General features: G+C 41.5%; 9 protein-coding genes across 12 annotated transcripts in view; 8 read left to right on the top strand and 1 right to left on the bottom strand.

Annotated features, from left to right (window-relative positions):
• entpd2b (ectonucleoside triphosphate diphosphohydrolase 2b) overlaps positions 1-3,844 on the top strand; it is a 10,763-nt gene extending 6,919 nt beyond the window's left edge. The window contains exons 5-9 of the mRNA XM_068334978.1: positions 367-594; positions 684-953; positions 1,723-1,842; positions 2,350-2,484; positions 2,575-3,844. Coding sequence (XP_068191079.1) covers positions 367-594; positions 684-953; positions 1,723-1,842; positions 2,350-2,484; positions 2,575-2,790 — 969 coding nt within the window. The 3' untranslated portion in view covers positions 2,791-3,844. The remainder of the gene's footprint in view (positions 1-366; positions 595-683; positions 954-1,722; positions 1,843-2,349; positions 2,485-2,574) is intronic.
• A 691-nt stretch (positions 3,845-4,535) lies between these two features.
• Positions 4,536-7,322, top strand: phpt1 (phosphohistidine phosphatase 1). Its single transcript, XM_068334971.1, has 3 exons — positions 4,536-4,874; positions 6,588-6,715; positions 6,866-7,322. The coding sequence occupies exons 1-3, from the start codon at positions 4,709-4,711 to the stop codon at positions 6,956-6,958; spliced, it is 387 nt and encodes a 128-aa protein (XP_068191072.1). The 5' UTR covers positions 4,536-4,708; the 3' UTR covers positions 6,959-7,322.
• Positions 7,323-16,050: 8,728 nt separating this feature from the next.
• On the top strand, positions 16,051-18,385 carry LOC137608493 (glutamine synthetase-like; the record flags this gene model as incomplete). The annotated part of the gene is made up of 5 exons (XM_068334923.1): positions 16,051-16,213; positions 16,332-16,478; positions 16,800-16,927; positions 17,018-17,217; positions 18,076-18,385. Coding segments are annotated over 5 exons (948 nt in total), but the record flags the coding sequence as incomplete, so codon positions are not given.
• Positions 18,386-21,445: 3,060 nt separating this feature from the next.
• mamdc4 (MAM domain containing 4) lies at positions 21,446-41,299 on the top strand. Its single transcript, XM_068335419.1, has 29 exons — positions 21,446-21,491; positions 22,484-22,573; positions 22,650-22,814; positions 23,673-23,798; positions 23,964-24,197; positions 24,300-24,425; positions 25,025-25,180; positions 25,294-25,397; positions 25,613-25,768; positions 27,008-27,098; positions 27,188-27,301; positions 27,886-27,978; positions 28,062-28,199; positions 28,273-28,412; positions 28,943-29,051; positions 29,323-29,427; positions 29,640-29,774; positions 30,518-30,645; positions 31,221-31,437; positions 31,514-31,651; positions 31,729-31,856; positions 32,092-32,182; positions 32,723-32,872; positions 33,442-33,567; positions 33,704-33,825; positions 33,982-34,084; positions 37,671-37,867; positions 38,191-38,256; positions 41,042-41,299. Exons 1-29 carry the CDS (start codon positions 21,446-21,448, stop codon positions 41,297-41,299), a joined length of 3,852 nt encoding a protein of 1,283 aa, XP_068191520.1.
• A 2,160-nt stretch (positions 41,300-43,459) lies between these two features.
• LOC137608911 (glutamine synthetase-like) lies at positions 43,460-47,391 on the top strand. Of its 2 annotated transcripts, XM_068335543.1 has the most exons (8): positions 43,481-43,555; positions 44,123-44,175; positions 44,714-44,891; positions 45,033-45,194; positions 45,356-45,502; positions 45,807-45,934; positions 46,040-46,239; positions 46,833-47,391. In XM_068335543.1, the coding sequence occupies exons 3-8, from the start codon at positions 44,720-44,722 to the stop codon at positions 47,140-47,142; spliced, it is 1,119 nt and encodes a 372-aa protein (XP_068191644.1). In that variant the 5' UTR covers positions 43,481-43,555; positions 44,123-44,175; positions 44,714-44,719; the 3' UTR covers positions 47,143-47,391. The 2 variants fall into 2 exon arrangements, with proteins under 2 accessions (XP_068191643.1, XP_068191644.1); XM_068335542.1 differs by lacking the exon at positions 44,123-44,175 and having other exon boundaries at positions 43,460-43,555.
• Positions 47,392-50,999: 3,608 nt separating this feature from the next.
• Positions 51,000-89,020, top strand: arrdc1b (arrestin domain containing 1b). Its single transcript, XM_068335319.1, has 8 exons — positions 51,000-51,266; positions 74,678-74,788; positions 79,291-79,341; positions 85,303-85,457; positions 85,532-85,714; positions 85,886-86,062; positions 88,335-88,788; positions 88,865-89,020. Exons 1-8 carry the CDS (start codon positions 51,149-51,151, stop codon positions 88,927-88,929), a joined length of 1,314 nt encoding a protein of 437 aa, XP_068191420.1. The 5' UTR covers positions 51,000-51,148; the 3' UTR covers positions 88,930-89,020.
• A 4,466-nt stretch (positions 89,021-93,486) lies between these two features.
• Positions 93,487-98,526, top strand: slc31a2 (solute carrier family 31 member 2). The gene is made up of 4 exons (XM_068334025.1): positions 93,487-93,653; positions 96,121-96,187; positions 96,653-96,875; positions 97,053-98,526. The coding sequence occupies exons 1-4, from the start codon at positions 93,645-93,647 to the stop codon at positions 97,216-97,218; spliced, it is 465 nt and encodes a 154-aa protein (XP_068190126.1). The 5' UTR covers positions 93,487-93,644; the 3' UTR covers positions 97,219-98,526.
• A 120-nt stretch (positions 98,527-98,646) lies between these two features.
• Positions 98,647-118,428, bottom strand: LOC137608034 (protein Niban 2-like). 2 transcript variants are annotated; one of them, XM_068334020.1, is made up of 14 exons: positions 118,177-118,428; positions 115,240-115,370; positions 113,747-113,875; positions 113,563-113,668; positions 113,274-113,441; positions 107,560-107,675; positions 105,439-105,543; positions 105,206-105,368; positions 102,413-102,600; positions 101,964-102,119; positions 101,653-101,766; positions 101,236-101,343; positions 100,863-100,974; positions 98,647-100,772 (listed from the first exon to the last, which is right to left on the bottom strand). In XM_068334020.1, the coding sequence occupies exons 1-14, from the start codon at positions 118,229-118,231 to the stop codon at positions 99,871-99,873; spliced, it is 2,553 nt and encodes an 850-aa protein (XP_068190121.1). In that variant the 5' UTR covers positions 118,232-118,428; the 3' UTR covers positions 98,647-99,870. The 2 variants fall into 2 exon arrangements, with proteins under 2 accessions (XP_068190121.1, XP_068190122.1); XM_068334021.1 differs by lacking the exon at positions 118,177-118,428 and adding an exon at positions 115,516-116,482.
• A 1,106-nt stretch (positions 118,429-119,534) lies between these two features.
• stxbp1a (syntaxin binding protein 1a) lies at positions 119,535-139,307 on the top strand. Of its 2 annotated transcripts, XM_068334023.1 has the most exons (20): positions 119,535-119,706; positions 126,174-126,223; positions 126,735-126,816; positions 126,904-126,980; positions 127,506-127,584; positions 127,664-127,767; positions 128,520-128,668; positions 128,995-129,079; positions 129,296-129,426; positions 129,523-129,630; positions 129,734-129,794; positions 130,763-130,828; positions 130,899-130,979; positions 131,144-131,282; positions 131,584-131,693; positions 131,785-131,886; positions 132,325-132,410; positions 132,574-132,728; positions 134,415-134,572; positions 137,553-137,687. In XM_068334023.1, the coding sequence occupies exons 1-19, from the start codon at positions 119,670-119,672 to the stop codon at positions 134,522-134,524; spliced, it is 1,812 nt and encodes a 603-aa protein (XP_068190124.1). In that variant the 5' UTR covers positions 119,535-119,669; the 3' UTR covers positions 134,525-134,572; positions 137,553-137,687. The 2 variants fall into 2 exon arrangements, with proteins under 2 accessions (XP_068190124.1, XP_068190125.1); XM_068334024.1 differs by lacking the exon at positions 134,415-134,572 and having other exon boundaries at positions 119,539-119,706; positions 137,553-139,307.
• Positions 139,308-142,259: the final 2,952 nt, after the last annotated feature.

The following is a 142,259-nucleotide window of genomic DNA, read 5'->3' as shown; positions in this document are numbered from 1 at the left end:
GTAGTTGTCAGCAGGCTGTTAGTTACTTTACCTCAGGCCACTACAGATTCATTTGGAATGTTTTCTTCAATACACAGGAGAGAAATGAGGACAGTTGTACATAAATGAAGGGAGATGGTCCTCCAAGTCGCCACTAATCATGTTTTTTTTTTAAATATTGGTCTACTGTGAGTAATCGATCCAATAAATGATCCGATTTAAGACATTCTCCTCTTTAAAGATTATCTACAGCACCGGTGAGGACACCCAGTGGCGTCTTGAGCTTTAGCAGTACGTAGTTCAAGTAACAAACAGCTTGAATTAACCCGAAAATTTACCCATTTCCTACATTTTCTCCTCCAATGTTTCCTCTATCGATCTCTGCAGTACAGTTTCGTGGGGCGCTGGTTCAGCCCTGGCAGGCCCACGGTGGGGGCTCTCGATTTTGGCGGGGCATCCACTCAGATCACATTTGCGACTCAGGACAACATAGAGGACAAACGTGACATGATCAAACTGCGTCTCTATGGTCATGAGTACTCCCTGTACACACACAGCTTCCTGTGCTACGGGCAGGACCAGGTGCTGAAGAGGCTGCTGGCTCACATGGTGAAGGTAGGGGGTGGGGGTGGGGGGCACAGCACGTCTGTGATAAACAGTAAGAAACCGTTTCACTTCAATCTCTCTGTTTGCTTCTCTCTCAGTCTCAGGGTTACTCGGGGTCAGTCGCTCACCCCTGCTATCCAGTGGGCCACAGTAGAACTTTAAAGCTGAACTCCATTTTCAACTCTCCGTGCACGTCAAAGTACACCCCCAGTTCTTACAACCCCCAGGATTCCCTGACGGTGCAAGGCAGCGGCCATTACCAACACTGTCTGGGCAACGTGTCAGAGATCTTCTCCTTCGGCGTCTGCCCCTTTTCCCGGTGCTCCTTCGATAAAGTTTTCCAGCCAAACGTGACAGGCAGCTTCATGGTAGGAGGGCTGGAGGGGCAGGATGACTGAGGGGGGCTGTTGTACACAAATGGTACAATAGTTTTAATGATGCTTTCAGTTCATTATTATTGCATCAGCTGAAAAGTCATGCGTATTCCATCATAAGTACAAGTACTGCATTTCCAAATATACCCTGGTGAAGGTATTCGCAGCAGAATGGTAAAAACTATGAAAGTAAAACCAAGGAGTGGTTGTTTTTAGTAAATATTGAACTATACATATTCATTACAGTAGTGACGCACAGTTATAATCTTGTAATATGTTTTAGAGATGTTCTAATTCCTAAATCTCATTCATTTTTAACTAACAAACCAGAAAGAAAGTAGAAAATCTTCACAGAAAAAGAAAAACATTTAAATTGTTGTAGATTGTAATAAATTAGTAAATAAATTAATAATTATTAATAAATTAATAACTAGATAAATATACATGTAGTAACTGGATAAATGTGCTTATACTAATTCGATAAATATACTTAAATATACTATACTATATAAATATATACTATATTTTATATATATATATATATATATATATATATATATATATATATATATATATATATATATATATATATATATATATATATATATATATATATAATATAATGCGGCGTCAAAGTCCTGAGTCCTGACAAACCTAATCACCACAAAATGTCACTCCAATGGTCTCAAATTTAACTGTTTTCATGGACTTGTAATTGTCTCTCAGTCTGAGTTTTGGTTTTGGCCTCTTTCTGTGTCGTTAGGCGTTCTCTGCATTCTTCTACATTCACTCCTTCCTGCAGAGAATCACCGGCATCACTGTGAGCACTCCTTCACAGCTGGAGGAAGCAGCCAAACGTGTCTGTAGAATGTCTTTCAATGAAGTAAAGTTGTTTTCTTTTACAATCCTTTATAATTTATTATAATAGTCATTTGTGCGTATGTGTGTTTATGTGTGTGTTATGTGGCTCTTTATCGATTCCAAGTTTCAATGGTTACTCACCAGTTTATTCAGCAGTGATGCAAACTGTAAATTGGTTTTAGAAAAGCCTTTTTGAAAGCCTTTTTATTAATTCTATTTTCAAAAGTGCATGTATTATTTATGTATTATTATAGTAACAAATGAGGTTTTACACGTAAATGAACATTTTTCATTCAAGACATTAGACTTGATAACTTATAGCACACAGATCACAGCACCGCTGTGTTGCAGCCTCACATTGTCCCAACTGAGCCACCATAGGTTTTGGACTAAACTGACAACTACTAACCATCGAAAGATAGATGTTATCGGCTTTCTCTAGTGCATTTGGGTGGATGATCATATTTTTTAAATTTCACCTAATCATTTTAACAAAGAAGTGTTTTTCTGTTGTTTTTTGTTGTTGTAGATGCTGATTCTTGCTCCCGAGCAAAAGTCTCGTTTGCAGGACTACTGCGCCTCTTCTGTGTTTGTCAAGGTTCTCATGTTGAAAGGATACAACTTTGATGAGACATCATTCCCACGCATTTCCTTCCAGAAGAAGGTGAGAACTTTTCCATTTCTTGACAAATACAGTAAATCTAAGACAAAGCTATTTTACACTAACTTGTGTAAAATTCTGCTGATGCTCTAGGCTGGGGAGGCGTCCGTGGGGTGGGCTCTGGGCTACATGCTCAGTTTGAGCAACATGCTACCAGCAGAGACGGCCGGGCTAAAGAAGGCCCTGAACCCCGGGGTGTGGGGGGCGCTTGTCTTTCTCTTTGTCCTCCTGCTGGCAGCGGTCCTGGTCTTCGTCTTACTGCAAGGCTGTAAAGAGAAGAGGAAAGGAGGCAGCGAAGGCACCATCTAGACACTACAAACACACACAGAAGCTGTCAAAACCACTGTATGTGTGTGTGTGTGTGTGTTTGTGTGTGTGTGTGTTTGTGTGTGTGTGTGTGTGTGTGTGTGTGTGTGTGTGTGTGTGTGTGTGTGTGTGTGCGTCTGGTCCTGGTGCTCCTGCAGATTGTTTTTTTATTTATGGTGTTAACATTTTGTGTAATGTTTTATACGTCCCCTAATTTGAGGTTTATTTATTAGAATTTTTGATAGAAACTGCACTGACTGAAAATGCTATTTTATTTTTATTATTTTATTGACTGTTTGTGGAGTTGCTGTAATTTATCTAATAGCTCGCCTCCTAAATTTGTAGGACTGACTGAGAAATGAATACAACTCCTCCACTGTTTGTCTGATGTGGATAAACACCAAATTGAAACAGAAAGAGAGCACTTAAATTTCACATTTCCTTTCATTTTCATTTTACTGGATTTAACAGAGACATTACAGCAGAAAATTGTGAATTTCATTATTTTTCTATAAAAGTCAAATACATTTTTGGTTGTCAGAAATGTCCTTTTGTCTTACGTTTTTGCAGAGCATGAAAGAGGAAAACTACCAGTTTAATCAAGAATCACTATTTCATTATTAATACATAATTTAATCTAAGGAGTTTTTCTGGTCTGAGTTTTTATTCACTTTATAATATTGTTAAATTTACTTGAAGTTAGGAATAATCAGAGATGTAATAAACAATTTCCATTTTCATATTCTTAATTCCAGTCATTTTAGTTGTTTGAAAATTTTTCCCCCCTGAAACTGTTGTTATGACGCATTTATGGCTTTTTTGCTTCGAGACTTCTAAACTGATTTTGAAGTATTTAATAACTACCTAACAGGGACTAACTTCTCAAATGAGGTGTTATTGTGCGCCACTATGCTGTATAATAACAGAGTTTGTACTGTAAAAATAAAAAAGATTCTTTGATTTGTGCTGACTTCTGTGTTGAATCACATGACATGTTAGTTGTGTTGACAATATTGTGAACACACATTCTTCATTACAGGCTGAGAGGAACATTTCAAATATAATGTGTGAAAATATTGTGAACAATCTAAATGTTTGATCAGTGGCTGTAACGGATATATTCACTATACTTCAAGAAGTCTCTGCTCCTGTGTAAAGACATGTTTACCACATCATAAAACAGACAAAGGTAATGCCTCACACGTAATTCTAAATAAAACATTTGGACAGCAACGGCTACCTTTTCCAACTTTGACGTTATTTCAAACACATGTATTCCTTCAGTTTGAATTTTTATGCATATTACAGCATTTTTAAAATTAAGTTTATGGCACAATGAGGCTGAATTTTTTATTGTTTGTTTTTTGTTATTCTTTTTTTATTTTTTAACTTTGTTTAAGGATCTTAATGTGTAAGGAACCTGTCCATTCAGGTCAGGCTTATTGCACACTGTACTGTAATTTCTTTCTTGGGCTCCTCTGGACTACAACTCCCACACTTTGCTTTGATTGCCTTTGATTCGCTTTAGAAACGCGTGCATCATCGTCCTTCAAAACAAAAGCACTGTTAAATTTTCTCTATTTTTTTCCTCTACTTTTAACAAAACACGGAATCGAGCTGAATAAATATTAAAATTTCAAATAATATAAATACTGTTGGGTGACTCTTTAGCGCGTTTCTTGTCTTCATTCTTACTGTATTATTTTAATTTGAAATCCATACCGGAAGAACTCGCTGTTTCCGTTTTCTTCTGCAACAGGCGGCAGCGGAAACAAGTTCGTGTTGTATGTTTGGTGAATTGAAGTAAAAGCGGTCCGTGTAACTAAATCGTTTCCTCTGCGGGCAGAAACGCAGCCTGTTGACAAAGTCGGAGCCTTCTGTCTGTTAGCTTGTTCGTTCCTGTTCTCTGCGGCGGTCGGACATGTGCACACAGACCAGGGCTGCGGCTCTGATGGCTAACATCTCGCAGGCAGACATCGACCCGTCCGGCGTGTTCAAGTACGTCCTGATCCGCGTCCACAGCAAAGATCCCGAGGACGACTCGGAGGTGGATATAGTCCGAGGATACAGCACGGCGGAGTTCCACGGTGAGTTAAAAGTGCTAGGTCACAACCAACGATGGCCGTGTCAAAGGTTAACGTGGGCTGGAAGAGGCCACGTGACCCGCTAGGGACGGTGAGGTGCGTCCAGCTGAATGTACACCATGCCAACAGACTCAGAATCTATAGAACAGCGTGACCTTTGACCCTCTCATGCAGCACTGAATTAAAAACCAACATGAATCTATGATGCACATTACAACATACAGCACAGTAATATGCATATATCTACATGTGCAACTCAAGAGTCAACCATATGAAGCATTTTTATCCTGATGTCTCCTGGACCAAAGAGGAAACAGACTGACTAGATTGCTACCAGGATTAAATTCAAAAGCCAGGACCTGTAATGGTATGGGAAGGGGATGCCTTAGTACGCAATGGCGTAGGTAGATAGATACTTTATTAATCCCAGAGGAAATTGTGTATATCCACTGCTCAGCCATTACATAACAAATAATACTGGATAAACACCAGGAGAAAAAGAAACACTGACACCACAGGACATACCACAAGACATACACTACACTAACAGACACATGCAGCACTAGCAGGACTTATATACTCAACTATAACTAAAATATAAGCACTATAAAATTTAAATATAAACAAACCTAACCTTTGAAGGCCTTTTCAATACAGTAAGATGCATAAAAAAATTTTAAAAATTAATTGAACTGCCCTGTGGTGCTGCAGTGGTGCAATCACTAAAAAAACCATGCAGCTCAGGAGAACTGATCGCTCTTAATTGTCCATAGGGGTGACTTTCATGTGACCCTGTGATGAGCAGGCGACGCGTCCAGGGTGCATCCGGCCTCTTGCTCATAGCTGGGATAGGTGTCAGCAACCCCCCTGACCCACAAGATGGAAAAAGCGGCTGAAGATGAAACAATTACAGTCATCTCCTCTTCAAGAAGATGGATTGATAGATTTATGGATGAATGGATCACCTGCCCCTCTGGCTGCAGCTGCACCAGAAGCTGATGGTTCTTTCCTCATCCATGCCGACTAAAGTCCATGGGACTAAACGTGTCCTCTTTTGGGAGACAGTGGAGCATCATGCTGCGAAAGGGATGTCCTGTCCACCAAATGTAGGCGAAGATGCTTGATGGAAACAAATCACAGGGAAAATCACATCATCATTTGGGTTTTTAACAGTTAAAATCAAACCATACATGTGTGTGAATAGTCTACACTACCCTCTGCTGGACTGGGCTGGATCTGAAAGCACCTTTTATGGCGTGTGATTACAGTATTTTCCACCGTAAAGCCTCTAATGTCTTCAAAAAACAGACAGTGCGCCCTATAATCCAGTGCACTTTATACATAAAAAAGTTTTGTTGATGTCTTACTTTTGAATTGAGTGATATCATCCATTAATACAAAAATCACTTCTAATTCCAGATAATTGTGTATTACCAACTGTTTTTATTGATGAATTATTTGATTTGTTTATAGCTCATGAACGCACCAGGTGGAGGTAGCACATGTGCACAAGCAGCTGTTTATACTAATGCATGAACATGTTGTATCGTTGGTTGTCAACACAAGTTTACTGACAGTCAACGTTGTGTTTTATGTTTTATAACTCTTCTTCTTCATAAAATCTTGCTCATTTGAGTTATTATTATGGTGTAACTTGTCCAGATTGTCGTGATTGTTAGTGTGATGTTTTGGGGTTTTGTTTTTGTTTTTTTGCAGCCGATATCTACGAAAAGGTCTCTGAGGAGCTGGAGAGGGGAGGCATCCTGGACTGCGAGTGTGTGGGAGGAGGGAGGATAAAACACGACCCCCAGGTCAAGAAGATTCATGTTTATGGATACTCCATGGTGAGATAACCAAAGAGTGTGATGATAAAACACGAGGATGAGCTGATGGAGCCTTTTCAATACTAAATTTGGTGATAATATTGATTATATGGTATTAATAATTAGTTATGTTCTCCCACTGATGACACAGTAATGTGCTTTTATTTGCAGGGATATGGAAGAGCAAACCACGCTGTGGCTACTGAGAAACTAAAGAGTCAGTATCCAGAATATGAGGTGACCTGGGACAATGAGGGATACTGAACTGGATTTAGATTGGCCTCTGTTGGACCCACTTTCTCCTGAACTAGTGTCACGCTTATCCTTTATGAGAACATGAGCGCACGCAAAACCTGACATAGAACGACAAGACCTGATGAGGCCTTCACTGAGGTTAAGGTCATCATGTTACACTTTCACTAAAGAAACAGTTAAAAACTTGTTTTTCATGCTAAAAAAATTTAAAATTATCTTGGAATTGTAAGTAACCAACAGGTGACATATCATCACTCAGTGACTTGTTTTAGAGTCATGTAGTCTCGTGCATTTGACCCAATAAATAATGTTTATCTGGCAAAGCATAAAAAAGTTTAGTTAAATGTTTAATAAACGTGTCCTGATTCCTGTCTTCCTTTTTGTCGACTGTTTTTTTTTACACCTGCCGTTGCCAGTTTTGTCTGCATTTTGGTCTGAACATAGCCACTCCCTAACACTCTGAGTGCGTCTAATGACATAGACAATTCATTTAATTCTCTTAAACCAGAAGTCATTTCCGTGTTAATAGTGACAGTGAGTACATAACAGTAACTGAACAGAGTGAACTCCTACTGATGATCCTCCATTTTAACCCTGAATTTATTGAAGTCTTGTGTCTTAAAATCCAGCTGGTTGTTTGCTTTTAAATGTTATGAGTTCTATTGAGTTCTGTTGGGCGACATGGTGGGTAGTGCTGTCGCTGGACAGCAAGGTGGTTCCGGGTTCGAGTCCCGCTCTATGCGGAGTTTGCACGTTCTCCCCATGTCTGCGTGGGTTCTCCGGCTTCCTCCCACCTCCAAAAACATACACTTCAGGTTAATTGGCCGGCTTCACATTGCCTGTAGGCCGTAGGAGTGACTGTGTGCGTGTTTCACAGATGTCTCTCAGCCCTCATATGATAATGGTGGTCATTAGCATGAGCCACTAAAAATGAATCTGCTCAGCAGTTCTGAAAGGACAACAAAGTTAAACAAAACCTTACCTTTTGGGAAGATTACACAATCTACAAAGGAAGGAAGGAAAGTCGGTAAGGAGACTTGGTGGTGGAATGAGGAGGTACAGGAGTGTTTATAGAGAAAGAGGTTAGCTAAGAAGTGGGACACAGGTTTGAGGAGAGTAGACAGGAGTACAGGGAGATGCAGCGGAAGGCGAAAGTAGAGATGGCCAAACAAAGGAGCTTATGATGACTTGTATGCTAGATTAGACAGTAAGGAGGGAGAGACAGATCTATACCGGTTGGCAAGACAGACAGATGGGAAGGATGTGCAGCAGGTTAGGGTGATTACGGATAAGGATGGAAGTCTATTGACAGGTGCCAGTAGTGTGATGGGAAGATGGAAAGAGTACTTTGAAGAGTTGATGAACGTGGAAAATGAGAGAGAACAAAGACTAGAAGAGGTGACTGTTGTGGACCATGATGTAGCAAAGATTAGTCAGGATGAAGTGAGGAGGGCACTGAAGAGGATGAAGAGTGGAAAGGCAGTCGGTCCTGATGATATACCTGTAGAGGTATGGAAGTGTCTAGGAGAGGTGGCGGTAGAGTTTCTGACTGGGTTGTTCAACAGGATCTTAGATAGTGAGAAGATGCCTGAGGAATGGAGGAGAAGTGTGCTGGTGCCCATTTTTAAGAACAAGGGAGATGTGCAGAGTTGTTGCAACTACAGAGGAATAAAGCTGATGAGCCATACAATGAAGTTATGGGAGAGAGTAGTGGAAGCTAGACTAAGGGCAGAAGTGAGCATTTATGAGCAGCAGTATGGTTTCATGCCAAAAAAGAGTACTACAGATGAAGTATTTGCTTTGAGGATGTTGATAGAGAAGTACAGAGAAGGTCAGAGGGAGCTGCATTGTGTTTTTGTAGATCTGGAGAAAGCTTATGACAGGGTGCCCAGAGAGGAACTGTGGTATTGTATGAAGAAGTCTGGAGTGGCAGAGAAGTATGTTAGAGCGGTGCAGGACATGTATGAGGACTGTAAGACAGTGGTGAGGTGTGCTGTAGGTGTGACAGAGGAGGTCAAGGTGGAGGTGGGACTGCATCAGGGATCAGCTCTGAGCCCCTTCTTGTTGCTATGGTGATAGACAGGCTGACAGACGAGGTTAGACAGGAATCTCCATGGACTATGATGTTTGCAGATGACATTGCGATTTGTAGTGAGAGCAGGGAACAGGTGGAGGAGAAGCTAGAGAGGTGGAGGTTTGTCCTGGAAAGGAGAGGAATGAAGGTTAGCCGCAGTAAGAAAGAGTACATTTGTGTGAATGAGAGGAACCCAAGTGGAAGAGTGAGGTTACAGGGAGAAGAGATCAAGAAGGTGGAGGATTTTAAGTACTTAGGGTCAACAGTCCAGAGCAATGGAGAGTGTGGAAAAGAGGTGAAGAAGCGTGTCCAGGCAGGATGGATCGGGTGGAGGAAAGTGTCAGGTGTGATGTGTGATAGATTTGCAATAAGATTTATCAACTTGTCAGTTGAAGTCCAAGAAGAAAGAAGAATTCATTCACCGGTAGCGCAAGAGAAGAGTTGAGGTTGGCTGAAGTAGTCAGCGATGACTTGCGACTCACAGTTGTGTTTGTTGACCTCTGCTGACAAGAAGGGGAAGAGAGATAGGAGCAGGGAAAGCACCATGATACATGCTCATGATCACCATAAAGACACTACAAGAGACAGTATCGTGACGTTCTAAAAACTAACTTTTACTTCAGTTTGTCTCTCCGTTCATGTCCAGGCCGTTCATGTCCAGGCCGTTCATGTCCAGCCTTGCTGTGGACATGTGAAGCCCTTCTCTCCGTGATGTTTGGCGTTTTACAGTTTTTATGTTTCTCAGTGTGAAAGATATTGGCCCATTCCCAACTTCTTCACTTTTTGGTTATCTCAAAGTAAACAGTGTAGATCAAAATTAAACAAAGAACAAGCCAACTTGAGTAAACACATCATGCCTGATTAAAATGATCATTTTGATGATCATGTAAGGTGCTCAGGTCCTTGAAGTTCTCTGCACTTTGTAAGGAACTGTTCACAGTACTTCCACTCATACACACACAAACTTCCTGCAGCTCCAGACTGGACACACCGACAGCAGAGCACACACACCCCCACACCGACAGACATTGGGTCTTTAGGGTATAAATAATGACACTGTGCTCCTAAAGAACCGACTAGTTCCTGAGATCTCTTCATATTATCTAGAAATTTATCTTTTTGTGTCATTGATGATATTGTGGGCTACAGCTCAACAAATGTATGATTTAATTTGGTAAATAAAACAGTAAATAAATAAAGCAGTACATCAGAGAAGTGGACCAAATCCAAAGCTTTAATACCAAACAGAGCCCAAAACCAGGTACTCAGAAGATCAGCCAGATAAATCAAACAAGGAACAGGCAGAATCTAGGAAACAAGCAAAATCAGAACACAGTAATCAAGAACAGGAACGCTGGAGAAAAGGACAAGTCAAGAAAAATCTGACACAGAATGAGCATCAGTAGGCGTTGAAATGCAAGACCTCTTCAGGTTCCAGGACACTTGAAGAATAATTTTGGTTTGTCTCCAAACGACTTGTGAAGGCCCGGCCCCTTCTTTCAATTCTACATTTGGAAGTTTGGACTGGTTGTAATCAAGGTTGTTTCTGTCACATATGAAACATTTTGCTTCTTCAACGCAAAGACTGACACCAGTCAAGATGCAAATGAGCTGTTTAGAAGATTGGATTAGATACTAAAATGCAGCATTAATGTTTTAACACATCAGGCAAAATTAAATCACGGTGACCTAAGGGAGTGGCCTTACTGTGTGTTCTGTAACTCCTGTTAAGCCACTGCCCCTGATCCTAAAACAATGTCAAGCATTCCAATTCAAGACCAAATCTATTGATTGAATCTGTGCTTGCCCATGTCTTTCTAAGTTGTATGCATACTCAAACACATCATCACAATGTTCCACGTGTCATGTCCAGGAAGTTACGTTATGTTTAGTTTTTGTCATGTCTATATTTTATATTCCACCTCCTGTTTTATTTTAGCACTCATCCCTTCCCTCTCGTTTCTGACCTTGACTTCCTCCCTTTTTGTGACTTTCTTGATGTTGTGAGTGTCAACCCCACCCGATTGATTCCTCCTGCGGAACCTCATGTATAAATTGCTGGCACAGGTTGGTTTACTGTATTACAACCTCATAGTTAAGTCGGTTTAAGTGAAACCCTTTCAAGGATTTGACTGACATGTTTTTTCCTGTTTTAACAAACTTAAAATGTGGGATAAATTTGAAGAGCCTGCTTTAGTATTAAGAATGTGTTGGCAATATTCATAATAAAAATATTGTGATTACTGCTTGCTTGAAATGATAACATTCCAAGCATCACAAATAACAAAATCCAACAAAGTTAATAATTTTTGGGTACATCCATATCCTTGAAAAGCCGTTACTTCCGGAACACGTGAGAATGTGTCACCAGAATGATTTGCATTATTTTAAATACAGTAAACTGGATTAGGCAAAACACATAAGTAAAAGTTTATCTTGCAAGGCACTTGACTGTATTTGGAATCACCTGCAACACAGTAAGTAGCAGACCACACATCAGAAATATGATTCACTATATTTTGAATTCCGTTCAACATGACTTATAAACTGGAATAATTCAATTCATGCCTGACATGATCAAAGATGTTGCAAGTTAGCCTGATGGAATAATTTGAGTCACTTAAAAACTATGGTTTCCTGGACTGTTAGTGCAAACTCAAGGATGAAAAGTTATAAAGTTTTGTTTAAAAAGTGAAAGATTACATTATAAATTTGTTTTTTCCAGTGAATATTTTTCAAGTATTAAAAACATTAGTTTCTTAATGAGGGCGGCACGGTGGCGCAGTGGTTAGCGCTGCTGCCTCACAACACGGCGGACCCGGGTTCGAGTCCCGCTCTGTGCGGAGTTCGCATGCTCTCCCCGTGTCTGCGTGGGCTCTCTCCGGGTTCTCCGGCTTCCTCCCACCTCCAAAAGCATGCGCTTCAGGTTAATTGGCCGGTCCCAAATTGACCATAGGAGTGAGTGTGTGTGTGAATGTATGTTTGTTTGTATGTGGCTCCGCGGTACACTGGCGTCGTGCCCGGAGTGTCCCCTGCCCCACGCCCTGAGACTGCCAGGATAGGCACTGGCTACCCCGCGACCTGCGTTAGCGGATTAAGCGGGTTGAAAGCAAAGTTTCTTAATGACTAAATTAAGTACAGAAGGTATCACTTTTTTGTATCTCTGTCTTTTATCTCTCTGTCTTGCCAACCTGTATAGATCAGTCTCTCCCTCCTTACTGTCCAACCTAGCATACAAGTCATCATAAGCTCCTTGTTTGGCCTTTGCTACCTCTACCTTCACCTTACGCTGCATCTCCCTGTACTCCTGTCTACTCTCCTTAGTCCTCTCAGTGTCCCACTTCTTCTTAGCTAACCTCTTTCTCTGTATACACTCCTGTACCTCCTCATTCCACCACCAAGTCTCCTTATCTACTTTCCTTCCAGATGACACACCAAGTACTCTCCTACCTGTCTCCCTGATCACATTAGCCGTAGTTGTCCAGTCATCTGGAAGGCCTTCCTCACCACCCAGAGCCTGTCTTAACTCCTTCCTAAAAGTCATGCAACACTCTTCCTTTTTCAGCTTCCACTATTTCGTCTTCTGCTCTGCCTTTGTCCTCTTCATCTTCCTCACCACCAGAGTCATCCTACACACCACCATCCTATGTTGTTTGGCTACACTCTCACCTACCACTACTTTGCAGTCACTGATCTCCTTCAGATTACACCGTCTACACAAGATGCAGTCTACCTGTGTGCTCCTACCTCCACTCTTATAGGTCACCCTATTTTCCTGCCTCTTCTGGAAGAAAGTATTCCCTGTAGCCATTTCCATCCTTTTTGCAAAGTCAACCACCATCTGTCCTGCATTCCTCTCCTGGATACCAAACCTGCCCATCACCTCCTCATCACCTGTTTCCTGCACCAACATGTCCATTGAAGTCTGCTCCAATGACAACTCTCTCACTTCTAGGCATGCTCTGCATCACTTCATCAAAGTCCAACCAGAATTTCTCCTCCTCCAGCTCACATCCTACCTGTGGAGCATACCCGCTAACAACATTGAACATCACACCTTCTATTTCTAGCTTCAGACTCATCACTCTATCTGACACTCTTTTTACCTCCAGGACCTTCCTAACAAACTCCTCCTTCAAGATAACTCCTACTCCATTTCTCTTCCCATCTAAACCATAATAGAACAACTTGAACCCTGCTCCTAAACTTCTAGCCTTGCTACCTTTCCACCTGGTCTCCTGGACACACAGTATGTCTACCTTCCTCTTCTGCATCATGTCAACCAGCTTTTCTTGTCATAGTTCCAACATTCAACGTCCCTACTCTCAGTCCTATACTCTTGGTGCTCCTCTTCTCTTTCTTCATGCAAACACACTTTCCTCCTCTCCTTCTTCGACCAACAGTAATCCAATTTCCACCGGCACCCGGTAGGTCAACAGCACCGATGGCAGTCGTTAGCCCGGGCCTCGGCCAATCCGGTATGGAAGTCATAGGTTTGATTCGCACCTTTGATTTGGCAAAAGTTTTACGCCGGATGCCCTTCTTGACGCAACCCTCTGTATTTATCCGGGCTTGGAATCGGCACAATAAGACACTGGCTTGTGTCGTCATGTGGCTACATTTTCCATTTTTAGAATAGTAATGACATTTAAATGTCCTCATTATGTATTGGAATTCAATAAATAACAACTTAAAAACAATTCAAATTATGAACAACCTCTTGGAACCAATTGTGTCCGTATGTTGAGGAGTACCTGTACTCACAAGTGAGCAACTGAAAATCTAGGAGGAACAAGAAAACACTGGTAGATTTTAACCAAAAGCATGAAAACAGATTTATCTACTCAAAACTTTAAAATCTAGAAGCAGGAGAATAATTCTAACACTAGTAACATCCTGGGAGTGAAAGGAATCTTCTGGCAAACAGGAGAAGAGTAAGGGCTAGCTAGAGTTGCCAGCTGTTTTCAAACAACTCACAGGTGTGTCTCATATCACTGCTGACAAGAATAGGGAGAGAGACAGGATCCAGGTAAACCACCTGGCATCTTACCTGGTTTGATAGTTATATGTGACCAGGCTATGTGTGGCCAGCCGGACAACACCGAGACACACACACAGTCTGAGGGCTCCCCAAATGTGGGTTCTATTTCCCGACTGTTCTCCCCCCCAACTCAGGTAGAGGACAGCATTAAATTTGGTCGAATTGGCAGTTTATTAAAACATAAACAATAAAATTTCCATTTACCTCCCCGAAACGATTTGGAGGATAATAAAGGAAAAATAAAAGATAACAAATAAAACTTTGATTAAAACTAAAACTTAACCTTCACAAGACAACACCAGACAAGACAAGACAACAGTAGTGGCAATTTCTATAAAATAAAATACACACTACTGAGCATCATTCTAAAAATACATGTGCAATACAACATCACAGAAACATCTTGGATACACAGTACATTGTAGTTATTACACATACCTTAATATCCTAAACAGGGTTTCACTTCTAGAAATGACGACGAACACTTGATAAGCACGTCAAGCGGTGTGCTCTCCCCTCTGCATAAACGGAATCAGTCAGCAACATCACCAAAATAATTCTTTCATATAATGCCCAAACTGAAATAACAACCTTAAGATTACTTACGCCAAGAAATTAATCTTATCCTCCACAACGTGGTCAATTCGGCGTCTTTTTCAAACTCGGCGATAACCACCTGTCTCCGCTCCGCATCTGTCTCATCCACAACGTGAGTGTGCGACTGCAGCGCGCCAATCACGTCCCACGTGACCCGACGTCAGATGCGTAACTTTCGCGCCACTAACATCCCACGTGAACAGACGTCAGCCCAGGTAAACGTCCCGTGGACGCAACTAAAAGTGCGACTCCTACTGGCCAACCAACAGCGTAACACCAGGCAGCATGAAGAATTGTGTAACCGCTTTATTATAAATGCATTGTCTATTTGACCTGGCTACATATAAAAATACCAGAGTAGCTGTGCGTCAAGAATGAGGGAGCGCCCTATCCAACAGCACTCCTCAGAACTTCTCCATCGACCAGTCAATCAGGTACTGGTAGTCTCAGCCCCATCTATGGACATTGACAATATGTGTTACGAGGGGAAGGAGAAGGGGACATGCTGGTTGGAGGGGGGTCTCGAACCAGTTTGAGGAGGGAGACATGACATGTCTCTCCTCAACAAAGAAACGTATAATACACGACTCCCTCCTCCAACAAGGAAACATAAAATACACAACAAAATGGACATGGACATGGATGGACATGGACAACCAGGAAAAGGTGGCCTGCCTGGTCTCCCTGCCGATGGGGTGTCCTTGCCTTATAAGTGGAGGAGTTTAAGTATCTTGGAGTCTTGTTCACAAGTAAGGGAAGGCCAGAACATGATATTTACATATCGGTGCAGCTTCTGCAGTGATGCAGTCGTTGTATAAGTCTGTTATGGTAAAGAAGGAGCTGAGTCGTAAGACAGACCTTTCAATTTGCTCATCAATCAATGTTCCTGCTCTCTCCTATGATCATGAGCTTTGGTTCATGACCAAAAAGGGAGAGGGAAGTATGACCATCCCTGCTCAGATTGTTGCCTCTGCGACCTGGCTCCGGATAAGCGGTTGAAGATGGATGGAGGTGCAGGATGCTGTCATATGGAACGGGAGAGGGCTCATCGCATCCTGCACCTGGGGATACATGAGCTCCAGGACTAGTCACTCTAGAGTCTTCAACATGTGGGAAATATGAGCGACTGGAATCCCTGCTCCTCCTCTGATCTTCATGGACAGTATGTGGAGTACACCTGTCCAGTAGTGCTGGCTTGCAGTGGCAGACTCAGGTGGAAGCCGTCCATAATACAGAATTATACAATAAAAAAAACATAGCGACACTCAGGCAGCGCAGAGGAAATCCGTGGCCTGCTCGCACACGCGCAGTACAAGGTCTTGCTCACAGCAGAATAAGTGATAATGAAGATGATTTTTGGTCATTAACTTATCTCTCTCTCGTCTTACCTTGTTAGACATCCCTGAATGGAAATTTTTCAGCTCGAGCACATCCCAGTCAAAAAGCAATGACATGTACCTCATCCCAGTCTGCATGTTCAGGGACCCAATCACCCTCGACCCCAACAAACTGGTTCTCTGTGAGGTCCTCACATGTGACCGTGTACCTGCAGGTAAAATGTTCCATTTCCTGGGCATGTATTATTATATAAATGTTTACATTCAGTTCAGGATTAACACACTCTGCTTTTTTGTTTTGTTTGTTTGTTTATTTATTTCTGTGCTATTCAGATACTAATCATCGAGCGAGCTGCAACCAAGTAATGGAGATGGTTAAAAACTACGACCTGTGGTTTGGCATGGAGCAGGAATACACACTCCTGGGACTGGATGGACGTCCCTTCAGTTGGCCCTCAAATGGATACCCACAAGCTCAAGGTGTTCACCCCTTCATCTACTCTTTGCTCACAGAAAGTTGCTGGACAGCTGTCCTTGAATACTTTTTTTAATTGAAATATCAATTTCTGACTGATAACTAATACGTAGTTACTGTACAGAGCAATGATGAGTCACTTGCACTTAAAAAAAAAGTAATCAACATAGGTATTTTTACAACTATTATTAGGTGAATTATTATAAATAATTACAGACCTTTTCAAAGATTGAAGCATGTGGAGATTGTCAATTATTTACAATCATATTACATTTTTGGTATATGTTCATATATTTTCACTTACCAAGCTTCCCATCCACTTTAAGGATCTTATGACTGTGCGGTGGGGGCAAATAAGTGTTACGGACGGGACATTGTGGAATGCCACTACAAGGCCTGCCTTTATGCAGGAGTTAAAATCTGTGGTACCAATGCTGAAGTAATGCCATCTCAGGTGAGTGACATTTTAATACACATCACCAAGAGCATACTTTCAGAGTTCTTGTGTCGTCATATCCCTCCTTTTGTTGTCTTGGAACCTCAGTGGGAGTTTCAGGTAGGAACGTGTCAGGGCATTGAAATAGGGGATCACCTGTGGGTCGCACGCTTCCTGCTTCATCGTGTTTGTGAAGACTTTGGGGTTGTTGCATCGCTGGACCCCAAACCGATGGCAGGAGATTGGAATGGAGCCGGTTGCCATACAAACGTCAGCACCAATCAGATGAGGGAAGACAATGGCCTGGAGTGAGTAAAAATTTGAACATCCGTCATTTATCACAATAAGATGGGAGGACCCCCCATTCTTTAGTTTAAATTAAAAAAAACATTAACCATAACTATTATATTAACAAAACAATATCCCTCAACTGCTGAAACACAGGAAACCTTAATCTGTTACTGATACAAGTGTTTCTTCTGATGTATTTCTGTCTGAAGCTAGAAATCAAAGGTGTGATGTTCAATGTTGTTAGTGGGTATGCTCCACAGGTAGGATGTGAGCTGGAGGAGAAGGAGAAATTCTGGTTGGACTTTGATGAAGTGATGGAGAGCATACCGAGAAGTGAGAGAGTTGTTATTGGTGCAGACTTCAATGGACATGTTGGTGCAGGAAACAGAGGTGATGAGGAGGCAGGAACATAGGGAGCGACCAGGAAGGATAGGATCAGGAATGAGTACATCAGAGGGACAGCACATGTAAGAGGTTTTGGAGATAAAGTCAGAGAAGCCAGACTGAGATGGTTTGGACATGTCCAGAGGAGAGATAGTGAATATATTGGTAGAAGGATGCTGAGTTTTGAACTGCCAGGCAGGAGGCCTAGAGGAAGACCAAAGAGGAGGTTTATGGATGTAATGAGAGAAGACATGAAGGTAGTTGGTGTGAGAGAAGAGGATGCAGAAGACAGGGTTAGATGGAGGCAATTGATTCGCTGTGGCGACCCCTGAAGGGAAAAGCCGAAAGGAAACAAGAGGATTGCTTTCTAATATATGAGAAAAGTGATCATCTTCTTACCCCTGATTAATCAGTCATCATGAACCCTGTGATGCCATCCTTACTTTAAACACTGAAGCAACCATTATCTCAGCTACCATTGTTTTCTTCAGCTACATCACCGAGGCCATCGACAAGCTGAGCAAAAGACACCCCGAGCACATCCGTTTGTACTATCCACATGAGGGGAGAGACAACATCAGGCGTCTCACAGGTCAACACGCAACAGCCAACATCAACACCTTCACGCACGGAGTCGCCCACCGAGGTTCCAGCATCCGTATCCCTCGTGAGACGTTTGATCAGAAGAAAGGCTACTTTGAGGACCGCCGTCCTTCAGCAAACTGTGACCCATATTCAGTCATTGAGGTCATTGCAACGACCTGCCTGCTTGACTCTGAAGTCAAACAGGAGAGCAAGTAGAAAAATCATCTGTTATACTGTACATTAATGCATGGAGATACTGTATATGTATACAGGGTGTGATTTGTCAAAAAAAAAAAAACAGAGGGGGAAATGTAATCATAAAAAAACAAGCAATCGAAGGGCCAATTCTTTTTCAGGTCAATGGTCACTTTTTGAACTTACATGTTAAATAGACATGAAACATTTAATTTACTTTCCCGCCCACGATTTTGAAGATGAAGATGATGAAGATGACCTAATTAGGCATCAGTACCATGGACAAGAACCGATCACAAGAACATGGAAAAAGGATCTTGCCTAATACTAACAGACTGTAAAAAATATCATTAACACCCTGTAGATTAACAATCAATCAATCAAGTTTTATTTATATAGTGCTTAATCATCTCAACAGACATTTCAAATCGCTTTAACAGACAGAGAGACCCAACTGAACCCTCCAGAGCAAGCATAAGCGACAGTGGCGGGGAAAAACTCCCTCGATGAGGAAGAAACTCCGGACAGGACCCAGACTCTTTTGGGCGGCCATCCGCCTTGGCCGGTTGGGTGGAAAAGAAGTCAAAGGAAGGTAAGAACAGGGTCAGAGAGAGACAGGGAGAGAGAGGCAGATAGACCAGGTAGAGTCAGTGTCAATGTGGTTAAGGTTATGTTTCCCACTGTTAAAGTCAAGGCACAATTACAGCTGCGTGGATGACTGTATGGCAGCACGGAGGAAGAAAGGAAGCAGGACCCCAGCCGATGGATAGATGAGGGGTGGTACTGGTGGGCTTGGAGGAGAAGGTCCACAAAGGAAGGTCCACAGTGGACGGGCGGATGAGGGGTGGAACAGTATGATGACACGAAGGAAGCGAGGCAGCAGGACCCCAAGGAGGAGTAACAGAGATGGTTGGAGAGAAGGAGGAGGAGAGAGGAACTCAGTGAGTCTGGATGTTTGAGTCTCCAGCAGTGTAGGTCTATAAAAAAAATGTTTTAAATAAAAAAAATTCAGGTCACGTCAAAATAACTCGGCTTGTATCAGACTAAGTGAACAGTTCGCTCTGATGTCAGACTTCATGTGGTCTTTTCAGCTTTTCTGTTGGTGCATCATTTGCAGCGTTTTGTCCTTGTTTTATCCACGTATCTGCAAACTTTCTGTTGGCCGGGTCTGGCTTCTGGATGTATAGTTCTGTTTGCCTCAGTTGAAAACTTGAGGAGAATGTGACTGGGCAAAATGGAGAGAGTGAAAAAAATGGCAAAGAAATGGAGATTTATTGTTTGTGTTATTTTATTTCTGTAGTTACATATTCTGTACTTCTACAACTGCTGTTCTTAGAAATGTCTGTCTCTCCTGAAAGTACAACCCTGTCAGCAAATCAATTAAAAAAAATCAAAACAACAATAACAAGTTGTTAAAGGGCTGTGAATTTCTTAATAAGACATACGTATTTTAAAAATATTTACTTATATATTAATATTTTTCTTTCAGGGCTGCTTAAGGGACTACATATAATAACCTCCTATTTCATCACTTGTATGTGCAGATCATGAGATGTTTGTTCTGTGTATCACACATCTTTATGAGCATCATAATTTCTGTCTTGTTGCTACATCTACAAATTAATGCTCAACTGGATATGAAGAGGAACAACAGTGTCCACCAGGTGGAGCTTTCCAGCTCTTTGAGGTGAAGTTTTTGTGACATGAGCAAACAAAACTAGCAGAAACATCTGTCTCATCAGCCTGGTGACATGACGACAGAGAGAGAAAGAATCATATTATAATGTCTGTGTCTGTTATTTGGTAAGTCCAACATATTAAACGGTGCACAACGAAACCCGTGAGCTTTCATTGCAATTTTTTATTTTTTTTAATGCACAGGTGTAATTATCACTGTGATTGTCATATATGAGCCAGATTCTGATGCTGCATACCAGACAGGTAGTCAAAGAATCAATCAAGAATCAATGACAAAGAAAACTTAAATACAAAAGCACCATAAAAAAATAAGTTGAGTGCAGAAAAAAAATCATACAAAATAAATTAAAAAAAACAGTCAAATTTGAGGGATTATAGACCTTTAGGGGACAATAAATAGAATTCACACCTGAATTCCAACTATCATAATGGAAACAACTCACTGAGGTGAACGCCTGCAGTTTTAAAGAGCTTTTTGTGTGAGCACATTTCAACAGCTTCCATGTACATTTCACAGCCATTATGGGAGTCGGGACATTATGGTGTTGGAGAACTGAATACCATAATGTATCATGCAAATGCTTTGCAAGAGAGAGATAGGTACATTGCATGAATCTGATCCTTGGTTATTGAAAGTTTTTTTAAAAATTCTAAAATAAGGTAGCATTATGGAGCAGAGTGCAGATTCTATCCGCAGCATGAGATAAAACGATATAAAGTTTTCTATATCATTCAAAATATACCCATGTCATGTTTTCATTTGAATCAGGAAATGCTTGAATGGATACATCTTGTGAAAACTCTTGAAGACGACCTCTCTGACCTCGTTGGTGATAAACAAACACTGGTCTTACCTTTACTTGTAATTAAAGTCCTTTTGGACAAAAAATAAATAAATCTCTGTGGCTTTGGCTTAAACTTCCTTCTTATCTTCGTTTAGCTTTAGAAGTCTCTCAGTCTCCATGGAGATGATTTCCAGGGATGAAAGTCGTTCTTTGCTGGTGTGATAACGACTGTAAAGTTTGGAGTCTTTTTGGAGCAGAGGATGACCTTTCCACAGACGCCGTTGAAGCCGGTATGGTGCCGTCCACCTGGAGTAATGTGGTCGATTCAGGAATAATCTGCATCAGTTTCCTCTGATAATTTTCATCTTATCAAAGTGACGGTAAGGAAGTTGCATCTGCTGCAAACTGTGTCTACTTGAGGTGTTGCGCAACTCACATCCCTATAAATGAAGGAAGTTGTTTTATGATGGTTTGTCACAGTTGCATGCTGGGAAATCTTAAAGTCCAGGCCTTATCTATTGGAGAAGGGGTCAGAGTCAACCAGCAGACTCTCTAAGTCGTGTTCGGACCGTCAGATCAACCAGGTTGAAGAGGAAAAATGATGAAGAACCCACCGGTGGTTCTGCTCCTGACTCTGCAGCTCGGTAAGAGGACATTCAGCCAGACTCCAGTCAGCCAGGGAGAGTTGGTAGTAACCAGGCTTAACACATCCGGTGATGTTAATTAATACTTGGTTATCATAATTCACTTTTGTAGTGTAATCATGATTCAAACTGACAACAGGAAGAAACAAAATTGAACAATCCTGTAAGATGTCTGTGGAGGTGATTGGTTCTCCAGGTCGTGATAGATCTCTGTTTGAATGAAGTCGGCTTGTAGGAAAAGTTTCACCTCTCGTCAAAGGAGTGAAACTGTGTGAAAGAAGTGAATCGTCAAGCTTTTCTAGTTAAATTTATTCAGCGCAGACATCTTGTTCGATGTTTTCCAACACCTTTTATACATTTATTAATGTTCTTATGTCAGCAGAATTAACCAGAGGTCATCAGATTATTATTCATCCATCCCTCGGTGCTGTTATATCACCTTTCCTATCTCTGACACGTGTTTTCCTGCACACAGCCACACGTATGTCACCCAGCTGGCATGTCACTGGGGTGTAACATGTCAATCAGAAAACTTTGGATGGACAGCACTTTTTATAACCCTTATCCTCTGGCCTTTGAACATGTTGGCATTATTTCTGCCATAATTCTTTGACGGGAATGAGTCGTGATAAGAGAGTCCTGGGTGGAGTTTTATTCCACTCAAGCAAAGATGGAAATTTGTTAAAGTCTAAATACTTGACAACTTTTCGCCCTTGACTCGGTTCTTTTCATAGATCGTAAGTGTCTCATAGTCTAACTTGAACAGTAGAATTTATTTTTTGGTTTGGGGCAGAACTGAAGATCTTTAAACTGTCATGACTGAAGTTGTTGTTGACCTTTCGACCTAATCACACGTCTTCATCAGCAGATCCTGTTAGAAAAACCTTTTGCCAAAATAGCGTGAGGTGAAACTTCAGACCCGGAGTCAGTCAGTCCATCAGTTTCAATCATCTGAATAATCTTTATTAACCTTTTATTTGATTACACAGCAGTTGGTTCTTGGGCTTTTCCGTGTCTGAGTCAGGAGTTGAGGTGCGACTTTGTGTGTGACTGTACCGACTGCGCCGACGAGCGAGAATGTGGTAAGTTTCACAAACGTTATGATTCTTCAGGCCAAAGAACCTCCAGTGATTAGTTTGTGTCTTTACGCCCGTCGAGGCTACGCAAGGAGGACGTTTGAGTGTGACTTTGAGGACGAGGGCATTTGTGGATGGACGGACCAGTCCATCAACGCAGCCGTGTACAGCTGGGAGAGACGGCAGAGAGGAGACACGCTTCCTGACAGCGGGCCGTCCTCCGACTTCACCATCGGGACGGCGACAGGTAGACATTAATGCTCAGTACCTGTAAATAGTCCACACAGCTTCAGAGCACAGCAGCATCTCAGTAACAGAAGCTAAGGATCTGAACCCAAGACTCACTGCAGACTGGATTAGTGTGTTGTTTATGTTATTTATATGTAGAAGAGCCATTACAGAGTTTCTGCATTGCTGTCCACGTGTTAAAAGGTGTAAAATGAGGACTTGAACCAGGAATGAGCCTTTATTCTTTATAGAGTTTATATACGTACATGTACACAAAAGTTAATTATAAAGTGCATTATTAGCGATTAAGGCCTTCAGATGACAAAAGAGCTTTATCACATAATTACTACATGTCACACGTACTCATTGTTCTGGTTTCATGTAAGCAACTTTCAGTTTTCACATCAGGATGCCTCGAGCCAGTGCGAACAGGAACCAGCTTTCAAGTCTAATTAAAAAGTTTTCCATATGTACCGAAACAATGATCCTCTGTCTGTACTGCGTTTACAACTCATTTTTACAGCAAAAAAGAGGCAAAAAAAAAACAGTTTATGTAGTTTTTTTTATTTGTGGGGCTTTTTTGTCCCACTTTTATATCTGCATGTCTTTGATTTGAGCTCCCTCTAGTTCACTTACAGGTCACGGCTGATTGTGTAATTCAGAATCAGAATGCTTGTTTATTGTCCCTCCTATAGATGACTAGGAGGGTATAAGTTTACAAAAGGAAAAACATGTAATGTACTGTGTATGTACTGTCTCAGGACTGCAGATACTCTGCATTAAACTGGCTCAGATTTATAGCCTCAGGCCCAACTTGCTCAGTTCTGCTTTAATTTGCACAAAAATGGTCGTAACATTCACATTTGCCCTCACACAGGTTCATTTATGGGAGTGACTGCAGTGAAGACGAGCTCTCTCAGTTCTGCTGTTTTAACGTCTCCGGTGATGAAGGACTCTTCTCCAACGTGCCGAATTCGTCTTAGATATTTCCTGTGGGACTCAGGTACCGCTGCTTTGAGACGGGTCGTCCATTCAAACTCTCTGCTTTGGCCAGATTCTTGAAACACATTGCTAGAGAAGGGATTTTATTTCATATACATGACAAGTACAGAAACATTTTATTTCTTCTGCAGCTCTTTTATACATCAAGCTTAAATATCACCTGTAGGTCACACAGGTCTGGGCTCTTCACCTTTATGGGCGTCCATCCTTCACCACGACTCTAGTGAGGCTGTAGTTTGGCGCCCGGAGGCCATCAGCGTCCGCGGCTGGAGGGAGGCGACCATCTACCTGGGCCGTATCCCCGCCACCTTCCAAATCCGTCTTCACTCGCAGCGCTCCATGGGGACGCGAGGGGATGTGGCCGTGGACCAGCTGGAGTTTCTAGACTGCGCTCTGCCCTGTGAGTGTCTTGAAAACACCACCATTAAGGATGAAACGTCTCACCTGAATTGATTTTGAATGAATCAAAATGGTATTTGTTGTCGTATCATTTCCAAATCAGTACCGCTCCCTGGGGAGGAATGTCCCGCTGGCATGATGAAGTGTAAAAGTGAGAGCTGTGTGAACCTGAGGCAGGTCTGTGACGGCAGTGATGACTGTGGTGATGGCTCCGATGAGGAACACTGTGGTAAGAATTTGATCAGAGCAGAGTCACGCCCTAAAAATGCACAAAACCATCTACTGGCATGGATGACTCAAGCAGAAATTAAAGCACTTCAAAAGAGTGGGATGTGCATAGAGGTTAAAGGGGCAGTTCAACTATTTTCTGATGCTCTTTTTCAGTGTAGTCACCTGACTTTGGTCTCAACTCATCCCATCGTGACAGCTGACATACAGCATCTCCAAAACTGTGAAAAAAGCCCATAAACATTCAGTCTGTTTGTGCAATACCATCTTATTATTGTGAAGTCTGTGGAAAAGGGTTCGGCAAGTCAAACTGGTTTGTGAAGTTCAGTAAAATATTATAAGAATGATCAAAGGAGGATTGTAAATCTGCCTAGCTGTGATTTAATATGTCAATTACAGAGCGTTAGAGGTACCGGTAGGCCGATTCTGTTCAAGCTGGTTGTTTCCACTGGTTTCAGAATTAATTCCTAGTAAAAATCATCACTGTCTGTGTTAGCTGACAGATACAACACTGCCCAAGACATCAGCTGTCACAGAAAAACTAAAGGATTGAATGCATTTAGGCTTCGCCTTCTATAAATGAACTTTCTTTCTCTCCAGCGGGCTTCAGGCGCTGCGACTTTGAAGAGGGTCTGTGTGACTGGAATCTGGATTCTCTATCCACACTGACGTGGGTCAGGAAGAATCAGGAGCAGATCTCCATCACAGATCCTCTGAAGGGGCCAGGCAGGGATCATTCAAACAACAGCATAACAGGTAGCATTTTCAAAACTCTCATATTTGCCTCTGTGGGAACCATATAGTTATGTTTCACCCTTTGGCCACAAGCATGTATAGTTTTACTAAGAATTTGTTTCCTATTATTTTAGGGCATTTCCTTTACGTCACGGTCCCTGATGGCGGCCTCACAGCTGACTGGGCTGCTTTCCAAAGTCCCCAGCTTGAACCCACAAATTCATCCCATCCCTGTAAGGTGAGAGGGCTGCTTCCTTTCACTGTTACACCTTTATTATCCAGTGATTTAATTTAATTTAATTGTCTCACATAACACAAACTTTTGAAAATTAAAAATGTCAATATAAGAAAATAAAATGAGAAGAAATTAAGAGAATTACTGAAAAAATGGTTCCCAGTGAATACTTTTTTTTTATTTTGGTCTCTCTTAAAACGACCATCTTTCTGCCGTAGATGGTGATGTACACCCACCAGTTTGGGCCGAGGTCTGGCGGTCTCACTGTGCTGGTGGCAGATCGTAACATCTACCCCGTGTGGGAGAGGGCCGGGGCAATCGGGGATGTTTGGGTGAAGGCTGAGGTGGAGATTGTCACAGATGCTGTTTTTCAAGTGAGTGATTCATCGTTCATGTTTTTAGATGTAATGAAGGTGGGGCCTAAGACGTGTTTCAAACAGAAGACTTCAGGTTACAAAACAGGTCCCAAAACAATGAGATGTGGCAACATGGTTTTTCCAGCAGACAAAGCATTTAAATTCTCTCAAGCAGAGGCAATCTAGGATTTTTTTTTTTTTTTAAATTCGGGGGCCAGAATGGAGGTAAATATTACACAAATTCTGCCCTGTTCCAGCACATCATGTATGTTATAAAAGTTTTTTTTTTTTTTTATGTAAAAAGTATAAATATTTATTTATATTTATTATAAAATTTGAAAAAAAGTGGATGCAGAAAGCACAATATTTATTTTAATTTCAAATTTGCAACATAGACCTTAACACAGGTGATACATATGATTACACCACAGGGGGGACAGTGTAGAATACAGTTCAGAACAAATGTAGATTACAAGAAGAACAAATCCTTCTTTGGATTCGGATCCAGAAGCAGAGTAGCGTGAGATCAGCTGCTCAGGTTTCACGTTTGGAACCCAAAGACCTTGTAATTCATTCATATGCATTGCCTTTGCTGACACCCTGCTGACTCACCCACTGTTGCTCTCTGACTATTTTTAGTAAGGCTAAGGGCTGAAAAGTTTGGCTCACATGAAGGAGTGTTACAGGCGGAATCCTGCCGGGCATAAAATGTTCAGCAGCATCGGATGACGAGTGAAAAGTGACAACTGAAAGTATCAGAAGCAGAAAATGAAGCCGGTCTCTGCTCAGCATTGGGACGTGTCTGGAAATAAGCCTCAGCTCTGACTTAAAAATGTCTCTTCTTTTCCATAAGCGCATAATAACTTCAGCAAAAAGTCATTATGTTGGCCTGGAAGTAGCCAATCTAATTCTAGACGTTGTCATTACGAGGAAATATCAAAAGAGGAGCACACAAAATAAATTTAGTCAAAAACACATGAAAAACATTTTAAAAAAGTTGTGCAACATTACTGACAACAAGTCTTATCCACAATCAAGCCCCTTCATTAGGATTTGATGTGGATTTGTTCCCCCCCAACCACAAGCTCAACCAAATTTACAGATGAAATAATATTTTATAAGTGAAATAAGCAAAACAAAAATTGTGAATCTTCTGATTTACTTGATCCACATTAAAGTTAAATGGACTTTCATTGAAATCATAATGCTACAAGAATGTTCTTTTTCCACTCTGGTTCTCTTTTGTTCTCATCACAGATTGTTATAATGGCAGCGATCAGGGACTTTGCGTATGGGGGTATCGCTGTTGACAGCATTGTGTTGTCCCCTGAATGCCGTGTGACGTTTGGTAATATTTATCAGACATCATTCCACATATTAACAGACGGAGAATAAATGTACGTAAAATCATCTACTTGGCATTCTTTGTCTGAACAGTAAATCAAACCTGGGCAAAGTTCCCCGACCCTCCTAAAGACCCGTGTACCGAACCCGACAAGATGTGTGATTTTCACGTTGACTGTAAGGATGAAGGAGATGAAGCTAAATGTGGTGAGTCTGCTCCTCCTGTTTCAGTTCAACTTCATGAAAACCAAAAAAGAACCAGGAAAATCAAACACTGAGACGTCAAAATGTTGTACTTTTTCGTTGATGGTGTGTGAAGAATGATTGTTGTTTCTGTGAAGAGAAGGAGGAGGTGGAGTGTTAATACCAGAATTCCTCTGGGGGAGGATGCTGTGTTGGATAATTCTGTTCTGTCTCCCATCACCAGTGAACGATGGTTTCTTTTAACCTAGATCACAACTAGCTAATCCTAGTTAAGAAGTTGCACTTGTTTTAATTTAACCTAAATATTGACAAAGTGGCTGATCACTAATTATATTCTGAAACCGAGCCAGAGACACAAACCTTTGCTTATATCTTATTTAAATAAAAATACGTAAGTCGAGATTTATTTTTATTGCTGTCGTCTTTATTTTTTCTTTTGCATATCACTAAATAATATTGATTGATTACTGAATTAGGTGTATTTGTGTTTTTCACCCCACTGAAGTGTTCATGTTGATCTCGCTGTTTGTTTTTAAGATGTTGCTTCTGGTTTTAACTGGGAAAACTCTCACAAATTCTACCGACAGGAGATTTTTCCTACGATGATGGCAGCACAGGCTGGACTGACACCAGCATTGGGAGTCAGCAGTGGGTCCTGTATAAAAATTTCACATCCAAAGGTTACGAGCACTCCCGGTCATCACCACCGCCACCTCCGATTTAAAAAACAGTGTTTGATGTTTGCGTCCTCTACGTTCCTTAGAGGAGTACCTGTATGTAGCCAAGGCCCCGGGACAGCAGCTGACTGACGCCCAGACACGGACCCCCATCCTGGGCCCCACTGGCCCGGCCTGCACCATGAAGTTTGATTATGCGTTAACTGGAAACCCAAGTCACATCGGTAACTAATCGATGTTGTTATTTTACGGCGCAGCTTTTTTGCAGGAATTCAGAAGCTGCTTCATGTGCTGCAGGTGAGCTCTCTGTCCGGGTGATCGACAGCCAGCTGGGTCCACTCCCTAGACTGTGGGAGTTCAGCGGGAAGACTGGGACCCAGGAGGAGTCGTGGCAGCATGTGGACTTGAGTATTGGGCAGAGAAGAAACCGCATCCAGGTCAGATTTTTAAAGTCTTGACCGATTTAACAACTTACGATAAGATCTGATTTATATTTCAAGCTGAAAACACTCAAAGTCTTTAGTTGCTGTAATTCCAGATGATCCAATGGATATTAAAGTATATTTTTTTATTTCTTCCACATGGCACAACTTTTTTTTTTCCAAGTATGAGTGACAATTGAAAACCAAAAACCATTTTTCTATTAGTTTCTTTTTAGTTTTTTGATGATGTAAATATGTGCCACTAAAATTTACCAAGTACCAGATTCCAAACGTAGAAACTTTGTCCATCATAACATGGCTTTAGTCCTAAACCTGGATGAATGGGGAGTGTTGTGTCAGCTCCTTATTTCTTTTTACAATGTTACTAATATATTAAGGCAACATTAAATATGAAAAGAGGAAATAAATTCACAGTAACTGTCTTCAATCAGTTGGAATAAAGCTGGAACTGGTTTAAAATCTACACCAGTGTTAATATTGATCATGTTTTCTCTTCTCTTCTGTTCCTGTTGTATTTTTACCAGCTGGTGTTCGAAGCTCGCGCTAAGAAACTCTGTCCATGTGCAAAGATCAGAGTGAGAAACGTTCACTTTGTCGACTGCCATGCTGACTATTTTCCATTTGCCCCTACAGGTAAATCATAACCACTATACAGCCACAGCATTAAAACCACAGATTGGTCACCGTGACACCATTACCTGAACCCAACCATTCAGGAATGGGCTGTCTGATCTTTATCTCACCAACCTGCAGGAATAAAATCAGCCACAGTATTTAAAAGTTATTATTTTGCTCACTGTGGTTTTACAGCTGCAGACACAAACAACGCTGCATCACATACATTCATATTGTACCAAGAAATGTCTCAGTGACTGATTACTTAATTGTGTACGTTATGGGGCAGCTCTCTCATGCAACTTTGAAAGTGACCTGTGTGGATGGTATCAAGACAACAGCGACAACTATGACTGGACGATGCTCCATGGGATGGATCACACCATCGGAGTCGGTAAACGCTTCTAAACAACATAATACAGATTTCTTCAGGCTTTATTCTTCTCAGAAACATCCAGCTGCTTGTTTGCTTTTTAAAATTATCATTTCTATTGAAGACTTTAGAGACTTTCTTTTGATTCGTGATACAGTGATCTCATGATCACCATAAAGACATTACAATAGACAGTATAAAAACTCCTTTTTATTCTCACTGTTGATGTCCAGGTCGAAGCCTTGCTGTGGACATGTGGAGCCCTCCTCTCCGTGGCGTGTTTGGTCGCTTAATGTCCTTTCCACAGTCACCAGGTCTTACAGATTACTGTCTGTCCTTCTTCTACAAACTGTACGGGCCGGACACAGGTGAGACTGACTGGAGGGCAAATGTCTCTATAAATCAACTGTCGATAAAGTTTTTAAGTTTCTGAATGTTGTGAGAAATATTTGACCCACTCCCGACTTCTTAAATTTTTGGTTGTCTCAAAATAAACACCACAGTGCACTGGTGTCGCGCTTGGAGTGTCTCCCGCCTTTCCTCCATAAGTCAGCTGGGATAGGCTCCAGCAACCCCCGTGACCCGCAAGACAGCAGAATAAGCAGTCAAGATGATGAATCAATCAATCAAAATGAACATTACCAGATCAAAAGTAAACAAAGAACTAAAGCAACTTGAGAAAACACGCAAAACCTGCTTGAAATGATAATTTTATGTACTGAGGCTATCAATATTGAAATAATGAAAGCTGTCTGGGACATCAATTGGGATTGTTGACTGCTTTAGTTGTTTAGTATTGTTTGTTTGGGGGGGGGTCTAATATCAGAACTGGAAGTGGTCTATTTAAATTCTGATTATATTCTGTGTGTATATATATATATATATATATATATATATATATATATATATATATATATATATATATATATATATATATATATATACATATATATATATATATACATGCATACACACACACACACACACAGAATATAATCAGAATTTAAATAGACCACTTCCAGTATATATTCTATATACCATCCATAATAAGAATAATTTATTTGACACTTTAACTCCTACTGGTCTTTCCTCGCCCACCATTCCTGTCCAGGTGTTCTGAATGTGAAGCTGTTGGATAAGGGAGGTTCTGAGACGCTGCTGTGGACACGGAGTGGAGCTCATGGCAACACGTGGCATGAAGCCCACTGCCCCGTTCCACACCAGCTCACCAACTTTCAGGTACGGAAGGTAGAAGAGCACCACAAAAACCCATCTTGTCCCACAGCATAACACGTTTCTGATGACTCACAGAAAAACAGCATTGCAGTGTTTAACAACAGAGAAAATTGTAAGGTACAGCATACCTGACATCTTTACCTGTTAACATCCCTTGATACACAACACAAAAAATGCAAACAATGTGTTGTCAAATCATTTGATCAAATCAGAACTTGGTCAAGATTGAGTTATTTTACGTTTGTACTGTATTCATAATTCTAACATTTTATTTTACATTTTCTTCAGTCTTGTAGGAGAAAAGCTTGCAATGCTGTTTTGTGTGAAGCCCCAAGAACATTTCGTTTACACAGATACATACATTTTTTTGACCTGGGCATGACAAGTTAAAAACTAGTCCCTGTAAAACTAGCAGGACGCTCAACAGGACTTGCAGGATTGGAAGTTTTGAGAATATTTTGGTGCTTGTACTTGAACACATGTCACTGCCGTTTTAGTAACTGGTCTCCTAATAGAAGATAACTGCAAAAATGAAAATATAAATGTTCATCGTATCCAACCCACTATCTGACTTCCAGCTGATGTTTGAGGCAGTTCGCTCTGGTTTTGATGGACGCCTGGCCATCGATGATGTCACATTTGTGGGCCGGCCGTGTAGCGTGCCGAGGATATGTTCCTTTGAAGGCCAGCAGTGCGGGTACAGCAGCTCCGGTAAAATTAACTGGCTGCACCGCAGCGGACGGACCGCCACCAACACCGGACCCAAAATCGATCACACCCTGGAAACAGATAGGGGTGAGAGAGAGTCCCATTAAAGAATGGAAATGGTTAAAAAAAAAAAAATTAAAATAACTCAAATATGGTTTCTTAGGCTTCTACATGATGGTCAACACTGGAGCCAACATCCTTCCTGTGGGTCAGACTGGGGTCCTCACCTCCGCTGTTCGCCAAGGAATTGCCAAGACGGAGTGCATCCATTTCTGGTACCACATGGGAGGAGAGAATCCTGGTGAGACCCCTGGACAAACACACACAAAACACACACAAATAATGGCAATAAATGTAAAAGTGTGTGTACGTCTGCAGGTTCTCTCAAGTTGTATATGAAGCCGGTGAAGGGAGAAAGGGTGGAAATCTTTTCAGACAGTCTGAACCAGGGAGACGTCTGGCGCCGAGGCAGCGGCAACGTCTCGAGTACCTTGGTGGACTGGCAGGTGCAGCAAGGAGACCATCTTCTCTATAGCGTTAAACATTATTTAGTTATGAAGTTATTAATCTAATTTACTGCATTATTTTCCTTCAGGTCATTATTTTGCCCACATGCCTCACTAAGAGTCTTTAAATACAGTATTTTACAGTATTTTATATTATTTTACAGTACAGTATTTATTTTATGTATTTATTATGTCTTTAAAAACCAAAATGACAGTGGTCTCTTCTACTCTGCAGTTTGAGTTTGAAGCAGTTGGTGCTGGGGGTAAAAACACTCACATTGCAGTTGATGACATCTTCCTTTCATCTCACCCATGTGAAGATCAAGGTTTGTATGGGCTTCGTGTAAAGTAAGACAAATGTCAGACTTCTAAAAATAGAGATTTGCTGGAAAAATATGGTGCAATCTTCCTGCAAGAAAACTCCATTGAGTCAAATTATTAGAAATGCATGATCCAATATTGCTGTACCTACAACATAATGTCAGAGCGTCCTGACTTGACTTCACCTTTCTTTTATAGTCCAGCAGTCATTTTGAATAATAATATTAATAATAATAATGATAATAATAATAATAATAATAATAATAATAATAATAATAATAATAATAATAATAATAATAATAATAATAATAATAATAATAATAATAATAATAATAATAATAATAATAATAATAATAATAATAATGGATTAGATTTATATAGCGCTTTTTTTATATTGGCTCCATTATTCATTCACTCCTCATTCATACTAGCTGCAGTACACCTCTCATCTCAGTTTAAATAATCTGTAGTTCTAGTTTCAGCTGCCACCTTAGGCTGTAGCTTTCCCTTGGAAAAAACCTCAACTCAAACAAAAATTATGTCAGGTTCTCCATGCAGTCTGGAGAGGGGAATGTGTAGCTGGAGCAACACTCAGAACATTGAAGTAGACAAACTGGACTGGGAGCTGACGAGCCCGGAGGCAGAGACTCATTACTCCACGCCGGGCGAGGACCATACCATGGGCACGGAGCGAGGTAAACTCCAGAGGTGGATCTACTCTGGTGATCATGAATGCCATGAGTTCATTTAAAAAAAATCCTCACACTGATTCCATCAGTGGGGGAAAAATGCTTCAATGACTTTTAAGCACAACATTTATTCTTTAGTAAAAAGCAGAATTATTTTGTCTCTCATTGTAAGAGGATGATGTTGATGTTTATTGGAGAAAAAGTAGCGGTTTACACTTGTCAAACCAAGCAGTGTAATTATACTTCGCACAAAAAAGAATAGAAAAATGTATTTGAGATATTTTTTTATATTTGTCCCAAATATTACCAAAAATGCTATTTTTTTGGCCACTGTAGTGTCTCTCTTTAGTGGGATGGGGACTCTTCAACTGCTATGAAATGCTGCAAACAACATGCAAACAATTTTTAAAAAAATTTTTTTACTTTTAAAAACTTAACTAGCTCCTGAGAACTTTCCAGAGGAATCTTATTCTCATTTATTTTGGCCATAAAAAGCTGATATTAAATACAGTTTCAACAATTTTGTGATAAGAAAGTGGGACATCTCGCTCCCACTTCCATTTCATTCCCGCCAGGTCACTTCCTGTTCTTTCCGAGCACCAGCCGGACAGCAGCCAATCAAAATGCTCAGCTGCTGAGCTCTCACCTGCCTTCCACCAGAGGCACCTGCCTGAAGTTCTGGGCCTATTTACCATATTCATGTAAGGATCTGCTTTAACTTTTACTTTGTCCATGTGTTTAAATTGATATGAAAGCTCTTCATGTGTACTATGGATGCGTTTAGTTTAATATCCATTTTATATTTGTCATACAAACCGATTTCTTTAATGTTTGCAGCAAACAGTGAGCTTAGAGTGTGGAGGCTGGCTCAAAATCAGCTCCATCAGCTGCTGGTAGTTCGTGAAGTGGGACCATGGAGACGCTTTGATGTTAACATAACATCTTTTGAGGAATACCAGGTCAGTCTAACTGTATAAACTAATATTAATATTGATGCATGTTTAATTTTGTAAGCCCATTCTGCACATAAATGCTTCACTTCAGACAGTCATGGGTTAACGTACCCAGATTAACACACATTAAAACTTTCATCATGATGTTCTTATTTTCACCAGATTGTGTTTGAGGGAATTAAAGGGACGTCAGGCTTTATCGCTCTGGATGACATTTTGTACACAGTGGGGGTCAACTGTGCTAAAGAAATCACCGATGTGGACAGTAAGACGTGATTTTAATGTTCCTTCACCTTTCTAACTGATAACTGCTCATTTGAAAAGCTTGTTTTTCAGATTTTACTCCGAAAAACTCAAAAATGCATAAATCTTGATCAAGATTTATTTACTGATCATCGCCCCGCGCAACGATTGTACAATACTGCAGTCTGTGGTCGGTTCGTGCTACACAAAAGGAGGAATGAATGAATGAATGAATGAATGGATGAATGGATGGATGAATGAATGAATGAATGAATGAATGAATGAATAAATAAATAAATAAATAGATAGATAGATAGATAGATAGATAGATAGATAGATAGATAGATAGATAGATAGATAGATAGATAGATAGATAGATAGATAGGTAGGTAGGTAGGTAGATAGATAGATAGATAGATAGATAGATAGATAGATAGATAGATAGATAGATAGATAGATAGATAGATAGATAGATAGATAGATAGATAGATAGATAGATAGATAGATAGATAAATAAATAAATAAGCATGTATTTATTTATTTATTTATTTATTTAATGTAACAGCAAGAGGCCACAAGCCAGTGTCTTATTGTTGAGTTGCGCCAGGAAGGGCATCCGGCGTAAAACTTTTGCCAGATCAAAGATGCAAATCAAACCTATGACTTCCATACCGGATTGGTCAAGGCCCGGGTCAACAACGACCACCATCGGCGCTGTTGACCTACAGGGCGCCGGTGGAAATTGGATTACTGTTGGTCGAAGAAGGAGAGGAGGAAAGTGCGTTCGCATAAAGAAAGAGAAGAGGAACACCAAGAGTATAGGACTAAGAGTAGGGATGTTGAATGTTGGAACTATGACAGGAAAAGATACAGAGTTGGTTGACATGATGCAGAGGAGGAAGGTAGACATACTGTGTGTCCAGGAGACCAGGTGGAAAGGTAGCAAGGCTAGAAGTTTAGGAGCAGGGTTCAAGTTGTTCTATTATGGTGTAGATGGGAAGAGAAATGGAGTAGGAGTTATCTTGAAGGAGGAGTTTGTTAGGAATGTCCTGGAGGTAAAAAGAGTGTCAGATAGAGTGATGAGTCTGAAGCTAGAAATAGAAGGTGTGATGTTCGGTGTTGTTCGTGGGTATCCTCCACAGGTAGGATGTGAGCTGGAGGAGAAGGACAAATTCTGGTCGGACTTTGATGAAGTGATGCAGAGCATGCCTAGAAGTGAGAGAGTTGTCATTGGAGCAGACTTCAATGGACATGTTGGTGCAGGAAACAGAGGTGATGAGGAGGTGATGGGCAGGTTTGGTATCCAGGAGAGGAACGCAGAAGGACAGATGGTGGTTGACTTTGCAAAAAGGATGGACATGGCTGTAGTGAATACTTTCTTCCAGAAGAGGCAGGAACATAGAGTGACCTATAAGAGTGGTGGTAGGAGCACACAGGTAGACTACATCTTGTGTAGACGGTGTAATCTGAAGGAGATCAGTGACTTCAAAGTAGTGGTAGGTGAGAGTGTAGCCAAACAGCATAGGATGGTGGTGTGTAGGAGGACTCTGGTGGTGAGGAAGATCAAGAGGGCAAAGGCAGAACAGAAGAGGAAATGGTGGAAGCTGAAAAAGGAAGAGTGTTGCATGACTTTTAGGAAGGAGTTAAGACAGGCTCTGGGTGGTCAGGAAGGCCTTCCAGATGACTGGACAACTACGGCTAATGTGATCAGGGAGACAGGTAGGAGAGTACTTGGTGTGTCATCTGGAAGGAAAGTAGATAAGGAGACTTGGTGGTGGAATGAGGAGGTACAGGAGTGTATACAGAGAAAGAGGTTAGCTAAGAAGAAGTGGGACACTGAGAGGACTGAGGAGAGTAGACAGGAGTACAGGGAGATGCAGCGTAAGGTGAAGGTAGAGGTAGCAAAGGCCAAACAAGGAGCTTATGATGACTTGTATGCTAGGTTGGACAGTAAGGAGGGAGAGACTGATCTATACCGGTTGGCAAGACAGAGAGATAGAGATGGGAAGGACGTGCAGCAGGTTAGGGTGATTAAGGATAGGGATGGAAGTCTATTGACAGGTGCCAGTAGTGTGATGGGAAGATGGAAAGAGTACTTTGAAGAGTTGATGAACGTGGAAAATGAGAGAGAACAAAGACTAGAAGAGGTGACTGCTGTGGACCAGGATGTAGCAAAGATTAGAAAGAGCGGAAAGGCAGTTGGTCCTGATGATATACCTGTAGAGGTATGGAAGTGTCTAGGAGAGGTGGCAGTAGAGTTTCTGACTGGGTTGTTTAACAGGATCCTAGATAGTGAGAAGATGCCTGAGGAATGGAGGAGTAGTGTGCTGGTGCCCATTTTTAAGAACAAGGGAGATGTGCAGAGTTGTGGCAACTACAGAGGAATAAAGCTGATGAGCCATACAATGAAGTTATGGGAGAGAGTAGTGGAAGCTAGACTAAGGGCAGAAGTGAACATTTGTGAGCAGCAGTATGGTTTCATGCCAAAAAAGAGTACTACAGATGCAGTATTTGCTTTGAGGATGTTGATAGAGAAGTACAGAGAAGGCCAGAGGGAGCTGCATTGTGTTTTTGTAGATCTGGAGAAAGCTTATGACAGGGTGTCCAGAGAGGAACTGTGGTATTGTATGAGGAAGTCGAGTGGCAGAGAAGTATGTTAGAGCGGTGCAGGACATGTATGAGGACTGTAAGACAGTGGTGAGGTGTGCTGTAGGTGTGACAGAGGAGTTCAAGGTGGAGGTGGGACGGCATCAGGGATCAGGTCTGACCCCCTTCTTGTTGCTATGGTGATGGAGAGGCTGACAGACGAGGTTAGACAGGAATCTCTATGGACTATGATGTTTGCAGATGACATTGTGATCTGCAGTGAGAGCAGGGAACAGGTGGAGGAGAAGCTAGAGAGGTGGAGGTTTGTCCTGGAAAGGAGAGGAATGAAGGTTAGCTGCAGTAAGACAGAGTAAATGTGTGTGAATGAGAGGAACCCAAGTGGAAGAGTGAGGTTACAGGGAGAAGAGATCAAGAAGGTGGAGGATTTTAAGTACTTAGGGTCAACAGTCCAGAGCAATGGAGAGTGTGGAAAAGAGGTGAAGAAGCGTGTCCAGGCAGGATGGAACGGGTGGAGGAAAGTGTCAGGTGTGATGTGTGATAGATTTGCAATAAGATCTATCTATCTATCTATCTATCTATTTATTAATAAATGAATTCTAAGAGTTATCAATAAATAAGTGTTTTTATCGCTTTAGCAGCTAAAGAGGTGAACACTCATTTATTGATAAATACAGGGGCATTAATTTTTTTAACAATAAATGAATGCTAGAACATATAAATAAGTGTTCTTATCTTTGTTCTTATCTTTTTATCAGCTACAGAGATAAAAACACTTATTTATTGATGAATAAATGAGTATGAGTTTATCAATAAATGAATGCTAGAATTTATCAATAAATGGGTGTTTTTATCTCTTTAGCAGCGAAAAAGATAAAAAACACTGCTTTTCACAGTTGAGTGTGGGTGATGAATTAAAAACAACAGTAATCCATAACTGAAGCAAAAAGACTAAATTGTGACAAACTGCAGCTGAACTAAACGATTGTCCGTCTGTCCTGTAGAATTACCAAAACCAGACAACGCAGGTGGGATTGCAGCGTCTGTCATTGTGGTCCTGCTCCTGATCGGCACATTGATCGCCCTGTTGATTTACTTCCTGCGAACCCGAGAGGAATGCAGTACTTCCAGCGCCCGGCCATCATCACCTTATTCAGCTGGTGCTGGTTTCACCAATGAAACATATGAACCAGGACCCACGGTAAGCGTGTCTGATGCTCAACTCGTGTCTGATTTATTGGGATTATTGGCAGGAATTGAACACAATATGGTTTATGATCTCTGGAAAATAGGAACAATTGTGTTTTCACCATCTTAAAATGATCCTTTTACCAATACAGAGCGTATGATCCCCTTATACTCAAGGCACAGCCGCCCTTTCAGAGTTAGCTAATATAGTTAGCAAGGCCAGATTGGCTGCAGATGATGAAAAGACACATTCTTTTGGCTCAATGATAAAATTCTAGATTTTTAACAAAGGACTAAAATATTCAGCTTCTGACCTTCACTGTATTTTGTTATCAGCAGGACCGTGTGATCATTCCATTACAGAGAAACCATCCAATGGCAGCTGGCTTCAATAACGTGTCTGTGAGTATATGGCATGCACTTATGTCTAACGTCACAGATGTGTGTGTGAGATTGGTAGAGTATTTGAATTTCAAAGCTACTTGAGCACGCATTTAACCACTAAAGAGCAAGAAGTCAGTGTGTAGCCAGGAGCATAAAAATATAATGGCACAAAAATAAGTGTCAAACAGAGATGCATCAACTTGGCATCTGTCTATGTTGAGTGCAAATAATAATTATTTTTTTACTCCATATTTGGCCATGAGGCATAAAATTTTTTTAATGAAGCTGCTCTTCTATATATCAGTTAGGGATACAATTAAAAAGGAAAATTTTGATGTTTTGTTGAACCATCAATTTCATTTTTGCTTGAAGAAATAAATAAATTATATGGAGATGCAACAAGTGTAATGTTGCATGCTGATTGTGATTGTTCTCACTGATGGATTGGCTTTTCTCTTCTCTGCAGGTCTCTGGTGATTACAGGGAGAGGGAGGTGGCGTGAGGCGGGGGGAGGGTGGTCATTTGTGAAATTAAGGCGATATCACAGTGGAAGAACTGCTTGTGTCGCTCTTACATGACACACACACACATATATATACACACACACACACACACACAGGAACACGGATAAAGACTGAATTGGTGAAGCTGCCTCAGATCTGGGTACAGACCTCCGCCTTGCGACAAGTTGATGGAAGTCAGAAGGTGGATTGGATTTTTAACGGAGACCAGACACGACCCACGAATGGTTAAAAAAAGAAGCTTGCATCAAGATTTATGTTCCATTTTGGATACGTCAGGAACCTCTGACAGTGCAGCACTGATGATGCTTGTTTGGTTGCAGAGAGCTCAGCAGCAGCCAAAGCTGATGGCTATAAGGAGCACCCGTGTCCGAGTCCATGGGTTCTTGTCTCCGGATGGTCTGTGTTAAACTGGAATTAGTTGTATTAGATTCACACCACACTCATTTGCAAAGGCCTGAACATGGTGGCATGGAGACTGTCAGACATGTTTTAGTGGGGACAGAAGGTCATATTAAAAAGCTGCACGGCGGGAGTCAAGTAGAGTAAATGTCTGACTACGAGTCTGTCCTCCTCTGATTTGTCTGTAGAGAAAGATGTGGAGTGCACCTTCATGAAAGACAAAAGAGAGAGAATTAAACCTTAGATAAGAGAGATGTTTAACTGTAATCCATCTACTTGGAAAAAGACTGAAGGATGTGTGTTTTCTGATCAGTGAATTAAACCTGAGCTTTGAAGCGTTTGTTCTGTGTGCTTTTTCAGTAAATGGACAAACTGACTAGTTCCATAAATGGATAACAGAGTCTGAGCTGATAAAACCTTTATATTTTTGATGTAGAAATTATCTGATGATCTCAAAATGAGGGGGAAAAAAAGCATATAAACTCTTTTTTGGGGGGTATTTTGCCTTCATAAAAAAAACACAGGTGGTCCCTCACAGAGTTTCATTTTGTCCCCTGAGACCTCCGGTCAGGTTTCAGGGAGCAGAACCCAAAGTGGGGCCCTTTCTTGCTGCTATAGTACACTTGTTTGTCTGGGACAGCCACAGGACAGATGAACAACACCAGTGTTCTCCATGCATCCTCCTCTTCACCAGTGGCTCCTCATCCTGTCTTTACGCTTTGCTTCTGCTTCTCCTTTTCCCTTCCTGATCTTCCAATCTTTTTAATGCTGCATTTTTAGTCATGATATTTCTGTCGTCTTTACTATAATAAACTGATATTTGCTCTGCATAATCATAATACTGAGGCCTTGACATTGATTGACAGCAGATGAAGAGGCAGATGAGTCAGTAGATGAAATAATGACACAATGACATAATGACACATTAACATAATGCGTGACAATCAATAAATATATTTTATCACAAATTGCAAAATAAAATTTGTAAAATATCAATAAAAATAAATAAATATATGCAGAAAAATACATTTAAAAAATGGTAAATAAATGAAGATATAAATAAGTAAATAAAAACAAATTACATTTCTTTGTACTAGAATAAACATGTACAGGAATGCACTGTACAGCTATGCTGTTGATCTCGTGTATTGTTTATAATACCACTTATCTTTTTGTTTGTGTGTTTGTTTGTCGCATTCATATCAAAACTACTTGATATATTTTGGAGGATTTATGTGGTTTTCTAATCATGAAGTTTCATTTCATTTCACACACAAATCACCAGAAGAATTATCCTGAAACTTGTTTGATGAGTCAGATTTGACCAACAGAAGGAACCATTTGAATTCTGGAGTTGATCCATACAAAGAGGCGGATGAAGGAATTTGGTTTTGTATTTTGTTTCTCACTAAAGGAATTGTGGAACAAATATCAGTGTGTTAATTAGGTTTTGAGGTTTTTCTATTGCTAGTTTGTCTCTCGGTTTTTGCCTGTTTTGACTGAATTAACAATTTAAAGCCTAACATTGACCACATCTGTAAAACATCTAAGAATTAAGCATTCACAGTTGCCTATATGTGTCTTGACTCCGATGTGGTCAAACGCCTCATTTATCTTTGGGAAGAGGGGAATGACGACATCCTGCCCTTAGCAACGGTCGCGTCTCTACGGCAACATCATCCGATGTCCCCTCTCATCCGTTGTGAGGGAGACAGAACGAAAATCCCCGTTTTTCACGAGGATGAACTGATGATTTTGAAGGGTGGTGTACCGTCACGGGTGGGGTCCGAGCATCTGAAGTGGAAGAGTGGACAAGGGGGGGGGGGGCAACTTAGGCAACAAGGACCCTCTCCTCCTCTTCATCACCGATCACCCTGCAGAGGACGGCGCGGTTCTGCAGCTCGGCGGTGCTCATCATCATCATCATCATCATCATCATCATCATCATCATCTGGACCGTCTGGGTTTGCACGGCTCTCATCCCCGAGGCGCGTCGGCCCCGCATGGATCCCGCGGTGCTCATCTTCCTCCTGTACGTCATGATCGCGCACGAGCTGGTGTGCGGCTGGATGCAGTCCCGCAAACAGCGCGCAAAGCCCCGCAGTCCGCCCGACGCACCTCTGGTGCGCTCCACGTGAGTGTGTGCGTGTGTGTGTGCGTGTGTGTGTGCGTGTGTTAGTCCGTGCATATGTGATTAACATTGGAATGTTATTAGAAATACAAAATCTAGATTAAGAGAATATTCCGAATATTTTGGGAGAAAAAAATGGAGGCACTGCTGCTCTGAAAGCAGCTGAAAACGAGGATTTTTTAAAAAAAAAAAATTGATTACTAAACTATCAATCAGTATTGGTGAGGTTGATGTTTCTAATTTACTCCTCAAATACAATGCAAACTATTACAGTAACCGTTTGATTGTTGTTACCCTGCTTGAGGAATAAACATTTTTTTAATCATACCATTAAAGATTTTATTTATTTCATTGGATAGAACATGTCTAATTAAATAAGTATTTGAACATGCACAGTTATATTGATCTGAACACACTTCTGTGTTCATATCTATTCACAACTATTATTCACAAGTCAGGCTTCAATTATTGATTTGTTGCTTTCAACTGTATCTTGTGAAAGCAAGAGACTAAAGTTTGGTACTTAGAGCGTCTCATTTGAGGATACCTGAGCACATATAGTTCAGAAAGATTTGAAGTACAGTAAATGATCAAGAGAAATCAAGAAGAGCAAAAAAGGAATCAGCTGGACTTGCTGAAGGTAGATTAAAGGCCATTCAGCTCTCAGATTTATCTCGACCTATGATCGAGAACCTACACAGACATTAAAAAAACAGCTAATAAAAACCCAACCAATCCCTTGATTTCTGTCTTAAAATATTCAAGTTACTTAGAACTCAGACGTATTTAGAGATTTGACATTGTTCCTGTCTTCACTGGTGTCTCCTCTTCAGGTTCCAGGTGTCTCAGGGAGCCTGGAGGGTAAGCAGCCCAACTGGACACTCAGGGATGGCGCTGAGGAAAAGCAGACGCATAGTAAGAAAAGCCTAACGAAGAGAGAAGCCAGACACTGATGGACAATTGAAGAATAATTATTGTTTTGTCTCCGAACAACTCCTGAAGGATTGACCCATCTCACCACCCCCCTTTTTTCAATTCTACATTTGAAAGTTTGAACTGGTTGTAATCAAGGTTGATTCTGTCACATAGGAAACATTTTGTTTCTTCAACACAAAGACCGACACCAGTCAGTATTAAATAAAGCCGTCAAATGGAATAATTGCATTGCAGACATTCACAATAAGGATTCCACATTCCTCCACCATTGTTCACATGATGGCTTGTTGTACTGGCGACTGACTACAACGTGAAAGACTACCATCCTCCCTGAACTCCAGTAAGAGAAACTCCCAATGGATTTGGGACCCTGGTGGCGGTCGTGGCTGATGGATCTGTTAAGACTAACAAAGGTTCATGGCTCAGGATTTGGCAAAGCTTGGGAATCTTCAAAGGCTGGTTGCAAAGTCCATTTGTCACTGTGATGTTAGACAACAAGTTTGTATGAGGAAATAATGTAAAAATTAAAAAAAATAGTCTGCATAAATCAATGGAATCTGCTATTGATCAAACAAAATTAGTTCATGTTGACCTAAGGGAGTGGCCTTACTTTATGTCTTGTAAATCCAGTTCAGCCACTGCCTGTGATCCTCAAACAATGTTAAGAATTCCACTTGAAGACCAAATCTGTTCGGTGAATCTGAGCGTGGCCGTGTCTTCCTTCGTTCTGTCTGGACTCAAACACATCATCACAATGCTGCATGTGGCTGTAGGGATCATTGAATTCATGCCTCCTGATCTCAGGACTGCTAACATGACAGAAAGTCACCATACAAGCAAATACTAGTCATTAATTGTGTTCTCTGAACAGGAAAACTCTCAGCTCAGCAAACAGCAATCAGACTCCATCAGCAGATGGCGTCGCTGGTCCAGGTGGGTGCTGATTCGAACCTCTCAGGGGAACTTAAATCCATGTCAGTGAAACCCTTTCAAGGATTTGACTGACTTGTTTTTGTCTGTCTGTCTGTCTTAACACATTGACGATGTGGGACAGATTTTGAATGAAGAGTCTGATTAAGTATTAAGCATGTGTTTACCGCTTGAGGGAAATGATAACATTCCAAGCAATCCAGATAAGGAAACTGAAAAAAAGTTATTCTCTTTGGGCACATCCATGTCCTTAAAATGCTGCTACGTCTGTGACATGTGAGCCTGTGTCATCAGAGCGATTTGCATTCCAGTTAAATACAGGAAACTGGTTGAGGCAAGACACAAACGCTAAGATTCATCTTGCAAGGCACTCGACTGTACTTGGACCCGTAACACAGTAAGTAACCGTAAGCGAACCAGATCTATGATTTGTTGAGCGCTATTTTGAATTCTAATCAGCATGACTTAGAAAGTGTCACAATTCCATCCATACCTGACATGCTTGAAGGTGTTCCAAGTTCATCTGATGCAATATTTACGAACGCTTTATAGCTGTGAAGTTTTCCTTACTTGACAAATTTAAAAATTAGAATTAAAAGAATTAAAAGAATCAAAATTAGAATTCAAAATTTGGCAAAGGAAAAGCGGTCTTTTTTTTTTTTTTTTTTTTTTTTTTAGTTTCAGATTTTTGGTTTTAAAACTAGAGCATGTCAGAAAAAGAGGGGGAAAGTTGTCATTTTCTTTTTTAAAAAAAATAAAGTAAAATGAGGGGTTAAATGAAAAAAGTTTTGTGTTTTTGTCAGTGAATATCTTTTGAGTGCAAAAGAAAAAAATTTTTGTTTTGTTTTTAAATTTACCTTAAATTTATCTATTATCCATGACTAAATTATGGAATAAGTAGTAGTATGATTTTCCTTTTGTTTTCCCCTCTTCATTCATCCGTACATCCATCCATTTCCTGAAGACGAGGCGTCTAGTCTGCTGTCACTTCCCCGTCTCAGGGGCAGGTCGCTACAGGTAGCTACAGATGAGAGGCGGGAATGCCCCGCGGGGCCTCGCATAGATGAATCACTCACACACACATTCACACTCACGGATAATTTGGATTGATTAGTTCACCTAAACTGAAAAAGATCATTGAGTACCAGCAGATACAATCCTCACTGTTCACCTCAGGAGAAGTTCATTACAAACTATTTGGGTGTTCCTGGTGGATATGATTTTCTGCCTTGTCAAGTCCTGCAGGTTTCTGTTCCAAATGAAACATCATCACCTAAAGTGTCTTCTCTTGAGTGACAAAACACTGGTTTCATGTAGCATGTAGCTAAAAAAGCAAGGGGAACACACCGTGACATGCTTGTGAAAATGTTGTACCTTGTATTTATTTGTCCTGCAGCTTAGGTGAGGATGAAAAAATATTAGAATAAAGGAAAGAACGACAAAAAAAACTATAGAAAATAAAATGATCAGCTGTTGGATAAATATGGGGATATAAACACAGGTGAGACAGAGTATAAGAGGAGCATCACCTGTGTGTCCACCTCTCTGATTAAAGGTGATCATGGCAGCATCCGTGTCATCAAGCTCCCACCTTAACAAGACTGTACGGCAACACTACATGAGCCTCCCACAACGGGACAAGTGTCTGGTCACCTACATTTGGATCGATGGCACTGGGGAGGGACTTCGCAACAAGACCCGAACCCTGGACCGAGAACCAAAAGGCATAGCTGGTAAATGGCTTCCTTTATTCCTTTTGATCGAATAGCTTCAGGCTTAAGGCAGAATATTTCACTTAATCACTGCAGACGAAGATGAGAATGAAGATTAAGATCTCTTTCTCTTTCGCTATCTCCTTTGTCTTACCTTGTCAGATATCCCTGAGTGGAACTTTGATGGCTCGAGCACGTCCCAGTCAGACAGAAAAGACAGTGACCTGTACCTTATCCCAGTCTGCATGTTCAGAGACCCATTCACCCTTGACCCCAACAAACTGGTTCTCTGTGAGGTCCTCACATGTGACCGTAAACCTGCAGGTAAATGGTTCAAATTCCTGCTCATGTTTTATGATCTGAAGTGTATTCAGTTCAAGATCAACACGCTCAAGTCTTTTGTTTTGTTTGTTTGTTTGTTTGCTTCCTTTTTTTTCTTGTTCCTTTTTTTTTTTGTTGTGTTTGTTTGTTTTTGTGCCATTTAGCAAAAAATCATCGAGCGAGCTGCAACCAAGTAATGGAGAAGGTTAAAGACTACGACCTGTGGTTTGGCATGGAGCAGGAATACACACTCCTGGGACTGGATGGACGTCCCTTCAGTTGGCCCTCAAACGGATACCCAGAAGCTCAAGGTGTTCACCCCTTCATCTACTCTTTGCTCTGAACAGCTGTCCTTGAATACTTTTTTAACACTAAAATATCGATCTCTGACTGATAACTAATACGTAGTTACTGTACAGAGCAATGAGGAGTCACTTGCACTTAAAAAAGTAATCAGAATAAATATTTTGTAACTATTGTAAGGTGAATTATTATAATTACACCCCTTTTTAAAATTAGAAGCATGTAGAGATTGTCAGTTATTTACAATCATATTACATTTTTGTTGTAGGTTTATCTGTATTTTGTCTTACCAAGCTTCCCCTCCACTTTAAGGACCTTATTACTGTGCGGTGGGGGCAAATAAGTCTTATGGACGGGACATTATGGAATGCCACTACAAGGCCTGCCTCTATGCAGGGGTTAAAATCTATGGTACCAATGCTGAAGTAATGCCATCTCAGGTGAGTGACATTTTAATGCACAATGAATAAACTGCCTTCATATCAGTTCTCGACCCTTTGTATCCTCATTTCCGTCTTTTTTTTGTTGCTGTCTTGGAACCTCAGTGGGAGTTTCAGGTAGGAACGTGTCAGGGCATTGAAATAGGGGATCACCTGTGGGTCGCACGCTTCCTGCTTCATCGTGTTTGTGAAGACTTTGGGGTTGTTGCATCGCTGGACCCCAAACCGATGGCAGGAGATTGGAATGGAGCCGGTTGCCATACAAACGTCAGCACCAATCAGATGAGGGAAGACAATGGCCTGGAGTGAGTAAATATTTGAACATCAGTCATTTATCACAAGTAATATGTTTTTTGGTATTACTAATATAAACCAATAGAGACTATTATCAATGTATTTATAATAGCAATGTGTCCTTGTGTTAAATTCAGAGATTCACCACCAGACTGTTTTATTCCTCTCAGCCCCACTGAGCTTTATAGCAACTTTCGATTAATTGTTTTCTGGCTCAACTTCTGTTGGAAAACTACAACCTCACTATACCTCACCACTTATGTTTATGAACGTCGTGGAACATTTAACAGCTAAAGAAGCAGGAAATAAAGGAGATAAAATTTGAGTTAAAAAGAAAGTTAACATTAGTCAGTTGTCTGAGATAATGACTGAGATAATGTTGTTTTACTGCTTGTTTCTTCTGCCTTTCATTGGTAAAAAAAAAAGTGAGTGTTTTATATTTACACCACAATATAGACACATTATTTCTTTCTAAAAAATGAGAAAAGTGATGAACTTCTTACCCCTGTTTATTCAGTCATTTAGTGATGCATGAACCCTGTGATGCCATCCTTACTTTAAACACTGAAGCAACCATTATCTCAGCTGCCAATGTTTTCTTCAGCTACATCACCGAGGCCATCGACAAGCTGAGCAAAAGACACCCCGAGCACATCCGTTTGTACGATCCACATGAGGGGAGAGACAACATCAGGCGTCTCACAGGTCAACACGAAACAGCCAACATCAACACCTTCACGCACGGAGTCGCCCACCGAGGTTCCAGCATCCGTATCCCTCGTGAGACGTTTGATCAGAAGAAAGGCTACTTTGAGGACCGCCGTCCTTCAGCAAACTGTGACCCATATTCAGTCATTGAGGTCATTGCAACGACCTGCCTGCTTGACTCTGAGGTCAAACAGGAGAGCAAGTAGAAAAATCATCTGCGTTTAACATTAATGCATGGAAATATTTTGTATGTATAAATCGGTTTGTGTATTTCCCTCACAGTTGAAGACTTGAATAAAATGTGTCAGGGCAAAATTCAGAAATGGAGATTTAATGTTTGTGTTATTGTATTCCTGTATCACACTTTTGGCCTGTAGTTACATATCCATCTGCTGCTCTTTTTAAAAATAAGAATGGTGTTTGTCTTTCCTGAAAGTACAGTCCTGTATATTTTTGTGCATACTCATGTGTTTGGGTGAGGTAAAATAATGAGAGATAGGTGGTACTCCTTTAATATGTCAAATATCATAATGGGAAAAAAAGTGGAAGTAAAAAAGTACTTGAAGCAACATTTAGATCAATAAAAACAAACAGTGACACAAAATGAATTGTAAAAAGGCTGTTTTTCTTAATATTCAGAAAATAAAGGTATATTAATAATACTTATTTATAATCCATAACTACACAATGCTCTGAGAGGGCTGCGTTAAGGACCTCTTGCAATATCTTCCTGTTTCATTGATGTATATACAGATTAGGATATCTTTGTTCTCATTTTGACGTTCATCTCTATCTTTATGAACATTATAATTTCTCTCTTGTTTTTCCATCTACAAATTAATTCTCAACTAAACATCAAGAGGAACAGCAGACAACAATTACTTTACCTGATCTTAGTTTCACTGCAGTTTTCTGTGGTTTCCCTGCAGTGACGCTGTGTCTCACATGGAGGACCTGCCCTACTGTTTGATTACCACCGATCACAAATGGGCCTACTTGTAGACCCACAAGCTGTGGGGCACATCTACTACTACCACCTACAGTCCTACACCATCAGAATATTTATGTTCAGACAGTCACTGGACGTCCACCAGGTGGAGCTTTTGGCACTGCTGTCTTCTGCTTTCCCCCCAGAACCATTTAATGGAACAATTCTCAACCAGTAGTCAGAACCACCTGACTAAAGGTCAGAGTGTCACAGAGGACCAGAAACATCTGGGTTGCACTTTGCAACGGAGTGAGTTTGTTTTGAAATGGTGACATGTAAAAGTTGCAGACGTAGCAGACAAGTCATCATATTAGGACGGGCATCTATTCACTCAGGAATCATGTGCATCGTGCTTGACACACGGCGTTTACATCTTGTCCTACTTCCTGGGATGTGATCCTCTCAGTTTCATCCTCACATAAAATGAGTCATTATTCCAGCTCTTTGAGAGGAGGTTTTTGTAACATGAGCAAACAAAACTAGCAAGAGATACAGATCAGATGTTACTGTATCCTAATTTACCATGGATACCGACAGTAGCCTGGCAACCGTAGTGTTTGTATGCAGAAACATCTGTCTCAGAGCATCTATCGGGCTGGTGACATGACGACAGAAAGAGAAAGAATCATCATATCTGTTTCTGATATTTGAAAAGTCCACCATATTAGACGGTACACAATGAAACCTGTGGGCATTCATTGCAAGTTTTTGACGCACTGGTGTAATTATCATTCTGATTGTCACATATGATTCAGGTTCTGATGCTGCATACTAGACAGGAACAAAGAAAACTTATATTTGAGAAAATACTGTATTAAATACAAAAGTATGATTAAAAAAAAATAGATTAAGTAAAGAAAAAAATAATAGAAAATAAAAAAACATTAAAATATGAGGGATTATAGACCTTTAGCGCACATTAAACAGAATTCACACTCGAAGTCGGGCCCAGTCATTCCAACTAACATAATGTGCACAACTCAAACACTTGAAGTTTTAAAGTTCTTTTGAGCACATTCCAACAACTGTTATGTGCATTGGAAAGGATGGTGTTCAGTTGGAGGACTTTCATGCAAATCATGCAAATACTCCTTTGCAAGGAAGAGCTTTTTTTTTTTTTCAAAGTAGTATGTAAATGATTGTAATGTACCTGTTTAAACGGGTACATTACATGAACCTGATAATTACTGTTAATGTTTTTAAAATGTAATATAAGGCAGAGTCCATCAGCAGCACCAGATCAAATGATTTTGAGGCTCTAGGCGATCAAAAAGAATGAATAAATATCCACGTCATATTTTCATTTAATCAGAAAATGCTTGAATGGATGCATCTTTGAAAAATCTTGAAGACGACCTCTCTTACCTTGTTGGTGATTAAGTGTCTGCAGGGTAATAAAACAATATCCTTCCCAAAGCTCCTCCAGCATACCATGACCTAAGGCTAAGTGGCAATCTCATTTATGAACAGATAGCAGAAAACTCTGTTCTTATTTTTAAGAGATGGAGAGAAGCAGATTGCTCCTTTTGTAGTGTTCATGGGACAAATCAGGAGGCAGCAAACTGGTAAGGAAAGCAGGTTGCTGCACCATGAGGACGTGAACCTACAACCTGGGTAAACTCAAACCAGTAATTGAATACCTTTATTATACCCTCGGGGACATTTTTTAAAATACATTTTTTATATGCAACATAGAAAAACAGCATATAGTTTAATTTAAGACACTTTTGCCCAACATTGCAGTGTTGGCATCAATAGGGATATTATTACAGAAAGAGACACTGCTACATGACTTAAGTTTCATGCAGGAATACAATCAGGAATAAACATGTCTGGATTTCCAGCTGGTTAAAGAAACTTCCCCCTGGGGGGGGGTTGACATGTGTCAGATGTCAGACGCCAACATGCTGAGATCTTTGGGTATTAAGGCTCCTTGTGTCAAAGATTAGTTTTAATCCCCCTTTAATTTCAGTTTTGTGCTGCTTACAATAACGAGCATGTCAGCATTTTATTAAACCTTGAATGATGTTTCTTTGTCCTTGTTGTTTTTTGGAAATAATTTTGGATTTTGGTTATCTACTAATTTAACAGCTCCTAGTAATACTCTTTACAAATTTTGTAACAACTTGCTTTTTTTTTTTTTTTTTTAAGCTGGCAGAGAATCATATGAAATCAGCCCTCAATTTATTGAAGTCCATTTAATTAAGTGCTTTTACAATGATCACGTTTCTAATTTTTTGTATAATTGTAAAAAAAAATGACAATGTGTTGAGTTTATGATCACCTGTAGCAAATAAATAGTCATCTGCATATCAAGTTGAGCCCACGTCAAATGAAGTTTAATTTTATTACATCCCACGAAGCAATGATGTATGGTAACGGACAGCGTTTGTGTGTTGGTACGTCCATCCATCCGTACACCAAATATCTTCAACGGTTGCAGACAGAAAGATGAAAGATAAAGCACATTACTCGGGCAGAAAATGAGATGACCTTGGCGTTGAGAAAACTAGGTCAAGGTCAAAGTTCAATTTTTGTACTTTTTTTTTTTTTGCACATATAGCCCGATGAGATAGAAAGACGAAACGAAAACCCGTTAAATTCAAGGAGGCGAGGGGATGACAATTACATCACAACCTTGACCTTGAAAAACTAGGTCAAGGTCAAATTTGACTTTTTAAACCTTTTGAGGTACACATGTGGGAAACCTGATGAGATATAATCACAAAACAAAAGCAACATTATCAGGAAAAATGTGTAGGTCAGGGTAAAATTTTGGGTTCAGGGGCGTCGCGGGATGTTGTAGTCTCTACTACCTTGTTGTAATTGTGTGAGATTTGTCTCGGATGACATTTTCCAAGCCGTAACTCAAAAACGTCATCGCTTCTGCTGACATCCGTGTGTGTACACCTTTCCCCACACGGATGTGTCTCCGATTGCTATTTGAATTAATTTATGTGAAATAATTTAGGGATTAATTTTTAATATATGCTCATATTTTGAGATATTATCTGATTTTAGATTTTTATCAATGAGAATAATCCAACCCCAAATGGTCTCGCGCTCCCCCCCCCTCCCCCCCGTGTTGGTGTGAACGCGTCGTCAGGGTGACGTCACTGGTCTCTATGGGGGCTCGCGGCAGCAGGTGAGGGAGCGACATCGCCTCCTGGCTGAGACGCGGAGCGGAGCGGCGGAGCAGCGGAGGAGCGGAGCGGAGCGGCGCCATGGGAAAGCTTCAAGAATTTGACATCACTTTTACCAACAACAAGGTGGTTTACAGCCCGGGGGAGTCCATCTGCGGAGCCGTGAAGATACGGACCAGCAACCCGCTTCCGTTCAAAGGTACGAGCGTGTCCGTCACGTGCTGGTTCCGAGAGGCGCGCGGGGGAATGGTGGACGTAAATAAACTTTTCCATCGCGATGATGGGCGTGGCGTGGGGGGGGGGGTGAAGAAGTGTGGTTGCCGTGTGGTTATTCGTTCGCCCCCCCCCCCCTCCCTTCGTTCGCCGCGTGTCGCCGCGGGTTCTGCTGGTTCCGCCGGAAGCGGACGGAGCGTCTCCGCCCCTCACGCCAGCGCGATCCGCGATGGGGCCGGTGGAGGTGCGTCGGTGTGCGGACACACTTCCTGCTCCTTACCTGTCCTGCTGTTGGGGTTTCCACCAACAGGACCAACTGTTTGGGGGTGTCGTTTGAACGTGAGTGGCACGAAGACGAACAACAACAGGTGTTCCACACTTTATTGTGTTATACACACACCCAGAAGTCTGTCTGAGAAGAACTAGGGGGAAAAAAATCCCCAACAGGAGGTGAAGTCGGTTAGAAAGGTGGGGAGCAGCGTCTAGGGTTGCCATGGAGGAACACAAAGAATGTATTGTATCGTAGACTCTTGTGGGGAATCCTGTCTGATGACAGAGGCCTGCTGTCAACTTGAACTGAAGGTGACAAAGACGGTGAGGCACACAGGTGTGTGAATCAGGACAAGACAGTAAACCTAGAAGGTTTCTGGGTATGAGTGTAAGGCGATAGCCAGCAGTAACAAAGCTGCAAAGTTCGTCACTGAGATCTCGAAACTAGGAACAGACGCAGATGCTGACAACCACCAGAGCAGTGATGGTGGTTTATTGATATATGCTGTGAATGTGACCTCAGAGTCAACAAAAAAAGTGTCTCTTCTGAGATTTACAAAAATATCATAGTTCTAAAAAATCTGCACAAAACTGACATCTAAACATGGTAAATGTACACACAATGGATGAATAAAAAGTTAAAGCCTGAAGCAAGAATGGATAGTTTGCTGGATATTCTTTGCACACAGTGACCAACTTCCAGAGTCACCGATAACATGTTTCTATGGTAACGACACAACAGCTGACCTTAAACAGACGAGGTCAGAGCTCCAGCTAAGCGCTGTTACACTTTCAAGTCACACAGATACAGCTAGCCTGTACTTATGACCAGGCGTTATTCCCAAATTAAACCCAGCAGGCTGCTGCCATGAGTGTGAGGTGTCCTTGGAGCAAACGGGCAAGAGGACAGCTTCTCCCGGTCCAGTGGTGAATAGTTGAGTGAAAGAACACGTGGAGAACAAAAGAACACGTGGAGACATTCTGGTGTTGGTAACGGACAGATTCAGTCAACTTGGAGCACATGAAGAGTAGTGTTACGTTACGTTATTTTCAGTTTCGTTTCTCTGAGGTGATTTGCTTTTCAAATGTGCAAGACTGTTTCCTCGTTTTGTTTTCATTTAAATTAGTGATTTTACATTCCAAAGATTCATTGGATTGTCAGACTGCTTTGAAAGCGCTAATTTCATAACTGACGTTCGTTTTTGACGATGGTCAGGATCACAGGATGCAAGTTTAATCTAGCAGTTCATATATTAATATTTTATAGCTTTAATGGAAGTCAGTGCTTCATCTGGTCAGCTGGACTAAAAAAGTAAAACCTTGCAGAGACATTTTTTTATATGTGTGTGAAATTGTGCCTCCAGATGTAGACTATATAAACTATAACTAGAAAGTAGAACGAATAACACATACGTCACCCTTTGCCATTGTCATTAAAACTTGGATAATATCCAAGTAGGTTCCTCTGAAAAAAAATCTGAGAATGAAATGAGTTGGACTAAAATTTGCTCAATTGATGAATTAAATTTTCTTAAGTGGGGAAATTAGTTTTATTGTTGCTCCCGGAGCAAAGCACATGCGATGATGATATGGTAATGAAATCATCACATTGACTCAGATGTACCTCACTCAAAATGAATTAATGTCTGTTCTGTGAACTACAACATGCTGCACTCCAGATGTATAATTTAATTGACCAGTTTCACGGTATGATCCAGCCCTCAATTCAAAACTTCATACTGGTCGAAAATCATGATTTGTCAATGCTTGGATATTTATATTTTGATTGGCCTCTAATTGTTTGTCATGATATTGGCAATATATTAAAAAAGGCTTAATCTCACAATATTAAAGTAAAAATATGATCCAGAATCTGCACCTGTGACAAGATCTCGGAAGTTTATCAAATCTTACTTGAGCAGATGTCCACCAAACACAATCATCCTGTGGACAAACAAACGTCTCAATCCAGTTTCAAATAGTTTTGCTCACCCATAATGAACAGATTTACAGCCATTCAGTTGAATGCAGTCAGCAGTGCAGATTATCATGATTTTTTTGTTGCTTTATTGTTGTGTTGTTTGTCAGTGTAGGTCTTTCAGTCCTGCACTGACTTGTGGGTGACGGTACTCCAATGCAAGGCTTTCAGCTTCTCTGTTAATGTACCAGAAAAGCAGAGGATGCATTATGTGTCCGGTGACATCACCCCTCTCAACCATGGCTGCTAATGATGATCATGAATCAGACGACTCCTGCTGGAGCAGGAATGTGCGTATCTGCTGTTTGTGAGCTTTAGAATGACATGTTTTTGGGTCTTGAGAACAAAATGAACAAATTTTCCACGTTTTTGCACGATCTGCTGTCCTGAAAATCAGAACGGCTTCTTTTCTTCTCCCCACTGTGTGAATGATCCATTTCCTGCATTGATTCCATTATAGTTGTCTCATTAAGTTGATGATGAAGATGAGGAGTCACTAGGGTAATTGTCATAGAAACCATTTCCATATAAATGGAATCCCAGTAACGATACAGATCAAGATTTCGGACGCTCTCGGGACCATTTTCTCTTGATCAGTTTTACCCAAATAATGGAAATCTATTGCCATGAAGAACATGTCTTCAAGATTGTTTTTCCACCCTCTATCTGTACAGGTATAAACACACGTCAAGCCAATGAACTGCTTCAACAGAAATTTAATCATGAACGTTTGCAAATGATTAGCGTGAGGGTTGTCTTGACCGTTGGCTTGACTGTCTTATTTATCATTGGTTTTCAACAGTTGCCCTCATTGCAGGATAATTTTCATATAGTTTATTTCACGGGTTCCTGCGTGCTGTTGATCGCAGGTTAATTACAAACTGTAAATTGTGCCACCATATGAAACACATGAACTTGAACAAGGACTTTGAATTAACGGACACAGACTCTCTGAAATGCTGTAGAGGCTAAGTTCTCAGCCTCACTCTATTATTGATGATGAATGCCATTAGACTACCTTTCTATTGATTAGCTTCCTTTGTTCAAGCATGACCGTCATGAATGCTTGAATGAACGTGCGTGAGCAAGCCACGTATTTATTCCTTCCACAACATGCTGAACATACTGAACGTGAGAAGCCTTTATTGCAATAAGCTGTATTTTTATTTCATACTAACATTACTTAGCAAAGCAGTAGGAAGGACAAGGGGGTGAGGAATATTTAGTGAGTCTGACTTTCACTCTATGTCCTTGTTTTGACGGCATCCAGGGATCCTTAGATGATCCTCTGTTTAAAAATTAATGGTCAATAGTAGAAGTCTTCAGAACACATCATCCTAAGCAAAGCGGATACTTCTTAAATTCTGATGAGGAGTGTGAGCAAAGGTTATTGAAGTAAATGCACGTGTTTATTGAAACTAACCGTTAGCATCAATTACATTTTATAAATTTGTCTGAAGCCAGGGTTCATGTCAATTGAATAATTTTTGCCAATGACTGAATATTTTTCAACAAAGGATGGGAAACAAAATTTCATTTTGAATATTAGACCTGTGAGTGCAATCTACAGTAAGTTTAATAAAGCACAGCAGCCTTTCTGTGAATGGTTCCATGTGGACCCCTTGTGGTAGACCCCCTGCTTAGCCCAATAGTTGTCTTCATCTCTGCAAGTGAGGAGGGGATAAAGCTTCATGACACAACATGTTTGGTGGCATTAGGGTTACACAGGCATTTTACGTTTTAGTACAGAGTACCAAGGTTAATTAAAACTAAATCAGTCAAAACATGATGGCAAGGTTGATGTATAGTCTGTGTTTACATACTGTAACCTTGACTTAAAGGAAGAATGTTGATAAAAGTTGAATAAATGTCTTCACTGAACAACAGTCAACCATTTCCACTTTTGATGATGAACTTTGGGAGGACCCTTGGGAATCCACACGGGGTAACACTTGGAAATATTCCAGGTCCTCAGGTGGATTTGAAGTACTGCTGGACCTCCATGCTGTCAGTCAAGATGAGGGGAGATGACTCTGAGGTAGCCAGTAGGGTGCTGAGCGCTTTGGGACAAGGTCCCTGGAGCTGTTGGAATGTCCGAAGGGTTAGGCTTACCCAACTCCATTATTCTGTTATTGATTTTGAATATCAAAAGAAACATCCTCACAGAGAAAGAGGAGATCCCTCTGTGAATGATGGAGAGTTATAAATTAGGTATTCCCTCATTTCTCTGTTGGTTTTCTGGCTCTTCACAGCGTATCCAGTCAGCTTGTCATGTCATGTGGAGCATTCCTGTATCGACAGTGTACTCAACCCAGCTGTCGGCAATTAAAAAGCAGAGGAATTGTATGCTCCTCCAAAAGAAGAGTTCTTTGGATTACTGAATCACTATCTTTTGTATCTCATGTGACAGATTCCTTTTCATTCAAGCAGAAACACAAACATTCACTGTAACCCAATCATCATGTGCAGTAAAACTAACACCCGGTTTTATGTCAACAAGCTTGGATCAGGTTGGTGTAAAGCTGCCCACAGGCTTGGACACAAGCACACACATACTGTTTGACTTTGGATTAATGATTATTGACTACATATATTTAAGCAATCACACGGTTATTGTATCTTTCAGGGAACTCATCTTGCTTTGTGAACGAATTGCAAACGCATCCTGGAAGTCCTCGTCTAAGTGGCCCTAGAAGCAGCAGTTTAATGATACTAAAAAGATCTTTATCAACATAAACTCATGTGTGCGGAAATTATGATACATAAGGGCAGAAATAATGTCAGCTACAACATTAAAGTCTTAGCCAAGATTTGATTTGAGTATAAAGTTACGTCTCTGACCAATTGCCCAGATCATACTGCGTCTCACCTTTGCTGCAACTCCAGCCAATACTTGCTGTGGCACTCTACCAATTCCACACATTAAGATCAGCTTACTTATCAAGTTCTTTTCAGCCTGTCAAACAAATGTAATCATATCCTCCATGGGTGTGGAGAGCATGTTTCAGTGTCTGATAAACTACGAAAGAGATGTTTTGAGGGTCAATGTCAGCCTGAGCTTCAGGCTGGAAATTTGTAACAGAAAGACTTAATTGAGTTACATCACAGGGAAATGGAGAATTGTTTGGAGCTTGACCAGACCATAACTGAGGATACTGCTTTAATTTTGATAATTAATTTTGATCATTAATTTAGCTTAATTAAAATGCACTGTTTGTTTGAGTGAAATTATAAATCCCTGGAGAACCATTTTAACTTGCTCCAATGTTTTGATGATTCTCATTATTGATGATCCAATTTAAAATGCTACAGAAGTTATCTTGATCTCTGTCACTACAAATACGAGAACTGATGGTCTGTTTTTCAAGACTAGGGCTGCATCATTGTTGAATGTCTTTAGAGAGATGAGAGAGGAATACGTATATAACCACAGTTGGTTATTAACCAGTCTCACAAATAGAAAATAACACAATCATTAAGCTCTAGTCACTGAAGCCTGATACTTCACTCTCCTGGCCAAATCCTCTTTGACCTTAGTCAGGTTTGCTGGTTCCTCTTTTTTTTATTCAGGCTTAAATAAAAGTGCTCCAATTGGTGACATATTACAATTGAGTTCCGTGGTCATTGTTGAGTCAAAACATTTGGACATCACCATGTGTTTCCTTTAAGCGTGTCTAGTTAAAATCCGACAACAGCTGTGTTTCGTTGCTCTCTTTCATGTGTGGTGTCTAACTGTAGACACCACACCTTCGACCACTTACCTCTTTCCCATCTGTTGCTTTCGAGTTACGGTTGGCCATGCATATATTGATGAGGCTTTCAGGCTAGAGGTAAATAAGGTAAGTTTACCAGTGGCTTCAGTACGGACTCACTGTCCACTCTCCCAGTTTTGATATCCAGTATCATTATAATAATACTAAAGATATACTAATAGTATTTTGTAGTGCTAGTTGCTGAGTAGTACTTTTGCCAGTATAGTACTACAGCTACATCTAACACTGCTGCCACTTTGAAGCTCCTCCTACTTCTGTTAGTACAACTTCTACAGCTATCACCCCATTTGCCACTTAGTGCTTGTCAAACTTGGACAATTCCAACAGCTGTATTTATGACACTAAAGCTACCACTGCTGATAATATTGATTTTGAAAACCATATTATACTCTTTTTAATTAATTTCATACAGCTGTCAAAAGTCATCTTACACTGTATTTGGAATGTGTTACCTCAAACTGATCTGTGGTCCTGAATTTCAGCTTGTTGAAAATTGCTGAAATGAACTCCCTGGTGAACACTCTGTTTGTCTGGGCTGGCCATTAAATGTTAATAATCTCCCTCTGTCAATGCCTGCTACACGGCCCTGTTGATGTGCACATGCGCAAGCCACCGTGCATGTGCACATTGGCACTTCTGTTTCTTTTACTTTTGTAACTTTACTAAGTTCTGTCTTATTTCTTTTTTATTTTTCTCTTGTATTTTTCATTTTGTAACTTAATTTATCTATGGTAATCATCTTCACTTCACCATACTCATAAGCAACTGTAAATCAGATAAAAATGTGGCTTATGTGTGTGTGTGTTAGCTATGACACTGAGGATACTCGCACTACATGGACTGAAGCGGAGCTAACTAGTTAGCCAAATACAAGCTGACTTTACTCATGCTCATAAGCAACTGTAAATAAGATACAAACATGTATGTGTGTGTTATGATGCTGAGGACACACGAACATGCGTGCACACACACATAGGCGTGCTACACTAGTTGGCCAAATACAAACAGACCTGAGCAACAACTGAAGAGCTTGTGATGTGTAGCTCCGAACGCGGACATTGCCACTCACTGCTAATTTAGCCTGGACATGAACTTCACCTCTGCGATGAAAACGTTCTTATCCAGGGAGGGTGGGGGGTGTTCTCATGCTGACGGAGCAGACTACGTCTATCACACATTTCAATCATTCCCGTCGTGATGCCACAACCAACGCTGATCTGAATCGAGACATTTCTTTGGACTCTTAGACGACTTTGTGGTTGTACAGTCGGTACTGGACCTGGTTGTTTACAGACTGTAGGAGAAGGTAAGGTTCGGTAGGACAGCTATGTATATGTAGAGACCTGAAAAACGTGTTTTTCATAATAGAGCCCCTTTAAGATGAAGATACTATTCAGGCAAATGATTTTGATTTGTTTTTCTTTGGTGTGATTTCACATCCTACCATGGCCTCAAATTCATTTAGATTTGTGATTAGTGTATTAGTAACTATTCTTATTCTACTCTTTGAATGCTAGAGTAGTTGTTAAAATTATTATTCTGTATAAATGAATAACCTTTAACCAAAGGATTTATAATCTGCAATTTTGGTGTCTTTTGAAGAAGGAACGTGACAGATGATAACTCAGTGAGAATAATAGTGAATATTTCCTGTCATCCTTCTTTTGTTGGTGAGAGACATTGATCCATATGTTCTTCATCAGTCTGTGTTTTTTACCCATAGAAGTCTTGGCTCCAGCTGTTCCCTCTCTACTTGAACTTATCCATGTTTATAATAGTCCAATGTCTTTTGTACTCCATAACCAACACCCTGCTGGTTATTTGGATCTACCATAAGAGGATTATTTGTCACTCCCCTTGATAAGCACAGGCACAGACCCCTGACCACCCTTTCTCTTCCTCTACAAAACTGTCACACTTCATATTTTGAATGAATTTAGTTGTCAGAGAGGCTGTCATTCCTCAATGGAAGTGGAACAAAACTTTGAGTACCAACAAAGAAACCAAAAATAGAACCCTTGACAACTGGGAGATAAGAAGTTGGTTTATGGTTGTGCTGATACGCTGTGAGATGCTTTCTTTCCATCTGCTCTTCATGCATAGCTCTGCTGATAAATATATACAATGAAAGTTAGAAGAGGTTATGTGATCAACCCCATCTGTTCATTCGCCTGCGAGATATTTCATACATTTTACAACAAACTTTAAGCTTGGTGCATGACTGAATTTTGGGCCGAGGCAGAGCTCGGGTGTATTGAGGAGTGTCCAGTTATAGATATGGAGTTTAGAGAACTTTTTCACTCTCTTCAACATTGCCATGTCATGATGACCTGGAGGAAGGCATGTGACCTCTACTGGCTACAGCAGAGCTCTTCTGTTCAACAACGCAGTCTGGATTTACTGGGCAGCTTTCTGGTTTATGTATCACTATTCTCAGAAAAGTGTGTTGAATCAAACTATGATAATTGATTGAGTGATTGGCAGTCTATACACCACATAATATACATAATTGCTTTTCAGATTAGAGTAATTCAATTCCGTTGTCTGAATATCAATCATCAATGGTGTTTTTCCATAACAAGAGAGAAAGGTGTGATCTTGTTTTCCCGCTCATTGTTTCATCATGAACCACATTCTGTAGGTTTGGACTTGCAGTGCATTTAAGAAAGCAAGAAGGAGCATTTGTAAACATTAAGCAATAATCATTATTGTGTCTGATGAGCATCTCGACACATTTCATAGTTTTCAGTTCTGAGTGTATCTTCATATAAAGATTTCTTCATTGGTCTTTGCCTAACACTGATGACTCATCAAGGGCAGCTCAAATACACCTTTATCATAAAACTACTGTGGACCTGAGTAAGTTTGGGACCTCAACTGATAATACATGACTCAACACACTTTCAATCATATCAGCTGCAGTTTTGACTAAATGTATTTTCCACTGGAAATCCTTATGTGATGACAAACAAAATGAGGGTTCGCTATAAATGTAGTTGCTCACTTTAAAGCAGATGATTTATCACTAACTATAATACTGTGAACGCAGTTTTTTCTGTTCCAAAAGATTTAGTTTTTCATTAAAATAAACAAAGTGCTTCAGATTTGACAGATTACAGATCTCAGTTTATTTAATACATCAAGTTATCATGAAGAAAGTTAGACCCAAGTAATACAGTAACAAAGAAGTACATGGTTTTTATGTCATCATTCCGCAAGCAAACCATATTTCACATGTGAATATGTCTAATTGTTATGATGGAGAAGCCAAAGCATTAGTATTGATTTTTGTCTGACACCAACGACACCATCATAAATGAAGCTCTGATGGTGGAGAGCCAGGGTTTACACGCCTTAAGTCCCAAGAAAGCTCTTAAACATCAAGAATGTCACAGTGATGAAATACATGGAGAACTAAATAATTAACTCCATTTTTGTTATGTGGCATATAATTAAAACAATGTGGAAATCTAGAAGCTAATTTTTATCCAATATTTCATTTTGTGATTACCGGTAATTAAAAAATACCTGATAAATAGTGTGTCTCCTCAAGTCTGGTCTGTCTGGATTTGAAGCTAATCCAGGCAGATCGCAGTGTTAGGATACAGATTAAACATCTGCGTGTTGTATTATTATGTAACTACTGCATCAATAATCCTCTTACACATGCTTGCAGGGAGTTACTCTGTAGTTATCATGCATGATCTGTCATTAGTTTATAAAGTTTGTCATGAAACACTTAATAATGTTGAGTGTTGAGATGTGACAGTCTGACCTGAGCAGTGCCATAGCTTCTCTGAGTTCAGGAAGCTGCACTGGCAGGGTGAACATTCAGTTGAAAGATCTTCTCTCGGTGATGGTGAAGCAGAGCAGTCCTTGATGTGGTTAAGGTCTATGTGTGACCATGTCATATGAATCTCATCTTGTACTAATGGGTTCTGCTGCTGCTAAGCTGCTGCAACAGGCTACTAACATATGCTGCTACAAACGTCAGTATCCTTAGCTAATGGAGCTGATGATTGTCATACGCCATACGGCAAAATATGCAGTTATTATTAATTTGTTCAATGTTCTAATTTTACAGTTGTCAGACACCATTATGATGTTAGAGTATAATGAATATGATTAAAGAGCATGTTTTTCAATACAAATCTGGGCTTGCACTAGGAGGTAGTATGACTAAGCCACTGTGGCTTAGTGTAAAAGAATTGAGTAAGCCAGAAAAAGCCATATTCTGTGTCCAAGACAGTGGCTAGCTGTAATAGCAAGTAAAACTTACAAGTAAACATTGAGTAATACCAAGAATCAAATTTATTAAAATCAAAGTGTCCAAGTCAAAGTTAAAATGTCATATAGTCCAAGTAAAACTTATAAGTAAACATTGAGTAATATTTTGTATGACTGTATCTTCACATAGTGAATGCAAGCTTTCAATTGTTGAGGGGTGTAAAACCACACTTGTCATAGGGGGGTGTGGGGTTACAGCCCCCCACATGGGGGATTAGGGGCCCCCCGGGAATTTTTTTAGAAAATGGGGTTGTTTTCCTGCATTCTGGTACATTCTGAGGGCAAAATCTTCTGTTCAGTTTACCTATAAAAATACACTAAAGTCAACAGTTCAAGCTTAACTATCTGTATTTCTATCCTACTTTATGCAGGTATAAGTGTGCCATTCAACAATTGAAAACTTGCATTCACTATGTGAAGATACAAGTAAACATTGAGTAATATTTTGTATGACTGTAAGTTTACTTGGGCTGGAATACATTTTAACTTTGACTTGGACAACACCATTGGTATGCCATAGTTTTTTGTTTTTTTTTTAAATTCGATAATATGATTTTTCATTTCAATTTAAAAAGGCATATAAAATAGCAAGCGAGGTGAATACACATTTACATGCATCGCTGGTTATCCCTGCCGGTCATAGAGATCAAAAGTCTAAGACTACAAAAAGGTATTGATAATATCTTTCATTTACCTTCTGATCGGTCTGTCACCACTCCTACCCCCTCTCAGCATTCACCATTTGCTGATTAATTAGAATTTTAGCGCAAAATCTACTATAAAACACTCTATTCTCATTTTCTTTCCATCGATCGTCCTCACCTTGTCGTACACCAATTTGTGGGTTTAGCTTAGAAAAAAAGAATCTTTTTGTTTTTCATTGGACGAGAGGAGGTCATGACCCGAGTGCATATTTAATGATCGGGAGCGTTCGGGTCACTTCGGCTATTTCCGTCTGCTATTTCCGTCGGCATGCTTCCGCTAAATTCCGTCGGCATGCGGAAATAGGGGCGCCGGTGGAAATAGCGGCGCTAGCGGAAATAGTGGCGCTAGCGGAAATAGCGGCCGAGCGGCGCTAGCGAGCGGCGCTAGCGAGTGCAAAAGTATTAAGTTTTAGCGTTTTTTCCGTAAAAATAAGAACGCCACTGTGGCTACACAGTCTAAAAACCTTGTAGCCAATCTGGACTTTACTTCGCCTATGGCGAAGTGGCGAATGGCTAGCGCAAGCCCAGCAAATAAATGAGATAAAAATGTTCTTGGACAAGAATTATAAGGCCGGATCCCGGCCTATTTCTGCAGTTTGTTTCAGTGATCAGAGACAGAGAATTTAAACTCTGTGGTGAAACAAGTGATTTACATTAATGTACACTCCTTCCCCCTAGAATGACTTTTTATTGTTGTTACTTATTTTAATATACCGCTTCTCCTTTTTTTTTTTTCTTTTTGAGCATATGACTCTGGTAAAAATTTCAGTCATTCAGAATTGAGTTCCTCCTCAGTCTGGAAATCCTGCTTTTTTATGTGGTTCTTCCATGTTTTTGTTTTGTTTTGTTTTTAAGATTCTGGTACAGAGAATGTAAAGCTTAATTATTCCTTTTTTCCCAAAGAAAGAGTTCTTACTCACACTTCCACTTATTAGATTTTCTGACTCCAATCTAATACAGTAAAGTGTAAACCCAAACTTTTGTATGTATCATTACAAATAGCACTACTGCTATACTACTACTATTAATACCATGATACTGTGAGATTATCTGAGATTTTATCATGCTTTGAAAACTCCAATCCAGATTTTGGGCTTACTGTTTACATGACATCACACCTCATGGTTACAAAACAAAGAGATGTGTTGGACAGGAAGTTGGACATTTTATAAGTGGATCTCTGATACTAAAAGTATTTTTCCAACAAAGAAACACATTCAAGATGACGGAGATATTTCCTCTCAAGCTAAAATCCCAAATGATTGGAAACTCAGAGCAGCCTCTTGTTTTCAATCAGAATCTTTTCTTTTGAGAAATAAAGTGGTTTTAAGTGTAGTGGAAACACAAAGTAAAATTAAAATAACTGTAGAAGGAAAACCTTTACTTCTTAAACTGTTTTTGTGCCTTCAAGCATGAACAGAGGCCAAGAAGAATACAATAGTTCCTGCTTCAGCTGAAGCAGATTTCATGCAGTGTTTCTGTGTCTTACTGATCCTGCAGAGGTAACTCAGGACTTGTCTGAACGAACAGCGTTGGCTCTGTTTTGCTGCAGGGGATTCCCTTACAGTCAGGACTGATAGATCATGAGATCAGGTAACAATGTTTGACGTGTCTCACTGAGACTCATTAGAAAAGAGACAAAGGAGGCAAAAGTTGTAAAAGAGAGACTAATTGTTTACAGCGCTTAAAGATTTCATGAAAGTAGTGATTTTAGCATCAGATTACTTTGATGTTCTTGGATGTATGTAGTGAAAGTTGTGACCTTTGGAGAAACTGGGAATATTTTACCAAACATTTCTAAATATTCAGGAAACATCACTGGTCTCTGACATGTCCTACTTTTCTTGTCCTTCATTGCCACTACATTTAAAAAAAGATCTCTTTGAGCCTTTTCCATCCTTCGTCTGAATACTGATATTGTTGGTTTGAGTCTTCCAAGGACATCGACAAAACAAATAGTCATCTTAGTGCTGCATCATTCTGTTGGAAATGAACATGTTGTCCCTGCATGACTGGTGCAAGAACAGGGTGAATTCTCCATCAAAATTAGGCCAAGTCTTCACAAACACATCTTTGCTTAAAATTCAGCCCTAATTAACTCCAGCTTTTAATATAGCATTGAACCACTGCATGTACATGGGAATATATTATTGAAAATATTAAAAGGAAGTCCATATAATCATTTCACGACAATAACAAAGTTAAATAATATACTTATTGTTTGTATATACTTCAGTGCGCATGCGCAAGTGCGTACACCCGGGAACAGCTGATCAGGCTATAACCGACCAGCATTGTTCCTACTCCAATGCCTGCTGACATCTCAGCGTTGCAGGGGAAAAAGAAACCAGCGGAGGAGAGAGACCAGGAGGAGACAACTGATGTGTTTGGAGAGGAGGAGATACAAGTCATGTCTCCCTAGAGTCATTATGGGCAATGTGAGATCGCTCAGTAATGGATAAATGGATGAGCTAACTCGACTTTTCCGCAGTCAAAGAAAGTATCGGGAATGCAGTTTGATGTGCTTCAGTGAAACGTGGTTACGCAAGGACGTCCTGCATAACTATTTAAGACCGGCAGGGAGCGACAAGAAAACAGGAGAAGGACTTGCCTTGCTCGTCATCAACAACAGGTGCCATCCTGCTCACATCACCACCAAAGTGCACATCTCCGACCCAGACATTGAACTGTTAGCTGTTGAGCTTCGTCCGTATTATCTGCCACTTGAGTTCTCTCATGTACTGGTGGTTGCTGTGCATGTTTCTCCGTCCGATAACCCTACATATGCGTGTAACCTCATCTGTTCCACCACTGTGTATTTATGCACCAAGCCCCCGAACGCAGCCATCTTAATGTCGGGGGATTTTAATCATGTACCACTGGAAAAATCGCTTGCTGACTTTACTCAGTATGTCGACTGTCCTACCATAGGGGAAAACTTTGTACCTACTGTATGCAAATGTTAAGGAGACATACATCTGCACCACCCTCCCCCCGCTGGGTAGGTCTGACCCCAACCTGGTACTGTTGAAGTCTTCATACGAGCCACTGTTGAAGAGACAGCTGGCTAACACTACCACCTTGCGGAGATGGACAGATGAGGCATACGAGACACTCAAAAACTGTTTCGAGGTGACGTGACGGACTGGTAGACAATGTGAGCCACGTGGGAAGGACCTCTACGAGCTCACTGAATGTATTACAGACTACATCAACTTCTCTGTTGGCTCCACTGTGCTTGCTCAAATCTGAACACAAAGGCCTGGGCAACAAAGGATGTGATAGCCATTTTACATGACAAGAAGAGGGCTTTTAGAGCTTTGAACAAGGAGGAGAGGAGAACCATCCAATCACACCTTTAGAATAAGAGAGGAAGCTCCAGCAAAGAAACACTAGAAAGGTGTGGAATAGCATGAGGAGGATCACTAGGTACAGATCAAGTGTTGACAAAGGACTTGATGGCACAGCTGATTGGACCAACAAACTTAATCTGTTCTTAAACAGATTTGACAGTGTGATGCCCTCACCCCTCGCTGATCCTGACCTTCCTGTAAATAGTACTCCTCTTGCTACCTCAAGTACACTTGTGCATCCTGCTGTTGTCAAAGCTGTACTATCTGTAGTGACTATTATACCAAAACAGAGGTGAGAGGAGAACTAAGACGTCTTCATTGTGAGAAGGCTGCAGGTTCAGACGAGGTGAGCCCCAGGGTGCTTAAAGCCTGTGCCTCTCAGCTGTTTGGGATACTTCAGTAGCTGTTCAACGTGAGCCTGAGTTTTCAAAGGGTCCCTGCAAGGTGCAAGACATCTTGCCTAGTTCCTGTACCTAAGACGCCACATCCAAGTGGAGCGAAGGATTACAGACCTGTAGTGCTGACCTCCCGCATCATGAAGACCCTTGAAAGACTCGTCCTGGAACATCTCTGACCCCTGGTCCAACTCCACCTGGACCCTCTGCAATTTTCTTACCAGCCCCGTGTTGGAGTAGAGGACGCCATCATCTACCTGCTGAACCTTGTCTACTTTCAGTGGTCAATGTGGATATTGTGGAGGACTACAAGTACTTGGGGGTCCACATTAACAGTAAACTAGACTGTGGGAGGCACATTGACGCCCTCTACAAAAAGGGCCAAAGCTATCTTCTCTTTCTGAGGAGACTGAGGTCCGTCAAAATATGCAACACCATGCTGAATGTGTTCTACCAGTCTGTGGTGGCCAGTGCGGTCCTCTATGCTGTGGTGCGCTCCTCTATGCTGTGGGGCAGTGGTCTGAGGGTGGTGGACGCCAAGAGACTGGACAGACTGATCCACAGGGCTGGTGACATTGTGAGTGTGAAGTTAGACAGTGACTACCACCCACTGTACAGGACACTGATGGGACAAAGGAGTACCTTCAGTAGTAGGAAATCTTTTCTGCGTGTGGCCATCAAACTGTACAATACCTCACTTTAGTGTGCAGTGACGGAGAAATGAAGTGGCAGTTATTGTTACTGTCTTGTATCTGTATATATGTACTGTTTATAATTCTTATATATAATTCAATCTATTTACCAAGTTAAATTTAAAAAAAAAATCTCTAATCTCCTTGCTCTTTTTTAAAAAGGTAATACAGTACAAATGTAAGGTGGTTTAATATTAGTATGCAGAGGGTTCATGAACGTTTAAATTACCGTAAATAATAAAATAAATAGTTCATCACTATATCGCGGAATTTTGTTTTTCACGGGTGATCCTGGAATGCATTAACTGCGAGTAACGAGGGATTACTGTGTATATATGTGTGTGTGTGTCTGTGTGTGTGTATGTATATATGTATATCCCACCTATATATTTGAATAAGCTCACCTGAAATCCTCACACTGTCACGCTTCTGGCATCTACCCGGAAGTTCGGGCCGCTAGCCGAGTTAGCTCCAGTCTTCACATTTGTCCATGTCTCCCACTTACGGAGCCGTTTTGGCTCTGTCAAACATAGCGGTTTATATTCTTTGATAGGGACGGACCTCACGTTGTTGTATGGGGAACCCTGATGCTTTATTCACCAGCACCGAACTCATGAAGCTGCCGTCTACCCGAGTGGCCAGACCGTAATGCCGAAGCGGTCTTCATGTTTGTCCGTCCCACACACACGGAGCCGTTACAGCTTTGTCAGGCACAGCGGTTTGTTTTCTTGTGACGGCGAAGAAAAAAAAAGAAAACAAGGTCTGATATTATTGTTTTTTATCGTGGAATTTCCACAGGTTCCACCTAGCATATTTTGGGCATGAGCATCACCCGATGATAACCCAAAACAAGGATAGTTTATAATTCAACTGTTATTAAATGACTGCAGAGCTTAAATTACACCATCTTATCATACAGGTACGACTGCTGGGGTGCTCCATGCTGGAATGAATAAATATCACCACGTAGACCCTCAGTCACGTCTAACATTACTCATGCTCATGACCCACTTCAGGCTGCAATCTCAGATGTTCAGACACAGTTTGTCTGTTTTGTCTGAGAGGTCGAGGGTTTCCTCACTCAGCTTTGTTCTCAGAAATTTTAGACTTTAACCAAACTCACAGAGGCTCCTTTGTGCTTTCAACAGTCAGCTGAAACTAAGCCCTGTGCAATCAGCGTAAATAAGGAAGTGTCATTATCAGATCAACTTCCCAGCATTCATCCCCACCAAATCCAGCACTGACTAATTTCTCACATGTCCTGATGCAACAGGAAGCAAACTTTGACAACGGTTTCATTTCACATTGTTCAGAAATAATTTTTCACTGTAGAAGGTGAACAGTTGCTGCTTAAGCAGTGCATCTCACAGCAAACATGACTTTCTGGAAAATGAAAATGAAACTTGTTAGTTAACACTCAGTTGATCTTAGAAAAACTGCAGCAGTCCTTCCTGGTGTTTTCTCCATCGCTGATGTTTTAACATGTTACTCACATGATAACATGATAAAACATGTTCACTGTTTTCTTTGTTTTCTTTGTTTGTTTTCTGAATGCATTTCCTGGATTTCCGATGATTATTAGGTTTAATAAAAATATAAAATAATGATTTTTTTAAAATACATTTTGACTTTTCAACTCAAAGACACTGGTATTACTTCAGATGTCTGGCTTTTTATTTGTAACATAGTTCTAATGTCATTAGTGTGGCTTGAATTGTTTCTCAGCCATGCAGAAATGTTGTCTTAAAAGACAATTAATAGACAAACTAAAAAAGCCTGCACATCCTGCACTGGTACTGAAACACTCTCTTACAGACTCTTTTTTCTTTTAAGCTGTTACTGTTCATCCTAAAACTAATCTGAAAGAAAAGCTGTTTTTCTGGCATAGATATCTGATCAGATCTGTAATCCCCGGCACTGCTCCACTTTGATCGGATGCTAGCTCCTAGACGACATTTAGCATTTTCTAAGTTTAGCTTATCTTATTGAAAAAGAATATTTCTTAAAGTATAACTTCTGAAAGGTCTGATTGTTCAGTTAGTACAGCTATTATTGATATAAAACAATACAAAACAGGTTGCGACATGAAGGTGTGTCGTTTCCTCCGTAGAGTCCGTTTCTCCTTCTGTCACTGCTTATGTGTGACATTTATTTCTTGTGAGATGTGAAAACAGGATATTCTTTGCAGATGCACAATGGCACAAATCAGATAACAATCGGATTATATCTTCCTGAATTAACCTTCTTTCACTACGTTACTGCAAACAATCTCAACCCACATCCTCCACAACCCATCAACACACATCAGAGAAGCCTGTGATTCTGTCTGATGCAGCAGTCATGTTAGCTCGATCTGCAAAGTTTCTCACCTGGATGTGTCTGTCCAAACCCTGTGGGCTATAATGAGGAGCAGCACCAGACTGTCGGGTCCAGGCAGTACGCTCTACCTCTGGCTGGGTGTCAGTACCTCCAGCTGGGGGCCCTTCTGTTCCTGGCAGAGGCTCCTGCACTGGTACTTTAGATGTGATCCAAAGCTGCTGGTGCATAAAAAAGCATTCATCTGTATGATTTCAGTGGGACGTTCATCTCAAATTTAATGGAAGGTTGGAGCTTCACAGCCAGTTTCATGTCTCAGCTCGAGTTAGAAACAGAATTGCATCTGACTGATTGCAGTGAAAATACCTGTTAAGCCTCGCCAAACCACAATAAAGTTTGTGTGCTAACTGTAGCTGCTAAAAAGCTGTAGGAAGCTGAACGAAACGTCATCTCTTTGTGTTTTTCAGATACTGAATCCTTTTTCTCACTGTGGTAGTTCAGTACTTGTGAAAAACAATTAACAGTGGATTTTTACTCCCACGTCTTCGGTGTTGGAGGGAAGCATTTTTGATACAGGTTGCCCTGCTGGTCCTGATGTTTGAGCAACAACCATGAATCATGTTTTTGTTGGTGAAATAATAAATTGTTCATCATTATGCTCTATTTTAGGTATTTGTTATAAACATGCTGCATATGTTATACATTTTATGGCTACAGTCAACTGAGAAGCTGGATTCATTTTCTAAAAAAGATGACAAGTTCATTGTTCTTTTATCCACATTCGTCTTTATTTCTACGCATATTTTTAGTTTCCTAATATTCACAAGAGAATGAAGTTATATTGATTTAACAGCATCAGAGTTCCTGGAGTTACTGGAGATGAATTCTAGAAAATATTTTAAAATCTTCCTCATTACGGTTCATGAAGCCCGTGAAACTGTAGGGAGGCCGACTCATTGTTCTGAACCAGAGCGGCCCGTCACTAATGACACAACTGTTCACTGTTCAGCTGTGCTAGAGCCTTTCATCCAGCTGCAGGCGCTACTGATTAGCCCTGCACTGACCTTCCATCGCCTGAATTGTTATAGATATTGCAGACGGCTGACAGGCATATCTGTTCACAATGATGACTTTTTCACATTTTCATTATTTACCTTTGTGTTGGTTCATCTGTGACTTGTCGAAGTCCACAGCTTGCTGTGTAGCACAGAGGTGCTACTCTTCCATGAATAACACATGTAGCAGAGGAGCAGATTGCAGTGTTTAATTAATGGCTAGATAAATGGTTGTGTGAATAGCATAAGGACATTGCTTTTTTCAATGAGCTACGAATGTATTTTTTGGTTTTTACCAACACCACAGGTCCTGCAAGGAAAAAAAATCACAACTGTGCCAGCAGTCCTACTGATATGGTGCATGAAGCCATCTGCTACTTTGAGAAGGTGTGTGTGTGTGTGTGTGTGTGTGTGTGTGTGTGTGTGTGTGTGTGTGTCTGTGTGTAGAGCCTGTCATTGTGTTGTATTTTCTGTAAGCAGTGTCAGTACAAAACTTTCATACAATGACAACAATATGTTGTCAATGTCGTCAACATTAACAATTTTAAAGATGTTTGTGTTTTGGCAGCAGTTCCAATTGCTCAATTGTATTCCAATCTCCAATTGTATTAGACCAGGGATGTCCACACTCTTCCAGCTTTTTAGCTTCAGCTGCTTATAAATGACCAAGTCAAAATTATCTACCGACCATAAAAATGTAAAATATATATTTTGAATAGTGTGATATCAAGGGTAGTGACATCACACTTGTCAGGTAATGGAAGGAGGATGTGGAGGCGAAGCTGAAGATTACGAGTTCAAAAGAGCCCAACCTTGCACCCACAACACGACTAAGTTGAGGTATCCCCAGTAAATGAGTGGCTTTCCCTTGTGTCTAGTTCTAACGAAACATTCTAGAAGTTACATAAACCCTGGAGCTGCAGCTTTGAGGACAGATGTAGCATTTTTTATTTGAAAGCATTGACTGAGCCACTTGTCATTATATAATTGGTTGTTTTTCTAAATGGTTTAGCTAGAAGAAAAAAACTTCTCTATCAGTTTATATTTCTGGTTTGTTCCTAAAGTCTCGGAATAATGAGTCCAACGCTTCAGCAGAATGCCTCTTTTGTCACATGTCCATCTTGGAAGGATTTCTTGTGTTTAAAGGTGAAGTGACTCACCTGGAGTGATGTTCCAATGGTGGCCTTCATTTTGGGAGAAAAATAAACACTGTTTTTAAACTGAGATTTTAGTTCCTACAAATTTCTATGTCTCAGCTTACTTTTCAAAGGGAAGTTAATGTCGTAGTTTTTAGGAACAGTCCGACAATGCCACTCCACATTTCCCTACGTTGGAAGCACATGTGTGTGGTGTGGTGACCGGTATGTCAAAGATCCGATGTCAGGCTGAATGTGTGTCCATCCAGTCACAAATGTCAAAGTGCCAAAAGGATGAAGCCTGTCATCCATATTGTGTTCTTTTTGAATGTCGTGCGATCTACCAACACCACCTTTGTGATCGACCAGCAGACCCCTGGGAATAATTAGCCCCTGGTGAGGAATGCTGTTAGTCAGTGGGTCAGACTGCTGTGGAACTGATGTTGGTGTTGGTGTTACTGCTGGTTTTTGGGGCTGCTAACGCCACCAGCAGGCTGACATTGTTTCCTCTTCCTCTTACTGATAGAGCTCTCTTCCTGTTGTGTCAATGAGGTTGACTGTTTTGGTTGTAAGCAAATAAAAATCATTGGAACAAATATTCCTTTAGGCTGAAGTTAAAGACAGGAAGTCTGGATAACAAACTTTCAATCAGAACCATTTATATTGTCGTGTCCTCGGTGGCTGTGTGGCCATCTGTTGCCTGCAGACGGTTTCTGTGTGTTTTGTGCAGCTGTTGTTCCTTGTCTGGTTTGGATCCTGAAGCTTTTCATATTTTTAATACTGATGGTTTGTTCAGAAAAGTTGGTTGTTTCTGTCTTTAATAAGAACTGACCTCCGTCTGAATGCAGATGGGAGTGACCCGTGTCGCGTCTGGTGCACTTCTTCTGCCCTGATGTTCTTTCAATATGATGAAAGCTTAATGGGGGGGTGTTAGTCCCATCCCTGAGATGACAGCGGAGGGTGACGGCGCCAAATGAATTACTGTTAACATACTTGGAAAATTCTTACACTCTATATACTGTATATTACACAAATGTACAGGCCAAAACACACACACATCCACACAAAGGGCCTTTAGACATGCAACAATCGGAGAAAGGGTAGATCAATGGGCAGCCATGTTGCTGGGAGCAATTTTCGGGGTTCTGTCCCTTGATCAAGGGCACCTCGGCAGCAGAGGTTGTCTGTCTGTGTCTTTGTCTGTCTGTGACTGTCTGGCTGTTTGTCTGTCTGTCTATCATGGAATACTGAGATTATACTGAGGGCATCTCTGTTTAATCCCTTGGCTTCTGTTACAGTTTTGGTGTGCGTATGCGTATGTGTGTGTGTGTGTGTGTGTGTGTGTGTGTGTGTGTGTGTGTGTGTGTGTGTGTGTGTGTGTGTGTGTTGTCAGGGACTTTTCATTTCCTCACAGACAGATAATCGGTGACTCCAGAGGGATGGTGAGGGGCGCTGCAGATAGAGGCTGTTTCCACTCCGGTGCTGTTCCTGCTGCTCGCCTCTCACTGCAGTTCTTTTCTTTGATGGTGGATGTTGATGAATGCATGCAGCACTGTTGAGAAGTTTTTAATGTTTTTTTCTTTTTTTGGGAGTAAAACAAAACAAAGGGGCTTTCTCCAGACCTGATGCAAACAATGGTGATCAGGAGTGCAGAGGAGTTGGTGAAATATGAGCAATAAAGACGGACAAGAATTGTTACTACACCAAAGATCAGCACAACAGAGTCACTTCAATATTGAGAGCTGTACAATTTTGGACACCTCAAGTATTTCATGGAACAGTCAAAAAAATCAACATCATTGATGTCAGAAACATGGATTAATGAACAAACAAAAAAACGAACAAACAAAAAAACAACATGTATTTGTGATAACATGGGCTAACATTAACTTGAGACTTTAAACAGCATGTTGACATCTTTTAACAATATAATACCATGTGAAACTGTTAAAGTGTCTGCAACAAACTGGTTAATTCTTGTATAAACACTGTCTGCTGAAAGAGGTTAATATGATCATCATATTCTTGTGGAGAACACTGGCAAGGTCAACTTCTTATTTTGACTATCCATGATGTTAACAAACCTTGTGTTCCTAGGAAGAATGTAAATACGGTTATACTCTAGGGTAAAATGCTAATATCTGGAAGTGGATAAGGGTATGAACATCTTTCAAAATTCAATGTATGAGCTGGTTGAAGACTTTTAATGTCTGAGTTTGTTGATTATATTTTCTAATGAGAGAGATGTTTTGTTGATAATTTAGGGGATGGGAATCTTACAAGCCAATGGCTTCTACCCGTCAACCCTTTTTTTTTTTTTTCGGATGTTGCTGATGATGTTTCAACACTGATGAAAGTGAAATATGTTGAAATAACATGTCTGGAAAGAAGAAAAATGAACTGAATAAACAAATAAATAAATAGATAAAATATACCTACCATAGCTTTTCATTGGTTATAAAAAAAAAACAACCTACCAGGGAGCATTTATTGAAAGACATGCATAGTTAGTTTTAACAGCTTTTTGCGTTCATTTTGCTTCTGCTCACTTCCAGTCTTTTAATAGGTTGTTAATAGTAGCTTATTTTAAATTTTATTTATACAACCTGAGTTTAGATGTAGATACAGTATAAAGGAAGAAAGAAAGGTTCAGTCGAAAAGGTCTGTCTTTTTACGTAATATTTGCTTTCTTGTGTGTTTTTGATGTTTTTGTTATCACTTGAACATGAAGTCAGTCAAACCTAGAAGTATAGGGTCGTATAAAGAGTGATCATCATCAGCGCTCTGTTAACGTTACTGCAAATATCACAGCTTGTGTGATAGTTTAACGTCAGGGTGTGGCTTTCTGATCTTGATTGCTTCCACATATTTGTTCAAAAACAAAGATTTTCACTCACACAAAGGGTGTTAGCTACACACGTACGATGTTTGATGTCACTTCAGGCCCGCAACGTTTAAAAACTGCCATGATTTTATCACCTCTGTTGTCTTCTTTAAATCTTTTGATTTATTCACTTTTGAATAAATATACGACTTCATGGTCCAAATGGGAACTGTTTTTTTTTAAACAAGTGTAACTTTATGTCGACTGCATTTATCATACAGTGAATTTAATATATTTACTCTTTAAGAAAATCAAAAGAGCATAGATAGATATATTTTATTTATACCAAACTGGGAAATTTGAATGAAATTTGAAGTAGAACATAGGCAAAATGATTATATGGAAAAAAATTTAGTCATTAACTACAAATATTTTGTCTCTTAGAAACTGTTGATAAAAATCTGAAGCTCAAAAAGTAAAGCCAGCTGTTATTTGGAGCTCTATGGTGGTCATGTTGGAGGTTTAGCGATCCTGCAGTAACACCAGCTGTAAATAAAAGAACCATTTCCTGTCCGACAGCAGATTGACTCCTGTTTTCTCTCCTCTTTTCTCAGCCATCAAGGTCTACTGTCAGGGCTCTTGTGGGATCTCCAATAAAATTAATGACAGCTCCTGGATGCTGGAGGAGCAGTACTTTAACAGCACGTTGTCTGTTGCTGACAAAGGTGAGGACTCAATAGAAGAAACCTTCCAGACCACATATGATTTTCCTGAATAATTTCTACTTATAAGAAAACCATCTTGTAAATACTGAAATGAATGGAAACCAGTGGCTATAGGGAAGAACATACTAAAGGCAAAATGTTGTCATCGTGAAATCACTACTGTGTACCTTAAACAGCAGAACCCAGCACATGTGGCCGTGTGTATTCCCATGCTGACATCCCATGAATGAAATGAACTGTTTTATCTCTCGCCTCTGAGAGCGTGGACATATCAGCACCTCCACATTTCTGCTGTTACACCATATCCTGTGAGTAGAGCGTGCTGCTTCTCACTTCATTTGCTTTATGGGGAATCTGCTGCTTTATCTCACCGAGGCAGCAGCAGGTTTGTGCAGCCATGGAAGAAATGATGAATTATTGCCAGTCTTGTAAAGGACGGTAAATCCTTCTTTCCTAATGCCGCCTCGCCTGAACTGAAACACGGTCATCTGTTAGAGGTTCAGAAATGTAAACCCGTTGTCTGTGCACGTCATGTCCTGCTGCACAGATGTCAGGCTCCCCAGCTGCCTGAAGCTTTTGTTGAGCTTCAATTTTTTTGTACTTGTTGGTAACACCCACCGCCATGAGCAGAAATGTGCCTTGCACACATAAAATCTCTTGCAGATGCAAAGCCATGGTGGAACTTGGTGACAGTCGTTAGAGCATGAAATCCATAGCAGTTAAAAAACCGAGAAAATGGTTCAATATTCAACTCTCAGCCTGTGATATATTACCCATACACTCTGTTAAAGTATACCACATTGCTTAGGTGCATTGCTGCAGTCCAGCATGACTGTTCTGTGGAAAGGCTTCCTCAGGCATCCATAGTGTTCCCTTCACTCTGCCTTGTGGTTTGTCATTAAAGTAAACCTGTTTGTACTGTGAATATCATCAGGTATGTTGTTATTGGACTATTTTTACAGGAAGGTATTCAGAATATTCTGACCTCCTCAGCTACAGTGCCTTGCGAAAGTATCCCCCCTCCCCCCCAAGAACTTTTTTTTGACATTTTGCCACATTTCAGGCTTCAAACTTAAAGATAACAAACTGAAAACATTTTTCAAGAGTCAATAACATGTGAGACACAATCGTGAAGCGGAATCAAATTTATTCAACATTTTATATTGTGTTTACAAATAAAAAACCGAAAAGTAGGACGTGCAAAGGTATCGGCCCCCTGTTCTCTCAGCTCAGCCAACCAACTCCAGAAGTTCCCTGATGACTTCTGAATGATCCAATGTTGACCTAAATGACTAACAATGACAAAGAGAGTGCTCTGTGTGTCATTTGGTCTCACATTTGTTATGTATAAAAATTGTTGGTGTTTTTTCACTATCGCAACTAACATAGTTTCCTTTGTGTTGTTTTTGACGTGAAGACAGATGGTCAGGAGGAAACAGAACTGTCTGAAAACATGCATACAGACAAACAATGTCAGAAAATACACAATAGATAACATTAGTGTTTAATCTCAAATTAAACTTGAGAGTAGGATTAAAGTTATTGAATTCCTCATGTATAAAGAGTCCACATTACACCATTGTTTTAAAAGATACAAAAAAAATTGCATTTTGGTGCATTAAAATATTTTAAAAACAGTCTAGTTTCATGTTGTGATATCCAGTTAAAATGCAGCCTGTGGGCAGAGGCTTTCTTCCTTACTGTTCCTTGGTCATTATGAATCTAATAAACTTACAGCATCAGGGTACAGCTTTCCTTAATGATTAATATTGTATAAGTTGATATTGAAATGAATAATATTGTGAAACTATTGGGTAATATTTTGAAAGAAAATGATATCGGCGTCTCTAAACTCACTCTCTTTGTTTTGTGGTGCTCAACTTGTAATTAATATGCAAAGAAAGAGTGACACTCATTGAGTGTATCAGCACACACACACACACACACACACACACACACACACACACACACACACACACACACACACACACACACACACGAGTGTGCAGTAAATGGCAGACATTCCAAACTTCCAGCAGCATAAATAATTCATGGCACACCCTCTCCATGAGATCCCTTTATCTGTCATTTTTCTTCATCCCATTCACTTTCTAAAATGGACTGTTCTAACCCCCAAGGACCGACCAACATAAAGGCTGATAGAGGGAACCCCCCCCCCCCCCCCCACAGTGAATGCTGACTGATAATGTGGTATGCCACAGATGCTTGACGGTTGGAGGAGAACAGTGATGTCAGCATCTGTTTTTTATCCTGTCACTGCTCTCCAGTAATGACCCTCAGGGACAAAGGATGTCCCTCCCAGTGCAGCCGCGTGACTGTGGCTTCAACGCCAACTTGTTTTTATCCATCTGGCATATAAATATCACACACACACACACACACACACAGGCACACACACACACACACACACACACACACACACACACACACACACAATGCATCACATTCAGACAACGTAAAACTAATTAAGAGTATAAAGACTCAAAGGTCTGACACCACGAGGGTCACCATGTGGTCTCACTGCTCACGCTCAGGTTAGGCTTTCTTTGAACCACCGTTTCATGGTTTATTATTCATATTTGAAGATCTCTTGGTTATAAAAGCAAATGTCAAGGCCAGTTCATCAGTTGGCATTGACAGACGTGTAACCTTACGTCAGACACTAATATTATTTACTGTTAGGATCAATTTAAGTTTATATCAGGTGTTATTTGTGTTGAGAGCAGCTCTAATCTGTCCCAATGATTTGCATTTAATCAGTAGTTCCTATCTGTACCTATGTTAGCCTAGCTGTCTGCTATTAAATGTAAAAACTGATCACAAAACTATTGTAACTGTATCGGTCCTTGAGAGCTTCCTCTTGTGGTAAACATGATGGACGTGAACTCACACAGGACTCACCCTCAGGAAACTGAAGCCCACAGAAAAAGTTGCGCCCGTCCCTAATGAGATGAGACACGTTGCTGTCTAGAAGAATTTAATTGGGCTGTCAGTTTGTCTAGAGCAATAATGGCCTGTGGGATGGAATGAAAAGGACCTTACTGATGTCTTCTGCTCTTGTAATCAATTTAACTGAGTTTATCGAGTTAAAAGCATTTAACGGTTTGTTTATTTATGAACATTTTGTCATATTTCATTGATTTTTGCTCTTTGAAACTTCATTCTCAGGATGTAGTCAGTGGTTGAAGTTAAGAATGTTGATGATCACAGACGTATTTGGCGCTAGACTCTTCAGGAATATTGAAACTGAAAGGTGATCGACCGTCTCACTGCTACTCAGGACAAAGATTGAATGGTGTTGAATGAAGTTGGTAAATCTAGATGCTGTCCTTGTTTTGTTTTTTTCATGGCTGATGTTGGCCAATTCTGTCGGGGATTCTAATTATTTTTAATCAGGCACCTTTAAAAATTGATGACGATGATTGCATTTTTATTACTGGCACTTTTTTTTTTAAAGCAAACATCGATGCTGAAAGGTACAGACTGGTTTTAGCAGCCATCCATCCAGGTGACCCGACTTATTTCACCAAGACAACATTTAACCCTAACCTAACCCTAACCCATAGAAAAGGTTTGGCACATTACGAATCACCAAAAATGACAAAGGAGACTTTGGACTGTTGACAAACTGAAGTCATGAATCAAGCAAGAGTGGAAAAGAATTGTTCAACAATTAGAGTTCTGTTTCTTTTTTTTATGTTTTAAAAAAAAATTTTTTTTCATTTTATTTTTTGAAATATATTTTTATGTTAAAAATGTCCAAGTCTGTACTGGAATCAGGTGCATTTAGGTGATGGAGATTTCCAAATAATTGTGTTTTTATTGGCATTTTCTTATTGACAACCATTTTATGGTTTATAGTTGTCAAAGGCTTGAAGAAGCCAATAATGTCATAAATTTGCCTGTAATGTAAGCCAGTAATGTAATAAGTGTAATAAGTGCTGAACCAATAATGTAATAACTTTTGGCTAACAACGTAATAATTAGGGGTAAGGGTAACAAAAAGTTATAACAAAAGTTATTACTCTTGTCAGTTCAGAACTTTTATTACATTATTGAGCGATTACGTTATTAGCTTTTGAAAAGGTTTATCCTATAGTATGAGGTCACACTTGTCTAATCATGCTTTGTTGCAATAGAGAACAAAAATCCACTCAGTCTATCACTATTTGCTTCACTGTACTTGTGAATCATTGATAGATCTCGCTGAGAAATGCTCCAACTATACCAATGAGTCAACCGGTGGTTTATCATGTTCTCTGACACCTTGGTTTCACTACAATAAAGTCTTTAGACTTATTTAGCAGAAACACAATCTCGCTATGAAACTGTGTGATCCTCACAGGCGTGGCACTGTTGGCTGATGTTTACAAAGGGGATATGTGAAATCCAAATGAAAACAATCACATGAAAACCAAATGAAGCAAAGTCAGCATCTTTTAAAAATTGCTCTTGAACTGATGAAACTTGTTCTTCTCCAGGAACTCTGGTAGCAGGCGAGCACAGCTTCCCGTTCCAGTTCGTCATTCCAGGTGAGTTTGAGATTAACCTTTGTGACACATTACCTCTCATTCCTCCATGACAAGGACACAGTCTTCGTTTCAGTGTAATATCTCTCACCTGGATCCATTTGTCAGACATGATGTCAGTGAAAGGCTTGTGTGGGCGTGATAACATCTGATAGGTGAACTTTCTGTGCCATGAGTACCTAATGTTCAGGCTTTTGTGTGCAAACAAACCAAACACACCCAGTGATAACAGTGCTTTGCAACAGATCATTATGCAGGCATGTTTGAGAGGAGTTTACGACACGTGTTCATTAAAGTAGAAGTTTCCTCAATACTGGACACGAAGGTCAGCTGAACATATTTGGCACCTGTAAGAGCTTTCTGAATGTCTGTTTGGTGTCTTACATTCTCCCAGGCGTGGGCTGAAGCAGTGGGGGGGGGTTATTTTTAGTTCCCCCTCCTGTTGTGCAGTCAGTGTTTAATTGGTCATCATGTCCCCATGCTTTTCCCTCCCCTCTTTAAGGCCCTCACACTTGAGAGCATCGGTGCAGAACATGTTAGCTGTGGTGTGTGAGAACTGGTTCAATGGGGAATCCTGTGTCTTCTACTGCCCCCTGCTGGTCAAGTAGACAGACTGGAATATCTTCATAAACTATCCAAGTTAGATGAGACAGCCTGATGTTTAACACTGAGGTAAAAGAGGTGATTGTGATCGTCTGGTTGTTATCATTTGTGCCCACATGTAGATAGGAAGTGCCCACATGTAGATATGAAAAATGTCAGCATGAAGAAATAATAAAAATAAAAAAGTATTGTATCCTCAGGAAATCCTTTCAAAATTTGTACCTAATCACGAACCACACCAAAAACCATCCATTTTGTCAATATCAAATAGCCAACTAATAACGCAATGAATAAATAAAGCCTATGTGGAAATAACAAAATATGTGGAGTAAGCACGATGCAAGGAGTTACAAAACCAAGTAGCTTAAGAGCAATTCTGTCTTAAGGGCAGAAATTGTATCCTTGAAGTTTGCCTTTGTGTCTTAGAGTATTTGCCCTGATAGTGAAGGGTTAAATATTTTATAAGTAAAGGAGAAAATGAATGTTTCGTATCTAGACATACCTGAATTTAAAACAGATTGTGAGTGATTCGTAAAAGTGTCCTTGAGCAAATCTTAGTTCTGCTCCTGAGGGTTATATCAGCAACTGTTTTAAACTCTGTCACCATCGATGTAATAAATATGTTCCAGGATGAATTAAGGCGGCTGAACAGTATTTACAGGAAAAATCAGTCTTCTGATAAATACTACCTTAATAAAGGTTGTAATACTTGGTTTCAGAGAGGTGCTGATTCAACTTTGTGGTTGTTTTATTTTCTATCACTGTACATTGAACTTGTTTGCACTCATTGACATAGATTACCATAAAGGTTCAGCACCTCTTGACCTGTACGAAAGAACCTGATGCTTTTCATTATGGTAGTACTGTTGTGTCAGACTGCATTCACTGAAGTAAGGAGTGTTATGGAGAATGCTGTTTAAGTGCAACACTTTGGTCATTCTGCTTACAGTCATCTCAGCACTGTGGTGAATACTGTATTCGGCTAAAATCACTCTTCACTCGCTTCAAAAAAACAGATGTGTAATTTTTGGAAATTGGCTTCATGTTCTGCGACAAACAGAAGACAAGATTTTATTCATCCAATAGAAAGAAATGTCTGAATGACGGCTGAGATGAATAATTTGATGGTGGTGCCGAACAAAGTAAACATTCTGAGAGGAAATTCGTTAATGTGAATCCTCCAGTAGAAATGAGACGGAACAATCACCAGCCACAAATATATTCAATAACTGTGTTGTTTTATAACACTAAAAACAGAATAATAACTGCTTTGCATGTTGTATTAAGCACAAAAATGGTGATGGAGAAGGTCAGAGGTCAGGGGTTATTGAGCCCTGGTTATTGTGGTATTTTGGCCTGGTATCTGGAGAAAGCTTATGACACGGTGCCCAGAGAGGTATTGTATGAGGAAATCTGGAGTGGCAGAGAAGTATGTTAGAGCGGTGCAGGACATGTATGAGGACTGTAAGACAGTGGTGAGGTGTGCTGTAGGTGTGACAGAGGAGTTCAAGGTGGAGGTGGGACTGCATCAGGGATCAGCTCTGAGCCCCTTCTTGTTCGCTATGGTGATGGACAGGCTGACAGACGAGGTTAGACAGGAATCTCCATAGACTATGATGTTTGCAGATGACATTGCGATCTGTAGTGAGAGCAGGGAACAGGTGGAGGAGAAGCTAGAGAGGTGGAGGTTTGTCCTGGAAAGGAGAGGAATGGAGGTTAGCCGCAGTAAGACAGAGTACATGTGTGTGAATGAGAGGGACCCAAGTGGAAGAGTGAGGTTACAGGGAGAAGAGATCAAGAAGGTGGAGGATTTTAAGTACTTAGGGTCAACAGTACAGAGCAATGGAGAGTGTGGAAAAGAGGTGTAGAAGCGTGTACAGGCAGGATGGAACGGGTGGAGGAAAGTGTCAGGTGTGATGTGTGATAGAAGAGTTTCAGCTAAAATGAAAGGAAAGGTGTACAAAACTGTGGTGAGACCAGCGATGTTGTTTGGTCTAGAGACAGTGTCACTGAGGAAAAGACAGGAGACAGAGCTGGAGGTAGCAGAGATGAAGATGCTGAGGTTCTCTCTGGGAGTGACCAGGAAGGATAGGATCAGGAATGAGTAGATCAGAGGGACAGCACATGTTAGAGGTTTTAGAGATAAAGTCAGAGGCCAGACTGAGATGGTTTGGACATGTCCAGAGGAGAGGTAGTGAATATATTGGTAGAAGGATGCTGAGTTTTGAACTGCCAGGCAGGAGGCCTAGAGGAAGACCAAAGAGGAGGTTTATGGATGTAGTGAAAGAGGACATGAAGGTAGTTGGTGTGAGAGAAGAGGATGCAGAAGACAGGGTTAGATGGAGGAAACTGATTCACTGTGGAAACCCCTGAAGGGAAAAGCCGAAAGGAAAAGAAGATCAACCTGTGTTAGACTAAGAATCCCCATTGGTTGGTTGACTTTCGGAGGCTTCCATTTGACTGAATCCAATTCAAATTAATTAGTTTGGAATATTTGATATTTACCATAAGAGTTCAGTCTGTAACCACTGGATAAACAGCTCCTTTTCCCTGTTTTATTTTTGTGTTGAACGTTTCCTCTGTTGGAAATCATCCTCTTACATGCACAATGATAGCATAATTGTCTCTCACCCAATCACACTCCTTCTCTTATTCGCCTTGATGTCTTTCAGTATTTCTATATGTCCAACAAATGTTTGTCAGTACTTTAACAGAACTGCACAGTGGAAAACTACAGGTAATAGATTTTCATCTGACAAACCCAACTTGCTTTTCTGATGTTGAGGCTTCAGGGGGGGCTCCATGACCTTTTCTCGCACAGGAAACAAAGGGATTGAAAGAGAAGAGGAAGTCAGAGGCTGACATAGACCATGGACAAGGGCATGTAATGAAATATGGGTTAGCCTCGTTCCACAGAAACATAAAGACACTCAACAAGTTTGTGAAGGGGAGGTGGACAAAGGATATTCAAACACATACAAAGTTCTTCTGAAAGCTCACTAAAGATATTTTAAAGTGTGTGTGTGTGTGTGTGTGTGTGTGTGTGTGTGTGTGCGTGTGTGTGCATGCGTGTGTATGTGTGTAACAAGCTTGTAGTGCTTGTTACACATTTAAGTGTCTTATTTGTTTAAATGTTCTTTGCTCTGCTTTTCTTCCTGAACTTACAGACTGTCTTATGTTTCTTTGGACCAAGGCCATCCCATAATTCATTGAATAAAGTACAGGGTTTATCTCAGCCTCCTCTTCCCTCAGAATAACTTTTTTCCTTCAGTGAGAAAAGGTCAAGCCGGAGCAACGCCTGAAGTCGTGACTGCAGCTAAATGAGCTGGGCTTAGAGCTGCTTTAGATCAAGTCTAGATACAGCGGAGTGGAAAAGGTTTGGCCACCCCAGATAATTTTCAAGATTTTCCTTTATAAATCACAGGCTATTCTGATCAGCATTTTCAGTTAAATATATTATATAACAGACCAACATAGTGATATTAGAGAAGTGAAATACAGTTATAGTGTTTACAGAAAGTGTGCAATACCAATAGTTAACATCAAATAGCTGTTAATGCTTCCGGGCAGAAACCCAGATCGAAAACAATGGTTCCTGCATCATTTGGCTTCAACGGGGGGACAACCCCATCAATCTTTTTTTTTTAAAAATTAACAACAAGTAGGGCCCATATTTTACTGAATTCAGCTTTCTTCCCTCTAAGATTAATTAAATCTTGTCTGATTTTAGATGGAACACGATGTCCTTCAACCACTGGGCATGGAAAGACTTCAAACATGAATTAACCATAATAATATTAGAAGGACCAACTGTTCCTTCTAATATTAAGCTTTCTGTATGAATGCTGTTTCTTCTAGCTGAGGAGCAGATAGATGGAGTGTTTATTTGTACTAAATCACATGTTAAACCATTACATAAATGTTTTTGGGCTTTAAGAGGCAGCAGAGCATACATATGGAAGGGTTATTGTAAAAATTATCTTAAAACTGCATTTATTTCCTAAAATTAATTATGTCACTGAAACAACTTTGGTGAGCCAGATCACAAAGTCCAATGGGTCACACATTACCCAGCAGGATGTGGTTTGCCTATGAAAATATTTTTTGTTGTATAAAGATTTAATGTGACGAAAATGTGGACACACAGTCAGGGGAAGATTTGTTCTATTACAGTTATATTTCGTCAGATTTATTCTAAGGGAACAATGTATTGCCCAAATTTGATGGAAATCCCTCCAACAGATGTTGAGACATTACATTAAAATTCAACCTTTGGTTGGCATTAAATAAAATGGGATCACCAAAGTGTTTTTCTGGGGACCAGGAAAAGATAAGAGTCCTCTGTCGTTTGCATTAATTACATCAGTTCAGAATGTCTCCGGGGAAAGTGTTTTTTGTGCTTCAGTCGGCGCCCATCAGTCCCTCCGCAGACGTTTGTGTTACCAAGCTGTCTGCTACTAAACAACAAACCACCTCTGGTGATTTATTGTTATTGACAGTAGAAGCAGATTTGTCCCTGGAGTGTTTGCCTACCTTACTAGCATCTATGAGTCAGTGTAAAAAAAACAATCACATCAGACGTTGAGAGAGTAAGATAACTTTTATACCGATAACACATTAATGGTATTGTTGTACATGCATCCTGGCTGCTGTCTCCAAGTTGTTAATTTGATCATTTTTATCTTCATTTTATCAGGCGTTCTACTCTTCACTCTCCTTTCATCAGGTCACAGAAGCACTCGGGTTGCTCCGAATTCAAAAAGAGATTTGTAGTGATCACTCTGAGATGCTTATTACATCTGGTAGCCGTTCTAACAGATGCCTGCATTAATACGGTCAAAAACGAGTGACGATATCATGGAAATCTATGTAAAATGTATCTTGATGGATGTAGTGAGACACACACTGAATTTACTGCACCTTAGGTGAATGACTGAGCTGCTGGTAAGAAAGTTTGGTCCCGACACTGGTGGTGGTGGCTGATGACACTGGTGAACTTGGTGGATCTTGCAGGCTAGGTGTATCGCTGAGCTACTGGGTAGATTTCACCAGCTGATAACAACAACTGATGACTCAGCAAAAAAAAGGCTGATCGTGCATGAGAGCTGTGAATGACAAAATATCATAAATAAAGTACAGCCTCCTTATTCTTCCTGATTGAACTCCATCTAGAGCTTCATACTAAGTGGAATTTCTCTTTCCTTTTATAAGTGTTAAAGTCGTTAAACCTGCTTTAAATATTCGACAGGGCCACTTTTTTTAACTCCTAGTGACCCTGTGGTAAATCACCGTCATGTTTGGCCTTTAATTTTGTCTGTCAAAGTAATGTCCGCATCATCATGTCGCTAATCCTCTCTCCAGTTGCTGCGCCGACCTCCTTCGAGGGACCCTTTGGGCGGATTAATTACCGTGTGAGGGCGGCCATTGATACACCCCGCTTCTCCAAAGACTACAAAGCCCAGAGGCCCTTCTACCTTCTTAACTTGCTCAACCTCAATGAGGTGCCTGACATCGAAGTGAGTATCGGCTGCTCAAACCTTCGCACTTCTTAATTCCTTTGCTCATATTGGTCCCTTTACTCTATGTGCAGCATCCAAGCTACGCGGTGACCACCAAAAAGTTCAACTACCTCCTGGTGAAGACGGGAACCCTCATGCTGAAAGCTCGCAGTGACCTGAGAGGTTACATCCCAGGTCAGGTCATCAAGTTGGCCACTGAGATCCACAACAAGTCAGGGAAGGACACAGGATGTGTGCTGGCTAGCCTCATACAGGTAAAGGACAGAGACCTCTGCTGGGGCTCTGAAGCTTTAAACACAACCATCGTTAGAACGAACCCTTTCCTGAGGGTGACGTGAACTTCCTAGAACCTCCGTCTAACGGTAACAGACGTGTGTGTGACGTTGGCTTCCCATGTTTTTGTGCATCCTTCTGTCTCAAACCAGAAAGTGACCTATAAGACCAAGCGGCCTATGTATGACCTGCGGACCATTGCAGAGGTGGAAGGTGCTGGAGTGAAAGCAGGAAAACACGCAGAATGGAGAGAACAGATCATCGTCCCTCCTCTTCCTCAGTCAGCACTGGCTGGCTGCAGCCTAATAGACATTGACTATTTTATTCAGGTCAGAATGTGTGCATAGTGAGATCCACAGTTCATTTTATTTCAAATAATGGAACCAATTGAAAAGAAGCTGTCTGTTGACATGTAGTGTGGATGTGGCTGTCGTTACACAGACTGCTTGCTGTAATAGTAAAGTCGAAAATTTCATATACAGAACCTATCAAAGCAGCTTATAAATGTGTAGCTCCATTCATACTGATGAAGGCATTCATCATGCCTCGAACCAGGCTAACAGTGTGAGGTATTTCTCTAGCTTTTCTGTCCTACATCCTATCTCCTTAAAGTCTGTGATAAGAATGTAGTGTTTAGAAAACGTAAATAGTAAATGTCGTCCCCACTGGTGAATGTAATGATGCTGGACATTTCCGGAGTTCTCGTCTAACACTGCTCAAGTAGGAATGTTAGCTGCATCATGCTCTATTGAGCATTCACAGCAGCAGATCAGTGTAAATGTGAGTCGTAATAAAATCCACTGTGTTCATGGTAATGAAAGAACCTGTCACCCAGTGCAGTAGTGTGGGTAACTACAGTATTTTCTGCACTATAAGGCGCACTGGACTTTAAGGTGCACCCTCAATAATTTTTTTGTTTTATAATTTATTTCATATATAAGGCGCAACGGATTATAAGGCGCACACAATGAAAAATAAATAAGATTTGATAAACTGCAGCGGCTGTAGTTGCGCAATTCGTCCACTAGATAGAGCCACGCTGCTCAGGCAGTCATGATTGCATTCAAGACTTCCTGACTATCTTTGAATGGCCCCTATTGTTATGTCAATAATCCATTCTGAGCCTCATCAAGGAAACCTGATCACTTGATCACTTTGCCGTCTTAGAAAGAAGTCAACACGCATATTAAAAAACCTGACATTAAAAACTGGTTAAATTCATTACGAGTGCAGTCAGTGCGAACAGAGCAGATTATTTCCTGATCTGAACTTCGAAGCAGATATTTAAGCTCCGACGTTCGTCTTCGTTTATTAATTAAATATTGTTTCGATCGATCGGTAGTCCAGTCGGAGGTGAGGTGCAGCTCTTTGCTGCTGTGTGTCCTAAACAATTTTTTAACTAGTTTTGAATGTCAGGCTGCTAATTTACTGTCAAATGTGACGCTGTTTTACTCCTAGAACTGACTTTAACGTCGGTGTCTCACCGCCGTGAATCTCACCGCACGTCGCTGCAGACAGAATACACAAGCCTGAATGCGCCCCTCTGCCTCCCCCCATTGTAAATCAATGCAGCACACCCGTTGGCACCTTTATCTAGCAGTGACTCAGCTCTTGAAATTTCATCTTTGAGGGTCTTTCATTCACCTTTATGCCAGTTTCTCCGTGTGTTTCCACAGACTAATAGAATGGACCGTCACTAGAGTCCAGATTATAGGACAATGGCATTTTTTAGACCAATTGAGTTTAAAGTGGGTTATTTCCGACGCCAAATAGTTAGGAAATATTGAGATCAGTCAGTCAGTCAAACCTTATTAATAGAATTGTTGAAAGTTCCTTATGTTTCGCTTCGTAATCACCGGTGCTCCCACAGTCTGCTCTACCGTCTGAGAGCAGCTCAGTCAGAGCCGGGACTTCGGTGACGCCCCTTGACTACCGTTGTTAGGGGGCGTGGGCCCGAGTGCCTTGTGAGGGGGCTCCTCTGGTGGCGGAAAGCGGCATGACTGGTGGCCAGACTGCCGGCTTTTTTCCAGCGATCATGTTTTTAACCAATATTAATATGAATATTAATCCATGTATAAAACGCACTGGATTATAAGGCGCACTACGGGATTATGAGGAAATTTTAGGCTTTTTGGTGCGCCTTATAGTTCGGAAAATACGGTAATGGGTTCTCTGTGCTGCCTGGTTCAAGATCAGGCTGCTCCTGTTGATTTTAGTTTGTGATAAGATTCAATGGCATTAGGAGAAATATAAAGTATCACCAGTGTTATTCTGCAAGGCTTGTTCTTTTCATTTTTAATGTCGAGGACAAATCAATGAAAAATTCAAATGAGCTGCTGACACCTATTATAGTAAGTCAAGAAAGAAAAACGACAGAATTTGTATTTAATTTATTTTCTAGTTGAACTTCCGTTATCTTAAACTGTGTATTAGAACACAGTTTATATATAAAGAATACATCTCCCCCTGTATTTTGTATTATTCATGTTATTAAATCATAGTTTTAACCAAGTGTACACTGATAAATGCTTAAAATGCAGCCTTTAATGAGGCTTTAATCTAACAGTGAATTCTGACTGGTGCTGTTCGTTCGTCTTCCAGGTGTCACTAAAATCTCCGGACGCCGTCGTCACTCTTCCCATCTGCATCGGGAACATCGCTCTGAACTTGTCTCCGTCGAGGACGATGCCCTCCAGTCCGGTGCACTGCGGTGCGACCGTCACGGCCGGTGTGACGCCCAGCGCTCCGCCGGCGGAGGAAGAGCTGGACGAGCGTCTGTGTGCGGGGGCCGTGGCCAGCGAGGAGATCCCGACCAAGAGCCACTCTCAGCAGGATCCCTCCGGTCAGCCGGTCACCATGTCGCCCAGCGCCTTCAGCCACGCCCCCGGCGCCGCCCTTCCTCCCAGCCACAGACAGCCTGACGCCACAGCCCCTCTTTTCTGCGTGTCCACCGGCGCCACCATCCCTTTCTTCACCGAGGGAAACGTGACTCCCATCCCCACTTCCTGTTCTCTCATCCTCCCACCTGAGTACAGCAGCTGGGACTACCCCCATGGTTAGTCCGTCCAAAATACGTGTACTGAGGTCATGAGCTGTATGTAGAAAACTGATGGATTTCCTTTGTGTTGCAGAGCCCCCACCCACCTATGAGGAAAGCTGCAGCAGTGCCAACTCCAGTTTCAACAGCAGACAGTAGAGGAGAAGCAGGAAATGAAGCATCAAGGCCCCGCCCATACCCACCTGTCTGCTGCTGCTTCATCAAATCAGGACAGAGAAGGGGGGGGGGGGTAGAAGAGAGAGTCCCTGAATACCTTAAAGATGTGTCTTCATCTTGGCAAACTAAAGAAGGGATCGTATGTTGAATTTAAGTTGTAATTTCACCAAGAGTCCCACCAGATCACGTGAACATGACTGTACCTCAAAGAAAAATACTGGTTCGTGGAATAGAAATAATTTTTTTTTATTTCTGCGTGTAGTTCGTGGTAATTAATCTGAGCCTCCTGTCAGGTGAGATCTGGTGTCGTCGGCGGGTCAGTCGTGTTTTCACAGCGGATGTGAAAACGAACAGCCAGAGGTTTCTGTTTGTCTTAAAAGCATTTTAAAACTTGTGTGTGTGGAATCTTTCCTACACATTTTTATGTTTAGAATTATTCTGGTGGTTATTCTGAGTGTGTGTGGGTGTGTGTGTGTGCACACACACGTGTGTGCATGCGCTCTAGTGCAATGTGTCGCTCTGTTTCAGTGTCTTGTAATAGCAGCGACTTGATTAAATTCCACATGTAGGAGCTTGAACTAGTCAGTAACTAGTTTAACAGCTTTAACACTTTATCAGTTTCACTGATAATAATCTACCAGTGAAATTTAACCATAATGTTTAAAAATATTTGTTTTTAGAGACAACACTTAATACACCACAGAGAAACAGACTGACGTACCAGTTTCTGGTATTTTAATTAGTGAAAAGCCCTTCGTCCTCCTCCTCCTCTTCCTCCTCCTCCTCTGTCAAACAGTTGTGTTTTCAGATATTTTTTTTTTAGGTTGCTTTTTTGAGTCTTAGTTGCCTTATTTGCATCGGCGAGATTAGAATCCTTTTATATTACAGTCAGTGCAGATAGTAGATATGTGCACAGCGCAGCACTTTTTATAATTTGAATGCAAGGTTTTCGGAGTGTGTGTGTGTGTGTGTGTGTGTGTTTTGCATGTTTGAGAAGGACGGTAAGCTCCTTTGAGTTTGGTTTCACTCTTTGTGATTCAGCGTCTGTTAAAAGGCCTTTTAGGAAGAGAAATGAATCTGCGGTCATTTATTAAAGGCTGACTGGTAACATTCTTTGACTGATGACATCATCATGTTCATTATGATCCCCTTTATGTAAACGTACCGCAGATTTCACCCACTCAAAGTAATTAATCTGAGCAATGATTAAAACTGAACGAATTTAGATTTTGTTTTACATTTCATTATTTTGAAATATCTGACTTATATATCTGACTTTGTGCATATTTGTAATATTTTGATGACACAGAGTATCTTTATATAATTATAATCCTATAAACCATTTCATTCAGTCCTGCTGTGTTCTTTCTGTGGGAAACTTAATACACAACTGCTGTATTGAAGGATTTTGTCACTTCTGAAAGGACTGCAGATTAAAGCCTGGATGCAGATCACAATCCCACATTTTCCTGAATATTAATTTTCTTTTCATGCAGATTTTATTTAACTATTGTGACTCATAGGAACCCAACTGTCATCTACACTGGAATCCTGTTTCTACATTATTGTGAAAGCATGCCTTAAACAATCTGGACCCCCACCGCCCTCGCCAGGTGCTCGTAATGGACGTTCTCCTTCAGGATGTGCTGGAGCAGCTCTCCCTCTTCTCTCTCCTGTGGACTGCGCTGAATGCACTCGATGTAAACAAATGTAGCTTTTAAATACACGGACAAGTTTATGCTTTGTTTTTATTCTTGTTTTGGAGTGTTTGTGCAATCCTCTCTCATTTCCAGAGACGCTGCAGCTGCAGCTCCCTGAAGTCATTTAATGTTGCCTTTTACTGATCTGTATTCTTTTGAATTCCTCCTCACCAAAAGGTACCACAGCTTTATGAAGCCCCACTCCTTCTATGTTGTTTTTTCATTCTGTCCCTTTCACTTATTGGTGAACGGTGTCTGATTTTGTATTTTTCTACTTGTAAACTGTTTACAGGTGCAGTATGCAGATACTCGTAGCGCCTCAATCAGTACATGTAATATATTGATTTACAGATCAGAGTTGCACTGTGCATTACAATAATAAAGTTATGACATGTCTTTGTTGATTCTTTATTTCTGGAACTGGAACCTGTCCCAGACGTTTTCCTCAGGCATACTGCTGGCAAGACACTTGATAAATTTAAATATGCAAGGAGGCAACAAGCAGAACCAGTTCAAAGTGATGATGCAGCAATTATATTCAACACCAAGCAGACAAACCAGTTCATAAATCTATTCAAGATGAATGCAGAAAAAAATGTACAGTATGTTCATCTGTAAAATGTGTTTGTCAGCTGTTTGCAAAACATGACAATTAAAATTATACTTGGTTTCATTGGTACTTGGATTAGGTAATATGTCAATGTGTGCTTTTAATGAGTACAAACCCTTCCTGGTAAATACTTGCTTTGAAAGACTGAATCAAACATGCACGCACCCTGCCAGATACTCTCATCAGTCATTTCTCTTTAGCGATATTAGAAATTAGAAACCAACATCCATAAAGATATCTAAATAAAAGGAAAAGATCCAAATATACATATTTTAAATTTCATCCCCATCACATCCTTCACATATAGAGCATGTAGGAGAGGCCTGAACTTCAACTGATGCATTGATTGATGTATTACTCTTAGATATAAACATACTGTATATCCATACTATACATGACTCCATTTATTCATAGTATTTTTTGTTGGCCAGTCAGTGGGTCATCATAATGACCCAAACTGACTGGAAACAGGGAATGTCAAAGCGTATATTACTTCTTCTATAACATTTTAATTAAAGAGCCTAATAAATAATAGGTAAACTGATGGGATGGCCTCTCACTCACAGGGTTGTAGGTGCAAGTTGCCTCTTTCTCACAAGATCTGGCAACACTCCTACAACAATGAGGGTGTGATTGTAAGATCACACACATGCTTGTAAATCTAAGTATTTAAAGACGTGATCCAAAAGTGATCGACAGACGTTAGCGGTGAAGAAAAACTGGATTTGATCATTGACAGTCTGCATCTGAAGGATAACAACATCCATATCTTGTCCAGGGAAAACAGATGGTTTGAGTTGAAGGTTGAGGAAACCATCGATGTCTTCATCATGGAGGCGGTCTTCATCATCAGCTGTCCTCCACATACCATGCAGTTTTGTGTTCCCTCTACAGGAAAATCAAATCTCATTTGCATAACTGTGGGCAGAAAACTCAGCCAACACCCAAATGATGTCGTGTGACTAAACCTCCCTGGGGTGGGGGCCTACATAGAGAGTATTTGTATAGGTGAAACCTATATGACTGGGATAGAGCTTCAGCAGTGTCATTTAATTGTTTGTATAGATGGTATAGGAGAGATCAGAGGTATGATGTGTCATCAAGAGGATCGAGGAGTGTGGATGGAAGTCGGTCAACCTGAGCATAAGAACACACATCTCTTCACATTATTTCACAAGAGGCATTCAGTCATTTTATCAACCAATTTATCAGTATTCAACACCTTATCTTTAAAACAGAATTAAAAGGTTACGATTCACGTATGTATTTTACCCATATACATCCCACATGCAGAAAATGTTTCATATTTTTGAGCAATATAATCAAATGTTAGAGGAAGAAGAAATCAACTTCATTAATTGTAATTAATAAGAATATAAATTCATGAGACACCGGAAACTAATTGTTCCTTCAATGTTTGGCTGTTCTGGACCTCCACTACAAACACAGGTGAAAATCTGATGTAATCTAATCCAACCATTACATATTGACTTTACTTGTGGTGATTCTTTGACATCCAAACTATTCCTAACAATGTGGTCTCTGTTATGTGTTGACACTGACAGTACTTCTGCTGGAGGTGGAGGTGATGGCAGCTTCTACCAGTAAATCAACCTGTAAGCATGAGAATAAAAATCACGTTCCCCAATTTTTATGAGAATATCACATGCATGACATAAAATACACTACACATGAAGCACGTTTCAGGTATTGGAACTCAATTCTTGTCCAAAGCCGAATGAGAAGGAGCGTGACAGAATGGGACAGTACACGTGTTCTAGAGAGCACACTTCTTCATACCATTCGCTATTGTTCGGGTCTTGTTGACGCGGGGCATTATGGGAAATATGACGTTAAAACTCGTTCAACGCAGTATTCCGTTGTCAGCTGTCGTCAACCTGTTAAATGTGTGAAAACATATTTCTTGGGCTCGTTAAAGACCCTGCAGCGGGGGTGTCGGTTCCATTTAGCTGGAAAACTACATTAACCATCATCCCTCTGTAGTCACGCGACTGTCGCGCGGCTGCAAAAATAAAATACAATTTGATTTCTACTATGGTGAAGGTATAACCCTCCCTCCCCTTTCTTTGATTGGCTAGACTGGTGCGAATCGCTTGGTAATGTAAGGTAAATATCAGGAGGAGGACTTTTTATTGGTTAGAATTCAGCCAATCAGAGACAGAGTAGCTCGCACTAGCCCCTCACCATAGTAGGGTGGGTAGCTTTCTCGTCCCGTGTTTCCGATGGACACAGTCCTGGTCAGGAGCCGCAGATGGTTCGTTTGCAGCCGCGTTTAAAGCGACAACCTCGGTGTGTTCGTGAGGAATGACGGACGGAACGGAGTGTTTCTGAACCCGGGCTGTCTGTAGGCGCTCAGCGAGGTCACCATGATGTCCGTAGGTGGTTTTAAGAATTACTTTTGAATGTATTTATTGTTCTCGGGGTCGCTTTGACGCTCACACTGGGCTGGAAGAGGTCTGGACTCCTGGGAGGAAAGCGGGGTTTGTTCCGGTGTTCGTCCCTCAGTAACACGACCACTACGATGTCCCTGAGTTGTTACAGAACCATCTGTTTATTATGGACTTCTACTATCCAGGATCCTCCTTCAGTTTTTACTCTTCAAACTGTTTAGAATAATATTCCAGTCCATCGACTCTGGGTCTGGAGTTGTGGATCCTTTACAAACTGTAAAGGTAAACAACAGAAACAAAAAGTTGTTCAAAAAGTTGTTCAAAAAGTTGTTCAGTGGTAAACAACAGAAACCTGAAGAACTAGTTTAGTCCCCGATCATTCTGTAAAACAAAACCTGGTTCCATCCTGTTTAATCCATTTAACTGTGTTTCATGGTTTTTAACTACTGTATTTACCAAAGTGAACAATTTGGCTTCCCTGATCTGTATGTAACATTTCATGGTCCTACATGTTGGGGTGTTTTTTTTGCTGTGATGATGGATCATGTTGTCTAGGGTCTAGAATTTAATTGAACGGATTCATGGGTTTTATGGGATGGATGTGATTCCAGGATTTTCCTGTTTTCTCACAAAACAACAACAAAATATTCTGTTACTGAATTAATTGACATCACTTTCAAATACTTTTGTGAAAAAGGTGAAATTGTTAATTCTTTAAAACACTTAAATACTCGCCTCCTTCCGTTTTGCGTGACGTGTTGGTAGTAAAATGCTGCCGACAGGAGAAACAAGCCAAGAATTCATGCAAAGCCCAGAAGGTGGTGGGAACAACACGTTCAAACGTTTGGAATGTGAAGTGCTTTCATTCACCCGTGTCTGACTGATCTGGTTGAGATGATAACCAGTAATAAACCAGTCCGCTGGACGTTCTTGTTGGATGTGTGTCAATAATTCACTGTGACTCTGGAATCAGCCTCTTCGCCGTGGCAACAAAAGATGTGAGTCAGCTGAGTGTAAGAATATCTTTATGATGAAAGAGGAGGGGCAGCAGCTTGTTCTGGGTTCTAACAAGGTTTCATCTGACACACACACACACACACACACCAAACATATATAACCCAGATTCATATGTGTTGGTATGAATCTGGATTGTAGGTGCAGAACCAATGACAGGTTCTCATTTCGTTTCCTTCTGGGCAGCAGTGTTCCCTCTGACTGGTTTTTATCTAGAGGTGGTGGTGCGTAATTTTTGTGATAATGACACAATCAGCAGTCTGTTCTGAATGGAAACACTTGAGGTCACTCAGTGGATGTCTGGCATTCCGACGGGAACGTCGTCAGACAATAAGATTGTATTTTCACAAATCCCAAGACTTAAATGAGGAGAAATCAAAATGAAGACCCAAACCAGTAAACATCCGTCTTTACGAACCAACATCCTGGTGCAGAGACACGTTAGCAAACAGTCTTCTGTCTTCACCTTGTCTGACTGGTGTGCTCTTTGTGTTTGTGGCCTTGTGAGTTAAATTACTACATCATCATCATCATCATCATCATCATCATCGTATTTGAGGGTTTTTCTTTCACGCTGAATTCGTATGAAATGCTTCAGATGTTCTTCTCCAGCACCAAACGGATCCCGGTTCTAGCAGATCCTCCTCAGATCCTCTATCTGAACGTTCCCGTTAGAGTCGTCCTGGATAATGACTCGTTTGATGATTCATTCCTGGATCTTTTTGGCCAGACGGCACCTGATGTGGCTTCATTCCAGGATTTGGATTTAGCACGACGAGGACTGAACAGAATGCTGCTCTGCTCACAAACAGTTCCCTCCTGTGTCGGTCGCCCGTCTGCAGCGGTGGAGTGGAACAGAGAGGGCTTGTGTGGGACGAGAAGTCCCTGAACAATGGGGCAAAATCAGCTGGATTAGTTTACTAGGAATGTTGTGAGGGATCCAGAGAGATGTGTTACACAGAGGATTCTGCTGCACCAAGCACAAACGTTAAACCCACAGAAACAGCTAAGTATGAAGTTTTGCTTCATGATTTAGGCTTATAGGTCAAAATTTTAGGAAAAAAAACTCAAAGGGAGAAAAGAAATCTGAATTTAACCTGTTTTCTGAGTTAGTTCTGAGAATTCTTATAAAAAGTGTTGAAGCGGCTTTAATCCTCTTCTGTGTCAGTTTCTCTTTGACTTGAAGTCAGTTTCTGGATTTGTTTCAGTTTCTTGTCTTTTTTAAATATATGTTAAATGTAATTATATTTAAATTTATATAAATTATATTTATATTAAAAAAAAATATATATATATATTACTTGTTTGTTTTTTTTAAATGTTATGAACTTGAACGCTCAAATCAGAGTTCTGGTTTTGCAGTATTTTCATCAGGCACCCGATAAGCTGACTCAGCTGTTTTTTTGTTTTTTTTAATATTTGTCTTTTTTCCCCTCAGATGACTTTTGGCGTGTCGAGCAGTGTCACACTGCTGTTTGACTTCTGGGAAGTGCACGGGCCTGCTGGTGAGTGTCAACCAGCCACAGCTGCATCATCTGATCAGAACCTCGTAACGCATGTAGAGAAAAACGTCTCTTTAGGCGTCTAGTTCAAATCCCGTCAAGTTTGGGATTGTGCAGAATGATCCGCTCAAAACTCTCCAGTTTGCATCGGAGGGATTAGAACCTTTTTCGTCTTTGGGAGTAGCTACTGTCAACATAAGACACTGTGGACTCAGAGTAAACAAAAACTTGTCAAGCTGCCTAATCGATGTCTTTACAAAATGCTGCTGGCATGACAAACATGTCAAAAGTCATCACGCAGGCCCTGAGCTGCGACGCCTGGGCGCCGATTACCTCAGGCGCCGAATCTGGAGCAACACCTTTAACTATTGGCTGACAGTGTTTGGAGTTCACATGTGAAGTAAAGTCTTAAAGGAAAGTCTCGCGTCTGACTGGATGTCGTTTGGTGTTTTTTGTGTGTGTGTCCAGGGATGGTTTTGTCGGTGGCTGTGGTCTTGTTGCTGTCCGTCTTCTACGAGCTGCTCAAGGTGTGGAGGGTGCATTTAGGGCGCCGTTCCCACATGCCGAAGCCCCCATCGTACTCCCCCACTCCGCCCGTCCACGCCGACAGCTGCACTACTTTGAACAGCCCGTCTGAATCCTCGCTGACCCCCATAGAGGCACACCTTCCTGACCCCAACACAAGAAGCAGGTCAGGATTAAGAGGCTCGTGAAATTCACTTTTCCAGGGTTTTGGGGTTTTTTTTCTTCTATCGGCTAAACTGAGTATAAAAACCCATGAACTCTAAACATCGTAAATGTTTGTGAATGGAAACGTGAATTCTGAAGGAAGTCCTGCTGTAGCGTTAACATTGTGTTCCCTCCCCAGCCTGCTGCAGCACGCCGTCCAGGCCCTCCTGCACATGCTGCAGGTGACTCTGGCCTACATGCTGATGCTGTGCGTCATGACCTACAACACCTGGATCTTCCTCGGGGTCATCGTGGGGTCGTGCCTCGGGTTCTTCATCTCATTCCCTCTCCTGGGTCAGAGCTGAGGGCGCAGGCCGTCGTCTAGACGATAGCGTTTTTGCTTTGAATTCGAATGGATGTGAATGCAAATTTATTTTTGCGTGTTGATATTTTGTTCTAAACGGTTTGTTTTCATGACAGTTTTAACACTAAAGGCCACAGAGGGGAAACCCCTCACTTGTATGATTTGGACAAAGCTGTTGCGCAAGAATCCATCAGGATGTTGAAAAATTCTGTCACAATTTCTGATCGTGCTGTTTTCAAGAAGACGAGCGAATGACTGAATCAACAGACTCGTTCAGGACAAACCGTTCATTTTAATCTGTGCAGCCTCAGATTGAGGCTGATCGTTACACTAATCTACCGACTGGAGATTCTGTGTCATTTTAAGCACAAATTGATGCTTTTACAGCTTAAAAACAGTTGAAAAGGTTGAAGCTTTTCTTTACTACATGTTATAAAGTCTAACTTTGTTATAAAGACAGTGCTAATGTAACTTTAGAGTCTAATGTTGGAGCTGTAAAAACCATTTAAGATATCTTTGACTACAGTGAACCTAAAAACTCGCTCTTTGACCTGACAGTCAGTCTTGAGCCAGTTCTTGTTTTCAGGAACTGACGGGTGTGTTTGATTCTTGTTTCCATCCAGTTCTCAGTCAGGAGATCTGCTTCAGTGGCTGTCATTTACAAAACAACAGGAAACGCTTGGAGTGACCTACAGCCGACGGTTCAGACGTGTTTTTACTGGCAGACGTCTTTTCTGGTACATTTCTAAATGTTAGTCTTCCATTCAAACACATCGGATCACTTGAGCCCATTCAGTCATGATAATGAGTTTCCTGGACTGCGATGACAAGAATAGAATGAAGTTTATGAAGTGTTTTTTATCCGGAATATTTTTATATATGTCAACACATCTGAGCCGCTCAAACCAGTCAGGACTTCATAATTTAATAAATAAACATGAAACGGTGACAGTCACGATCCTCCAAGAAAAAGTTTGACTTTGAAATGAATCCCAAGGCAGGAAACTCAAAATGTACTTAAAAAATATACCAAAAAAATAGATGATTTTGCAACTGGGCTCTGACGCTGGGAGGAGTTGAGACTGTTTGTGGACAAGAGACGTGGGAGAAATGAAACAAATTCAGCCACAAAAATGTGATGACGCTGCAGAAAGCAATGGAAATGTGCCACTTGGTACAAATGATGATAAAATCTAACATTAAAATCTTGTTTGTGGTTTGTTTGCATAAATAATGTATTGGCAAGCAGATCGCGCCGCTGGTGTTTTTCCAATCGGTACTCCTTTTAGTTCCACTTTTGATTGGTGTCATATGAAGAGTTCTGAGTTACACTTTGTGAGCTGCACAACATGCAGCTCATTGTCAATCCCCTCCTTGGTACCAAACGAAAAAGTTCTAAGAATCTACTGAGCAATTATGCACGCCAATATAATAATAAAATATTTACAGTTTATTGAACCCTTTGGATTCACAGTCAGCATTACATGTCATGATTCCCAGTGCAGCAACTGTATTCCTTACATGAGTGTCTCCTAAAAGTTGACAAATAAGGCTTAAAACTTAGTTTTAATCAGAAACATGAACTCATGTTTGAGTCGATGGACTTAGAATGAAGCTGGAATATACTAAAAACATCCAAAAACAGTTTTTAAGGTTCCCTCTCATAATGAAAGAGTTTACTTCAAATGCAAGTTCACCAAAATGAAGTTAAAGTTGTTGGTTGGGTTGTTTCACATATTTACCACATCACAGGTTGTGTGTGTTTAAAAAATACAGGTTATTTGTTTAAAGCATAAAGTACTAATTAGCAGATAGTTAACCAGGATTCAGGATTTTGAAAATTCTACATCATAAGTTCGACATTTTTCTCCCAGAAAAACCTGATGGATAGAATCAGACACATGCATCTGCATTTTACATGAGAAAAAATATTTCCAGAATTGGCAAAAATCTACAAATTAAAGCCAGTATTTATATTTATGTTGATTTTTTTTGGACTGAAGGTTTTATTAACATCTTGTTTTCCAAAAATAATTCTTTTACTGGCAATTATTTCATAATTCAGGCTTTAAAGGGTTAAAACAAATATGAAAATATGACTGTAGCGCCCCCTGCTGCACAAATACAGGTGATGCTCATTTAATGGAACCCATTAACCTGTAATATAATGGAAAGTGTGTGTGTGTGTGTGTGTGTGTCTGTGTGTGTGTGTGTTTGTGATCTGACTTTAAATGAGAAATGCACCGAGGAGATCAGGTCTTCTTTCCTCGCGTGTTTAAATACACATACATGATTTAGTGATTCGGGATTTCTTAATTCTCTCACTGTAAACTAAAGTTGCTTTTTGATGCTGGGAGAAAAATGACCTTTGCTAATATGAATAAGATGTATTTAAATATCAGAGACTACACAAAAAACTTGCATTGACATTCACTAAGTTGCATAAAGAAGAACCAACAACCAACAAATAACAATGAAGCCCAAAGGTGATGGGAGATGTTAAAGTCTGCACTATAAACAGAAATAAAGACGAGCCAACACTGAATTGAACCTTTAAATACAGTCCGTATTCATTCCCCTTCTCTTTCAGTGACGTAATGCAGACTCCCATGTTTTCTGTAGCTTCAGTTTATTAGTCAAAGTCATGTTTCTCCTACACTAAATCCACTTGGAGGTCCTCCACGCTGATGACATTGTTCTCTCCGTTCAAAGTGTTTCTGATTGGCTGTAACTCACCTCCATCCAGCTCCTCGCTGGCTTGTGATTGGAAGCCGCTGTCGCCGTGCGAGCTGTCTTCTGTCGCCACCGGCAGCTTTGGTTTTGGTGACCCTAATTCTTCTGTAGGGACGTCACTGATCCGTTGGATTTGTTTCTCCTGTACGGCTACCTCTACTTCCTGGATGGTGTCGTCCTCCACGGCTGCTTCCTGCTGCTCCTCACCAGCTTCCTGCTTCTTGCTCCCCAACAGTTGTTGTACCATTGTCTGTGAGGAGGTTTTGTGTTGCGTTGTTTTCTTTGGGGCGTCCTCCACCGTGGTGGTGACATGCGTGACGTCCTCCTGCATCCCGTCCTCCATGGTGATGGTACCAGAGACCGGCTTTGTGTCGTTGGTCTTGTCGCTCTGGCTCTCCTCAGATTTGGGTACAACCATCTCCACCACCGGATTAATCAGGCCTCTGATTTCACCCACTTTGTCTGGAGACTTCAGAGGCGAGTCTAAATCCCCGTCGTCCTCTCTGCGGTCATCCTCTTTGCCTTTAGACGTCTCTGGACCCTCCTCAGGAATAATCTCCACGCCTGGGACCTCCATGCACGACTCGTAGGGTAGCGGCACCCCGTCCAGCTGGATCATGGACACCACCTGCTTGCGTCTTTTCTCAGAAGCCCGTCCATCGACGCCGCCGCCGTCCAGAGATCCCTCCGGCTCATCGCCCCCAAATTTAGCAGCCCAGTCCACTTGTTCTCCAAGCGCGAGCAGGCTGGGATCGCTGTTGGACAGAATGATGCTGTCCCTGTACAGATTGTGTCTCCTCTGGACGGCTGCCTCCTTCACAGCTAGACAAAGACATTAAACAGACCACTGTTATTACCATGACAACTAAAATTTCTCAAAATCTCAAGTTTTTTTGTTCGTCTTGCCCTCACCCATCATTATGTCTGTGGAGACCGACTGCAGCACCACCTCCTCAAACATGTTTTCCACCAGCAGGAACTGGGAGAAGTCTTCAAAGATGAGCTCTTTGAAGCGAGGCAGCTCCTAACGGGGAGCAGAGACAACACTCAACAGGCTTCTGGTGCTGAGGACACGGTCTGCAGATTTACAAACTAATATAGAACCACTGATCTCAGCTCAGTATAGCATAATAAATACTGCGTCTGTATAAGCATGTTGTTGACCTACGCCGGCATATGAGAGATGTGACTGAAACTCAGAGAAGCCGTGTTGTAAATAAGTAGAAAGAGTCTCGTGCAGCTTGAACGGGGCAGTGAATGTCCCGGCGTGCTGAGCTCCACTCACCGGTGAGCACGATGGCGAGAGCTGCTGCAGCATGTACGGGATGATGATCTGCAGCAGAGCCTCTCTGAAGAACTTCTTACGCACCGTGCTGCTGTCATAGTCGTATTTCTGACAGCGAAGAGCAGAAATAACAGACATTTAACAATCAGTTTCTCTACTGATCGCACAGATTACATTTTGAACATTCACACCTTCAAGCGATTCATTTGTTTTCTGCTGAACAATAACTGAAAATACCTACCTTCATCCTCCTCTCTAACACTGTCTCCTGCCTTCCCTCACTACACCCATCCACCTTCTCTATATTTTGTACTTTGCTGAAGCTGCTGTCTACTTGACCTTATATTTGATATTTTTTCTTCGCCCGATGATCTGCTAGAGCGTGTTTCTTCTGTGTTTCTAATATTCTTCTCTTACCTTGAGAACCCTGTCCTGACATCTCTGGATGTTCTTGCACATATCATCTTGTCCTTTGGACTCTAAAGATTGGTTGAGCAGCTGCTCAAACGTATACACGGCATTGTCCATTTGCTGTTGGAACAGTGACAGATGGAAGTTATACAGCAGGACGAGAATTATATTGAACAGGAACTGTCTTATCTTTACAAAGTGTTGTTCACTTTCTGTCCAGCAGGTAGCAGTAGAGACTCCTGGAGTCTGTTGACTGACAGACTAGTCTTTTGGGTAAAGTATCCCTCTATTTTCTGGTAGAGTCAGTGTGTTCTTACCTCCCTCATGAGGATTTGAGCCCTGCCAATGAACACCGAGGGACTGGTGACACAGAACCTCTGCTGAAGCCCCTCTAGATTGAGCTGCTCCACCTTCTCATAGCAGCTCTGCATCTTCACTGGGTGGAAGGCGAGCATGGAAAGTCTCTCCATGTGCTGAAAAGGGGAAAAAAAATGTTTAAAGGAGGGGTAACGCGATTAAAGTACGAACATCATAAAAGGAGAAATAACTGAGAATAAGACGAGCTGATGGCTCGGAACTGACAGCTGAAGACTCGTGATAGATTCCAGCACTGACCTGGTCAAGATGTGTTTAGGTAACTTTTACAAAGCTCAAACGTGAGATTACTTTCAGTTTCTTTTCTTTCACATCTCTATTCTTTCCGAGCTGTCTTTACTGGAGATAATATGATTACATTGCATTAATTCAAGCACTAAAAACAACTCACCTCTCCAAGTTTCTCTTTGCCTCCTCCGTTGAGCGAGTTCTTGCTGACTTCCACCAGCTCCTTGAAGAAAATGTCCCTGACCTCAGCAAAACCCCGGCTGGTGGGCTCCATGAGGGCCTCCAGGATGGAGCTGATGTAGGGTTGGATGCTGGTCTGCAGGAGTTGCTCCACCTTGGGTAACACCAGAGCTGCGTGTCCACAGAGACACGTGGAGAAAAAGGAAGTAAAACAAATGAATAAAGCAGCTGTCGCACACGACTAAGAGATGACGCAAGTTCAGGCTTCATGAAAAACGAAGGCACGGCAAATATGTTGTTCAATACCTGGTTGAAATGGTTGCATATGTGCTATGACATTCACCTATGCACTTGAGCTGTTGCTATGGAAGCCTGTTGCTTTCCAAGACACATGCATTGTTGGAGGAGTGACCTGGTGGGTGCGATGGTTACGTTTACGATTTAACTGTAACGTGAACCGTCGTGGCTTTGGGCGGCTGCCTCTTAGTTTCTGTCTTATCCCTGGATTGAAGTCAGTAATGGCCCATGCAGCGGAATGCAGCCCATCCACTTCAGCTCAATGGAAAGCAGCGCACATAAAACAAAAACCAGCAGCACGTGCCAAGTCAAGTTTAGAATAGGAAGTTGACAGACTCGCCACTGAAACGGTGAATCCCCTGAAACTGGACAAGTCAGCTATGAAAACGAGTGAGAAACAAAGGAACGAGTCAACAAAAGGTGGGAACTGTCTAGTTGCAGAAGAAAGACGCTGCTGAAATGAGCAGTGTGTGTGTGTGTTCCACCACTGTACCGCAATGAGGCTAACACTGAATCATGGGATCAGATTACACACTACAGTACAGAGAGCACCAGGTGCCTCGGGACATTTTGTGTAGCATGTTCGACACGTTTACGCATGAATGTAGCCTGACGAGGTGTGGCTTAAAGTGGATGAATGTATTAATATACCATAAAGGTTTACATATAGACTGCTGGATCTGCTGCTAGTAGCGCTAAAGCTCACACTGATGCCCCACAAACACTTCCTGACCCGTTGGTGGCCAGAGGTTTGTCGTACTTGGACAGTAAGTGTGCCAGTTAAGTGTGTATTGCGTGTGTTTAAAGGTGTGTGTTTTATTTGTAGTAACCAAGCGTGGGATTGGCCAGTTGTAAAACAAAATGAATAATTATAGGTGGTAAACAACAGAACATCTAAAGCCAAAAAAATGCAGCCAGAATTTAGCTCCTCCCCTCTTTTGTACCTGTTACACATCTTTTACAAGAAGCATCTCATAGGTGTGTAGTTATAGGTGTGTGTAGTTATAGGTGTGTGTAGTTATAGGTGTGTGTAGTTATAGGTGTGTGTAGTTATAGGTGTGTGTAGTTATTATAGATGTGTGTAGTTATAGGTGTGTGTAGTTATTATAGACGTGTGTAGTTATAGGTGTGTGTAGTTATAGGTGTGTGTAGTTATAGGTGTGTGTAGTTATAGGTGTGTGTAGTTATAGGTGTGTGTAGTTATAGGTGTGTGTAGTTATTATAGATGTGTGTAGTTATAGGTGTGTGTAGTTATTATAGATGTGTGTAGTTATAGGTGTGTGTAGTTATAGGTGTGTGTAGTTATAGGTGTGTGTAGTTATAGGTGTGTGTAGTTATAGGTGTGTGTAGTTATGGGTGTGTGTAGTTATAGGTGCGTGTAGTTATAGGTGCGTGTAGTTATAGGTGTGTGTAGTTATAGGTGTGTGTGGTTATAGATGTGTGTAGTTATAGGTGTGTGTAGTTATAGGTGAGTGTAGTTATAGGTGTGTGTAGTTATAGGTGTGTGTGGTTATAGGTGTGTGTAGTTATAGGTGGTGTAGTTATTATAGATGTGTGTAGTTATATATATATATATATATATATATGTATATATATGTGTGTGTATATATATATATATATATATATATATATATATATATATATATATATATATATATATATATATATATATATATATATATATATATATATATATATATATATATATATATATATATATATATATGGGCGGCAGTGGCTCAGTGGGGGCGGCAGTGGCTCAGTGGTAAAGCAGGCGGTAGAGCAGGTCGTCCTATGATTTAAGATCGGTGGTTCGATTCCCGCTCCCGCCCCCCCAAAAATACCCGGAGGTGAGCTAACAGTGGGAGGTGTCAGATCATCTCCGGAGCACTGCCGAGGCACCCTTGAGCAAGGTGCCGTCCCCTTTACAAATTGCTCATTTGAGGCGCACCAAGAAGGAGCTGCCTGCCACTCTACCTCCCCTGCATGCCTACAGGCCCCTTTGTGTGTGTGTGTGTGATACAGGGGCCTGTACTCACAAATATATATATATGCATGCGTTTGTAATCAGTAGCTAGAGTGTGCGTTCTTCATTTCCCTTCGGGGATCAAACCAGTATATAAAATTAAAAAAAAAAAAAAATTAAATAGGTGTGTGTAGTTGTAGGTGTGTGTAGTTATGGGTGTGTGTGGTTGTAGGTGTGTGTATTATAGGTTGTGTTTAGTGATAGGTGTGTGTAGTTATAGGTGTGTGAAGTTGTAGGTGTGTGTAGTTATAGATGTGTGTGGTTGTAGGTGTGTGTGGTTGTCGGTGTGTGTGGTTGTAGGTGTGTGTGGTTGTAGGTGTGTGTGGTTAGGACCGCTTCACAAACTGTGTGATTGGTTGAATGTGATTGGTTGAATGTGATTGGTTGAATGTGATTGGTTTGATGTGATTGGTTTGATGTGATTGGTTGTATATCAGAGGTCGTCAGGGTCACCTCGTATCTTGCTGCTGACGTGCTGTTTGGACGAGATGATCTGGTCCATGTCGGTCCTCAGTCTGGCGTCCAGAGGACCCTTCTTGATCTCACAGTCTTCGATCAGGGCTCTGTAGTGACCGCTGGTCTGGGACAACACCTGCCTGTACACCGCGTCAGAGATCTGGAACAGATACGGGTTCCGTTGGGCTTCTCTGACTCCTCTTAAATGAAAGAAGGTGAGGTGAACTCACCAGCATCCAGTTCCTCTGCTTCTGCTGCATCTTCCCCTTCAGACGAGGACCGATGGCGTTCCTCAGCTCCGGGTGGAGGGTCTCCATCACAAGATTAGCCAGAATCTGTACACATTACACTAGTGATATATTTATACATAAAACAGATGGGTTTTTTTAAATAATTATGGTCTTTTTTATGTAAATAAACAAAAACAAGTGGAAAAAACAAAGTTGTCATGTCGTGATCTCCTTAAAGGTCTGATCAGATGGTTCTAGATGCTGTTTCATCTATCGGTTAGTTCATGTTGTGAACTTACTGAACTCTGGAGATTTAGATGGTTTTACATTACAGCAGCAGTGTCGTCAAAATCAATATTGTTTTTTGGATTTTCTTAAAAAGACTCATTTGATTTGATTTTCCCTCTGGGACAGTTCATTTATCTTCAATTTCATAGAGCAGCTGCCAGTTCCAGCGTTTGTTTGACACATTGACAAAACCTCGTCTTCCTGTTTACAGGGCTGACAAAGCTTTGCTGTAGGGGAGCCAAAAAAAGGAAGACAAAACGATTCTGTACTCCACCAGTAATATCCCAGTTCATTGAAGGCGCCTCTCAGTAAAAGGTGGCCTAGTTACGACTCTGATGCCCCACCCTCGAGTTCCCTCCGCCAAGGAGGAAATGTTTGTGGTGACGCTGACTTGTCAGAATGAATCTGTCTTGATTTGACCTTTTTAACACTGCAGGATCAGCCTTTTTTTTTTAATTTCACCAATTTGGTCTGTAACACATAAATTTCTTGAGAGATTTGGATCAAACTTGGTGGATGTGTTGTCTCACATCAGTGGATTTTAGTTTTGTCAGAAGGAAACCAACAAATAGAGATACATCCTCAAGTCATAAGTGAAATCTAATTTGTAAAACTAATAATGAGATTATTATTATACTAAATTCCAAGGGGATGACCTCCATCATAGGGTCTATGATGGAGGTCAAAAGACAATTATAACTGGTGTGATTCATTATCTGTTCTTTTTTAAAACCTTCTTGTTATTCTGATGATAATAATAATTATTATTATTATTATAATTATAATAATTACAGTATTATTATTATTAATGATATTATTATCATTATTATTATTAATTTGATTATTATTATTATTATTATTATTATTATTATTATTATTAATATTATTACTACTATTATTATTATTAGTATTATTATTTAATTATTAGAATCCACACGAGCAATATCTCTCCTATTTTCTATCACTCTTTCTTCAGCACGACAAGGAGTAGTTGTGCTTCAGCATGCCCGTGTTGCCGTGTAAATACTGTATTGTATGAAGCCGCTACAGAAACCTGATTAAAGGCAGGAAACATGGAGCTTAATGAAGAAAGAGCGACTGGCATAAACACACAGAACGGTTATGAAGCACTGGCAGAGGAGTGAAAGGGACTCATTCAGGGGGGGGGGGCCTGTTCAACAGAGCGTGTGTGTTCTGGTGGGTGCTGCTATGTTTAGGGGAGGGGTCTTGTTGCTGACCGTCTCTTTGAAGGTCTTGTATTGGTGTGTTCTTGTACTGTAGTGTAAGGAGAGGGTGTGTGTTCATAATGAGTGCTTTCCTGAGCTGCTTTTATGTGAAACAGCTTTTCATTCCCAGTCCACGTCATCCATCACTGGTGGCACCTCAGGAGATGAACTTTGGCCCCTGACCTCAACTTAAGACGGGCCCTCACAAGAACTGTTTGGAGATTGTTTTAAGAGTCTCTTTCAACTGTCAACTTCTGCAAACACGGCATTAAAGGACCAATGTCCTCAGTGTTAGTCCACCTTCAAGGGCGATAACAGATGGGCTCGCAGGGAACGGTCTTCTAAAGCAGTGGAGCCCAACTCCCGGACCGCAGACCGGTACCGGTTGGTGGATCAATCGGTAATAGGTCACACAGCGAGAATACATGAATTAAATTTTTTTCCGTTTTATTACATCCCGCTTCAAAGCGGTGATGTATTGTAAATTGTCAGTGTTTGCTCCTATTACTATTCAGGATTGACGTAGTTGGAGATTTTCTTTTTATCTGACAAATTGTGGAACCAGTTTTTTGATGTGGACGTTGTGCTCTCGGTGTGCGATGCGGACCTGTGGGGGTTCTCCACACATCATATCCCAGGTCCCGTAGTGTCCTTGGGCCTGTCTGTGACGTCTTATGGCATCAGTGAAGGCAGGCGTCTGAACAATGCTTTCCTCTGATAGACCTGGTGTTGGTGAAAAAGAGAAGAACAGATCATCGTGAGCATAAGAGCAACAAAAACCCTCTTCCTCTCATTTATGAGAATATGCCGTCGGATGGTATCGATCTAAAGATCAAAACGCTAGCATGACTAAATCGATGTTTCTCCGGTGTGTGATCAGGAGGATGTTTCATTTTCCCCAACAACTGTTTCCATAAGTTTATGTGATCTGGTCGGAAAACACAATTTTGGCCAATGTTCGATTTAGCAACAACTGCTCGAGTGTAGGTCAATCACACACAGAGCCGTCAGACCTCAAAACAGGAAGTTGGACAGATTTCATGTGGTTGCTATGGTTACTGCCCCTCCCTGCTGACAGGACAATAGAGGGAGCTCACAAAACGCCTGGCAACACGCGTGTGCTTTTAGGAAGTTGGTTTTTGTCATGTGGTTGTGTTGATGGGATGAAAACAGTTGCCTCTCTCCCTTTGGAACGGAGAGATGAAAGATACACACCCCTCACACGGGAGTGTGTGGAGAACATCCTTATCCTTTAAAGTAAGTACATGATACACTGGCGTCGCAGTCAGAGTGTACCCCGCCTCTTGCCTGCAAGTCAGCAGGGATAGGCTCCAGCAACCCCCGTGACCGGCAAAAGTGGCATAATGGGTCAAGAAGATGAATGAATGTTCATAAGACAAGAATGACCTTTCCTTTTTCTATATAATGGTTACAACATACAACATACCGGAGTGATAATCTGTTTGTTGTTTGTCTGTTCTACACAAGTGTCAGTGTGCATGTGTGTGTCTGTGAAGTTGCCGTGTCTGTGGCAGTCAGTCAGACGAGGCCAACAAAGACAGGAAATGACCAAAGGGTGAGGAGGATGAGAGGCGGAGTCAGACAGGAAGTCGTCTGGGGTTCAGGGTTCAGTGAGGTTTCATGGGAATTCACTGGATGCTAAGATCAGAGACGCCACATTGGAGGAGTCAGCTGATACCGGGCCACCAGTGAGCGTCTGTGGCTCTGGTTTGTGTGCATTGTTCCACACTGCTAACGCTAGTTGGTGCTAGTCAGCAGCTTCCTGGTGGATTGAGTTCATTGGGTGGGCAGTGGGTTAGACCGGAATGAACCATCAAAGACCAGCTGAAACATGACCCAGAGTTAGCTTGACAAAGCATGACATCGTATATCTTTATGAAAAAAATGACTGCAGAGTGCCGGCTGCTGCCACCTGCTGGTCTGGAGGGTTATCTCCACTCTCACAAACTCACAACCTCCCTCAGTTCTTAATTGGTTTTGGTGTGTTCAAATGAAACTTGAGCCGATCACAGGCGACATGAGGTGAAGCAAGCGTTTGTCACTGCTGGTTCCTTCATGTTGTTTGTTGTGTCTGAGGTTTCAGAGGTTAATTCAGTGAAAGGTGTGTGATGGAGGCATCAGACCAGGTGATGGTGTGTTACACTCACAGCCGACAGCTGAAGACTCAACCAATCAGCACGAAAGTGTTTTGACCAAACTTTCAACCACCTACTTTTCTGTTTGGATGGTTTCACGTCATATTTGTATATGTGGACAATAGCAGCATAGATTGCATGCAAATGTTTATGTTCCACAACCTGATACTTCATCTTATAACAACTGTCGTCAAGAGGGTTTAGAGACACAACGTTGTGTAACAGACATCTATATCTTACCTGCTGCCTTAGTTGCTTTTGCACAGCCTTTCTGCTGGGTAAACTACCCAACTAGGTAGTACAGCACATGAGTGAGTAATCAAGCATTAACCAATCCAAAATTTGGGACAAAAGGAGGCATCTAGCCACGCTATCACACTATAGTGTCTTAACCCAAAAACATGACTTAAATGCCCTCAAAGCCCCAACATTTTCTTATTGTACCTGTAGCTCATAATAACCATTAATATACTGACACAGACGTTTTCAGTGTCTTTTGTACTACCAACAATAAAACCCTCCACCCATTCTGCAAGTCTCCAAACCAAGAGACTGGCAGATAGCAGTTTCTGTGCGTGCATGTGTGTGTGTGTGTGTGTGTGTGTGTGTGTGTGTGTGTGTGTGTGTGTGTGTGTGTGTGTGTACAGTATAAATACAACATGTGGCAACACTTACCACAGACTCTTTATTTGGGGAATTCCCCTCCCTGCCTCGGCCACCACAGCCTGTTTGGTGGGGGTTCAGCAGCCGCGAATGGCCTGAACTTCTACAAATATGTATGTATGTTTTCACAGAGATAAATAAATTTGACATTTCCAAAACCCCATTAGCATTTGGATGTCAAATATGGACTCATCAGGCTTTCACAGGTTTGAAAATTTTACACAGAATGACGTCAAAAGATCATTTTGCTGCTGCCATTGACATGCATGAGTTACATTTCCCCATATGGTGAAGCCTTATGGGACCAGCCAAGCCCACAGTACAACACACACACACACACACACACACACACACTCACACACCGAAATGTACTTTCAGCAGCAGACATGACAAACACAGGGCTGGATATACTGTATGTTATTTCAGCTGGTGAAAGAGAACGCCGCACTGGCGTATTTGATATCTTCAGATATATCGATGATGATCTGCACGCAAACAGATTTGGCTGAAACGTTCCTTCATCTTATATTTTTTTTATGGTTGCAGGTCTCTTTCTGCTGAGTGGGTTCACTGTGAGGTCTGAGCCAAACAGAGGGCTGGTGGTGTGGGGGTGGAGAGTTAGATGTGATGGATGGTTTCCTAGCGGTAGTCTTTACCACAATGCATCGACCTAGAGGTACTGCAGCCCGCTGAAACCGCTGATCTCAGGATTAATTTTAACATCCGATTCCTCAATTAAACATGAGAATAATTGTTAAAATACTCCATTACTAGAATAACTCATAGCTGCAGCTTTGGTGGAAACCAAAAAGAGGACCAACTCCCTCTTGAGTTATATAAGAACTCAATCTATGTTGACAAAAACATAATAAATCTTATATAACGAATCTTGTATTAACAAAACACAACAATGACTATCATATTACTACAATACACACAGGACGCACTGGATGACACAACATGCTGGCTAAGGTGAGATGACATCACCATCGTTAAATATATGGGATCTTATGAAAGGAACTGAAAGTTGGTGAACTGGGGCCTATCTCAGCAGATTTATAGCCAAGAGGCGGAGGACATTCCGGGCAGGAGGCCGGTGCACTGCGGAGCGTTGTAATACAATGTCACCTTAAAATACGCTACAAAAGCAATAGACAAGAATAAGATTACATTGAAAACCCTGACGGAATTAACACCACTGCAAACTTCACACGGTGAGGTGAAGTGACAGCAGAACAGGAACCGGTTCTGAGTTGGTTCTGACCCAACCTGCACCATAGCAGTTCCTCAGTGTTGAGTTAGATTCAGGCTGTGACTCTACTGAGCCCACCGACCAATCCGTGGCCCAGTCTGGCTGTAGCTCCGTGTTTGGGGAACGGAGTGCGATGAGGTCAAACTGTTGACTGAGCTGATTAACTCTGCGCTTTGCAAATCGTCCTGTTAAGGTAATGCAAAGCAGCAGCTTATCGTTTTATTTAAGCTGGAAACAGCAGGAGCCTCAGCGGATTCAACAAGTCTTCAGTGTGTCAGTGTTAACACGTTGATCTATCGACCAAGGACGGCTGAATAGTGTCAGTGTTCATGCTTTGCAGGAAACCTTTGTGCTACAACAGAAGAAGTACCTCAGGTGGCTCCAATACTTCAACATCCTGACAGAATCTCTCTTGACATGTAAACAGGTTCATTCAAAAAGCTGTAAAATCTGGAGCAAGACCAGAGGTCAGGCTGTAAATCAATTTATTACTCCCAGGAAATGTCTTTCAGTGGTTCTGGTTCTCCTCAACAGGCTGACACGCTAGAGGTGAGACTGAGCGTGTAAACGCTGGCCAAAAACACGAGCATCGCGCACACCGAGGGCGAAACAGCAACGCGCTCAACAGCGTCCTACGTACTCCTGCAGCCCCGCCTCGCAGCTGGAATGTTCAGCAGGGATCTGGTGATGTCTGAACAGGCCTAGACAGGTCGTGTTAACGGGATGCAGACACAAACCGGCTACGCTGCACAGTCCGAAAACATTTACACCAAACCTTGTTCCTGTCTTGACCAAGGACGTTCGTCAGTTGAAAGATTTTGGGATTGCATTTGTACGCTTTCAAACCGGTTGTGCTGACAGACAGCAGAACGACACCGTCAGAACACTTTGAATTCTTTCATCGCTGCTGATTTGAGTAATCGAGACACGAGCAAAACAAGGTGGAGCAGCTTTAGCCTAGATTCAGACAAAATGAGCACAACTTGCTCACATCTTCCTGTGGGTGTCGAGAGATGCATTCATTCATGATTACAGTCTCATTAGGATGTAGGCGCACAATGTCAGATAATTAAACAGCACAGAATGGGGAGCTTTCATCTGAACACTGTTGAAGCCTAAAATAAAAGCACACAAACGGATCGCACGCCCACGGCCACGTCACACCACTTGAATGTAGGCTTTATCTCCGCTAATCAAATTCTCCATACACCACATAGAGCTCACATTTCTTCAGTGTCAAGTTAGTATTTACTATGGATGATTTGTTTTGAATGAGAATAAATAACAGGTGGCTGTGGCCTATTAAAACTTTATTAGATGTCAGTGGTATCCGGATCGTCCTCTGGATTCTGGATTCTGTTCCCGTTGAGTGACAGGAGCTGCTTTGGTGGACGTTAAATCAGTCTCATAGCATGCTGGATGTGAGATGACACGACACAATACATACATTCAGAAATGTCACCTGACTCTCCCCAGAGGAACTCCCTGCAGAACCAACACGTGAACACACACACACACACACACACACACACACACACACACACACCAGTTCAGCCCTGGTGACTGAGTCGCAGCAGCATACCATTTGGTAAGAAGTGTTGGAACCAGACCAGACATTTACAGGTCACTGCATTCTGCTACAGGAACCACCGCAACAAAGAATGCTTGAACAGCCACCAGTATGTCCTCTGCCCTCTGTCTCAACACGGGTCACAAATGCGCCAAAAGGGAATGCCAAATAACGGTGGCAAACAAACAGTTAACCCAGGAAATAGTTCATGTTTTATTCTAACAAATGGTTTAAACCGCAAATCATCGATGAACTAATCAGAACATCTCGCTAAATCTGATGAAACATGACATAAACTCCTGTATAAAATACAAGACTGGGTTCTCTCTCTGTATAAACAGATTGCTAAGCGTTCCTACCGGATGACGTGTCACGTCTGTCTGCAAGTTTTAAAGTTTTAGCATTTCAGTTCTGAGCTAACAAAAACAAATCATGCTGTAACAAACCACACATACACCTCATTCCAGCGGCGTGTCATAATACATGGATGGCATATGATATATTGGAATGAGACACACACACACACACACACCCATGGTTGAAGCAGGAGATCTAGACAGAGTTCTCCTACTGCTGCACAGAAAGAACAGCATGTCTGTTTTTTTTTTAATAAACTCTAAACCATATTTATTGATTATTGATTTATCATCTCTCGCTCATCACGGGTTCCGCGTCCTTACCGTTGTTCTGGTGTCTGACGCAGTCCTGCAGCACAGCGTGCCACTTCTTCTGCTCCTTCTCCGTCATCACACAGAAGTAATGATGGCGGGCGTAGGGGTGCCACAGGATGAGGGGGAAGGGGGTCACGCAATTGATGAACGGATTGCTTCCCACTTTGGCCTTGACATCTACAAGTCACATGACGGGATGAGAATCAGAAACAAGACGACAAAGGAAGAAGTTCATAAGACGGCATCTAAAAACGAGCAAACACACTGAAAAATAAATGCATGCAGTTTGAGAGCCTACCTGGCAGGCTGGCATCGATCAGCTCCACGTATTCCTCCATAGAGGTCAGCGCTTTATACCCGGCACAGTCAATGGTCACCTTGGGCTGGAGGCCCCGTTCATGCGCCTGTCGGAAAGATCCCAGTGTCAAACCATCAAGGGGTTAAATTAACTCACGATGGGACGGAGTGCGGAGCGCACTCACCGTTTTGCTCTCATACAGGTTGATGGTGTAGGTGTTGGGCACGGACACAAAACGATTCCTCCACTTGTGATTCTCCTCCAGGTACTGAAACAGACCCCCTGAGAAGATGGAGCGGCCCGAGAGAGGGTCCTGAAAAGTCACGGAGAGGACGCTAAAACATCGCGTTTGTGACATGGAGCTGTGTCACAAGTCAAGTGTCAGGATGAGAGAAATATAGGTGGGCAACTATGGCCAGCCTGGAGGGAAGCAGGAAGCAGGAAGCAGGAAGCAGGAAGCAGGAAGCACTCCCACAGCCAATATTTACCAAATACAAAAATGACTTCTTTACTTCGTTCTGAACTGAACAGTGACACACAAAACAACTTTGAAATCAGACCAATTTAAAATAACAACATCATATTTTTTCATATTTCAATATTTAACTCCAAAAATGTCTTTGCATTGGAAACAATTCATGTTAGTGTCTGTCGAGATTGTCAGTAATCCAGGTCATGGTAGATCTCTGTGTTGAATGAAGTCAAATGGACTTTATTCACGTCAATATAATACTTATAATAATATAAAATTAATTCAAAAATTTTCTACACTATTTTTCTATTGGCTGTGACCACCTTTATTTTCTAGGATTATCCCCTGAGGTGCATCGTCTCCTTTTTGAGAAGATCCAAGAAGAAATCACCTAATTTTAGAATCACTTCTGATTGGACAGGAAAGAAGCAAAGTGGTTTGGGCTCCTGGGCGAGTTCACTATGTGTTTGTTCATGTGTGTTTAATTTTCTGTCAGGAGAACACACATGCAGCTGGCCTCCATGTAATGAAGAGAGTAGATGAGCGGCGATTACAGAATTCCAAACAGCGTCTTTGTTCATGTGTGTGATGCGCTCCACTTCCCCTTCAGCCAAACGTGAACAAAGATGAACCCTCGATTCGCTCAGGAAACAAAGAGATGGAAACAGAACGGAGCGCTAAAGCCGAGCCTGTTTGTTAGGTTACCTCCTGATAACTTGACAGAAATGTAGATTCAGATGTGAAGCGGTAAAGAATTCATTTTATTAATCGGACAATTTGCAAATAAAATCAGATTTTAAAAAAAAAAAGGCTGGAGGGAGAGGCAGGTTCATCCCCGATAGTTTTAGGCCTCAGTGGTGATTTTTGCATGTTGGTTTATTTTCCAACTCAAACCTGTAAATTCCAACCTTGTAAAATCACCAGAAGGAGTCACATGGGTCAAGAAATACAGGTGATTGAGCAATGACACAGGTTCATCATCAAAACAGAGGCGATCAATAAAATTCCTCTTCTATTTGTCCATCAAATATCTGAAAATCCCAATCACAGTTTCAACTCTGACCTTCAAATCTATAAAACTTCACTAAAAATGAAAAATGACCAAATATGAAATGTTTATAACACAGATTATCGTGTTATTGATCAGGAATCAATCAAACGGTGGTATTGAAGAGGCAGGAGGAGCATCTCTTCAATAAACTTGCCTTCCTGTGAAGCAGCTGCGACTGCGGTCTTCCTCCTCCCTCGATGTCGAAGCGGACGCTGTTGAAGAGCGCCACGGCGTACTGCTGCTGGTACACGTCACCGAAGTCCTTCATCACAGCTCTGGTCCGGGCTTCAGGACGACACAGGAGGAAACAGACATGAGGTCGAGCCCAGAGGTGACAGTCAGGTGACCCCAGGCACAAATTCAGTAAAATAAATACATAAAATACATAAATAAAATAAAAGATGAGGACAGAGACGCGTGGTGATGTCACCTGAGGAACTGTACCGGAGTAGCATCCACTAATTTTAAAGCATCACAGAATGAAAGGATAAAAACATTTTCTGTTTGCCCCCAATTTGAAGCAGAAGTCAAAAACATCCGTATGATAATCAGTCAAGATGAATCAAGAATTGTCCCTTGTTGCAAAAATAATCCCCACAACATGACTCAACATTTCTTTTCCACTGCTGTCTGCGCGCAGCATCGCCGCCGCCGGTAGCCTCACTACCCTACTGTCCTACTGTCCTACTGTCGACGGCAGCGTTTGGTAGACGGGCCTCGACTCGGACCTGTTTATGGAAGGAAAATCACAGGAAAGGAGGGAGCCGGTCTGCAGTGGAAGAGCAGGAAGGAAAGAGCTGACGGGACGGGGTAACGGGTAGAGAATGTGGGGGAAGATCGGAAACACACTCACACACATTTATTACAAACTCTGTGTGGACACGTAAAGGAAAGTTACAGCTGACAAAGAAGAGATGCTTAGCTGCCAGAGTTTGATCTACTGTCAGCTGCTCCATAATGACTCAAATTCTTAATCTGGTAAAACAAAACTCCTGTTACTGGGGTACACCCCAGATGGTGGCGCCATCTCATCGAGATGGCGATGAGATGGCGCCTATTATCACAATTTTAGCGTGATCAGTTCACCTAAGCCGCATGTTTGTGGAGGTGGGAGGGAGACGGAGAACCCAGAGAGAACCAACACAGTCCAAAGAGAAGGGAATCGAACCCACAACTCTTAACTCTGGGTATCAAACGAGACTCTATCCTTTTTGAATTTCCAGTTCCAGCTAAAGAGGCTTCCATTCCAAACGTGCAGAGGACCGGATACTTTCCACGGTTGTCTTGCTTTTGCCAAAGTCAGCAGAGAGGATAAACCGAACTGAACTTCAGACGCCGTTTTGGCTCTTGGAAAAAGGAATTTTGGAAAGAAGAGACCACATCATAAATACTTCTTGAAGGGCATGGCAAGAAGTTTTGTTATCGCTCAACTTCAAGGCTGATATTTCCTGATATTTCCTGATATTTCCTGATATTTCCTTGACAAACAGCCGTAAAAAAAAATGTTTTGACTGTGCCCACCAGCCTGACTGCAGACGTGTGTGTGTGTGTGTGTGTGTGTGTGTGTGTGTGTGTGTGTGTGTGTGTGTGTGTGTGTGTGACGCCACCATTCAAGCTCAGAGGAGGGTAACAGGTCTGCAGAGCGATGGAGAGCCGATAACAGAGGAGGGTGTGTGTGACAGCAGCAGTTTCAGCTAATAATCCCCTGACATGTTTCAGCCCGTTTAACGTCTGCAGCTTCAGGCGTTCTCGTCTCCTCTCCCTCCGCCCGTGACTCATCCGCTCGTGTGTCGCACTATTTTTGGTAAAATGATGGTTGGAAACAAGTTCAAAAGTTGCACAAAAATATTTCCTGACTTCTTTTCAGCTCTTCCTAAATCCTGTCTTCACATCCTCCAATTATTGTACAGAATAAGATCTGATTGACAACCATTGTGTACACTTTTGTCACCATGGAGCTCAGGTGCAGACTGAACAGAAACAAATGATGCTGACATATCTTTCTGTCATCTGTGGATGCACTGCTTTATTCATTCAAACCTTTATTTGAACAAGGAAGGGCCTCTGAAACCAGGCTTTCTATTTTAGAGTCACTCTGATGAAACACATGTACGACACACAAATACTATAGACTGCAGTGCAACACACACACACACACACACACACACACACACACACACACACACACACACCCCACTCCTTCTCTCCTCTGAAGTGGAGATGATGTGTTGAGGTTAATGGGTGTTTTTCCTGATGAGTGCAGAATTCCATCAAGGACGTTTGGGAGAATAACTTCAAACGGAACTCCGGGGTGGGAACATTTTCAGCTTAAGCCAAATGACAGGGGACAGACTGTCGAGATGAACAAGCTGGTACCATAACTTCTTAAAGCCGTGGCAACCCACATCCCAGGGTGACGTCTTCAAATACGCTTGAATTGTAGCCTGAAACGAAAACTCTTGTCGAATTTCTTCTATTTGAGGTCTATGAGTATCAAAAATGAATAAAACTTCCATCGATAGACCAAATAGGGATAAAACAAAATCCATATTCTGTAGTTTCAGAGCCTTATGAAATATTAGACGTCATCCACCAGAGTCTTCATCATTTTTTTCCCATGAAAGCATCAGCAGAGCCCTAAGGCCGTTCCAGTGATTCCTCCTCCTCCTCTTCTGCTGCTGCTCCAGTGCTTTGTTGAAATAATCACACAGACCTACACAATCTGGAGCAATCTGAGACCTTAAATAGCAGCCTGTCCTGAACTTACACAAACACACTCCCCTTTAGGAAACCTAGTCATTATCTGAGAGGACCGGGGCCTGTGGCGGAGACTGGATTCAGGACGACTCTTTGAGGGAAGCAGGAAAAGTTTGGACTCAGACTGAAAGAAGGGGAAGGAGCTGCTGTCAGAGACCTGGGGGTACTCCATGAACACCCTCAATTCCTGCTGGAACAAGGCTGTTTCCAAGGAAATACACACCACACACATTCAGCACCATCTCACTAAATGATAATAATAAACTCAAATTATTTTGGTAAACTGGTGTAATTCAGGCGCCTCTGGATTAAGGGATTTTTTTTTTAGTCTTACCTGCGATCATCTCCCGCCTGTTCTCATCCAGGTGTGAGGACACAACGTCCCCCATGATCACTTGGGCAATCCAACAACACCCCCCCCCCCTGCAGGGATCCGTACAGATTCTTATTCAGAGAAATAAAGAAGAAAAAAAGCCTTTTTCTTTGCTTGTTTTTCCAGAAGCCTCAAATATCCGAGCGCGTCTCCAGAGCCCGGAGGGGGAGGACTGAGGCGCGGTGAGAGCTGCCCGCCTTTAGCGGGGCAGGAGGAGGTGAACGCTGGTGTGGTTCAGGAGTAGACACACCCTGTGGGAGTCTTCACTGGTCCGACGTGTTCAGGCGGCCCTGTGTCGGGTGTGGCCCCCAGCAGGAGCGTAATAACCTAATGAGATGTTTATTAACCCGGCTGTGAACGTCTCCTCCACTCCTGCGCACCGGAATGTGGACACGTTTGGTTCGAGTTTTTAAATTGCATAAAATTAAAATCTCATCTTTAATTCTCAGATGGGATTGAATACGGGTTTGTCAGTTCGTGCAGAAACGTTTTCCTTGATGTTCAGGGTCAGAGTTCAGCGTCAGACAGGCGGGTGCTGCCCTCTAGTGGACACATCGTTACCTACAGTAGCTGAGAACCCCCAGCAAATAAACGAAAAAACACCCACAGTGAGAATCCAGGTGAAAGTACTCTATATGTGTAAAATAATGCAGGTTTTAATGAAAACAATGCACATTGCAATATTCTAATATTCTAATGAGAATAATATTCTGTAATAATAATTCATAAAGTGTCTATCTATCTATCTATCTATCTATCTATCTATCTATCTATCTATCTATCTATCTATCTATCTATCTATCTATCTATCTATACATCCATCCATCCATCCATCCATCCATCCATCTATCTATAGATAAGTAATTCTGTAATTTTATTATCAACCATTTTGCCAGTCAGCCAAATAGAATAACATTGTTAATTCAAATCCCAGGTTAGTCGAGCAGTAAATGTTCGAAGTTGTTTAATCGTCCAGTAAAATCAATAAATTATTGATTATTAACACCTAACTTACTAAAATACTTAATACATGAATCCAGCATTAATTTCTACAACTGAAATGTGATTATTTCTGATTTCCTTTCTCTCTAAACGCTTTAAGTGAATCCATGCTGGGAGGCATCACAATTCATGGATGACGCGGCTGCTCATCGATCCTGATCATCAATGCTAATCATTAGATCAGTATCAAATTTGAAATCAAACCAGCCTACAATAAACTATCCATACTGTAAACTGGAAGTGGTTTCTAATCTCCGATTGAAGGTCCAGTTGAAGGCTGCGGTATCGATCCCTCCGTGCGTTAAGACGCGCCAATGGACGGGGGCAGCGGAAGGATACGCGGTGACGTTTCAACTGGAGGCTCCTCCGCAGCGATGCAAGGTGAACAGGGAGAGGGGGAGAGATAGTGAGGAAGCGGAGGGTGAGCAGTCGGTCCAACACTCAGCAGCATCATGGCACCCATCGGATTGAAGGCGGTGGTCGGAGAAAGTAAGACTGTTTTTGTGCCCTTTCCGTCTGATTGCGTTGAGACGCGGCGGTGCGCAGTGCGCGCCACCGCCGGTGTGTGTGCCCTTGTGTGTGTTTTGGCAGGATGCGGATGTCAAGCTAATTCATCAGGATGGTGATGATGATGATGATGATGGTGGTGATGGTGATGAAGGTGGTTCTGTTGGTGTTAGATTATATTCCACTGTCGATCTCTAGAATAACCGCAGCGGCTCCATCCCGTCGTTTTCCCTGCGGCGCCGATGCGCAATTTTATTTCCAAGCGACAGAGACTCGAACTGGTTTTAAAACTGAGATGAAAGCGCACTGGTTGTGAACGTAGACTGACCGCCTGGAGGTAACCGTAGCGCACACACGCCCTTTCCAGCCCCTAAACCACCGTTCGGTGCGGGGTTACTTCGCGTTTGTGTTGGGAGTTGCAGCATAAACTGCGGTCTTCGCCATTAATTCTCACAGATTCGGCCATTAAAATCATTAATCTGATGTAATACAATTAGTCACGAAGAGACGAGATGAGCGTCTGCGGGATGCCCCGATCCGCGCCGCGCCTCGCCCCTCCGATGGACGGACTGGGGGGGGGGGATGAGCGGAGAATAAAAGGATCCTCATTAATGGCGGACTGGATCCACGACTGGAAAGTTGACTAGAAACGCGAGAAATTCCGCATTATTTCTACACAGGCAGCCATCATCATCATCATCATCATCATCATGTCCCCTACTGGCGGCGCGCCATCGGTCCAGCCCAGCCTCCGCTCGGGATGCTTTATTTCTGCTGACGCTCCATCGATGGAGGCCCGAACATGGAGGCGCAGCTCGATTCTCTGTAGGTTCAAATGGGTGCAGGAGTTGAGCAGGTGAAGGACTCGCTCAGAAAACCGGGTTCTTATGTTTCCTCCGTTAATCCGGATGTTAATCCACGTCCTATTAACCTGCGGTGACGCGCTCTGACACGGGCCCTGCTGGTGTTCGGATCATCGGTTCTGTCTCAGATTTCACTCCATTCTGGAGTCAAGACGGTTCTGGGGACCAAGACCCCGTGATCAGGACCAGTGGTCATATCTATCACATATCCTACTGCAAATATTTGGTCCCCCAACCCCCACACCATCACATACAGGCGCGCAAACACGCAACCAACCTCAGCCAGAACCAGACACTGTTTTTCTGCAATGAGATGTAGAGAAAAGGTCTGTGCTTCGGCTGGGAATCAGGTCTCCAACATGGAGGACTGAAATTTAAACAATATCACATTATGTTTAAAAATATCTTTAGGTTATTTTTACATATCAGTGCGTCCAACAAAGACTCGTTCATACACACAGACTGTGTGTCGAAGGAAGCTGAGAAAAATGTCAGTGTCTCGGCCAAAATCTCAATCAAGCCTTTGTGTTATTTCCAATTTACTAATGAAATGTTGCTAATCAATAACATTTTAGATCACACTGGTTATATAATAACCAGTATGGGCAGCTGTGCTCTTATATTTTAGAGGCTGGTGATTTTTATTGTTAGTGTGATTCATCACAGGTAGATTTATCCCTAATTATAACAGAATGCATTTATTTAAGGCCATCATCTGCAACCGAATACAACACAGCAACGCGTGCTAGATGTTATTCTGTCTTGTGTCACTCAGTTATTTAAGCCTTGTGATTGGTAATCACACAACGCAGAGTGCAAAACTACAGGCAGACACTCGTTGGCTCTCAGAGTCGACTGATTTTTCAGGAACAGTGTAAACACTCCTGTGAGTCCCAGTAGGTGAAGGCAGGGAGGCAGCAGTGAACACCTGCACTCTGTTTGGCTGAGGTGGAGCTGCGATGGGATTGGTGGAGGTGGTAGGGTTGAGAAGGGGGGGGGGGGCACCATCATGGGTCTTTTCTGCAGCAGTGGATGTAGCAGGAGGGGGATGGGTGGCAGGCAGAGCGTCGCCATCCCTTCTCTGGACTGCATGTGAGCGTGAGTCCCAGGAGGAGACCGAATGGTGTCGGCGGCCAGCGGTGACCCCTGAGCTTCTAGACCACGTGTGTCATTCATTAAAATCACGATATCAATACAGGACGCTGAACGTGCGATCAAAGTGAGAATATCGTTGAATAAAATAGCACAATTAGAACTTCTGTTTAGGCTTAAGGACTAATTTATACCCTTAAAAATGAACCCAAAAGAACCCACAGTCTCTCCAAGGAGCCATCACCTTATCGTGGTGGAGAGGTTTGTGTGCCTGGGAGCTATGTTGTCGGGACTCTTGTACTCCTGGTAGAGTCACCCAACGTGAACAGGTCTCGGGTGAAGGGCCAGACAGAGAATGGTTCATTAGACCCCATGAAAAATCGAAAAGGGAAAAATGTGACCCTGCCCGGAGGAAGCCCGGGGCCCACGTCTGGAGCCAGGCCTGGATGGAGGTCCCGTCAGCGAGCGCCTGGTCCCCAGGTCTGCCACGGGGCCCGGCCGGGCTCAGCCCAAAAAGGCAATTTGGATTTTCCCCAGCGCTGTGGACCCACCACCCGCAGGGCAGACCGATGGGGTCGGGTGCGCTGCCATATGGGTGGCAGTGACGACAGGGGGTCACGACGGACCAGACCCGGGCGGCAGAAGTTGGCTTTGGGGACGTGGAATGTCACCTGACTGGCGAGGAAGGAGCCGGAGCTTGTGTTGGAGGTGGAGCGCTACCAGTTGGATCTGGTGGGGCTTACCTCCACGCATAGCCTCGGTTCTGGATCCAAACTCCTGGACAGGGGTTGGACCTTATTATACTCTGGAGTTGTGTCGGGCGTGAGGCGCAGGGCGGGTGTGGGGATACTCACAAGACCCCGGCTGAGCGCCGCTGTGTTGGAGTTTACCCCAGACGAGAGGGTCACCTCCCTACGCCTTAAGGTTGTGGGGGGGGGGAACTCTCGAACACCGTGGTGGACCCCGGTGGTCAGGGAAGCCATCCGACTGAAGAAGGAGGCCTTCAGGGGCATGTTGTCCCTGGGGACTCCTGAAGCAGTTGCAGGGTACCGACAGGCCAGAAGGACTGCAGCCTCGGCTGTGATGGAGGCTAAACAGAGGGTGTGCAGCGTCTCTGCAGCGTGAAACCCAACGTCTTCCAGAGGTTCGCCCTCCAGCGACTGAAAGAGAGAAACAGTCAGTCATTTTCAGATTACCACCGCTGTATCCGCCGCAGCGGGTCGCTGGGAGCCGGAGCCCGTCTCACGAGCCAAAATAAACACCCCTTGAATTTATTAATCTATTAGTTAGTAAAATATCAATGTGGGATAATTCTGTTGTAGAAGCAGATAGCCGTCAGGGGCCATCTTCATTCTGTGATCTCTCTTTGTTATATATTATAATGAATCCATCTTCAAGCTGCTCCTGTGGGATTTTCTAAAGGTAAATTATTGGAGGACTTTTACAGCATAATCACTTCCCCTCTTTCATTTCCTACAGTTTTGTGTCATCATTACCACCTCACATTAAATTCGAATCTATAGAAACTATAGGGGGAAAAAAATCCTGTTCTGGAAGCTGGTGAATATTATCACCTCATCCTGCAAGAATAGAGTTTCCTTCCTCTGAGTTTTCCTTAACATATTATGGGCTACTCTCATTAACATATTGTAATGAGAGCATTTAGGGATACACTGCATAAGTATTTGACCTACTTAGGAGGAGATCAGTCTACCATCAGTACTACAGAGATGTCAGATATTGCTGTCCTTCTCTTCTTCATCACCCGTCAGTGCAGGTCGTGGGGAAGGATCCTCACATCAGTGTGTTTCCTGATATGGCTATTTGACCTTCACCCCCCCCTGCAACTTGCACAACCTTTGGCTTGATGGATTTTAAGGGTTATAGAATCTACGGATTCATGATGGGGGGGTTGGGTGAATACAGGTCTGTCATGGTCAGATCCTGAATTAGACAGCGCCGTGTGCGTCTGTGTTTTAAGGACATGAGTGAAGCTTAAGTGTCGTTCTCGTGAACAAAAGGTCTGCCTGTCTCTTTAACATCAGTGCCGGCGTGGTCGCTCTAGTCACGCTGACATCAGAGAAAAAACGGGTCATGATCTCATAGGTGAAAGTCCATGAAGGGGGGGGGGGGGGGGTGAGAAACTGTCATCGGTTCACTGCTGGAGTCGAGCCTGTGTTTACCCTGACCCGGTCGTCCACATTATGCAGCAATTCACACGCTGTTAGTGGATAAATATCAGGGAAGTGTAGTTTTTATAATGTAATGTGCTTCATATTTGATTTAGTCCTTTTTTTTAAAAAATTCATCCTTCATAGTTTGTTCAAAACTTTGCTCCTGTGGTTTTTGTCCTTCCATGAGGATGTGTGTCCTGTTAGGGATTACGTGTGTGTGTGTGTGTGTGTGTGTGTGTGTGTGTGTGTGTGTGTGTGTGTGTGTGTGTGTGTGTGTGTGTGTGTGTGTGTGTGTGGTGTTATTTCAGGGCTCTATTGTCTCACTCAGCAGTTAGCTGTTTCACCATCAGGGACTTGTTTTTGTTATTAATACTAAACACGACTCGGTGAGGTTTAGCACGTCGTTATTAAATCTATTTTTTAAAATGTTTTTTTAATCTATAAATTTCATTGTTTTTTTTTTCTAGAAAATTGAACATTAGAGTAACGTGTGAAGCTTTTGAAAAATCTGAGGTGACGTATGAAATATTTTATTTTTTTGTCAGCATTGATATTTGTGAGACTTTGTCTCACAGTAATTTTTCAGACATTTTTAAACTCTTATTTATAAAGTACCTCTAACCCACTACATTGATCCAAAAACCATGAAGCAGAACAACGCCGCAGCCCAGCTCAAGAGGAAACGTGTTATCTGCTGCAGAGGAAAAGGAAAAGGGAGCAGAGAACTTCCTGGCTGCTTCTGCATTTAAAAAAACCCCCAAAAAACAGCAGCATAAACTTTAGAATCATTTATATTAGCATTTAGCTTCAACATCATCAAAGCTAAAGCACTCAATAAAAAGATTTTTTGTGTTACTGTCTGTTTTTACTTCTGTTTGCTCTGCTGTTCTGCTGACACAGCAGTTTTCAGAGCAGGACACAGGAGTCTGGGAATCTCTCATTTCATCACTTAGTGAGAATAATGTCGGCACTATTTAAAGACGCGTCTCTCAGGAGATCGAACGCGGCTCGTCTGACTCACAGGAGGTGTCTGGATTCACTGGGTCACGTTAGATCAGGATCAGGAGAGGTGACGGCTCCTGAAACATGAGTTAATGTTGAATGAATGAATGAATGAATGAATGAATGATAGATTGATAGAGCAACATGAACTCAACTCATTATGAAAGCCAACAGTTTATGACTCAGAGCATGATCAGGAAGCCTCACACCTCCCAGATGAGGTGCAGCACGTCTTTGTGTTCAGATCTTCCTGTTTTGTGACCATTTTGTGGCAGAAGTGTATTAAAAACTATTCTTATTTCTGATAAGAGTAAACTGTGTGTGTGTGTGTGTGTGTGTTTAGCATTGGCTGTTTCGGAGGGAAACAACCAAAAAGTTGCCTTCCGTTTACACACACACACACACACACAGATCTTTATCTGATGTGTATTCTGTAATCTCTGTTTGTCTGAGTGTTTCATAATCTGCAGTAATCCCCAGCTGGGGCTTAGCCCTTTATATTAGTGGTGATCCAGTGTGATGTTTAACAGTCATTCATCCTAAATGGATTTATTTAATACATCTGGCAGATGGTCAGGCCGGTGATCGGGCCAATATTCCTGCGGTGACGTGAACGCGCCCCCCCACGGTGGGCGGTTTTATTGTCCCCTCTATGGATCATCACTGAGGACCCAGCAGCGCCCCCCCCCCCCCCCAGCAGCCCCCACATGTCCACCCTGGCCTCATTGAGATGATTTATTCCACTGGTGTCTGTGGTCATTAACCTTGTTGGAGGCCAGATTTGACTTCTGCGTAGGAATTGCATTCTGGGAGTTTCAGTCGTGTTGCGTTAGGATGCGTTAGGATAGGATAGTGTTGATTTCACTGGAGTCAGGGGAGCTGCTAACAATAAATGCTAAGCTAAAAGGTTCCAGCTGTGTTGATGTATTTTTGTAGTTTAAAGAAAAGGAGTTTCCACTTGGTAAAACAACACAGATCCTGTCGGCCTGTCAGCGTCTCTCTCTGTAAGGCTTCAACTACTTGACGGGTTTGTCAAGAAGTATTTGGACAAAAGGGTGGATTTGTTTTCCTTCCCTTTAAAACTGACAGCGGGAATTATTCAGGATTTGTATTAAACACACAAATTGACAGTTTTATGACGTCGTTTTTTTTACCCAGACTGCTTTGTGTCTTTGTTCATTTTTTAAATTTCCAAATGTAATGGAGAAATCACAGACAAATAGAATAATCTAAACATAAATTCATATTATTGATATAGAGAATAAAGCCATAGTCATTATCTGTATTTTTATTAAACTTGTGTTGTTTTCTTTCACAGAGATTATGAATGATGTCATCAAGAAGGTGAAGAAGAAGGGAGAATGGAAGGTAAGAGTTCACAGGAAACAACCTTGGAATAATGATCAGGGCCTGAGGTCAGAGGTTCACATTTTAATGTTAAACCCTGCATCTTATTTAGACACTAAAGCTCTGCATTAATAATGAGAGAAAAGACATCCATGTTTTATTTTTATTTTGTTTCTTTATTTGGGTTTTTATTTTTAAGAGGAAACAGATCGTTTTACATCATCCATCTCCTGCAATACTGACAGTTTATACTATATTATTATCTATATTTATAACAGCTGTACTCAGTGTCAGTGGAACTGCTTTAAGCATTTCTTATTTCAGTAAATGCCAGATGACGTGGTCTTAATATTATAACTTTAAACCACTAAAGCTGCTCACTGACGTCTGAAATATCTCCCATCTAAAAGAAAACCACGGTAACAGGAAGCCTGACGTGCGTACAGACAGAACCAATGCTGTTGTTAAGGGTATATATAACCTGAATAATAATCAGTGTTTGTATGGTCTGTGTTCTCTTCCCTGTTGCTAGGCGCTGATCGTGGATCAGCTCAGCATGAGGATGTTGTCGTCCTGCTGCAAGATGACCGACATCATGACGGAAGGCATCACCAGTAAGACGTTCCCCTTTTGGTTTCTGTCCCGTTTCCCTCCTGGTCGTCTGCCCGCCTCTGCTCACGCTTCTGTTTCTGCCTCTCTAGTCGTGGAGGACATCAACAAGCGACGAGAGCCCCTCCCCAGCCTGGAGTCCATTTATCTCATCACGCCCACTGAAAAGGTGAATTTGCTGCCCCGCCCCTTCTCGCTCAGATTTTTTTTTTTTTTTCTACGACAGCGGGGTCTGTGGCTTCAGCAGAGATCGGAAAGGCGACTGCGTGTTCCAAATACACCAATGTTGACTCAGCAAATCAGGCAAATAGCGCACATGGACACTTCTTTGTTTCCGTGGTCGCGCTTTCAAGACAGAAAGGAACACAAATGGCGCGGGCATGAACACACAGCATCCTGTCAGAGTCAGGATGGTGGGACATGCCTGCTGACATGACTAGATTTCACATATTTTACTGCTTTAAAGTCAATATTTGATTTTTTTTTCCTCTCCAAGTATTATTTTGTTTTTCTGTTTGGTTGTATTTCTTCTTTCTAGGTTTCCTGGCCTTTTTTTCCCAGAAGCTTTTTAAATTATTTCTGGTATATTGCTCGTATAAAGCCTCTGGTATTTAGTGATTGATCAAACACTAGGACTCGCTGCAGTCAACACACTTTCACAAAAGGTTGTTGTCTCTGTTTGTCTGCCCCCCAGTCCGTCCACACCCTCATCTCAGACTTCAAGGACCCCCATTCAGCTAAATACAAGGCTGCCCATGTTTTCTTCACTGACTGTGAGTAACAAACAAACAACCTATTTCTGTCAAACATAAATCGTGATTCTTACGTATATTTCTGTCCCACCGTTCCCAGCCTGTCCCGATCCTCTGTTCAATGAGCTGGTGAAGAGCCGTGCTTCCAAAACCATCAAGACTCTGACCGAGATCAACATCGCCTTCTTGCCCTATGAGTCTCAGGTAAAACATCCCTCCGTGTGTGACGATGACGATAACGAACGTTCCACGTTTTGCTCGTCGCTGTGAGTTAAAAATAGAGGAAGAGGTGGAGCGAGAGCAGAGAGAGATCGATGGCGATGGAACCCACAGGAATAGTGACGGTGTGGTTGTTGTGGTCAGGATGGATAAAGAGACAAACACACACGTTCAAGTGGCCACTGATGATACTGCTGACTCACTGGTGTCTCCATAGAGTCCTAGAGTGTGACGTTACGTCGCCATGGCGTCAGAATATTCATCTCTAAACACACATGGCATCAATGTGGGTTTGGTCTCTTGTATTTTTTAACTGTCTTTCGCTCCTTTACTATCCTGAAGATGCTGCTCGGCCCACAATGCTTTGCTCCTCTCCTTGTCGACTGTGATTAATTCAGAGTCAGTGGTTTCCGCTCCAGGGAAAAAGCTGCCTCATAGCCCCGCCCACATGCCCATACCACCGCTCCATTGGATGATGGAGAATCCTACAATCGGCAGTAGCCAATGATAGTCGAGGTAGCGTAGGAACCCTTCTGCAGGGGTAGCATGTGATGGTGGACAGATGGGGGGGGGGTGAGGAGTGATGCACAGGCAGAAAGGAGAGGAGAGGAAATAAAGAGAGCAAAGGACAGAAGAATGGAGGATTCTGGGGGAAAGAGAAATCAGGACATCAGAGCAGACGGAACAAATGATAAAATTCTGGAGCAGCTTTAAATTGTGTGAGTGTTTGTGCGCAGGTGTACTCTCTAGACAATCCAGACGCCTTCCACAGCTTCTACAGCCCCCATAAGACCCAGCTGAAGAACCCGGTGATGGAGCGGCTGGCCGAGCAGATCGCCACGCTCTGCGCCACCCTGAAGGAATACCCTGCTGTCAGATACAGAGGGTGAGCGGCGAGGACACGCTGGCATTGAGGGTTTCTGAATCTAAACTATCGATAAGTCGTGAAATGACTTATTTGAGCCGACGAGGGTTTTCAAAAGATAAAGCTGGAGATGCCGAGTTTGTTAAACGATTAGGAGTAAAGTTGTGAAACAGACTTCAATCACGGATCATAAGTTCAGCTAAAAATAGAAAATTGCTAATTATGAATAATATTTTAAATGCCGATATCTGTTGATAAATCACCTGATGTCCTGTCTGTCGTTCATGTAAGATTGATTCAGCGTTTTCCCAAAATAATCCCCCCCCCCCCTCTTCTCTCTCTCTCAGTGAATACAAGGATAACGCCACCCTGGCCCAGCTGGTTCAGGACAAACTGGACGCCTACAAGGCCGACGACCCTACTATGGGAGAGGTGAGCCCAGGAGAACTGAGCGCATTTCTAGTCACACGAACATTGAAGTCTTGTCAGCGCCAGCTAGCATTCACACATGCACACTGATCAGTAATGAACACACACTGACAGAACAACAGTAGGGGCAATTGGAAGGACAGCAGCTCCATTTTTTAAAAGATTTGTATTAATTTCGATCTGTATGTCAGTCCTGTATCTGTGTGTTCCCCTCCGTAGGGTCCGGATAAAGCTCGCTCTCAGCTGATCATCCTGGACAGGGCGTTTGACCCCGTTTCTCCTGTCCTGCATGAGCTCACCTTCCAGGCCATGGGCTACGACCTGCTGCCCATTGAAAACGACGTGTACAAGTATGAAGAGCACAAATGCACAAATAGAAATCAGAGGTTTGGACTCCCCCCTGATGGACTTGCCTTTTCAGTCAGGATCTGTGTTTTCTTGCGCAGGTATGAGACCAGTGGCATTGGAGATTCTCGTGAGAAGGAGGTTCTCCTGCACGAAGACGATGACCTGTGGGTGAGCCTGAGACACAAACACATAGCGGAGGTGTCCCAGTGAGTACCGCTCGTCATGCTTCATTAGATCTCGTGCGTATTTGCATACTGAATGAATTCGGTAACGGCTGTTCTCACGTCTCGCATGTCTTTCTGTCATCAGGGAAGTGACACGCCAGCTCAAGGAGTTTTCTTCCAGTAAGAGGATGAACACTGGAGATAAGGTAAAGAAAAAACATGCTGCTTTCTGACTAGTGTCATAATCAATGGACTAAAACTAGTGATGTATTTAGATTTCGTTTTAATTTGGCTCTGATGCAGTTGTCATCAGTTGTAAACAAAGTGTTTATGTTTGTTTATGTTTATGGTTGTTTATGGTTGCCAATTCTAGGCATTATAAATGAATACATAGATAATTGTTGTTATCAATATTAACTGTAACTCTATGCTGCCCCATGTGCATTATTCAAAATGTTCCTGTATTAATATTCATAAAATATATTGAATTTGGATTTTTATTGTTCTTCATTCTTAACAGCATCAATTATATATTACAAAAAACAACACAAGTCAAGATTCAGCCTGGATTGACACAATAAAGGCACTACTGTAGGTACAGCTCACATATTTAATAATTTTAAAAAAATAGCTCTGGGTCAGAAACCATAATAATCAAAAAAGAAGTCGCTGGGAAAAACTTAATGGGAAACACACACACTGGTGAAAAGTCACAGAAAACGTCACGAGGCAAACACGTAAAGAAAGAAGAATACAGGCCTCACAGAGAGGAGGAAAAGGAAATTCTGTAGTTCAAAAGTCCAAACACAGAATTTAAAAAAAAAAAAAAATTAACAGCACAGCAGTATAAAGGAAAAACACAGAATAAGAATGAACTTATAAAATAAAACAGGAAATAGTGACACCAAAGGATCTATTCCTTTCAAAATAAAAGGAACAAACAACCGAGGACCAGAACCAAGAAGAAAAATGTTCATATGAATCCGTGATTTAATCATTTGAGTTTCAAGTCTTGTTATCAAAGACTTTCACAGAGAACTACTTTGTGTTTCTCCAACTGGTTGTTCTGCCATCACGCCTCCGTCTGTGGTCGGTTTTCAGTTATTTAGTCATCTAATATCTCGTACAGAAGTCGCTGAGCACACTTTAATACTTTTATTTTTTATGTTCACAGACCACGATGAGGGACCTGTCACAGATGCTGAAGAAGATGCCTCAGTACCAGAAGGAGCTGAGCAAGGTGTCTGTGTCCACTGGGATGTAGATTCTCTGTGTGGAGGAACGTGTGCTGACCTGTTTGTGTTTCTCAGTACTCCACTCATCTGCAGCTGGCCGAGGACTGCATGAAGCACTACCAGGGGACAGTGGACAAGCTGTGTCGCGTGGAACAGGTGAGAGCGAAAGTAAAGAGGGAAGAGGAAATAACGAGCAGAGTTGTTACACACGACTCAGAGTTTTTGCAATCTGTGGGAATAAATATGAATTTGTCTTTTTTTTTTTTTACTGAACTAATTTTTAAATACCATAAGCATGAGATACCTGTTCTCTGTTCCAGGATCTGGCGATGGGCACGGATGCTGAGGGAGAAAAGATCAAGGATCCCATGAGGGCCATCGTTCCCATCCTGCTGGATGCCAACGTCAGCACATACGACAAGATCCGCATCATCCTCCTCTACATTTTCCTCAAGAACGGTAAAGATAGACAACTATCAATAAAGCAAATGTGGGATTTTCTAAATGTCCGTCCCTTAAAGACCTTGTTTTGCATTTAGATTTTTCCTACTTTTTTGAATCATCTTCTCGTCGTGTTGTTGTCTCCTTGTCAGTAACTCTTTACCCTTCCTGGACCTGCTGATTGTACAGGAACATAAAACATTAGACCCGACAATCCGTTGTGATGAGAAATGAGATCGTTGTAAAGATTCCTTCTTTTCCCTAAGTCATGAATTGAAGTGAGAAATGTACATTCATGAGGAATGTCCTGTGTGTTCAGGCATCACGGAGGAGAACCTGAACAAGCTGATCCAACACGCTCAGATCCCCCCAGAGGACAGCGAGATCATCACCAACATGGCTCACCTGGGCGTCCCCATCATCACAGACGTAAGAGCCTGATTGGATGATGCCTTCCGCCATGTTGAGATCTATTTATCAAATTCTGAATAATCGATCATCCGTTTTACATTTGCATCAGTCCACCCTCCGCAGAGGAAAGAAGGTGGACAGGAAGGAGCGTGTGAGCGAACAGACCTACCAGCTGTCCCGCTGGACACCGCTGGTCAAAGACATCATGGAGGTGAGTTTGAATGGCTGTGACCACAGTTTGGATCAGCGTCTTTGAACATTTTGAATGGATGAGAAGTAAAGCGTTAATGGAGCCTTCAAGAACGTGAATCTTCACCTCAGGTGACGGTTAACCGCATTACTGATAAAATGTCCCGCCTTCAAAATCCTATTTCATTTCTAATTTTCAGCGTTTCATGTTTTCTTTGTGATATTTTGAATTAACTATGGGGTTTATTATCATATTTGTGTTTTTATCTGCATATGAGTCTGCTCCAGTCAACTCTATTTAGGCCCTCTATTTGTGCAAAGCCGGTTCTCCATTGAACCTCTGTTAGTGAGCCCAACATGGTTGCTAAGCGACATGACGCCAGCAAAGCCCTGAGTGAAATGAGTGTCTAAATAAACGCTGACCATTAATGGTGTTGGTTGTCTGTCTGTCCTCCTGCAGGATGCTATCGATGATAAGCTGGACACCAAACACTACCCCTACATCTCTACCCGCTCCTCCGCCTCTTTCAGCACCACTGCAGTCAGGTACACACACACACTGACACACACACACACACTCACACACACACTATAATGATGGTATTTATCAGGTAGTTCAATCAGATCCCTCAGCTGTTCAAACTTTATTTTTATTTTAGAATGACTGAATTTCCAAAGATAACCCTTTCCATCCTCTCTGCTCCGACAGTGCTCGGTACGGCCACTGGCACAAGAACAAGACCCCCGGAGAGTACCGCACCGGTCCACGCGTCATCGTCTTCATCATCGGGGGCGTGTCCTTCAGCGAGATGCGCTGCGCCTATGAGGTCACACAGGCCAATGGGAAGTGGGAGGCCATCACTGGTGAGTAGCGCCGCTGAGAACAGGTGGAAACCAGAAAGACGGATTTGTGCCTGGAGTTTAACACACGGCAACTCAAACACACACACACACACACACACACACACAGAAACAAGTACACACACACACAACTAGACATACGCTGAAAATCCCTCACTCTGCTGACCTCTGGTGGTTGAAGCTGCGTTGCCACACAAGGGGCGACTGCACTTCCAGGGTGAACAGCAGCTGTCTGACAGAGGCATGGGGGGGGGGGGGCAAACTCTGTTTGTTGTTAAGCAAATAGAGTGGAGATGTTTCTCCTCTGTATCCCAGTTCAGAGGTCACCAACATAGACGCATTTTCAGAAAATTGTGAGGCTGGATCCGCAAAGTCGACCGGTCTAAGAAGGCAGCTTTTTATACAGCTAATGAAAAATAGTACAGAGGAGAACAGAACCACAGAACCCAGGTGAGATGAAAAGAAATTCTAATGCCCAAGGTGAAACATCTGTAAAAACGTTACACAATAAAAACACAACTTAAAAATGTCAACAATACTAAAATGATTAAAAATAGTAAAACATCAGTTACAGAATAGCCCTTTGATAAACATGAGGACCGATCAGCTACGGCCTGAATGTTCCGAACACTAAAAACAAGAGCAAAATAGAATTTTATAATCCTAGAGATGATGAAAGCCTGGATGACTTTTTAACAGAGCTCACGCGTTTCGGGCCTCTTTCTGATTAGTAATCCTTCGTTATTCACGGTTAATGGATTCCAGGACCACCCGTGAAAAACAAAATTCCACCATAAAGTGAAAAACTATTTTATTTTATTATTTACGGTAATTGAATCGCTTATGAACCCTCCCCATACTGATATTAAACCACCTTATATCTGTATTACCAGCGTTCTATTTTTTTTGACAGGGACGCACGATCATCAGACGCAAGTTTTAAATAAAATTTTTAAAAATCCACAGGAGAATATATGAATTAAAAGCAAAGAAAAGTATTGAGTGAAAAGCAAAAGGCGCACCACCAATGAATGGCCCATTCTAAAGCTTTTTTTCATATATAAGGCACACTGGATTATAAAAACTAAAAAAATCTGCTAAAAATCTGCTTAAAAAAAGATTTTTCTAAAACTCTGCGATGCAGTGAAGCCGTGCATCTTGATGCAGGATGTTTATTTTTTTTTAGTACCAAGGTATAACCGGTCGAATAACTGGATTTCATCTACACAATAATGAAAGTCATTAAAATACAGTGCTGGTATCTGTATTTTAATAGCCGTAGACACCTGCCTACTGCGTTACGTTACAATATCCCTTCACGTTTAGCCCCACTGTACTATTTATTGAATGTGTTACAGCATTGCCAACCAATCCTTGTCATTATCATATATTGAGAAGTGTCTTGTTAGTTCTTCTTGTCGTCTTTAAAAACAACTCCTGTCTTTAAATTGCAGCCACGCCATGTCTTTTCCTGTGTGTGTGTGTGTGTGTGTGTATGTGTGTGTGTGTCCCAGTCCTGTTTTCGTCCAACATGGCGAGTGTGTCTGTGTGTATTATGTATTCTGACAGGTTGATTTTTAAAATTTTTTATTTTTTTTAACTGTTTTGTTTCTTTTGGCGAGAATGGGGAAGGGGGTGTGGCATGTGCTGAGAGATGAGTGGTGAAGCCCACCTCTTGTTCCTCCACAGGTTCCACCCACATGCTCACCCCCACCAAATTCTTATCGGACCTGCAGCACCCCGACTTCCGAGAGTCCACTAGGGTGTCCTTTGAGGACGCTGACCCCTCAGCCGAGTGAGACAGAGACAGATTGGGAAGGGAGGGAGAGAGAAACACACTGAAAAAAGTAAAGGCAGCCGTACAAAGAAGCCCTTTCTGAACCTCCGCAGCACAAGGGCTTTCTCCCTGTTCTTCTTCTTTGGTCACTCAGCACTGTTCTACGTAACTCCACCCTCCTCCTCCCTGTATCCCTCAGGGATGGGTCACCACTGACCTTTCCTCACTTCATGGACCGCTCCATCAGACACCCCCCTCTCCCCAGTCTACAGACTCCTGTAGACTGAGACTGAACCAATCAGAGTGGTTCACCGGGAGTTTTTTTTATCCAATCAGGTGTAACCTGTCTACAGCCCTTACAGGAAGGTCTGCAGTTCACCCGACTGGCAGACCTCAGACTGAATCATCACTTTCTGCAGGCTTCTAGAGACCCTGCTGGCGTTGCAAACTTAAAATTTTGCTAAATGAATTACCGTCAATCAATTGCAGTAGCAGTTCGATTATTTTTCTATTGATCACAGACAAACGTGCATAAAAAACAACACATCTGTCCACTGTGTCAGTCCATGACAGCCAACAACCGCATTGAGTTCTAGTGACGTTGGTGCTGAAGAGCGGCCATGTCTGAGTGGGTCGTGACCCCCCTTCCCACCCCATCCTTGCTGCCTCCCTCATCATCACAGCTGGGTGGATTAAATCGCCCCTTGACAGCCACCCAAAGCCTCTTTGAGTCTGTTAAAAAGCCACTGCAGATTTAATCTACCCCCCCACCCCCACCCCCCAGAATCCATCTTTTATCAATGTAACCGTCCTCATTGTTTTTTTTCTGGTTAACCCTTTTTGCAAAGACAATCACTTTTTTTTAAATTTGTTTCTGGTTTATTTCAGCACAGGTCCTTCAGTTGATGGTGGATTTCAAAGATTTTTTTTTTTTTAAATTGTTTGTTTTATTGTTTGGACCCCCGATCCCCTGATTATTATTATTTTTTGTTCACTTTCTCTCAGCCCACCATCACATGCTCACGTAGCTCACGGCTCATCCGCAGAGGGACTAAAACATGTTGATCATCTTCTTTGATCATGAAAGTGTCATGGTGCTGACATCGAGGGGCAGGTTAAGGAACAATACATGTAGTTTGATTAATCCTAAAAATCCTGTTCAGAAGTTCGTTTTAAAGCAAATAATAGTAAGTTTCCCTTCTAGAAAAGATGTGTTTCACAATGGCCACATGGTGGCGCTGTCTGCATTAAAGCAGATGAGTTCTTCCGCAGACCATGACACAGCTTCCAACAGATGTTCCTCACTGGGAACAGTCACGTCATTTCATCTGTGGTGGAGATAATAGACATCTTTGACTACCTGGTTTTCTTTACCTGCTGTTCCCGTAGCAACAAGTAGAATATTGTAGTGCTGGGCATCCATCTCATTCATAACTAACCTGCTAAAGCATCACCTGTTCCAAACTTTTTGTTTGATGGTTTTTCTCAGTGAGCAGCTCTCATCACAAGCAGTATGGACGCCCCCTCGCATACTGCTACATCCAACGCGTTCTGAGCAAAAATGGCCATCACTTACTAAAACAAGTCGTCGTCTTTGTTACGCTGTAGTCTAAACCTCAGATGTGTAATTTAGTGGCGTTGGAGATCAACGCCACGGCTTTGTGTTTCTGGGGCTTAGATGCCCATGAAGCTGTGTGTTTGGGGGAGGGGGGACAGCAGAGAAGCAGGCAAAGTCAGTCCGATGTTGGCTTCTGTAAACCAACACTAAACACCAAACCTCCATTCTTGAGCACTACGAACTCAGCAACATCACGACGTCCCAGATCAAGATGGGCTTGCCTCTTTCTCTTCTGTTTTTAACCTTGACCTCCCTCCACGTCCTGATTCGAGCCCTTGTGGGATCTTACTTTCATTTGCCTGTAGCTGATCAGCTGAGGTAAAGCAGCTAATAATTCCAACCTGGATCAAACATGCAGCTTTGCAACAGACACAAACTGATGTAGATCGAATTCTGTCAATAATGATGAACGGGTGTGAGGAGTAAATCAAATGGTTTGCTGGAGATGGGATGATGGAGGATAGAGATGGTGGCAGGAAAAATGTAAATCAGGTGACGAAGCAACAAACCAGTTTGCTTTACTCCCGTTCACACCTTTTTGAGTTTTGCGATGTCTGAAATGTGTCTTCAGCTGATAGAATAGTTCATTCTGACATTATCAGATTCCTAATTTTTACATTTTCATTCATATTTATGAGGTACTGAGGTACTTGTGAGGTTCCATCCCTAATCAGTCTGTTTCTATATTGTTCAGCTCCTTTAGTTTTTACAAGGATGTACAGTAAGTGATAAGATTCAGAGGTAGAGGAACTATGTATGGTGTTGTTATGATATCAGGTTAACTTTATATTATGAAATTCAATGATTAAATTTGGATTAAAATATATACAATTAAATTAAATATATAATACATTATATATTCATATATATATATATATATATATATATATATATATATATATATATATATATATATATATATATATATATATATATATATATACACAAATAATATACACAATTAAATTAAATATATAATACAATTAAAATATATACAATTTCCTCCGGGATTAATAAAGTATCTATCTAAAATGACACTTGATACCAGAATTAAAAGAAAATCTAGACAAACAATAGGATATGTTTCCCTTTTATTTTAATCACAAACCTGCACACAGTGATGGGATGAAAAAGACTGAGTGATGCATTTATAATAATACAGTTAATATCTGCACAGCCATCTGTATTTTAGTTTTTGCTATTTTTCAAATTGTTTTCAACATATACTAAAGATAGATACTTTTGTAAACTTGACTTTGCACGGTGCCGTCCACAGCAAAAGTCAAGTTTCAAATCTAGAACAGGAGAAAAGATAAAAGAACAAATAAAAAGGAGATTTTAATATTTGGATGAGCTGAAAACACATTTTTTTTCAACGGTTCCCTTACAAATATGGACATCTAACACTGCTTCTGTTTGTGCGTGTCACCAGGATCGACCAACATCTTCACCCCCACCACCCTACTGGAGCAGCTCAAGGCCATGAACAAACCAGACGAGGAAGTGACAAGCTAAAATCCTCCAATCGCATTTCTCCCCCTCCTTCCCCCGCTGCCCCTCTGTATCCTTACCCCGAGACTCCTACGTTATTCTGTATGCATCTTGCTTGAGAAGAAAAAAAAAAAAGACATCTTAGGCTTTAAAAAAAAATAAAAATATATATATATGTTGTATCAAAGAATAAAACTGTTGCAAGTATTCTCATGTTTTACAATGGATGCAACGAAATGAGCTGATTCTGAAAGGTTTAAATATCAGAACTAAAGGCCATTTACAACTGAAAGTACCAAAATATATCGTTGTATGCTATGTACCTGCTAGAAGTGGACAGTTTCTCTGGTTTGATCCTTTGTGTTTCCTCCTTTTCCTGGAGGAGGGTGGAGGAGGGATGTGCAGTTTGAAAGGTGGTGTTGCAAAATTAGGCCTCTTGACATGCAATATATATATATATATAGATATATAAATATTCTGATCAGAGAGGAGTCCCGCCTGCTTATTTATGATGTTTGTATATTCAGTAGCATGCTTGGACTTGTGTGGATTGTTAGTGTTTTTAAGCAGCGTGGGTGTTCTGGAGCCGCAGAGTACACAAGATTTTTTTTCCAAAAATCAATACACTTCTTCAAATCTTCTTTTTGAGTCTTTGAAATTGATTTGATGTTTCACAGCTCAGTTGTTCATCTGTAAAATCGCAGCTCTGAGGTTATCGAGTAAACCTTGGCCACAATAAAGCGATAACTTGTTTAAAACACCTTTAATACAATGAGTAAAGTGAGAAACACTCATTTGATATGTACAATTGTGAAAACTAGATCTGCTTCCAGAGTGTTTGATACTACAAGCAGATATTTTTGTTTAAGTATTGGCTTAAAAAAAAAAAAGAAAAATCCAACAAGCCAGAATCGTCCCTCCTCCAGCTGCTGAAACTCAACACATTTTCCTTTCTCTGGACAAAATTCACGTTTTAGTGTCATAAAAGGCCGTTGCTTGCTGATATTTAATGACTAATCTTAAAAAAGGGGCCGGTTGTATTTCAGTATTGTATCCTGTCAGAATAAGTCTTACCTTTGGTTAGTAATGATGTTTAACTGGGCCATGCACTGAGTAGTGTTGTGTATCTGCCATATGTTGCTGTTTTAGTGTCTCACTGTTGACTGGTGACCTTTGAAGTCGTGATACTTTTCCTTTAAAAATGCCAATGTGAAGCCGCTGTGTCTGTGATGTTTAGCTGTAGCTGTTAGTCCTGAACTGAGAAAAAGATATGATGTCTATATTTTCTTTATCTGCATTCTCTGGTGCAATGTAAAACCCTCCAGTGGTGAATGGCTTTGCAAAAATAAAACCTAAATCCACCCTATTTTCACTTTTATTTCCTCCTCAATCTCCTCTTTCCTGGACAAACATGTTGTATATTGCACTATAATGCATCTTCTGTGAAACAAATGCTTGAGTTTCCGTTTATTTTGGTTTTTATTATAATTAGCTACTGTATATGATTCATGTCTTCTTTTTTTTAATTTATATCAGAATTATCTACCACATAAAAATTAATAAAGAAACATTAGTCTGTCTTGAAGCTGTATAAATTCCCAGGACTGTATGTTTGCAAGTGTTGAAGCACAAACAATACTTCCATGTGTACGTAAAATGTACTAAGGCTGTCTAATAATAAATTGGAAACCATTACAATAAAGACCTGGCTCTTTTTTCTGGTTACTGGTTATTTGCTTAATGGAAGCCTTTCTAAATAGCTTTATACGTATGACTAAATAGATCTTTAAAAAAAATTTGTTTCAAAATATGACGCAGTTCAAGAAGATTCCTTTAAACACTGCTCCACAATCAAAAACCCCTCTCAGAGTTTTCTTCTTTGGGTGGTATTCACCCAAATGAGGGACGCATCACACAATTCTTACACAGGCAATTCAAAGTACTTAACAAAGGCAATGAAGTACAAAAACGTTTAAAAGACAAAAAACATTCAAACTAGACAATAAAATATCAATAAAAGAGCATGTAAAAGGAAAAAGGAAATTAAACAGGAGAATAAAATATTTAAACTGAAGCTAATGATAAGAAATACTGCAAATAATTAACGAACAGTTTCAGGAAAATGCTAAACAAAATTGTTTTTAGCCCTGATTTAAATGAAGTGACAGTTTGAGCATAATAAATAAATGCTGCTACGCTTTGTCTGGTGCTGGTTCTGGGGGCACACAGTACACCTAAGGGGTCTTAAGGGGTCACAGGGAACTAATAAATCAGAGGACAACTCTTCAGATGTTATGTGCTGCTTTGAAATCTTAGGGCTTAGTAGTAATAGTATAGATGGTAACTGCAACGATTGTTGCAAAACTGCTTCCCCCGATGTGGCTCCTGGGTATCAGTTTGCTCCGATGTGTACGTAAAATGTTTACGTGAAATGTATTAAGGCTGTCTAATACTAATTCGGAATCCATTTCAATCAAGTCTTTTTATATTTTCAAAGAAAGCTAAATAATGTTTTCAAACACGACACAATATCACTAGGTAATGGAACCTTCTGACGTCCAAAGCAGCTTGTCAGACGGAACCAAAGTCTCAAACTTGAAAAGTTTTGTTGAGGGGTTGTAAGTGTCCGCTCCTCCTCTCTCCATCAGGGGACGAGGCTGGCTGGAAGCTGCTGTGTGCTGAGGATCTGTGACCGTCTGTGGATCACAAACCACGAACACTGAACACTGTGACTGTGCTGAAAACACAGCTCATTGATTACATAACAAGGAGGGAGGTCAGATGGACTTACAGATGACAGGTTGTGGTCTCTGCCTGTGAACACAGGGTGGTTTTTCATCAGCTGTTCGCCTCATGGGGTCCAACTCAACTCTCCTTCCCCTGCTGACGTCTCCCAACCTGTCCCCAGACCTGAGCACCAATAAGTAGTCAGCTATGTGCTGGAGCTTCACTCTGCTAAGTGTTGAAGGACAGGTGAACTGAGCGGTTCCAACTAAAAGATTAAAAACTAACCTGACATGAGCTGCAGATGTTGTACTATGAGGAATATTCAATTCATTTGATCTCACAGAGGTCTTGACTGATCTCACAGAGCTATGAGGCGACGCGTCTCTCAGAAGTCGCTGCAGCCTCGTCTTCATTTTGGTCACCTCGTTCTGCAGTGTTTGGATTGTGTTGCTGTAAAACACAACACGCATACAATTCAGCGTTCAAAATCACATCAAACGATCCAGTTTGAGGTTATGTTTGTATGTAAGACGTACGTTTAATGTTTCACAACCCAAAGTGTTAAAGGTCAAACAATCCCATTCGTAGAAGCCCTCATGCGCTCCACGATGACAGTAGCAGTGGTGAAGTTACTGGTAGACTAAATGAACGACTACAACATCTCTGATAAGAGACACGAGACATCCCAGAGACACGGATGAACCATGGACAGTTCTGTAAAACAGATCTTTAGGTCACAGCGTATCTTTAGGTCACACACGTCCATGCCTCTCACCTCATCAGTGCCCACTGCTCGGAAGGATTGAGGTCTGCTGCAAGAAAGTCCGTGGATCTGTGACCGTCTGTTAATCACAAACCATGAAAATGGAATATTGTGACGATGCTGAACAAAAAACACCTTTAACCAATCAATCAATCTTCATTTGTATGGCGCTTAATCACATCGGCAGATATTTCAAAGCGCTTTAACTGACAGACAAACCCGATAGAACGTTTGTCTTTGCTCTGGAGGGTTTAGCAGCTCATACGTTACATTAATAAAGAGGAAGGACAGATGGACTTACTAATGACAGGTTGTGGTCTCTGCTTGTGAGGACAGCGTGGTTTTTCATCAGCTGTTCGCCTCATTGGGTCCAGCTCAACTATTCTTCCCCTGCTGACTTCTCTTAATCTGTCCCCTGACCTGAATAATGGCAGAAGACTGAAGGACTTACAAGCTAATGTTAAAACACAGATGAACGTTCAGCTATGTGCTGGACCGTCCCTCTGCTAAGTGTTGAAGGACAGATGGACTGAGTGGTTCCAAGTAAAAGATTGCAAACCAACCTGACATGAGCTGCGGAGGTTCTATCACGAGGAACGTTCGACTCATCTGATGTCACAGAATTACGAGGCGACACATCTCCCAGAAATCGCTGCAGCCTCGTCTTCACTTTGGTCACCTCGTTTTGCAGCGTTTGGATCGTGTTACTTTAAAACATAACATAAACAAAATTCAATGTTCAAAATAACTTTCAAATGATCCAGTTTGAAGTCATGTTTGTGTCGAACAAGTACGTTTTACATTTCACAACCCAAAGTGTCAGAGGTCAAACTGTCTCATCCGTAGGACCCCTCTTGTGCTCCACTATGACATTAGTAGTCAAGCTACCATTAAACTTAATGAATGAAAAAAAAATGACATTGACAGGTGTGGTGGAGTGGGTGGTGTTAAAATGTGACCGTGTGAGGTTTTCAAGTGAGCTTATTCAAATATATAGGTGGGGAGATATTTATACACTAGTGTTCCAAAGATTACAAACCAACCTGATGTGAGTTGCAGAGGTTCTGCTGTGAGGAGCGTTCAACTCATCGGATCTCACAGAATTATGAAGCGACACATCTCCCAGAAATCGCTGCAGCCTCGTCTTCACTTTGGTCA

This window comes from Antennarius striatus, chromosome 15, assembly GCF_040054535.1.
Source record: "Antennarius striatus isolate MH-2024 chromosome 15, ASM4005453v1, whole genome shotgun sequence".
NCBI lineage: Eukaryota > Metazoa > Chordata > Actinopteri > Lophiiformes > Antennariidae > Antennarius > Antennarius striatus.
Note: the sequence above shows the minus strand (reverse complement) of the source record. Positions and strands in the feature narration are given on the sequence as shown.

What these genes read in the sequence shown, in the direction of transcription:
- mamdc4 (XM_068335419.1), top strand. Translation starts at nt 21,446, where the DNA reads ATGATGAAGAACCCACCGGTGGTTCTGCTCCTGACTCTGCAGCTCG. An exon ending in TAAAAATTTCACATCCAAAG is followed by an intron (nt 27,979 to 28,061) that starts GTTACGAGCACT and finishes TACGTTCCTTAG; the next exon opens with AGGAGTACCTGTATGTAGCC. An exon ending in CATCTTTTGAGGAATACCAG is followed by an intron (nt 33,826 to 33,981) that starts GTCAGTCTAACT and finishes TATTTTCACCAG; the next exon opens with ATTGTGTTTGAGGGAATTAA.
- phpt1 (XM_068334971.1), top strand. Translation starts at nt 4,709, where the DNA reads ATGTGCACACAGACCAGGGCTGCGGCTCTGATGGCTAACATCTCGCAG. An exon ending in CAGCACGGCGGAGTTCCACG is followed by an intron (nt 4,875 to 6,587) that starts GTGAGTTAAAAG and finishes GTTTTTTTGCAG; the next exon opens with CCGATATCTACGAAAAGGTC. An exon ending in ATGTTTATGGATACTCCATG is followed by an intron (nt 6,716 to 6,865) that starts GTGAGATAACCA and finishes TTTTATTTGCAG; the next exon opens with GGATATGGAAGAGCAAACCA.
- stxbp1a (XM_068334023.1), top strand. Translation starts at nt 119,670, where the DNA reads ATGGCACCCATCGGATTGAAGGCGGTGGTCGGAGAAA. An exon ending in AGAAGAAGGGAGAATGGAAG is followed by an intron (nt 126,224 to 126,734) that starts GTAAGAGTTCAC and finishes CCCTGTTGCTAG; the next exon opens with GCGCTGATCGTGGATCAGCT. An exon ending in CACATAGCGGAGGTGTCCCA is followed by an intron (nt 129,631 to 129,733) that starts GTGAGTACCGCT and finishes TTCTGTCATCAG; the next exon opens with GGAAGTGACACGCCAGCTCA.
- LOC137608911 (XM_068335542.1), top strand. Translation starts at nt 44,720, where the DNA reads ATGGCAGCATCCGTGTCATCAAGCTCCCACCTTAACAAGACTGTACGG. An exon ending in AGAACCAAAAGGCATAGCTG is followed by an intron (nt 44,892 to 45,032) that starts GTAAATGGCTTC and finishes TTACCTTGTCAG; the next exon opens with ATATCCCTGAGTGGAACTTT. An exon ending in AGGGAAGACAATGGCCTGGA is followed by an intron (nt 46,240 to 46,832) that starts GTGAGTAAATAT and finishes TGTTTTCTTCAG; the next exon opens with CTACATCACCGAGGCCATCG.
- arrdc1b (XM_068335319.1), top strand. Translation starts at nt 51,149, where the DNA reads ATGGGAAAGCTTCAAGAATTTGACATCACTTTTACCAACAACAAGGTG. An exon ending in TGCTGGCTAGCCTCATACAG is followed by an intron (nt 85,715 to 85,885) that starts GTAAAGGACAGA and finishes GTCTCAAACCAG; the next exon opens with AAAGTGACCTATAAGACCAA. An exon ending in ACATTGACTATTTTATTCAG is followed by an intron (nt 86,063 to 88,334) that starts GTCAGAATGTGT and finishes TTCGTCTTCCAG; the next exon opens with GTGTCACTAAAATCTCCGGA.
- slc31a2 (XM_068334025.1), top strand. An exon ending in GGAAGTGCACGGGCCTGCTG is followed by an intron (nt 96,188 to 96,652) that starts GTGAGTGTCAAC and finishes GTGTGTGTCCAG; the next exon opens with GGATGGTTTTGTCGGTGGCT. An exon ending in GACCCCAACACAAGAAGCAG is followed by an intron (nt 96,876 to 97,052) that starts GTCAGGATTAAG and finishes TTCCCTCCCCAG; the next exon opens with CCTGCTGCAGCACGCCGTCC.
- LOC137608034 (XM_068334020.1), bottom strand. Translation starts at nt 118,231, where the DNA reads ATGGGGGACGTTGTGTCCTCACACCTGGATGAGAACAGGCGGGAGATG. An exon ending in TGTGTGGAGAACCCCCACAG is followed by an intron (nt 105,544 to 107,559) that starts GTCCGCATCGCA and finishes TAATGTGTACAG; the next exon opens with ATTCTGGCTAATCTTGTGAT. An exon ending in CTCAAATCCTCATGAGGGAG is followed by an intron (nt 101,767 to 101,963) that starts GTAAGAACACAC and finishes CTGTTCCAACAG; the next exon opens with CAAATGGACAATGCCGTGTA.